Source organism: Ursus americanus, chromosome 24, assembly GCF_024610735.1.
Source record: "Ursus americanus isolate L20-20 chromosome 24, mUrsAme1.1.p, whole genome shotgun sequence".
NCBI lineage: Eukaryota > Metazoa > Chordata > Mammalia > Carnivora > Ursidae > Ursus > Ursus americanus.
In genome coordinates this window covers 36757592-36882082 of record NC_142150.1, presented here as the reverse complement: position 1 = coordinate 36882082, position 124491 = coordinate 36757592, and the positions used below count along the sequence as shown (strand labels likewise).

Below are 124491 nucleotides of genomic sequence, written 5' to 3'. Positions count from 1 at the left end.
CAATTCCTATTTGATTTTGTAAAGTATTTGTATATATTAACCTTCCCTGAGTTCATTGCATCTGAAGGACAACAGAGGGAGGGAGTTTGTTTTGTTACTCATGAAAGAAATTGAGGAAGACACAAAGAAGTGGAAAAATATTCCATGCTCATAGATTGGAAGAACAAATAGTTTAAAATGTTTATGTTACCGAATGCTATCTACACGTTCAATGCAATACCTATTAAAATACCATCACCATTTTTCACAGAGCTGGAACAATCCTAAAATTTGTATGGAACCAGAAAAGTCCCCAAATAGCCAAAGTAATGTTGAAAAAGAAAACCAGAACTGGAGGTTTCACTATTCCAGACTTCAAGCTGGATTATGAAGCTGTAATCATCAAGACATCATGGTACTGGCACAAAAACAGACATATAGATCAATGGAACAGAATAGAGAATCCAGAAATGGCCCCTCAACTCTATGGTCAACTAATCTTTAACAAAGCTGCAAAGAATATCCAAAGGATAAAAGACAGTCTCTTCAACAAATAGCATTGGGAATATTGGATAGTCACATGCAGGAAGAATGAAACTGGACCACTTTCTTACACCATACACAAAAATAAACTCAAAATGGATGAAAGACTTAACTGTGAGGCAAGAGTTGATCAAAATCCTAGAGAAGAACACAAGCAGCAACCTCTTCGACCTTGGCTACAGCAACTTCTTGCTAGACACCTCTCCAAAGACGAGGGAAACAAAAGCAAAAATGAAGTATTGGGACCTCATCAGGATAAAAAGCTCTTGCACAGCAAAGGAAACAGTCAACAAAACTAAAAGGCAACCTACTGAATGGGAGAAGATATTTGCAAATGACATATCAGATAAAGGGCTCGTATCCAAAATCTATAAAGAACTTATCAGGCTCAACGCCCCAAAGAAACCAAATAATCCAGTCAAGAAATGGGCAGAAGACAGGAATAGACAGTTCTCTAAAAAAGATATACAAACAGCTAATAGACACATGAAAAAGTGATCAACATCACTCGGCATCAGAGAAATACAAATCAAATGCACAGTGAGACACCACCTCACACCAGTCAGAATGGCTAAAATGAACAAGTCAGGAAATAATAGATGTTGGTGAGGATGGGGAAGAAGGGGAACCCTCTTATACTGTTGGTGGGAATGCAAACTGGAGCAGCCACTGTGGAAAACAATATGGAGTTTCCTCAAAAAGTAAAAAATAGGGCTACCCATTGACCCAGCAATTGCACTACTAGGTATTTATCCAAAGGATACAAGCAAAGTAATTTGAAGGGTCACATGTACACCGATGTTTATAGCAGCAATGTCCACAATAGCTCAAATATGGAAAGAGCCGAGATGTCCATTGGTAGATGAATGGATAAAGAAGACGTGGTATATGTATATGATGGAATATTACTTGGCCGTCAAAAAGAATGAAATCTTGGCCTTTTGCACTGACATGGATGGAAATAGAAGGTATTATGCTAAGCAAAATAAGTCAGAGAAAGACGAATACAATATGATTTTATTCACATGTGGAATTTAAGGAACGAAACGGAGGATACTGGGGGAAAGGAACAAAAAATATGATAAAAACAGAGGGAGGCAGACCATGAGAGACTCTTAACTATAGGAAACAAACAGGGTTACTGGAGGGGAGGTGGGTGAGGGGATGGGGTAACTGGATGATGGACTTTAAGGAGGGCACTTGAAGGAATGAGCACTGGGTGTTAATATGCAACTGAAGAATCACTAAATTCTACCCCTGAAACTAATAATAATAAGTATATGTTAACTAAATTGAATTTAAGTAAATTACAAAAAAACTCAAAGTGGCTGGTATGAAGATCAAGTAATCCTAATACTTAGTAAGCTGTTGAAGCTGCCCAGCCTATAGCAAGCACTCGATAAAAGGTAGCTATCCTGTTATCAGAGCCCAAAGGCTAGGTTTCAGAAGTGGATGTAGGCATATGAAAAGTTTATAATGGAGATTGGACTCAAAAGGTCAATGCCAACACCAAGGAGATAGGAGATGAGAGCTCAGGATGCAGAAATTAATCAGAGTAAGATTTTTTCTTGATTTTTTTTAAGTATTAAAGCAATTAAATAATTTCTACGTGTATGTGATCTCATTACCTCCTTCCTTTCCTGTTATTGTCAGTTTTGTTTGTTTCATTGAGAAATGTAATATGAAACCTAAGTCTTCTCATTTATTTATCAACATTTTTAAATTTAGTATCTGCTGTTTACTTTCTGGACTAAGCCCTATTCTATGAGTTCTATATAGAATCCAGATTACTAATGGTTTATAATGATTATGCTAGTCTCAGAAGCATTCTTACAGGGTCAAGTTCTGGTTTTATAAAAAGAATTAAAGAGTTGAGCCAGTCTCAATCCTTTGACTTTACACCAAAATGACTTAATGTGTAAACAGCTCTACTGGTTACATAGTTTGGTACAAAAGGAAGGAAAAATGCTTGCAGAAATAACTAAGTAATTACGCAGTCGAAATGAGGATAATCCTGAAAATGATGTAAGAAAAGGGAAACCAATAATAGACTATTTTCATTGATTGAACCTATCATGGAATTTTTTTCTTGACTATTAGTAAAGTACTATCAGTTGTCTTTTCATCTAAAAATTAGACCAACTGTAGTTATTTGTAAACTCAAGAAACACATCAAAAAATAGGTCTGACAAGATTAAAAGGACAGGTCCGTCACAAATAAAAATTGGAATAATTTACTTTATTCTAGTTTCTTCCTCCCTTCCATATGAATTTCACTTTTAACATTATAGGGTGAAGATGACTGCTAAGTTTGATAAAAGGTTGTAGCATACAGTGGAGCATAACACCAGATCATTTCTACTGTGTCATCCAAGTACATACATAAATAAAAATACTGACTTAGTGAAAATTAGTGATATTCCCCACCTATTTTTGTTTTTTTCCCCCATAAAAAAGCACCTTAATTAAAATATGTTACAAAAGCAGTGCTACAGTGTTTTTGCTGGGCTGTGTAGTCCTGTGGTAGCCATGTTATCGTCTGATTTCTCACACTGGGACATTGCTTCCCCTTGTTGATTAATAGTCATGGAATGGCATACATTTGAACCTCCTATGTGTCCCCTCTCTTAGCATGAACTTTTGATTTTTTTAAAAGATTTTATTTATTTATTTGACAGCAAGACAGCACAAGCAGGGGGAGCAGCCGAGGGAGCGGGAGAAGCAGGCTTCCCGCTGAGCAGGGAGCCTGATGTGGGGCTCGATCCCAGGACCCTGGGATGATAACCTGAGCCGAAGGCAGAGGCTTAACCAACTGAGCCACCCAGGTGCCTCTGAATTTTTTATTTTTTTTTCTTGAAGTATCTTTTACCTGTGTTACAGCAACTGACATTCCTTTTTTATTTCTGTCCTGTTTTTCATTTTTCCCTATTTCATTTCCTGTTCATCCCTCTCATAACTTCTTTTCCCTTGTTTATCTTCTTGGCCTAAGTTAAGAGTCAAAGAGTTGGCTTCATCCCTCTAACCTAGAGGGTGGGATGCTGCAGAGAACCCACACAGACCAGCCCTCCTGTTTATGCCCATTGATTTGGGTGAAGAGATAGATAAATAAGTCAATGGACTTACTCTGTTCCTTTGGCACCTGTCTGCTTTCTCTTTCTCCAAGTTCTGTGCCAGCTGGAAATGTTTATCTGGGTATTATAGGAACTTTTTACTTCCTCGTGTCAATCCAACCTGTCTCCTATCTTTATTTAATTCCAAAGTCCTTCTATCCTTGATGCTCTTCCACCCCAAGTGGATACATAGTCCCAGTTATAAACTTTGTAATATGCTTGCTCTGCTTTCACAGTTTCATCCCCTTTGTCCTGGGAAGCCTTTTCTGGCACACCCAAACACTTACGTGCTCGTTCTCTCCAGCCCCTTTGTACTTTCTGATGCTCATTAGTGCAACATCATATTGCATTTCAATGCCTTTTAAGTTAGATGAACAAAATTGGAAAATGTAGATAATAAAAAAGAAGAGAAAGTATAAAAGCATCCATACTCCCACCAGCCACGCATAAGCAATGATAATAGTTTCATTTAGATTTTTATTTTATTATTTTATTATTTTTTAAGCTTTTATTCATTTATCTGAGAGAGGGAGACAGAGCACAAGCAGGAGAGGGACAGAGGGAAAGGGACAAGCAGACTCTCCGCTGAGCTAGAGCCCAACATCGGGCTCGATCCCAGGACTCTGAAATCATAACCTGAGTCAAAGTCAGATGCTTAACTGACTGAGCCACCCAGGTGCCCCTCATTTAGATTTTTAATCTTTTGCTTGGAAATATGTATTTTACAGAGAGACATTTATGATTTTGTAAAATCACCAAATTAGGATCATCTTGTATATACGTTTTATAACCTGCTTTTGTAGCTTCATGTTTTAAGACAGCTTTTCATGTCAACGAACACCTAAGTATTGTTATTCTTAATAGTGGCATGCTATTCCATTTTGGGAAGTGTCTTACTACATTTCAGTTATTTCTCTTCAGGCCTGTCTCACAGATACAACTGAACACCTTAAGGGCAGAGGCCAATGTCCCTTCCCTAGCGCTGTGTATTATATAGTGTCTTAACCATGATAAGATCTGTTTAATATATGTTGAATGAGTCAGTGGAGTGAATACAGATTCTTCTTCCATGTTCTTTTTTTCCTCCTATATATACTTTTGAAGATTTTCTTTCTCTTGTGGTTTTATATTTTTATGTACTCTTCTAAAAGGGAAAAATAGGTACTGAAGATTTATTAATGCTGTGAGCTTAGGAAAGTGACAATTTCAGACAATAACATTGCTCAAAGGCTGAAAGTGAGTGAAGGAACAAGAAATCAGCATTGTTTTAGAAAGACCACAGAGTCATAGTAACTGGCTGGCAAGTATCTCATGATTAACATGATTCGTATTATCCAGACAGCAGAAGAAGAAAGGTGAAAATAAACAGTGTTTTTTAAACCTAGAATGCCCTCCCTTCTCTTGTGACCTTGCAGACCCAGCTCCACGCAGTAAATCTTACTTCGTAAGACTTCTGCGTTGTTCTTGTTCCTTGCTGGTCTCCGAAGTGTGTGGTTGGTGCTGCTGGTGATGATTCTTCATGTATTATTTTGATTCCTATTTCTCAGCCAGTCTCTAACTTCTAAGAGGGCAGGAGATAGAGCATCATTTCATAATCTCTTGTGTGTGACTAGCTTAGAAACATTTTTGTAAAACTGAGTTTAACTTTAAAGAAAGGTGACATGTTACTAGTTAAACGTTAATTTTTGAAATAAACTGCTTGCTTTGTTTTTATAAAGGGAAGAGAAAACTTCTTTCAGAGCTCCGAAATAAGGGCTACCAGGAAGTAAAAGTATTCTAGAACATGAGGTTTCTACCTTCAGTGATCTTATCCAACAGCTGAGAGAAAGTTGTGCCCATGGTGGCCTCCTGTGGGACTGCAGTTCTATGACCTACAACTGAAAGGATTTCCAGAGAAAGTATGGGAATTATATCAGTAGATAATGAAAACCAACAGAAGAAGGGATATTTGATACTAGTTGCTATTATTATGATAGTGTAGCTAACAGTCATTAAAAGCTTATGCTTTGATGTGCCTCATTCTAAGCGTTTTTCATAGGTTAACTTTATAAAACTGAGTTATGAGTAACTTGCCCAGGATCATACAGTTAGTAAATGCTGAAAATTAAGACCCCGCAAATACCACTTTTACATGTATTGTAAAACCTGACTTTCATTGCAAAGTTGGAATGCTCTCTGTCCATAGTAATTTCTGTAGGAAACTGAGCATCAGCCCTTTGAAGCATGCAAATGTTTTCCTTTCAGCACAAATGGGTGGAATTCTTTCAATAGGTTCCCTGCCTTAGGGGTACTTCCTGGGGTAAGCAGGTCATAATCTAAATTTCTTTTGTCTGTTGTTTTCTTGATCACATCCTGTTGTTTCACAGAAGGAAATTAAGATGCTGATGTATGAATTGCTGAGTTATATTTTGTTAACATTCATTCTCAAATCAAAGGCTAACACACCTAATTAAAGAATTACTTCTCTTTTACCAACAAGATAATACCCTTGCTGTTTTTCTATGGATTTTCAGCATGATTTCAAGTATTCTCATGTCATTTATATCAACTATATTAATTTCTTGGTCAACTAAAAGTACACCCCTACTCCATTTCTCTAAAAAGTGGACAGTATTGCCTTTTTTTTTTAAAAAAAGATTTTATATATTTATTCGACAGGATAGAGACAGCCAGCGAGAGAGGGAACACAAGCAGGGGGAGTGGGAGAGGAAGAAGCAGGCTCATAGCGGAGGAGCCTAATGTGGGGCTCGATTCCATAACGCTGGGATCACGCCCTGAGCCGAAGGCAGACGCTTAACTGCTGTGCCACCCAGGCGCCCCTGGACAGTATTGCCTTTAATTTTTCTTGCCAAATCACTCTTGCAAGTTAATAGCCCATTTCACTGACTTTATGTTGTCACTGGATTGTCATTTTAGAAGTACCTTAATCTGTGCCTGCTCAATTTCTCGAAAACCGGAAACAGAGGAGGGGTACGGCCCTTGTGAGAGAATGCCATGCATTCACAGGTATAGTGTCTGTCTTCTTTCTTGTACAGCATCTGAGAAATGCAGGCTAGCTATTAAGGTGGCTTCTTTGTCCTGCAGACTGGTTAGCTGTCTACTGTTTTCTCCTGTTTGTTTCTATGTAAAGGCACATTGTCCTGTATTAAGAGAAATTGCTGGTCAGTTTTTTAAATTGCGTACATCCCAGTCTTCTAAGCTTTGCACATGTAACTGAATGATCTTCTCTGGCAAAAATATTATGAAGCAAATGATTTGTTCTTTCAGTGAAATTTTTCTGTGTGTATACTTATTAGAACTCTACTGGAGTTCTGTTATTACAACGTAAATACAATGAAAACACTTCTCTAGTTAGCTTTTCTAATAAATAAGTCATTATTTTAGAAAGTTTCAAGTCTGGGGAAATTGTGAAGCTGGATTCCTAAGAAATTAATCGACAGTCCAAATTTTAGACAAGATCCAGGGAGGCATGGCCCGAGCTTGATTTTGTGCGGGTGTGAGGCTCCCCCCTGGTTCCACAGGTGGGGTGGAGGAACAGGCCAGGGACACAGCCCTCCAGCTCAGTGCTTCACAAACTAGCTGTGAAGAAAGACCATTAAAATTTTTTTCTTCTCAATGCATTGGGAGCTAAACAGTTTTGGAAAATATGGAAAAAAATTATTTACCAGGAAAAAATTTAAAAAACTTTTCAAGTCCAGTTCTTTTGTTAGAGTCAGTAGGCATAAAATTATAATAAATATAGTCTCAGGAGACATAACAGGAAAATAGTAAACAGTCACGTATTTGAAACCATTGATTCATAAGCAATTAATATTATATTGCACATAACTTTTTGTCTTTTCAAAATTGTAGCTAAATGAAAAGTTACAAAGGAAATCATGAGTTCCCATGTTAAAAGTCTATACTCATGCTTAGAATGAACATTGTGTAAGCTTATAGTGAAAAGTTTAAAGTTCCACATTTAAATGAGTTTGTTTCTTATTATTTGGTTATTCTAAATTGCATTGAGGGCAACGCTACTTGCAGAGGATAATGTATTTTTAAATTGTTTCTGTGTTTTGTTTTAATAATACTCAAGAGTAGAGAAACCAATCACACAGTGAGTGGTATGTTGATAGGAAAAGGAGAAATTTTAGAATATTTTCAGCAAACGCCAGATATTCATTTTAACATTTTATTCATCATAAGGTAAGTGATGCCGTATTGTCACATTACACTTTCAGCCTATCAGTAGTCAGTTCCAGCAATTTATCCTGTAAAGTTATAGAGTAACTTTTTTTCTTTTGATTAAAAAAATGGATTCTGGAGAGGTTAACTTTTGATTTATGGAGCTTTTTTTTTTTTTTTAAAGATTTTTTTATTTAAGTGAGAGAAAGAGATAGAGCACAGGAGTGAGGGGCAGAGGAAGAGGGAGAGAGAGACTCAAGCAGACTGTGTGCTGAGCACAAAGCCAGACGCAGGTCTCATGACCCTGAGATCAGACCTGAGTCAGACGCTCAACCGACTGCACCACCCAGGCACCTCTGGACCTTCTTTGACGGGATATAAAATTCAGAAGGTGATTGGTCATGGCTTTTTGAAGATATGTTAATATCAAAATCATCCAGCATTTCCTTGCTAGTTGTTCGATTACCTGCCATCATTGTTTGTAATCTGTTTTTCTAACTTTTTGGCGTTTGCTTTTGCCCTTTTATCATTTCATTGTAAAACAGTCCTCTTGGCATAGAAATATTCAGAGTATTCCCTTGCAGGGAGCTGGGTCTGACTGAGTCTTAGATCCCTACGAGCCAACCAGGAGGAGGGCAGTCAGACAGACGCAGAGTGCACTCTTGAATGGATGCATGCGGGTTCCAAGGTTGTGGCTTTTTACAAGGCTTAGAAACTGTGTTTGTGTGGTTTCTGAGCCTGAATTGTGGCCTCAAATGACAAGGGTGGTATGAAGAAGTAATTTGACATAATGGTGACAGAATTCACCACCAGATGTCCTTCGTGGTTAATCTTTTTTTTTTTTTTATTTCACTTTTAATTTTTTTTCTGGAATATCAGGAAATTAGTTAGCTTGGAACCTTGGGAGGCAAGAAAACATGTCTTTGTGCTTCTCCCCTGACATTGTGTGATCCTAGAAAGTTATAACAGTTGGGAATCTTAGAACAGTGCTTGCACCGTGTATCTTTGGGTCAAATACCTTGAACCTAAAGAAAGTATTTGTCTACTAAAGGCCTTGAATTCTACTAGGTATGGATTAATTGGTTTTGTGTCACTGGTCAACACTAGGAAAGTGCAGAAGAACAGAGGATGTTTTAAAATTCACTAGCTATTTACTGAGGTCTAGTTCAGTGCCAGGTACTGCCTTATGTTCTGATGAGTGAACAAGACAGAAAGTACTTTCACACCCTTAGGGGCTGTGTCTTTTAGGGGCTCCTCTTCCTCCTGTTCTGCATGAAAGCTTCAACTGAGCCGGCAGGCCCAAGTTTCCTAAAATAGGATCCTCTCATCAGAGCCCTCCAGTTCATGACATAGGTAAGGGTAAAGGCTACAGACATTGTCAGTTACTTATATCCTGTTCATGAAAGGGTGGGGGATGTTTCTGACATATTAGTACCTTCCATTTCACCAGTGGGAACCCATTTCTAATATGCCACTGATGTAGTTTTGAAAGTTAGGAAGAATTCTTGAGACCTCTTTGGTGCAAAAAGGTGATTTTATTACAGCAAGGGGACAGAAAGCTGCTACCCTGGGGTTGTGAGGAATGGCTAACTACATATTTGGGAGTTGGGGGAGATAAGAAAAAAGGGAGGTGTCCAAAAGGACTTTCATGTGGTAAAGAAGACCCTTCTGGTTACTGGAGGCCTGACTATTATCAAGATAAGGTGGTTTTTCCCTCTAGCAAAGCATTAACATTAAGATAGTTGGAAGTTTCCTGGAGGAATGTGCCACGTATCCCACCCAGGAGTTGGGGTGGGGGGGGTTACGGAATGTCAGTTTGTGCTTTGTCCCCAGCTTGCCTTCTGCTCCCTCAACACCAGTGCTATGTCAGAAGCCACCCATGTGCGAGACAAATTATGACATTTATTGCTGTAATTAGCAAAGTGTCTAACGTCAATAGTTACAATTAATTGCCTCGGGAGAATGGGTTTCATAATTAGAATGCTAGTTAACCATCACCATTTCTAATTTACATGGTAGTAGCTACATTGGTTTCTAGCTTAATGCTGCTAAAAAGTAACCATTATTACACTGCACTGTAGTGTTTGAATTATGGATATTGTAACCCTAGGTCTTACCCACAGCTACTCAGACTGAATGGATCTGTAATGGGGTTCAGAATTTTTAATAATCATTCCCAGTTGAAGGGAGCCACCATGTTTTGAGAATCTCTGGATTATTGTAGTAGAGGAATATAGGAAGCTAGAAAAAGCTATAGAGGCAGGAAAGCAAGCTGAATAGTTTTCATTCAATGAATACTATTTAGTAATAAAGAGTAATGAACTGTTGATGCATACAACAACTGCTAGATCTCAGAGGTATTATGTTGAGTGAAAAAAGACAATCTCAGAAGGTTACATACTATATGATTCTACTTATAGTATAATCTTAAAATAACAAAATATATGTGATGGTGGACAGATGGCTTCCGGCGTTGGCAATGAGGGTGTGCCTCTGAAGGGATAACATGGGGGAGTTTGTGGTTATGGAAGGGTCTGTATTCTCAAGGAGTGTTTTTGGGATGGTAGAACCATTCTGAATTTTGACCGTGGTGGTCATTACATGAATCTATACACATGATAAATGAACTATATACACATAAAAATATTGTATGTAAAAGCTGGTGAAATAAGTTCTAAGGTTTATTAGTTAGTAGTATACAAATGTCAGTTCCCTGGTTTTGGTAATTATACTATGATTATGGAAGGGGTGAGCATGGGGGGAAGCTGGGAGATAAGTACCCCAGGAGCTTTCATACTATTTTAGCAACCTGTTTGTGAATCTAAAATGATTTCAAGATGAAAAGTAGAAACAAACAACAAAACAAACCTAGGTGGACGTGAAGTTATAAATGTAAATGTTGAAGATGGTGTTTGAAAAGAGAAAAAGAAGGCCCAGCCTAAGGTGGGATCTAATTCACATACCCTGGGTTCAGATTCCTATTTTTGCTCTTGCTAGTTGTGGCCCTGGGCAAGTTAGCCTCTCTGTGCTTCAGTCAGCTCATCACTGAAAAGGGGACATCGCGGTCAGTATCGATGCCAAAGGCTCATTGTGCCGGTGAAATGAATACGTATACAAAACACTCTGTATAGTGTTGGATACACAGCAAAGACTCAGAGACTTTCCTTATTTGCTTAGAGAAGTTGGGAAAGAACCATCAGGATGGGGGTTAGAGTGGCTGTGGGGACAAGGGCAAGTGCAGGACTCCAGAAATGCCCTGCAGGGCCGGGGGAGGAGGACAGCCCTGCCCGCCTGCGGAACCCATAGGAGTACACAGTGGGGACTCACCTGTTGGCTCAGAAGTTACAGACAATAGAATTAACTACAGTAGTGCTTTGAACTACCTCTCTCCTCTCTCAGAAAGTTTGAGCCAAGAGAATAAGAGCTGAAGTACTTGGAACTAATGTTTGGGGGATATTTGGAGGAAAGGAAAGTTGTGTAGAGGATACAGACACATTTACTTTCGTTCTAATCCAAGTGCCTTGAGAAGTTAGTGCTGCTGATGGAAGTTATGTCAGAGGTGATTTCACTAGGTTCTTAAAGAATAAGGTCTAACGTAATTATTCAGAAAGGATTGACTGAGCAGGAACTGGGGATGCTGAGGAGAGTAGAAAAGCTGATATCCTAATGAGAGAGTCAATGAATGAAAATCAAAGAAATACGCAGTTACTCTGCAATCCAATCAGTTCATAAGAGAAGAATTTACAGTGCTTGGTGGGGAAGGATTTCCGCAAGTCATCCTTGAGCCTGCCTTTGAGCAGGACTTCCTCTGAGATAAGCAGTCTGTGGGATCTTTGGGGCTGAGAAGCAGTCGTTGGTTTAAAAGCAGTGGCCTGAGAATGTCATTTTGGCTAATACTGGGATCCGTTAGTGGCCTCTCAATCCTGTCTTATTGACTCTCCTCCCAAAAAAATCAATTAAAAAGAGTGAGTGGCCATGTTTGGTGGTCACCTTTCATATTCTCCCATGAATTTTTGAGTGGGAGAAATGCAGCCCACTCTCTCCCTGTGTTAGGAAACGGGTAGGGATGTGGGGAAACACAGGACTGGCCAGCTCCTCTCTCCATGTCCAGATGGACATCCTGTTCACTTCACCTTCTTCCCGCTCCTCCCCATGACTTACTGCCTTCTGGCATGAGAGATGAAGGAAGTGCACTGCGGGCCTGATCTCTTGATTATGGGGGGAAGGCCCTGAGTTTTCTCCTCCATGATCCTTCTCTGATTTTACAGGATACCCCCTGCCCTCCAAGCACACCTTAGCTTTTGCATTGTTAATAAAAGATTCTTTTTGTGGGTATAGTCTATCACAAAATGTTCATTTTTTTTTTTTTCAGACAAAGCAAAAGAGCTTCTGTAGAAAATGATTTCTGCCAGTTATTGGAAGGTAGACTATTTCAGGGAGAAGAGCCATCATTTAAGTGTAAAGAACATAGCCAAACAGGGGTGCCTGAGTGGCTCAGTCGTTAAGTATCTACCTTCGGCTCAGGGCGTGATCCCAGGGTCCTGGGATCGAGCCCCACATGGGGTTCCCTGCTCCGCTGGAGCCTGCTTCTTCCTCTTCCACTCCCCTTGCTTGTGTTCCCTCTCTCGCTGGCTGTCTCTCTCTGTCAAATAAATAAATAAATAAAATCTTTATTAAAAAAAAAAAAGAACATAGCCAAACACAGAAGCCACCACTTAGAAATTTTCTCTTCCAGATACCTGCCATCCATCCAAGGGTGAATATCCAAATCTAAACTTCTTTTTTTATTTTTAACACTATCTCTGCCAGAAGTTCTATCTGGAGCCAGTCATATATCTAATTTCACTAAATCTGTCACATCATTGTTGGTAGGATGCACAGTTATTTTATAAAACACTAAGAAAGTAAAGTGGTATCACTTAACCTGTAACACTGTGCAATTTCAAAGATGTTATAATGTGAAAAAAAGGGTGAAATGTAGAATGGATAGAAGATGGTGCATCTTTAAAAGGAAGACAGAGGTTTTCCTTCATAGCCTTAAGAGAGACGGTAGGAGGAAGGATGAGGAGTTTGTCGTTAGACTGATTTGTGAATCGCAGTGGCCCTCTTCCTGGCCCTGTGACTTTGAGAAGTGACATTTCTTTAAACTCCCATTTCTTCATCTGTAAGATGCAATCACACCCACTGCAATTGGGTGGAGGTGAGGAATAAATGATTTACTGGTTGTAATGCTTCTACCCTAATGCCTGTTACATGGCGTATATTTAACAAAAAGCAGTTTCTCTTCCCCTTATTTAAACCAATATATTTCTTGTATTAATTTAAATCCATTTCCTCGTTTCGGTCCTCTCATAGTTCTAAATCGAGATGCCTTACGGAAGCAGTCTTCGTTCCAGCAGAGCATCGCTCTTTCTTGCCATTGCTGTCCCTTTGCTCTTCATCCTCATTCCTGCTCTGCCGGTTGGAATGCAGACCTCAGTGATTCATTACCTGACTCATTCATTACCTGAGCTGCTTTGCATCTAGACATAAGCAAGAGGAGCTCATCTGCTTCTGGATGTCTCATCTAGTTCTTGGTTTTACCTCCTCTTGTTAATACTTTTTGCTTCTTTCGTAATCTCTGAATGCCTCATTCTCTGCTGAATATCCAAAAAGAGCAATTCTCATTACTTCAATGATGAACAGTAGCTTGGCTCAGCAGGGTTATCCCCCTATTCAGTGTCTTCCTCTTTCTTAGGTAATGCTATAGAATGCTGTTAAATATTGCCTTCCCGTTTTCTCTTTTTTCTCTGATAACATTCTACTCCTATCTTCTTTACTCATTGTATCTTTTCTGTCACCAACTCTACTCTTTATTAAATTATCTCTTCATTATCTTTTTTATTTCATTTATTCACAAATTATAGCATCCACCTTCTTTAAAGGTGCCCCCTCCAAAAAAAAAGCACCCCAAGAAAAACAGAGAAGAAAAAAGAAGAAAAGAAAAAGAGAGGTAGAGAGAGAAAAAAGGAACAGAGCTTTATTCCACACTATTTGGGTCTTGTGGTTTGTTGTGTCTTGCATTTCCACTGTGTTTTAAGTATTTGATATTACTAATTTACTAAAACCATAAGCAAAGGTGAAACAGTTTAGCAGGCCAATAAAATGAAAAAGGGAAATTCAATTAATATATTAGAATGCTATTTCATTTCACTAGCAATAAGAAATTATCAAGATGACATACAAATTTTCTGCTTCATGAATTAATAAGGAAGAGGGTGTGTGAGACAGAGAGTGGTAATTTATTAAAATTATACATCTGTCTTTTAGGGGGACAGTACATCTTATCTACAAACTATAGAACAAATTGTCACATGTGAAAAAATATTGAAATCCCTTTGATTCACTATTTCACTGACTTCTAATGTAAATTTCTTTAATAAATGGATAAAAGAAGAATAAAACTGAACATATTTTGGTAGTTAAATGAGAAAACAGATACCTAGATATTTGGACAGCTAGATAGAGTGTATAGCCAGAGTCAGCTGGAGTGCTCACCAACAGGATAGTTGGGTAAAATAATTCTGGCATTTCTAGTGATGGACTATTACGTAGCCATTAAAATAAGTATATGGAAAGATAAAAATACATACATGAAACCCATTATAGGGACGCCTGGGTGGCCCAATCTGTTAAGCATCTGCCTTCAGCTCAGGTCATCATCTCGGGGTCCTGGGATCAAGCCCTGCATCAGGCTCCTTGCTCACAGGGGAGCCTGCTTCTCCCTCTGCCTCTGCCTCTCCCCCTGCTCGTGAATCTCTCTCTCAAATAAATAAAGTCTTTTTTTTTTTTTTTAAAGAAACCCATTATAAATGTTACATAGAGAAAAGAGTATGTCTCTTGATTAATATGAATATAAGTAACCATATAAGGAACTGCTTTTCAGCCATCATTATTTTATAAATATTATTTGAGGACCTTCTCTGTATCACACACTCTTACGTGCTGGAGGTTCAGTGAAGAACACTGCAGTCAAGTCCCAGCTCTCAGGCACTTGTGTTTTTGGAAGGAGAAATGAACAAATAAAGGAACATCAGATTGTGTCAAACGAGTGCCAGGCAGAGAATTACAATGAAGTGGAAGTATCTAGAGAACAAGGTGAAAATTGGTCAGAAAGACCATTAAATTTTATGTTGTCTTTTTTCCCTATCATTTCTTCAAAATTCTTGAAATAATGTCTTTAGGATGCAAAAGTGTATTTTAAGAACTGCTTAAAGTGATAAGAAGTTAGCTAAATTCTTTTATCTTAATTTGGATTCCACAGAAGGGATTTAGACTAGTGGTCCTCAAACCAAAGCACCTTAGAATCACGTGAGAGTTTTTAAAATTTCAACTTTAAAAGAAAAAAAATGCATGTGTCTGCTTCGTGTAATAAGTTTCAATAAAATTTTCTACCATCTTGTGACTTGGATTGTTCCTGCCATACACTTAGATTCGCTGCAGCTGTTTCCTGCAAACGTAAAAGCATAACTTTAACAGGTTTCATTTCCTACGAAGACGAAAGCACAGAGTGGCGGCTGGATCTTTCCGCGGCTCTTTTACTGCAGGAGCTGTTGAAAAATGGTGCCAGAGTTATTTACACGATGAGAGCTTCTAGGGCCAGCGACTTCTCTCTTCCTTCATCTCACCTGGTTCGCCGAGAGCTACTGCTCTTGTCGCTGATGCTGCAGCCCACGGATTTGTTCCGACAGCGCTGCATATTCCTTGCTCCTATCAAAGCTGAGAATATACTGGTTTGAAGATCAGGGACACTGTGAAAGCCACCCACAGCTGTTAAGTTGTCAGAGTGTAAGTTTGAAGTGATACAACTGAACCCTGGCTTAAGTGTCCACACTTGGCCACAACCTCTTCACCACTCACTAGTGACAGCAGGTAAATGCATCTGAATGACGTGAACCCCACAAGGGCAGGAATTTTTGTCTGTGTTGTTCACTGCTTACATCCTCATCACTTAGAACAGTACAAACAAAGCACATGGTAGGTGCTCAAAAAATACTTGAATTCGTTAAATGAATGTAGCCTCATACTTCTGTGCCTGCAGATTTTAGGCTGCCTAGCATTCTGGGTAATTCCCTCCCTGCTTCTCTCTCAAACCACTGAATCATCTCTCTGTTTCCCTTAAGGACTATACATCCCAAAGCAGATGCTCTTACGGTTTAAATGTTTTCCTGCCACATTCACTTTTTGGTGAATCGCAGTGTGTCTTCTTTCCTGAACACCCCTCTACGATTGTTTCTCCTAATGCTGCCAGTGACTGCCTGATTCCTGAACCCAGTGGCCTCTACTGAGTCCTCGTGCTTGAGGATTGCTCAGCAGCACTGCTCTGCTGCCTCCTTGCCCTTTGAGACACATGTCTCAGCGTCCAAGACAGGATACTCAAGAAAGTCCCTCTCCTACTTCCCTGGACATCCTCAATTTCCTCCTTACTAATTTCACTGTCTGTGGCAGCAGCTAAGTGTGGGCATTCTTTACAAAGTGTCACCCTGCCCTGGAAACTCCCATTCATCAGCTCTGTCAGTGTTAAGTGAATCCTTCCGGCAATTCCATATTCAGTCCTGTTCTGCCATCTGATTTCCGAACTTGGATTTGCAGGTAGGTGTCTGCGTATCAGAATGAATCTTTAGTCTATAATGTGAAATCCTAGAACCAGTCCAGTCTGAACTCATGATCCAGTTCCTGTGCCTGCAGTTTCTCAGCTTCTCATCTCTCTCCGTTAGCATCATCCCCATCTCATGCCCTTCCCACCCCTGTCATCCAGGGTCAAAGCAGAGAGAGATCTTGGATTTCTTCCCTTTTATAGCTAATAAAGTCCTTCACATCCATTAAGTTCTGCCTGCTCCAGAATATCTTTAAATACACGCTCCGTTTTTTCTAGTTTTTAATTCAGGTCTACTTTCTTATTTATTCCTGTTGTCTCACTTTTTTTCTGAACAACTAATTGTAATTTCTTGTTTACCCACTCAAACACTTCCAGTGATTTCCTAATGCTTAAGAATCTGAGTCCAGATGCGGTAGGCATTGAAGATTCTGCATACTGTGGTCCCAGCCTTTTTCTATTGCCTTGGGTCTAACTACCCACTAATTTAACCAAAGCCCATTTAGGTGATTCTGTTATTGCCCCTGAGCACAACTAGAATGTTTCCGTTTTCATCCTGTATAGGTATTGCCCCACCTACCTGGAATATTTTTCCTTATTCTCTTACTATAGAATTTCTACCTATTCTCAATTCAATTCAGATCTTTCCTATTCCATGAGATTTTCTTGCAATAGTCTAAGCCCTCATAGAGCTCACTCATTTCCTTAACACTGTTGAGAACTATTTTGCACTATACACTAGGCATTTTACTGTTATTTAGTCCTTCCCGGCCATCTTCTCTTTTTTTTTTTTTTTTTTGAAGATTTTATTTATTTATTCGACAGAGATAGAGACAGCCAGTGAGAAAGGGAACACAAGCAGGGGGAGTGGGAGAGGAAGAAGCAGGCTCATATCAGAAAAGCCTGATGTGGGACTCGATCCCATAACACCAGGATCACGCCCTGAGCCGAAGGCAGATGCTTAACCGCTGTGCCACCCAGGCGCCCCCCGGCCATCTTCTATCTCTTTTAAAATTATTTTTATTGGAATACATTCACACACCAAAAACCCACCCATTTTAAGCATTTTTAAATATATTCTCAAAGTTTTGTAACCATCACCACTATAAATTCCAGAATATTTTCATCACCTCTGAAGGAAACCTGAATTAATTAGCAGTCACTGACCCTTTTTCCCCACTCCCAGCCTCTGGCAACCACTGACCTTGGTTCTGTTTCTATCAATTTGCCTGTTGACAGGCATTTTGTATAAATAGAATCATAAATTTGTGGCTTCTTGTTTCTGGCTTCCTGTACTTAATTAGATGTTTCCAAGATTCATCCATGTTGTGACATGTACCAGAATATCGTTCCTTTTGATGGCCAATAATGTTTTATTATATGGATACACCACATTTTCTTTATTCATCAGTTAATAATAGACATTTGGGCTGTTTCTGCTTTTTGTATACAAGAACATTTGTGTACAAGTTTCTGTGTGATCGTATGTTTTCGGTTCTGTTGAGGATACACCTATCAGTGTACTACTGGATTTTTTAGTAACTTACATTTAGCTTTGTGAAGAACTGCCAAATATATTTTTCAAGGAGTTACACCATTTTATATTACCACTAGTAATAGTATATGAGGGTTCCAATTTCTTCAAATACTTGGCAACTCTTGTTACTTTCCTTTTGATTACAGCCATCCCCGTGGGGGTGACGTAGTTTCTCATTGTGGTTTCGATTTGCATTTCCCTAGTGACTAATGATGCTGAGCATCTTTTCATGTGCTTATTGGCAATTTGTATGTTTTCCTTGGAGAAATATGTACTCAAATCCTTTGCCACTTTTTAAATTGGGTATTTGTCCTTTTAATTGTTGAGTTGTAAGCTTTCTTTATACATTCTGAATACTAGGCTCTTATCAGATATATGATTTACAAATATTTTCTCCCCTTTGGTGGGCTGTATTTTCACTTTCTTTATTGTGCCGTTTGAAGCACAAAAGTTTTTTTTTTTTTTTGAAGCACAAAAGTTTTTAATTTCTATGATGTCCAATTTATTTTTTCCTTGTTCCTTGTGCTTCTGATGTCATTCCTAAGAAACCTTTTCCTAATCCAACGTTGTGAAGTTTCCACCCTTGTTTTCTTCTAAGAGTTTTCTAGTTTGAGCTCTTACATTTAGGCCTCGGCTCCATTTTGAGATAATTTTGTGTGTGGTGTGAGGTAAGTGTGCAATTTCATTTTCATGTGTCTTATCAGTTTTTCCACCACAATTTATTGAAAAGATTATTCTTTTCCTATCAAATTTTCCTAAACCTCTACTGGTTTCCTTTTATTTTTCCAATAAAATAAAATTTTGTTGTATGTTTTTATTGAAGTAAAGCTAACATACAATATCCTGTTAGTTTCAGGTGTATGTATAATCTTTCAGTGTTTTTATGCATTATGAAATGACCTCAAATTAGTGACCATTAGTCACCATATAAAGTTATTACAGCATTATTGACTATACTCCATTTCCTGTGCTATATATTATATCCCCATGACTTATTTATTTTATACCTGAAAGTTTGTACCTCTTAACTTTCTTCACTGATTTTGCTCCCCCCTCCCCCTGCAATGCCTCCCCTCTCTGGTAACCAACAGTTTGTTTCTTGTATCTGTGAATCTGTTTGTGTCTTGTTTATTCGTTCATTTTGTCTTTTAGATTTCACATGTAAGTGAAACCATTTGGTATTTGTCTTTCTTTGTCTGACTTATTGCATGTAGCATAATGCCCTCCATGTCTGTCCATGTTATCTCAAATGGCAAGATTTCATTATTTTTTATGGTTGAGTAATATTCCACCACACACACACACACACACACACACACACACACACACACACACACACTTCACATCCTTCTCCATTCATCTATCATTGGATACTTAGGTTGCTTCCATATCTTGGCTATTATAAATAATGCTTCAGTGAACATAGAGTTGCATATCTCTTTGAATTGGTGTTTTTATTTTCTTTGGATTCTAAGAAGTAGAATTGCTGGAGGGTATTATAGTTCTTTTTTTTTAATTATTTTATTTTAACTAGGCTCCATGCCCAGCATGGAGCCCATTGTGGGGCTTGAACTCATGGCCCTGAGATCAAGACCTGAGCTGAGATCAAGAGGCAGATGCTTAACTGACTGAGCCACCTAGGTGCCCCCATAGTTCTATTTTTGGTTTTTGAGGAAACCCTGTGCTGTTTTCCATAGTGGCTCTACCAGTTTACATTCCCACCAACAGTGTATAAGGGTTCCCTTTTCTCCCCCTCACCAATACTTGTTTTTTTTTGTGTGTGTGTCTTTTTTATAATAGCCAATCTGCCCTGTGTGAAGTGATATCTCATGTGGTTTCCATTTGCATTTCCCTGATAATTAGTGATGTTGAGCATCTTTTCTGTTGTCTACCTGTATGTCTTCTTTGGAAAAATGTCTATTCACGTCCATTTTTTAATTGGGTTTTTTAAAATATGAAATTGTGTGAGTTCTTTATATATTTTGGATATTAACCCCTTATTGCATATATGATTTGCAAACCCATTTTTTAATTGGGTTTTTTAAAATATGAAATTGTGTGAGTTCTTTATATATTTTGGATATTAACCCCTTATTGCATATATGATTTGCAAATATCTTCTCCCATTCAGTAGTTTACCTTTCTGTTTTATTGTTGGTTTCCTTTGCTGTGCAAAAGCTTTTTAGTTTGATATAAACCCATTCGTGTATTTAAGCTTTTATTGTGTTTGCCTGAGGAGACTGGTACAAAAAAATATTGCTAAGATTGATGTCAAAGTTTACTGCCTATGTTTTCTTCTAGTAGTTTTATGGTTTCAGGTCTTACATTTAAGTCTTTAATCCATTTTGAATTTATTTTTGTATATGGTGTAAGATAGTGGACCAGTTTCATTCTTTTGCATGTTAGCTGTCCAGTTTACCCAATTCCATTTATTGAAGAAACTGTCTTTTCCCCATTGTATGTTCTTGCCCCCTTTATCATAGATTAATTGCCTATATAAGAGTGGGTTTATTTCTGGGCTTTCTATTCTATTCCATTGATATTATGTATGTTTTTGTGCCAGTACTATATTGTTTTGATTACTATAGCTTTGTAGTAATGTTTGAAATCAAGGAGTGTGACAACCTCTGGTTTTTTCTTTCTCAACATTGCTTTGGCTCTTTTGGGTTTTTCCGTGGTTCCATACAAATTTTAGGATTCTCTGTTCTAGGTCTGTGAAAAATGCTTTTGGTATTTTGAATCTGTAGATTACTTTGGGTAGTATGGACATTTTAACAATATTGATTCTTCCAGTTCATGAGCATTGTGTATCTTTTCATTTATTTGTGTCACTTCAATTTCTTTCATCAGTGTCTTACAGTTTTCAGAGTGCAAGTCTTTTATTTCCTTGGTTAAATTTATTCCTAGGTATTTTATTCTTTTTCATGCAATTGCAAATGGGATTGTTTTCATTAATTTCTCTTTCTGATAGCTCATTATTAGTGTATAGAAATGCAACTGATATCTATATGTTAAGTTTGTATCCTGTGACTTACTTCATTTATGAGCTCTACAGTTTTTGGTAGAGTTTTTAGGGTTTTCTATATCTAGTGTCATGTCATCTGTAAATAGTGACAGTTTTACTTCTTTCTTTCCAGCTTGGGTGACTTTATTTCTTTTTCTTGCCTAATTTCTGTGGCCAGGACTTCCAATACCATGTTGAATAAAAGTGGTTAGACTGGGCATCCTTATTCCTGATCCTAGAGGGAAAGCTTTCATTTTTCATTGTTGAGTATGATTTTAGCTGTGGATTTGTCATATGTAGCCTTTATTATGTTGAGGTACATATCTTTCGTACTAACTTTGTTGAGAGTTTGCTTATCTTTTAATATGTACCTTTTTAAATTACCTCTGAATCACCTCTAAAATCTTTGAAGGCTGGGAGCTTCTCTTATCTTTAGGTATACCCATCTGTACTTAACACTATGCCTTACCCATACTAGGTGCCTGGTGGATATTTTGCTAATGTCTCTTTCTCCAACCAGATAGTAAACTCTAAGAGGAGAGATCTCTGCTCATTTTTGCTCACCAGTAGGCTGAGATCAATAGATATTTTTGGATGAATGAATGAATGATTTCCCAATGATTAGTTTGTGTCTTACTTTAAAATTTTTGTTCTTTCTTGCAGCAGAATGCATACAAGGTAAGAGTAGTTTTCTTACAGTAAGGGGAGAGGTGAGTAAAGGGCAAACATGATTCCAGAGGAAAATCTTAAGTTAGCTTTGATTTTGCCACCATATGATCCTACCATATTCATTTTATATTACTTGGTCCTCTTTAGTTCAGAACATATAATCAAGTATTGAATTAAAAGAAACCCCTTTAAGAACTGTAGACTTGGGGTGCCTGGCTGTCTTGGTCAGAAGAGCACACAGCTCTTGATCTCAGGGTTATGAGTTTGAGCCCCACAATGGGTATAGCAATTACTTAAATAAATAAAAATAAAAAAGAAAAAGAATTTTAGACTTAGGAAAATTTCCAATTTCAACCTTCCCCATCAATGTTTTAGATTTTGCACCAAGAATTTAAAACATATCAAATCTGTGAATGAATTTGTGCTAAATCAATCTGAAGCTACCATTTCTATGTATTGAATCTTTGACTATTCTCTTGTCAAAGTGTAAAATTAATTTCCTGGCTTGATGTCATTACTTCCTACTTTGACAATGCTTGAAGTGCAAAGCCACATTTTGAATAATGAGAAGAGGAAATGTATATCTTGCTCATGTTTTCTGCAGCTCCAAACATGATTTCAAAAAAAAAAAGGCCCTTCATACCCAATTGTAGAGAAATATTGAATTATTCTATATTGACTCAATGAAGTACTAAGTTGCAACTAAAGATAACTTATGAAAATTATATGCCAATAAGGAAAAATATGATATAATGTTAAGTATAAAAAGCAGATTAAAAGACAGCATGGTACTGGTGCAAAAACAGACACATAGACCAGTGGAACAGAATAGAGAACCCAGAAATGGACCCTCGGCTCTTTGGGCAACTAATTTTTGACAAAGCAGGAAAAAACATCCAGTGGAAAAAAGACAGTCTCTTCAATAAATGGTGCTGGGAAAATTGGACAGCTACATGTAAAAGAATGAAACTTGACCACTTTCTCACACCGCACACAAAGATAAACTCTAAATGGATGAAAGACCTCGATGTGAGACAGGAATCCATCAAAATCCTAGAGGAGAGCATAGGCAGCAACCTCTGCGACATTGGCCACAGCAACCTTTTTCATGGCACATCTCCAAAAGCAAGAGAAACAAAAGATAAAATGAACTTGTGGGACTTCATCAAGATAAAAAGCTTCTGCACAGCCAAGGAAACAGTCAAAAAAACTAAGAGGCAGCCCGTGGAATGGGAGAAGATATTTGCAAACGATACTACAGATAGAAGACTGGTATCCAAGATCTACAAAGAACCTCTCAAACTCAATACACAAGAAACAAATAAACAAATCATAAAATGGGCAGAAGATATGAACAGACACTTTTCCAATGAAGACATACAAATGGCTAACAGACACATGAAAAAATGTTCAAAATCATTAGCCATCAGGGAAATTCAAATCAAAACCACACTAAGATACCACCTTACGCCAGTTAGAATGGCAAAAATTGACAAGGCAAGAAACAACAATTGTTGGAGAGGATGTGGAGAAAGGGGATCCCTCCTACGTTGTTGGTGGGAATGCAAGTTGGTACAACCACTCTGGAAAACGGTGCAGAGGTTCCTCAAGAAGTTAAAAATAGAGTTACCCTATGACCCAGCAATTGCACTACTATGTATTTACCCCAAAGATAAGGATGTAGTGAAAAGAAGGGGCACCTGCACCCCAATGTTCATAGCATCAATGTCCACAATAGCCAAACTGTGGAAGGAGCTGAGATGTCCTTCAACAGATGAATGGATAAAGAAGATGTGGTCTATATATACAATGGAATATTACTCAGCTATCAAAAGAACAATTTCTTAACATTTGCTGTAACATGGACGGCACTGGAGGAGATAATGCTAAGTGAAATAAGTCAAGCAGAGAAAGACAATTATCATATGGTTTCTCTCATCTATGGAACGTAAGAACTAGGAAGATCGGTAGGAGAAGAAAGGGATAAAGAAAGGGGGGGTAATCAGAAGGGGGAATGAAGCATGAGAGACTATGGACTGTGAGAAACAAACTGAGGGTTTCAGAGGGGAAGGAGGTGGGGGAATGGGATAGGCTGGTGATGGGTAGTAAGGAGGGCACGTATTGCATGGTGCACTGGGTGTTTATGCAACTAATGAATCATCGAACTTTACATCAAAAACCAGGGATGTACTGTATGGTGACTAACATAATAAAAAAATATTGAAAAAAAAAGCAGATTATATAGTGATTACAACTAGGTACAATTATGTATTGCTGTGAACTGGGGTGACCAACCATCCTGGTTTGGCTCTGGCTATCTGGGTTTTAGCACAGAAAGTTCTGCATCTCAGGAAGTCCTTCGGTCCCAGATAGACTGGGATGGTTGGTCACCTCATTAGGAATAAATTGCCAAAGGGATAACTGGGGAGAAATCATAGCAATTACCTTCATTCTTCTTTAACACTAGACGTTAGTGCTGTCTCATGAGTTACATGAGGTCAGTAAAAACTAACTTGAGATCATAAAAATGAATAAAATAACTAATATAACACAGTATGCTAATTACACTTGAATAAAAAATATATATAAAATAAAATTCTTAAAGACACAAGGGATTCAGAGAGGGATCCTCTATATATTCCAGAAGTGGAGAAAATAAGATAGAGGTGAGATCTTTTCTTCCTTGAAGGTTTTGTCATTAATTTTTTCCCTCTGGTTTGCCACTGCTCTTGTCCCTTTCCTCTAGTTCAAGGCAAGAGTGCCTGCCTCATATTTTAGCCACATTCTGGAGTGCTAACTGGGAGAAATCTGTTTCTCAATTATTAAATTTTCCATGAAAATTTTCCTTGGGGCTCTGTGTGTGTAAGAATACACTGGCGGGGCGCCTGGGTGGCACAGCGGTTGGGCGTCTGCCTTCGGCTCAGGGCGTGATCCCGGCGTTATGGGATCGAGCCCCACATCAGGCTTCTCCGCTAGGAGCCTGCTTCTTCCTCTCCCACTCCCCCTGCTTGTGTTCCCTCTCTCGCTGGCTGTCTCTGTCTCTGTCAAATAAATAAATAAAATCTTTAAAAAAAAAAATACACTGGCATATATAGTTACGTCCAAACATCACACAGTTCAAACCCAGATTGAGCTTAGGTGAATATGAGTTTAAGGCTATGGGAGCTTCCCTCGTGGGCTGACATCACAAGCACAGAGAAGGCTGGGCAAACACCATGTTGGAATCACCGGTTTCAGACAAGAACACAAATATAGTTTTATTCATTTAAAGCTAATTTTGAGGACTTTACATAAACAGAGAAATGTCTTATCTCTTTTTTTTCTAATCACAGAAAATACCTTCTATTGGTTGTCCCTAACAAAGTAGAAATATCACAGGGAGTGAAAATTACTTAACATATAGAAAATGCTTAAATGTAATTGATAGATTATAGTAACGTTCTTTCTATGTAGGGTACTAGTATGTCTGAATAGAAACAGGAATTGAGATGTAAGGTAGCTATTACCTGAGATCTGGCATCGTAACTAATCATATTATTTTCAAGCATGATCTTTTTTGAGAATGTCCATAGCACTTAGTGTCTGGATTATGTAATCTAACAGCTAAGTATATATTAATGATGTAGGTAGTTTTCCAAATATTGTGAATTTCTAAGTCTTTTTATCCCCAAGGAGTAAAATTTGATTCCTGACTCTTGTGTCTCTCAATACCCATTTCATGCTGGTCAGAGAGCAGGTGCTTACTAACATCTGTCGACTTTGCTCAAGTAGTTTATGCAGGCAGTTTGATTATTTCAAACATTATAGGATTTGAGTAAGAAGATCTGGGTATGAAATAAGGCTCTCAAAATTACTAGCTGTGACCATTGACAAATTACCTTTACTTATTTATAAATTACTTAGCCTCTTTGAATCATTTGTAAAATATGGATAGGTTTTTTTTTTCTTGTTTATGGAAGATCAAATGTAGTTATTTGATAAACTACTTTGGGAACTAGAAATTACAAATACAACTGTTGATTATCATTTAAGATTTGGGTACTCATTATGGCATTTTCTTTGATTCTTTCTTCTCTTGCCTAAAGGCTAAAAGTAGGTAGACAGTGCAACCAAGAGCCTAGAGCAGGAGTTAGGAAGAGTTAAGACAGATACAGATATGTCCATTTATAAGCTGTGCTGTTTGTGCAAAGAAAGGGTTGGGTATTGGCCACTTAGAGCTTCCCTGATGGGGTGTGATGTTCTAAGAATGTACCACAGTGTCAGCCCCATAGAAAGATAGCTGGAATAGTTCCTTATTGCACCTCATTATTACTATTTTTTACCTTCCTTAAGACAGGGGTGCAAAAGAGACTCCACAAAATACGTAGATGTGGAAGGAATTAAAGATAGTTTCGGGATGGCCTGGAGCCCACATTTATATTTCTCATCGGGGGCAGAGATGGAATTGCCACTCTGACCACTACTACAAAGCCTTATCCAAGGAAAAGGCTAGTGAGAAATCATGTGGGGCAGCACCTAGTCTGTCTTGTTGTAACGTAAGCAAGCTGCCCCAAACAGGAAGCATGCCGACATAGTTGACTCAATGGCTGTATTCTCTGCATGAAAGAGAGAGAGAATGCGAGCGTGAGCGAGCTGTGGTCACTCCATGCAAAGGTCAGAGGGACACATGGAGGATACTTGCAGAGGGCCTCAGGAAATGGCAGTGGATATGTCTCTTGGCAGCTATGAACACTAGTTTCTAATGCCTAAGAAAAGGAAACAGAAAGGAAAAAATTCATCTAAGGAATGCTGTCATTTTCTATTGGTGAAGATTCCTGATCCTGGGGAGGTTCTGGAAAGTTTACTTCCATTTCCTCTTCTTCTTCTTGGACTGGAATAATTTCAATCTCTTCTTCATTTTTTGGCTGGGAAGATAGTTCAGTCAGCTCAACCATTTCTTCTGTTGTTTCAATAGGCTGTTCTTTTTTTTCTTCAGCAGCTAACAGGACAACTACATCCTAGGACACAAAATTAAACAATTTTGTTTGTGACATTAGCACATTTGTCAACAAACTCTATGAATATTTATCAAATACCTCCTGGTTTTTATGTTGTTTATATTATTTCCTATATGCCTCCAAATACCAGGATTGATTTCCCAACGGAGCAAATCACTTATCAAAGCTCATCTTCAAGGTCAGCAGATATTTGCCACTTTGCCTGGAAGGATCACACAGTATTTGGGAAAGAACACTGCAGTAATAGAGGAATTTAGATTCTAGTTTTGATTTGCCTTTATTGGATATAACCTTGAGAAGGTCGTTTTCTCTCGAATCCTGTTTTTCTCATCTGTGAAATGAAGGAACTATGATGATTTCTAAATTTGAATCTAACATTCTGTGGTTCAAAGTAGTTGATAATCGATCTGTCACTGGGATATTCGTATCTCCCAATTGTGGAGCCTCTTTGAACCTATTGTGGAAGTGGGATTTGATGAAAAGGTGCAGTTTGCGGGGGGGGGAATACTGAGAAATGAGGTGGAAGAGCTAGTGCTTTTATCAGCCTTCGACCTTCAGCCATCCCGCTCTTACACATTAAGTGTGGAATCATGAAATCAAGACGGGCACGTGGAGTGAAGTGGAACTCAAGGTTAGTAAGTGCACATACTAGAGGGCTGTACCCTCTGTCTAACCTTTAGACTTATTTCAAATTTGAAGATACTTTTGCCTCATTAGGTATTTTCTGCTTTCCAGAAATCTGCCAAGACCATTTTTCATGAAGCTCCTAGTCTCAAAGTTATATTAAATTCCATTCTCCGTAAATGATTTTTTGTAGACAGGATTTCCTAGATCGGGTGAGTAGACGGAGTGGCTACTACTTACAGATTTAGGTTTGGAGCACAGTTTTTTCCATTCATTCTCAACAATGCCAGCTGTCACAAGTTTCTGGAAGAAGGTAAAGATCACCATCACGGCAAAAATGCCCTGAAGAACAACGGAAAAAACGAGGGCAGAAATATAATAATGGCTCAAAGAATATGGTAGGTGCTCAGTCAGTGAGTGTTGGCTAACATTAAATGATTAAAAGGTCAACTCTGTAGGTGAGGAATGACCAACTGTAAGAGCTGCTCCACCACAGATGGTTAATGCATGCTGCCGATAGAGGATAAGGCAGCAGTAATTAGTTGAAGAATCAATTCTGTGTCGGAAAAATTAACCGCTGAATCCCAAATTAAGTTGTGTCCAGCTCCAGGTGGTATGGTATCACAGCTAAGAAAACCTGTCTATACTTGGAAGATGCATTTTCCCCCTTCAAACTGTACCCTAAAAACTCATTGAGGCAAAAGATGTTCATGATAACTTAGGTACTTCTTCAGTGTTCATCTTAATCATACTAATAAATATTAACCAGTAATAATAACAATAATAATAATAATGCTAAAGCAAACACATAGCACTTTCTGTGTACCAGTTCTAAGTGTTTCGCATCTGTTAACTTATCACTCAAAACAGCCCTACGAGATAAGTACTGTTAATTCCCCCATTTTACAGCTGAAGAAACTGAGGCAGAATGTGGTTAAAATTCTTGCCCAAAAGCCATATAGGCAGTAAGTAGCAGGTATCTTGATCCAGAGTTGACACTCATAATAAAAGTGCTAAACTTCTCCCCTGAAAAGAAACCTGATTTCACACTTACCAAGAAAACAGATCGTATGCTATCACAATATTGTATAGACAGAGAGTTTTTCTCAGCGGGGTTAGCCGGTTCACAGTTGTGTATGTTAATATATGGCGTGGAAACTTTAATAAGATTTAAATTCTCCATTTTAAAAAAATGGGAAATGGTAATATTAAATATGTCCATGATCAAAAAAATTATTCCAGAAATAGCAGCAAAGAGGCTCAATGAGTTCATTATCATCTTCCCTTTGATCTGAAATGGAGACATGAAGATTTGTTAATGGGGTTTGATTTCATTTGGGGAATCTGAGCTAGGAAGGAATTCCAGATCCCATTTCTCTGACTCACAAGGGCGCTACACCAAAATCATACTAAATTACACTTCTCTTAGTGGTTTTAGTGTCCTTGTCACTGTAATGTGACAACCTTCATCTCTAACTCACGTTCCTTCCTCAGTCTTCCCTATCTCATTTTACCCCTTCACATCCAATCAGTTTATCAAGAAAAAATTCTAGGAGTCATCCTAAATTCTTCTATTTTTACCCTTGCACTTCCTTTCATTGCCACTGCCACACCCTGGTCGGCATTCAGTAAATATTGGTTGAGTAAGTGAATATAAATACTGTTCAGATTGTATCTGTCTGCAAAGGAAGGGAGAGGGAAGAGAGAGAAGGAGGTCCTTCCATCACAATGAAGTGAAATGGTACTGTGGGTGTAGGGAGGGAAGGCACAGAAGGAACCCTCTGGGTCTGTACCATCAAGTGGAAACAAACAGTGGCAAGAACACCACCACCTACTCCCTGTTGACACAGGTTGCATTCAGCCTCAGTCTACCATCTTTAAAAATGTCTTTAGGGCTGATGTCTCCGGGTAGCATAGGTAAAGGTTGTCAGAGTGAGTGTTCTACTTGTAGGAATGATCAAGGGTCGAAACAGGAAAATATATATGACAAGTACCTAATAGTTTAGGTTATTGATTATTTTAAAACATAACATAGTTCTTCCCTGGCTATAAGACCTAGAGACGGCAAGTCAGTAGGACTGGCTATATCTGGAGAATAAAACAACTTGTTTTTTTCCCCCCAAAACTGAGTCTGTCAGACCACCTCTAGAGAGGAGCCATTTCTATCCACTCAGTCCCTCACTGACTTTGCAAATGACACACATTAGTAATAACTTATTAGTAAGTATAAAAAACTTGGGGGAAGAACTTGCTGGTAAGTTCAGGACCCTGGGTGTAAATGTGTTGTGGGATTATACAGTAAGTCCCTCCGTAGCTCCTTAAATTCTCTGAAGCACTTGCATGTATATCGGCCCATTTCATCCTCTTGACAATGTGGTAGCACCATTCACAGAGGTACATAGAGGTAAACTGACTTGCTCAAAATTAACGAGGATTGAATTCATCACAGTATTGATTAGAGTTTTCCTAAATGCTGGTCTAAGAGAAATGACACAGCTCTCAAAGAGATCTGTTAGTCTCACACAACATTCAACATTCCTAAGACCATAAGCATGTTGCTGTTCCTGGCTCTGCCTTTAGTTGTGTTTCCATGGACATAATTAGGTAGGTCTCATTTCCAAGTTTATCATGAATAACATCACACCAGCTTTGTAGAGAATCTTTTGCATTTGGGGATTGAGAGATAACTCAGTGCGACTGTGATCCCAAAGGTCTTTAAAGGTTTTTGTTTTCAACTGAGAAAGTAGATATTTCTCTGATGTGGGGAAAAAAGGACATATGATTACTTGCCAAACTCTTTCTGGGGTCTTTGTCCGCTGCTGCCAGGAGTGATCCAGAAATGATATACTGTGAAAAAAGAGGTGGTGGGTGGAGAAGGTGTGGGGGACATGGGAGAAGAGGCAGAGAGGGAGGTCACTTTTCACATTGAGAACTGGTTGTAAAAAAGCTATCCACATTTCCAACCACTTTCACTGAAGTGTCCAGCCATTTTTACAGTCCTCATTCATTTTTCAGCAGTCATATTTCTCCTTTATTCATGCTCAACTATGTTCAGTCTATGCCTTTTATTCAACTAACTGGGGAGCTGTGACTAAGAATATAGTAAGACCAGAAGCAGAACTCATGTTTTAAGGTCAATGAATACTAACAACTGTGAATTTCAAAGTTTTCTTTTTCTTTTTTAAACTTATGGAATTTCTCTTTGGAGTTCACAGTGATTTCAGTGACTTTGATGCCAGTGAAGAGTGATCAGTGTGGAAGGAAATCCTTGGCCTGAAGGCCATAGGCGCTCCACCAAAATTTTGGCTGCTACAGGAAATGATGGCAATTATTTCTCATCTTCCTTGTCTACCGTTCAGGCCACAAAAGAGAGGAAACTCTTGTTTTAATCCATCTCTCTTTGTTCTGAAAATTTCAGTGCTGGGCACATCTTTATAGTAGCAGCTATGGAAGTGTAGCGATGGTATAAACACAGCTGCCCCATACCACACCCAGACAAGGTTACAAGCTTGGAAAACATAGTAGATGAAACAGCCATAAGGATTGCTGCTCTGCAGATATGCCAGAAGAGATTCATTTGGGATGGGACTGATTTTACCACTTGTGACAATAGCTACACAGAATTGTAGGAGGAAGGACCAGGTGGGAGGGAATGGGATGCTCCTGTGGCTTCCTGTTTCTGAAACACCATGCCGTACAGTCCAAATGTTTAGTGCCCTTTTCCCCCCTCTCCACAATGACTTTGCAGAGGTCCCACTTTGGACAATCTTCCTTCCCTGTGTAGATTCCTGGCCAGGTAGGGCATCTCTCTGAATTCACATGAAGCATGACCACTGACTTTCAAGGGGATTCATGCTCAATTTAGTCAACCTCTCTCTCCCACTAAATTACTTTAACCTCATAACCTATTTCCCAGCCATATACTTTCCTCAGCGTTTTTGTCTGCATCATTTCCCAAATGGTTGTTAGTTTTTACTCACCATAATGCCTCCCCAGAGAGGGTACCACACAGTTATACAGATGGGTGCATAGACATCCATGTGAATCATCAGGAGGCCACCGAGGGCAGTGTGGAAGAGCCCATTCATAATCTGGACAGCCTGGAGAGAGAATGAGGGCACTGATGATGAGCTGAAGTCATCATAAAGTCAGAAAACAAAGGTAAGGCTGGAAGCCCTGGCTCCTGACTTGGGGGTGCGTAAATTGCCTAAAGGACATGGCGAAGGTGCCAAGACCTTTTTTTGTTCAGACCCATTTTCCCCACCGCCTGGGGCATTTCCAAGGCAGACGTGCCTGAGATGCTGGTGGGAGACCCCTAAATATGCAAATCACAAAATCAAAAGGAGATAGATCACTGTAGTAACTTCTCAGCCCATCCCTCATTTGGCGCATTGTGTCAGACACAAAGAACACCTCGGGTTGGATCAGATACCTTCTAGTTGGATTGCATTCTGTGCCTGGCCTATGGCATTTGCTTCTGTAGGCCAGAGAGTCTCTAGGATACAGAATGGAGTGCAGCTGACTTACCCCCAATGCCTTAGATTCCCTCATGAAGAAGTTTTGTGTAGGGCCCACCACTGAAGGCATCCTTTTGGGAATTATTTTTTGAACAGGATGCATGGCAGTAGGGCCTTTCACAGGATCTGCTTGGAAAGTTCCACTCATTGAATTTCTGGGTGTCGTCATTTCACCCTCAGAACTCCTAAAAATAAAACAAATAATAAAATGGGGGGAGAGAGCAAGAATAGGATTTTCAGCAGTCTTTTGACTCATGCATCTGAATACTTTTCTCCGTATTCTTTCCATGAGTGTCATTGAGGGTAGACAATGGCCTCTCCCCAGTGGCTTTGGGTCTGAGGCAAACCCTACTGCTGTGTTTAAAGACAGGATCTGAAGGGGGCATCTCAGTCAAGGACCTATAGGCCCAGGGATCCCTGCCAGGATTCTTGACAACAATGGGGCACACTTTATCATTGTAGAGAAATCCATGCTTGTCTGTCTGCATGTCCTGGGTGTCTCTCATCCCTGGATGCCTTTCTTACACTCTCATATTGGAAAATGTATTTTGACTTGTCCTCATCCTTTTGCTTATCGGCTTTTGTCCATTGTGCTGGGCCAGAGGCATCATGAAGGAGTATGGTGAGGAGCTGGTTCTAGTCTTCCTCTACCATCAACTCTGCAACCTCGAGGAAATCAGTTTAAGGAGGCTCTCTGAGGTTGTATGTAAGACTATGGCCTCCTGAGACAGGTTGCCTAGGTTCAGATTGCGATTATTCTGTTTGCTGTGAAACTACGGGCAAGTTCTTTAAATTCTCTGGGCCTCAAGTTTTTCAACTGTAAAATGGTAATAATAATTCTTGCCTTATAGTGTAGGGTTTCTGTAAGACTTAAAGGGACTGACGGGCTGTACATGGCTGCTGTCTTTTCATTCAGGTGTAGCTCAAACGTCAGCTTCTCAGAAAAGCCTTGCCCGAATCCTCAGTCCACAGTGATCCCTCTTTCATAGTACCCCAGTTTTTTTGCTTCGTGGCACTTAGCACTATGGGAAATTACCTTGATTACTTGCTTGCTTGTTTATTGGCAATCTCTCCCTACTAGAATGTAAATTCCACCAAAGTAGAGACCTGTCAATCTTGCTCAGTATCTAAATTATGTGGATTGAGTAGTTTCTTAACACTGCTGAGGAAATAAATGTATGTAAAGCACCAGTGTCTGTATAATTATTACCTGTTTTTGTTGTTCTTTAAGTTCTTAATATTATTACCTTTAGGAGCATTAGTTTCTGTTTTTGCCATTGGAAAAATGAGACCAGTACCCCTGTCACAGACACGTTGTGAGAAATAAGTAAATTCACATATGGAAGTGCCTCGTACGTGGGGAGAAAGTAGGAAGTGCTATCTGTTCTTAGCATTCATGATTTATTCATTTCTCAAGTTAGACAGTGATTATTACCAAGACCCTTCCCAGTTCTCATGTTGTAAGACTGCTCAACTTTCTTCATCTTGTTTTTCCTTTTGGCATTTATTTGTTTACGTCAATTACTTACATGGATTCCATTGGGTCTTTCCTGGGCCCTGGAAATCTCTCTTTAGGGACATGTATTTGGTCTCGTCTTTGTCAGCTGTAAGTCATGTAAGGGGCCTTGGAGACCACGACTGTCCATCCAGCTTGCCTTTCCTATTGAAGTCACACCAAGCCGGGTGCCTGCAGAAGTGCTGTGGGACAGGGCTTGGGAGTCGCCCAGGCCTCATGTTTGCACCCACTTTATAATGACAAAGAGATTTCACATCTGGAGTTCATATAAGCCTCACAGAGTGGACAAGGGATGAATTGTTCCTTCTGTTTTGTAGAAGAGGTGACACGGGCACGGAATAGTTAGGTCACTTGTTCTCAGTTACATGATGACTGGAGATTGAAAGTGAGGGCTTGGACCTATCTAATAAGGTATCTGGCTGCTTTGGGCCCTGGGCAGCATAGGGGTTCAGCCCTTCAGTTATGATCTTCTCCCCTCTTCAGATGGATGTGCTATTTGGATGACCAGAAAGCAACTGAAAACACTATTTTTCAGGTCTGTGGGCTGAAGGGAAGAGGGGAGTCTTCGACTGGGTGCTTTGCACTGGATTTTGCTCCACCTTTCAATGATCAGGTGTCATGTGGTCTTGGAGGTTTTGGTGCTTTGCACCACAAACCAACCAACAAGATCACTGACGAAAAGGAATGTATCATAATATAGCCCACAAAGGAGTTTACAGACCGATTGTTATCACCAGGCAGAATTTTTGGAGCTGGTTAGAACCTCAGAAACCATTCTGTTCATTTGACAAAGAGGAAGCTGCAGCCCAGGGGTGGGCTGTGGCTCGTTACAGACCTTGCACTCAGTGACAGCCGAGCCAGAAGGCGGTCACCGCAGCCCTGAGGCTGGTGCTTTTTCCGCTGCCTCACGGCCAGACCACGTAGTTCAGTTGTTTACCTAGCACCCTCTGCATGCCTGGGATGTCATGCATCCAGTGCCAAGCCTGACGCCTGCCTTACTAAGTAGGCATTTTATCTCTTTTGCAGATATGGAAGTGAAGGCCCAGAGAGGTAAATTTTCCCATTGGTGGGAAGGGAATGAGCTGGGGTCCCCACACTCCTCTCCAGAGGGCTTTTCTTAGTGAGGACATCTTAAAGAGCAATTCTCTGGATAAAGGAGATGAGTTGACTGGTATTGTTTTAATTTCTCCTTATTTTTCAACTGCCTGAGGCTGTGTCTATTTTTGGTGAGATAAACCTCCTGTATAAGCAGTTTCTACTGGGGTCGTGCCTGCAATGGCTAGTGGCAGTAATGACCATCGGGGAGAAATACTTTATTTCGCTATTAAAATTGATGTCTCACAATGGCAACTCTATTTCTATGAAGTACTTTCAACACATATTATTGTAACATAGTAGTTTATAAACATACCCATTTCAGTATGCTACTTGATTTTTTTATGGAAATAATCTCTCTAAATGCCAGGGCATTGTAGACTAGGTAATGAAATTTTTCTTGTATGGGAATATATAAAATTAGAGCACGTACTCCTAAGGATAGCATAGGTTCCTGCAGCTTTGCCTCTCATTGTTTTTTAATTATTCACAATGACTTAAACAGTGCCCAACACACAGCCGTGCTCAAAGCCTCGTTGGTACTTGAGCGGGGGTTACTGGGCACGTTGGTGATCGCAATGGGATTTTGTTTTCACTAAACTATATTACCATCAGGGCTCAGTCGATCAGACACTGCTGCATCTTATTATAGTGACTTCTGCAAATCTCTTTTGGTTTTTAAAAGGCGCCACTGTTTCTCTGTGCATCCGCTGCAGAAAATCTCACAGCCTTTATGGGTTTTGGTTCAAATAATGACTTTTAGGTCCAGTGATTACATCATTTAATGAGAAGTTCAAAGCTGCCTAGCTTTTGTTACCTCAACTTCCTCCTTTGCCACTCAAAATAGTTCTGCATTTTTATCCTTTCTGGCCTCATGCACGTATTATTTCTGAGGAAGGGTGTTCTGACTTCCTTTGCCTCTGCCTGTCTCCTCAGCCCATCTCCTTCCACCGGGATGTAGGTCCTTCAGAGCAAGTGGGTCTTGTATCCTCAGTCTTTATTTGCGGTGCTGCACTGCAGAACATGCTAGCCTGGCTCTGCTGCTTGCCACTTCTGCCCTCTCACCATTCAAAGTAGTGTTTGAGAACGTGAGATGATTTGCAATTCATAATGTACTAAACACTCAAACAGTAATAGTTACTGGACCTTTTTATGATTAAAATATGTTGCAGTGCCCCCATTCCCAAAGCCCCTTCCTTCGATATGGCAATGTTCCCAGCCGCTGCCAAGTGTCTCTTCTCTTAGGGCCAGGTTCTTCCAGGCTTGTCGTTCCAGTCCGTTCCTCCACTTCCTCACCACCCACTCACCCTCCATGCTTCGCTGCCGCTGGCGGCCGGAGCCGCTCAGCTGAGGCTGCGCTGTCCAAGGACCGTGCTGCAGAGTCAGTGGTCTTTCCTCAGGCGTGACCGCTCCCATTGCTTTATTTCTGTTTCCCTGTGCCCCGGGTTTAAAAAGAAGGAGCCACGTTTCTCTCCAGCTCCTTCACCTCCCTGTTCGGTCAGGGGCCAAGTCATGCCGTTCTTCCTCTGTAAGGTATCTCATCCTGTGTGTGGACCATTTTCTACTTCCAGTGTCACGCCATGAGTTTGATTCTCATTTCCTCTCCTGGTTTAGCACAAAAATCCTGCTCTTCTGCCTTCGGTCTTCCTCTTGTCTAATCCATCCTCTGCAGGACTGCTAGATCAGGCCCTGAATCACCGATTCAAGGCCTGCTCGTCCCGAGCTTGAGAGCTTGAACTCTGTCTGGGCTGTCATTGCCTCCGGCAAAAACCTGCACCTGGCCCCCCATGGCCTTCACAGTGCAGCTCTCTGTCCCTTCTGAAGCTGCACCCCCCTGCTCCCCACTGAAGCCACTGATCTGGACACATCGCCTGCTTTCTTTGGAAACATGTCTACATTGAAATGCTTCCCTCCCTCCCCCTTCGCTGCCAGACTCCTCATTAGACACTCCTGTCATCTGAGACTGTCCGTCGTGGCTTCTTCAAAGCCCCCAGCTCTCTGCATTCCTTCCTTGTCACCCAACTATTTTTTTTCTCATGAAGTAATACCGTAACTCCTCTAATGGGGTGTACATTTCTTAAGGGATGTCCTGCTAGGGTTACATAGAGAACCTATTTTCTACTTGTACTATGAACTCAATAAATGTTAAACTGAACTTCTTCCTCAGGGAATATTTACACATAAATGCTGAGGATGTTGGACCAAAAGGTGATCGTTTCACCTCACTTGATGACCAGTGAGATCAAGCCGTTTTGTGGGAAACGGGAAAGGTAATCACATTATATACTGGTTTTAGGAAACAGTTATGACGTGGCTAAAACTCATCTTTGTGGCCCTTCCTTAAATCTTCCTAGTCTGCAGCGTCCACTCTCACTGTAGGCTTCTGTGATAGATTTGAGGCAGGATTTTGTGCTCAGTGTGATGTCCTCCCAGTCCCCTCCAGAAAATGGTAGCCTGTGATGTTTAACAACATCTCAGGGTATTCACATCTAGCAGGATATCTTTGGAGAAAAAGCATTCAAAACAAGAGAAGTCGAAATATTTTCATGATAGCCGTGGCTGATCATTTTCTTCTTTGGAACCGGGTGGTTCTAGGAGCTTTAGGATTTAAGCTCATTTAATCTTATAAGGCAGTGGGTAATACCATTGCTCCCATCTTATAGGTGAGCAAACTGAGGAACGTAGAGGTTTGGTAATTTGCCTGTAGACTTGTAGGTGGTGGAGCTCCAGTTTGAGCCCAGGAGCTTGGTAACCACGCTCTTGTCTACATTTTGCAATCTGCTGCTTTTGTAGAATGGCAGCAGGCTCTCTCTTGAGAGAGGGAGTGGTTAAGGGAGGGGGTGGGCAGCAAGCCCTGGTACCCCTCCTCAAATTGTGACAATACCAGAAAACCTGACCGGGGAAACCCTTGAGTGAATGGCTGTCTCCCAAACCATCCAACGCTTTACCCACCGCTCCCTTTTAGTTGCTTAAAGAAAGCAAACTGGCTCCTTACCTGAGTGTCCAAGGCCTCCGGGCGCGTGGCTGATTTGGATGCTTGCTGCTGAGTTCACTTCCACTGCTGGTGTCTCACGTACACAGGGGTGAGTGACATAAGGCAGGTCTGGGGCCTCTCATAGATACCAGGTGACAGGAAATCAGTGGCTTCTGCTACCTTGGCCTTTGCCCCAATCACTTTGGTTTAATGCACACTTACCAGAGCCAAAGGATATACAAAAAAGTTTCTGCCTTACCAGGAGGTTTCACTTCTTGAAAAGGACCCCAGGGGACTGCCTGGCGTACTTTACGCTACCTTAATTAGAAGAACTTTGCAGCCCCCACCCTGTAAGCAGGTGTGGATGGTGGGTCCCCAAGGGCAAGAAGGGCTCTAGAAATTCTCTAAAGATGGGCTGTTAGGACTTTTACCTTTTTACTTCACTTTTAGGAGTGAGTAGGTGGGAAGAAGGCATCCAAGCGGAGAGATTCAGGAATCATTAAGCCCGGTCATTTGGGAATGTTGTAGGTATCCCTCTCCAAATATTGTCCACGTTTACCCATCTTAGGGTTCTAGTGGGACCATGTATGTGTTGTGTGGGATTTACTAGAAATGGCCTAAAAGTATACTTTAGTGCTGTAGAATATGTCCTAAGAAGCTTGAGGTAAGAGTTCCATGTTTTGGGATACAAACAGAAGTAGCCCTTTTACCTACAGCCCCCCCCCCCTTTTTCTTCCATCTGCTCATTCCCTTGTGTCCCCTCTCTTTTCAGTCTGGCCTGGAGCTATGCCACTGCTAGATCAAGTGAGGGAATGGAGGAAGCCGGTAGCCAGGAAAGTGTAAATATTTGGGAAAGGAATCAAATAAAATTTTGTCCAAAGGTATTATTTCCCCTGCCCCCACCATATACAACTTTTATGTTCGTATGTTGGATTTTTCTTGCTTTTAATTTCCTTGTATGTTGCCTTATTTTATTAGAGACCCAGGGCTGTAGTAGGTAGTTTGCCTAATCTAGAAGGCTGGAATATGTCAGCTCTCCTGCCAAATTTGAGGTTAATTTCTACCTTCCCTCTGTCTCTCCTTCTCCCCCTCTCCCTTCCTCCCTCTCTCTTCCCACCTTTCTCTCTCCCTGACCTCCTTCCTTTGTTTTCTGTTTCTCTCTCTGCCTCTCTCTACACGGTTTGGATCAGAGGGTTAGAGCCTATAGGTAGGAGTAGTTCTGGAGTGGCTGATTTTGGGGCAACATCAAAACAAATCCTATCTCCCCACCGTGGAAACAGTTCATTAGTGAAACAGGCTACCATTTGAATAGAGAACTTGCTGTCATCAGGTATACACGAGTAAAAGGCATGCAGTCACCTCTCATAAATCTTACAGAGAGAAGAGGAGCGGAAACACAAGATCTGCCATCTATTTAAGCTTCTGGTTATAGGTCTGATGATCTGCTGGAGTGCTTGAATGTTGGTGAGGGATAATAATTACAGGAGATGTGAACTGTGGGTTATTGTGAGGCCTGAGGTTGGAGTCCAGGACGGTGGGTGGTTACCGGAATGTGCCTTCATGTTAGTTGGCATGGAAATTTGGCAAATGCCTGGCATCAGTGAGGCTTGGACTGGGCTCACACAACCTGAATTTTCATGTCCTTTTCTCTGTATAGGCCCTGTTTTCCGAGTCTGTCTTAGAGTGTTTGCTACTCTGTTTTTTGTGACCAGTGGGATCAGTTGGGCGGCTCTTATGTGATTCCTCCTGAATAAACTTGAATTTGAATGTATATAAACAAACTAACTTTCACTTTGTCTTTGCTGGTTTGGATTGATTGACTTTTCAGTGCTTGAGTGTGTTGAAGTCCCCACTATAGTCTGGATTTGTCAGTAGTACTTCTGTGTTCAGTAATTTTTATTTTTCTCTGTAATGTTTGAGGTTATTAGGTCAAACATTTACACATTTAGAATCGCTCCTCCTCTTGTCATTACCTAGTGGCCCTCTTGCTTCCAGATGATGGTCTCTTCCTTAAGGTCTGCACAAAAGTTTATTAACTAAACTTGAATTTAATTCGTATTTCCCTTCTTTTTATTTCCGCTAACTCCTAACACTCTTTTTTTTTTTTTTTTTGTCCTTGGAACATTTTGCCTCTCCTACAGAAATTACATCATAATTACTTGTGTCCTTGCCTTACTCAGCCATTGAAAGTCTCTATGTCCCTTGGAAGTGGGGCCATTTTTTCTGATTGCTGTGAGACATTGTGATTCTGCTTTGGTTCTTTCTCCCAGCCAGATGATTATCACAGTGCTATCCAGTATCAGGAGAGCTTTGTAGTTTATGAGGTCTTCCTTCTGTTCTGAGGGACTGCTTTATATTTTTAACAGGCAGATAACATGAGTTGAGCACCTACTTATAGGCCCAGCACTGTCCATGTAACACCTATAGTATTGGTTCCATTTTATAATTGTGGGGACTAACAATCAGGAAATGAGGGAAACTGGCTCAAAGCCACAGATGTGATAAAAAGTGATGCCTAGAAAGCAAGAAAACCTCAATTATAAATTTAAAAGAAAACCTATCATTTACCGTGTGATTTTTAAGTTCCAGGCACTGATTAAATTAGATCACATTTCATTTAAAGCTCATGGTAAACCCATTAGGTATTATTATTGCATTTTAGCCTAGGAATTTAAATCTCACAAAGGTTAAATAACTTGTTCAAGCTTTAAATTGCAAAACTGACATTTAGACCTTGGGTCTGACTGAAGAGCCCTTACTTTAGGTGATGGGGAGTCTCACCCTTAAATGTATGTCACATACCCACACATCTCAGCCTCACTCAGGCGCCAGATATTTTTCATCAGAACATGACTCCACTGGGAATAAATTTTTTAAACAAATATTTTTTCATTAGAATCTCACTCCCCTGCCTCCTGCCCTCACATACGTACCCATAGGCCTTTCTCCTTCCAGCTTACGTCAGCAATGGAAACCTGATAGTTTATCTCTTTGCACATGCTAAGTGTTTTCTATACCAAAAGAAGCATCGGATAATGAGATTTGGAGTTAGGCATCTTGACTCAAATCCTGGTTCCAAAACCTACTCACTTTTGTGGTCTCAGAAAAATCAACCACGTTGAGCTTCAGTTTTCATGCCTGTGACACAGGCTAGATGTACCTACCTCAGAGGGCTGTCGTGACAGCTGGGATGACAGAAAGAAGATTCCCTAATGCTTAGCAGGTGTTCAGTCAGCGGAAGGAAACATAATGTAAGGCAGCCGTCTCCCTGTGCGGCCTGGGAAACTCCCGGAGTCCTTGAGGCTCTTGTAGGGTGTCTGTGACCTCAAAACAGCTTTCATTATAATACCAAGACTTCAGTTCCCCTTTCCACAAGTTTATAGCAGTCATCTCCGCAGGCTGCAGCACATGAGGTACCACATCAGACTGAACGCAGAAGCGGTTACTGGAATCCAGTTGCCTTCCATTAAGCTAGAGAGAACCTCTGCATTGGAATCACCTAGAAAGCTTTAAAAACTATTGATGCCAGGCTCTCGCCACATTCTGACTTAATTGCTATGGGGTGATATCTGGTGCATTTGGGGACGGGGGGGCACATTATTAAAGTTCCTCTGGTGATTTGAATGTGCAGTAAAGTTAAATTGGCCTTTGTTTTCCAGTGGGTATAAAGTTTTTGTTATGCAAGATACGTTCTAGAGATTTACTGTACAACAGAGTACTTAGTTACTAATACAGAATTGTACACTTTAAAATACGTTAAGAAGATACATCTCATGCTAAGTGTTCTCATCAAAAAACAAAGAAACAAAACCCCACAACAGAGCACAAGAAAATTTTGGAGCTGATGGATATGCTTAGTACCTCAGTTATGGTGATGGCATCAGGGGAGTACATAGACATGAAATGTGTGCATTTGTTTGTAAATAAACTATAACTAAAAACAACTAAAAATAAAAATAAAAAAATGTTAAGTAAGCTGAAAAAGGAGATCTGTAAAACTATCAATGCCACTCTTCACACTCATTTTTTTTCTATTTTGGAAAATAACAGTTATGTTAATAAAAGGTTATTTGTATTAATGTGTAATGAGTCTTCAGAATTTTTTTCAGAGTGTAAAGGGGTTCTGAGACCAAGAGTCTAAGAGGCGTTGGTATGTTGGTGCAGGGATTGAGCCCCCGGGCTCTGCAGCCAGACTGCCTGTTGATATCATGGCTCTGCCATTGCAGGCTTTGGCATCTGGCGCACTTTGCTTACCTTCTTTAGGCTTCAGCTTCCTTGTCCATGAACTGTGTATAATAATAAAATTTGCCTCTTAGACTTTTTGTGAGGTTAAATGAGTAATACACAAAAAACCTGGGCACAGTGTCTGGAACGTTATAGTAGCTTTCACCAATCTATGCCCTCCTTGTTACTATTCTAATTGTTATGAGCGGCTAACATTGATGATCTTGCAGTATCAATGCAAACTCTGTGGGCCAAGCCATTCTTCCAACCAACTCATTTTTTCCACACAACCATGGAGAAGGAGCCACGAGGTAGCCTTTTGGAGAAATGACCAGGAGATGTCGTAGACCTGGTCACTCCACACCGTGGGCTTTGGGTCATTTCTTTGTACAGTTTCAACACTACATTGCTGTCCTTCGGTTCAGTGAATGCATGACTAACAGAGGAGGTGGCATCAAGATGATCATGTGATTTGGGGAGAGGAAGAGATGGCATTGCAAAGATGCAGGATGTGTTTTATTAGCCAAAATGTTCCCAGTCCCCACTCCCTTAAGTCACTCCCCTTTACTTCCGACAGTTGCCAGCCTTAAGATCCTGTGTTCCTTCTGGCTTTTTCTCACAAACATAATTCACCTCTTGATGATATTATAACACATCTTTATTCCCACGGTGATATTCAGCACCATTAGTCACAACAATAAAAGGGTTTCCTCAAAACTGAGAAAGACAGAGAGATGAATAATTCAATAATGCTGAAGGCCATCAACATAATCAAAATTCCCTGTAACAGAAGAAAAAAAAAAGAATCATGGTATTAGCACAATAATGGTTTTTCTGATACCAATGAGGTAGCAATGCCCAGTTAAGAAAAGCTGTCCCACATGTCTCAAGTGTGTCTGATGCTCAGGAAGTAAAATAGTGGAGGATCATGAGAGCGTACAGCTGTTTCAGCACAGGAAAGCACAGCACGGCAAGGGACAGCACAGTATTTTCTCAGAGAAAGTCATACAAAACAATCCACTTTCTATATCATATGCCGGATATGCTCCATTTCATAAGTATATACAATACAAAGAAATAATGTCAAAACATGGTGTGTTGAAGGAGAAAGAAAGGTTAAGAAATAGGAAAAAAAATAGAAGCAAATAGAAAAGGAAAGAAAAAGAGGGGAAAAACCCTAAGGGCACAGACAAAAGAGGAACATGTAGAAAAAGAAAGCATTGGCAAATAGTACCATCTCCTGTTCATTGTATCACCCCTAGAGACCATTTTCAAACGCTTTGTAGCTTGGCAACAGAGAGCAGGAACGGGATACACACCTTGTGAGGAGCCCAGAGGCTGGACACACAAGTGTTTTGCCAGTGAAAGTTTGTGAAGGTCGATATGGTTAACATTCTGTTCTGCAACTGTATCTATCTACATGTTTTAAGCATAGGTCTAAATATTGTTTATTTTAGAGTCACATGGTTTTTAATGGCCACATGATAATATCTCATGGTATAGTTGCCGTAATTCATTTATTCTGTAGTGACAGTGGAAATCATTTATTTCCTTTTCCTCCTCTTCTATTGTGTTTGTTCACTCTTAAAGCTCTGAATACAATGCTTCAATAAGCGTTCTTGTACACGTGCCCTTATATGTAGGTGTCTAATTGCCATGGAGAGAGCTACCGTGGTATCTTTCATTGAAATAAATGCCTCCTTGCTTTCCAAAATGGTAGTAACATTTCAGATTTCTGCCACGGATACTCAGGAACATCCTTTTCGCCATTTCCCTACCTGTGATAATTTTTATAACTTTAATTTTTGCCAATCTAGTGGATGTATTTTAGTCCACTATTAACTTAATTGGCATTTCCCTGGCTACGAGTGAATTCGAGCATTGCTGTGAATATATTTGGCCACCACATTTGCATTTTTGTAAATTCCTTCCTCATATTCTTGTCCATTTTTTTACATTGTGTTCTTGACTTTTTGTATGTAAAAACATTGAAACTGCTGTTATCTGCTTTAAAAATATTTTCCACTTCTTTTACCATACCAGATTTTAATATGTAAATATATATTTTACCCTTTTTTGATTCCAAATCAACATATATTATACACTCCCATCACCCCAGTAAGTTCACTTGTGACCCTTCCCAGTCAGTCCCCCGACTCCATCTAGAGGCAACCACTATTCTGATTTCTAACACCATTTAATAACTTTGCCTGTTCGTTTTTGTATGTGAATTTGTTTGTTCAGTATAATGGACTGAGATTCATGCATGCTGTTGCATGTATCAGTAGTCTGTTTCTTTCTTGTTGCTAAGTAGTATTCTGTTGTTTGAATAATCAGTTTCTCTAGCCACTCTGTTGTTGATAGGCATTTGAATTGTTTCTAGTTTTTAAGTTATGAATAGGTTTTATGTAAACAGTCTTGTATATATTGCTGACACGTAAAATACGCCTGGTTAATTTTAATAGAAACTACCAAATAGTTTTCCAATGTGGTTGAGCCATTTTACATTCCCACCAAAAATGTATAAGAATTCCATTTGCTTCACATTCCTGCCATCATTTGGTTTTGCCAGTCCTTTTCATTAAAGTCATACTGGTGTGCATATGAACATTGTGATTTTGAATTTGCATTTCTCTGGTAACTAATAATGTTGAGCACATTTGTACATGCTTACTGACTGTTGGCATATCTTTTATTGTGAAGTGCTTGTTCAAGTCCTACTCATTTTTTTGGTCTTTTTATTATTGATATTTGGAAGTGCTTAATATATTCTGGATATGGGTCTCCAGTCAGATATATGCATTGAGGAGATTATCTCCCATTCTGTTCCTTGCCTTTCCCTTTTTTTTTAATGGAGATATAATTGACATATAACATTGTGTAAGTTTGCATTCAGTGTGTTGATCTGAAGCATTTATATGTTGCAATGTGATTACCATTGTGGCATTAACTAACACTTCTCTCATGTCACATAATCATCATTTCACTTTTTGTAATGGGAACAATTTAAGATCTAATCTCTTTGCGACATTGAAGTATATAATACAATATTGTTAACAATAAGTACAATGCTGTGCATTTTATCTCCAGAACTTTTTCATCTTCTAATTGGAAGTTTGTACTCTTTGACAAACATCTGTCCAAATTCTCCACCCCACAGCCCCTGGTAACAACCATTCCACTCTGTTTTTATAAATATGGCTTTTTAAGATTCCACATGTAAGTTATATTGTACAGTATTTGTTTTCCTACATCTAGTCAGATGGAGATCTAATTTAGCATAGTATCTTCAAAGTCCATTCACGTTGTTGCAAATGGTAGGATTTCCTTCTTTCTTGTTGTTGAATAATATTCCATTGTAAATGTACCACATATACATCCATTGATGTTTCCATGTTTTGGCTATTGTAAATAATGCTGCAATGAATATGAAGAAGTTCATATCTTTTTGAGTTAGTGTTTTCTTTTCTTTCTGATAAATAGAAGTGGAATTGCTGGATTATATAGTAGTTTTCTTTTTAATTTTTTGAGGACCCTCCATATTGGTTTCCATAGTGGCTGCACCAATTTTCATTCCCACCACTAGTGCACAAGGGTTCCCTTTCCTCCACCACCTCACCAACACTTGTTATTCATAATAACCTTCTAACAGATGTGAGGTGGTATTTCATTGTGGTTGTGATTTGCATTTTCTTGATGACTCATGATACTGAGCATCTTTCCATGTACCTGTTAGCCATCTGTTACGTCTTCTTTAGAAAAATGTCTATTCAGATCCTCTCCCCATTTTTTAATTGGGTTTTTTTTTTTTGGCTATTGAGTTGTACAAATTTTTTATATATTTTGCTTATTAGATATGTGATTTGTAAAATTTTTTCCTATTCCATAGGCTTCATTTTCATTTTAATTGATGATTTCCTTTGTTGTGCAGAAGCTTTTTCAAGTTTGATGTAGCCCCACTTGTTTATTTTGCTTTTGCTTTGGGTGTCAAATCCAAGAAATCATTGCCAGGACAGATATCAAATAGTTTGCTACCTATGTTTTCTTCTGGGAGTTTTATGGTTTTAGTCTTACATTCAAGTCTTTAATCTATTTTGAATTGATTTTTTGTATGGTGTAAGATGGTAGTCTAGTTTCATTTCTTTGTATGTGGCTGTTTAATTTTCCTAATACCATTTATTGAAGAGACTGTCCTTTCCCTGTCATATATTCTTGGCTCCTTTCTTGTAAATTAATTGACCATATATGCATGGGCTTATTTCTGGACTCTCTACTCGTTCCACTGATCTGTGTGTCTATTTGTATACTAATACCACGCTATTTTGATAACCATAGCTTTGTAGTGTAGTTTGAAAATCAGGAAATGTGATGGCTTCAGCTTTGTTTTTCTTTCTTTCTCAAGATTGCTGGTGCTATTTGGGGTCTTTTATGGTTCCATAAAATTTTAGGACTGTTTTCTATTTCTGAGAGAAATGTCCTTGGCATTTTGATGGGGATTGCATTAAATCTGTATATTGCTTTGGGCAATATGGACATTTTAACACTATTAATCCTTCCAATCGTGAACAGGGGATATCTTCCCATTTATTTGTGTCTTCAATTCTTTCATCAATATCTTAAAGTTTTCAGTGTACAGATCTTTCACCTCCTTGATTAAATTTATTTCCAGATACTTTATCTTTTTTGGTACAATTGCAAATGTGATTGTTTTCTTAATTTCTTTCTCATAGCTCTTTATTAGTATATAGAAAGGCAATGATTTTTGTATATTGATTTTTATATACCCTCAATCTTATTGGATTTATTAGTTCTACTAGTTTTTTGGTGGAGTCTTTAGGGCTTTTTAGGTATAATATGTCCTCTGAAAACAGAGATATTTCTGCTTCTTCCTTTCTGATTTGGATGCTTTTTCTTTGTTCTCTTCTCTTCCCTTCCCTTTTCTTTCTTTCTTCCGCCAGTTGTTCTGGCTAGGACTTCTTGTACTATGTTGAATAGAGATTATGAGACTAGGCATCCTTGTCTTGTTCCTGATTTTAGAGGAAAAGCTTTTGGCTTTTCACTGTTTAGTATCATATTAGCTATGGGTTTGTCATATATGGCCTTTATTATGTTGAGGTATGCTCCTTTATCTCAGTGTGTTGAGAATTTAAAATTTTTCATATTGAATTTTGTCAGATTCTTTTTCTACATCTATTGAGATGGTTATTTGATTTTCATCCTTCATTGTGTTAATGTGGTATATCACATTTATTGATTTGTGTATGTTGAACTATCCTTGCATCTGGAATAAATACCACTTGATAATAGTGTATGAGACTTTTAATATACTATTGAATTCAGTTTGCTAACAATGTGTTGAGGATTTTTGCATCTGTGTTCATCAGGGATGTTGGCTTGCAATTTTCTTTTCTTGTAGTGTAGTTGTCTGGTTTTGGTGTAGTTAATCCTGGGCTTAAAAATTGAATTTGGATCCTTCTTTTCTCTCTCTCTCTCTCTCTCTTTCTCTTTTTTTTAAGAGTTTAAGGATTGGTGTTAATTCTTCTCTAAGTTCCTAGTTGAATTCACCAGTGAAGCCATCTGGTTCTGGACTTTTCTCTTTTGGGAGGTTTGATTCCTGGTTCAGTATTCTTACTAGTAATTACTGTGTTCAGGACTAATTTGCCAATACCAATTGTTTTCAGTTTTTGTTAGTCTGATATCTTTACTTCAACTTTACTTTTGAAGAACATTGTCACCGGACACAGAATTCTGGAATTTTGGCAGTTTAAAACATCATTCCACTGTTTTCTGGCCTCTGTCAGAGCTCCAGATGAAAAGTCAGTTGAAAGTTTACCTTTGTTTCTTTGAATGTAGTGTACTCACGCCCACCCCCAACCCCACCCCCAGCTTCGGTTTAGGTTTTGCTGTTTAGACTTTTTCCCCCCAGAAATTTGAGTACCTTGTGCTTTATGTAGTTTTCCTCGTATTTTCCTGTTTGTGGTTCATGTCTTCTCTTTTTTTTCCTCATTTTCTTGATAGTCTCCTTTATCACTTTATTGAATTATGAGGATAATCTTCTTTCTTTTCTATTTATATCTTTTTTATTATGTTATGTTAGTCCCCTTACAGTACACCCCTAGTTTTTGATGTAATGTTCCATGATTCATTACTTGGGTATAACACCCAGTGCACCATGCAATACATGTCTTCTCTTTGATTCCTTTACAAAATCATCAGCCATTCTCTCTGTAAGCATTAGTCCTGTGCTACATTTTCATTTTCTCTCTTGTGGTTCTTCAGTTGTATATAAGGCACATTTTTCTGTTCTGCTCTATATGTCCCCTAAGTTTATTCTTTTTAATATTTTATATCATTTTCCTCTCTCCAGGCATTAGCCTTCATATTTTACACTGATTCTCTTCCTGTGCGCTTCTGATGTGTCTAATATGCTGTTCGCCCCATCTGCTGAGTGCTTAGTTTCAGTTACCATAGCTTTCAGTTCTTTAAATTCCAATGACTTCTTTCTAATAGGTGTCATCTCCTGTAATATTCTCCGACTTGTTCTCTTCTCTCTTGGACATAACAGCCATGTTTATTGCCAAGTTTATATCTGATGACCCTACCATATGGGTCACCTCTGGGTGGTTTCTATCATTGATTATTTTTTTTTAAAGATTTATTTATCTATCTTAGAGAGTGAGAGAGAGAGAGAGTGGGGGAAGGGGCAGAGAGAGAAGGAAAGAGAGAATCCTGAAGCAGACTCCCGGCTGAGTACAGAGCCCAATGTGGAGCTCGATCCCAGGACCCTGAGATCATGACCTGAGCCAAAGGCAGACACTTAACCGACTGAGCCACCCAGGCACCCTGATAATTTTGTTTTTGTTTTTCAGATGTTCAGTCCTATCTTCTGGTATGACTAGTTTTTTTTTTGTTTGTTTTGTTTTACACTTAATAATAAATGTAGTATGCAAAAAATGGTGGAAATTCTAAATTATGTTATCTTCCTCTGGGGATGAGTTAATTTTCTTCCATGAGACAGATTAGGGGAAGGTTACCATGATCACAATAATTCAAGGATGAATTTCAGTTTTGTGAGGCTGGTCTGTGTCCTTTGTGCTTAGTTCTAGGGTGTAGTCTTTCTTCAGAAGTGAAATTTTGGGGTGTTTACCAGACTCCACTACCCCTCTTGGTGGGCTCTGAACAATGTGTGTCCACAGTACTGCATGACTGCTGAAATCTCTTCTTGGCCTTTTAGCCTCTTAGCTTCCTATCAGCTTGGCTTCTGAGCTTTGCATCCTACATATCTTAGGTATCAGCAAATAACTTGTGGAGGAAAGCGATGGAGAATTTTGGGTTTATTCATTCAACGTGTACAACTCTCACAGGATCCTTGCACTTTAAATCCTGGCTGCCACGGTTTCTTTCATGTTTGTTCAAATGGAAGGTTTTTGTTATTTTAATAAGCTTTTAATAAAAGGTGGTTTTCACTAGAGAGATGCTCTGATATAAATTATTCTGTCATAACAGAAAAAAAGGATTTGTGTATTTTACTAGTATTTTCAGTAAACCATTCATTGGCTATTTTGATCCTTTCTAATATGTGCATGATTTTTTTTTTTTTTTACTAATTTACTAATTTCTTGTCATTATATATTAATTGCTTTGTTCTTCTTTCTTTGGGCCAATTTTTTCTCCTTTAATCCCTGAGATTAATATTTGGGCCATTATTTTTCAAAGTTTCATATTTTATAGTATCCACATTTCCAAGCTATGAATTGCCTTAAAAGTATTGCTTTACCTTTGCCCTCAAGTTTTTGAGCTTCATCTCAGAACATCTTTGGATTCATATTATGATTTCTTCCCTAATCCAATAATGACTTTGAAGCCTACTTCTTAGTATCCAACCATGCAGGTTGAAATTATTTTTATCATTGTTTATTGTTTTATTGCATAGGACATACACTAGGACTTCAGCCTTTGGTATTAATCCAAAATTGTTGTATTTACCAATATATAGTCATCTTTTGTTAGTATGTGTTACAAAACTGTGTATTCTTTGTTGTTGGGTATAATAGACTAATACCTATTACTTCTAGTTTTTTACTTTTGATGATACCATTAAGTATTAAAACATATCAAAGTCTAAAAGTTCTTCAAACTTTCACCCTCTTCTCAAGGAAAACTCATGTCCTTAGCAAACACCAATAACAAAAACACCATTTGCTCCCTTCTCTACTTATATGTTAATGCTGATTGGTATTTTAAATACTTTTTTAATCTCAATATATATTATTATTACTGCATTACACTGGCAGTATTCATTTGTATTTGTCCACACATTTATCACATTCTTTGTTCTTCATTCCTTCTTGCATATCATTGTGCTATCATTTTCTTTCTATTTAGAGTTCATTCTTTATTCCTTTAATCCTGGTTGCAGGAGGCAAGCTCAATTTTTGTATCCCTAAAAATTTTTCATTTCACTTCATTCTTCTAAGATTTTTTTTCTTCTTTTTTTCTGTTTCAAGTTTTTATTTAAATTCTAGTTAGTTAACATATAGTGTAATATTGGTTTCAGTAGTAGAATTCAGTGATTCATCACTTACATATAACACCCAGTGCTCATCACAAGTGCCCTCCTTAATCCCCATCACCCACCTAGTCCATCTCCCACTCACCTCCCTCCAGCAACTGTCAGTTTTCTCTCTATAGTTAGGAGTCTGTTTCCTGGATTGACTCTCTCTTTATCTTCCTCCCTTTGTTCATTTGTTTTGTTTCTTAAATTCCACATATGAGTGAAATCGTATATTTGTCTTTCTTTGACTTATTTCACTTAGCATAGTACACTCTAGCTTCATCCATGTCATTGAAAATGACAAGATTTCATTCTTTTTATGGCTGAGTAATATTCCATTGTGTGTGATATATCTCACAATAATGGGTAGTGAATGATAGGTTATTTGCTGGCAGTTATTTTTTTCAGAACACTGGAGATATTGTTCAGTCTTTTGACTTTTATTGTTGCTTTTGAGAAGGTAGGTATCAGTCCAGTTCCTTCTACTTTTTCCTTTTGGTACTTTTCATAGTTTTTAGTTTTTGTCTTAGTTTTAGTTAAGATTACTGAGAATTGATAATGAAAAGAAACCATGATTTGAAAATTAATTGTACTTTGACTCAGCAAATTGGTGAAGTGTACCAAAGCATGATATGCAAGACCAAATAGCTAAGTTCAAGGTTTTAACATAAGATGTCTCAGAGCTTTATGTTCAAAATAGGGCCACAGAGAGATGTTTTAATGGTAATTCCATGTGAATTCATGTTTTCCAAGAATTAGACCATTGACTGTCTCTGCAACTCTTCAAGTTTGCAAATCTAACCACTTCCTTTCCAGACTACTATTATTCTCCCCTAAAATTACCTTATGACTCTTCCAGCTGATGAAATCCTATAAATGCCCTTTTCTGTTTTCCTCTATTATGTCTGAGATGCTATGCTCCCCCTCGATTAGCAGATTTAATAAATTCAGCCTTTAACCGTCATTGATTTTCCTGGTGGTCTTTGAAGGTGCTAGACAGTCACAGAGGCCCCAGAGATGTCTAGTCAGACCCCTCATGATTATCGTTCTGGTCCTTTGACTCATTTAGTGCCTATTCCACTGACTGCCTGTGAGCAACCCTGTCCAGGGTTTGCACATCTATGTTGATGAGGTGAGTCTAGCACTTTTTACTGGGTAGGGTTTATTTTATTTGTCCTAGGAATCAGGTTTCCCAGGACTTTTTCATTATCCCTGCACATCTCTTCTTGTTTTCTTTTCCCTTAGTGGGGTGGGGGTGAAGAAAAAGATAGTCTGCCAAAGCTTTGCCACATTACCCATCTTGTCTATCTGCCTCTTATCTATATTTTTGTGTATCTATAAGAATAAATCCTAGGAAAGGAGTTATGTCTTGTTAGCCAGCCAACCAGGACTAATAAGTGAGGTGTCTCTTTGACCAATATCCTTTCTAGGACCTATTGTCTTGGATTACTCATTAAAATCTTTTAAGAACCTTCTCCAGTCTTGTCTATATGTAGGAAATTGGCTGTAGGAGAGAGACTTCACATTTTCCACCTGTCGGAGGCTGCTGATTTCTTGTGTCAGCAAGCAGAGGTGGATATTCCAAGGCCTTCACTGTCCCTATTATCTTCTTATTTCCTGGTAATCATTGACTAAATTCTCCAAAATTATTTCTGTATTATATTTCACTGAATGATTTGACTTTCATTCTGATAACTGTGATTATATAATAAATTTGTCAGTTTTTTCCACTAACAGACGTGGACTACTTTTCCTTGCCAGACATCTAATTAATCATTCTTTGTGACCTTAGGCAGGTGATTGGTTATTTTGGAAATATCATCAGGGAAAGAGTACACTTGAGCCTTGTTGAATAAGATCTTACTAAAATCACCACTACCACACTTATTACAGACATTAAGCTGTAGTCCTCTAGAAACTTTACAAAAGTAGGTGGTCTAAAAGATAGGACAGCTAATACACAGGTAGCCCAAGCCCCTCAGAATTAGGAATTAGATTGCTTCCACTCAAGGTGACTGGAACAAAACTACTCTCACTCAAAATGACCAGTGCCATTGATGGTGATGGGCTTATACTCTTGGCTATTTTATCTCCTCTATGCTAATTCAAGGTTCTAGATTATTGGTAGACAACTCTACTAACACAGCACTACCAAGACAGCCTTCTTGAAAATCAGTATTGTCATGTTCCTTCATTCACTTATACTGACAATAAGGGACAACTCCTGAAACTGATCCAAGAAGAAATAGGAAATCTAAATAAACTGATAACAGGTAACTTAAAAAAACTTCCCACAAAGAAAAGCTCAGACCTAGGAGACTTTACCAGTGAAGTCTTCCAGATGTTTATGGAAAATTCAACATAGCTTTTCTCAAAATTTACCAGAAAGTATAAAAGGAAGCGATATTTTCCAACTCATTCTATAATGCCAATATTAACCAGACACAAAAAACAAAGACACCACAAGAAGAGTATAGTCCAATATCCCTTATAAATAAAGATGCAAAAATCTTAAAGTACTAGAAAATTGAATCCAACAACATTTAAAAAGAATTATACAGCATGACTGAGTGTGATTTATCCCCAGAATGTGAGGTTTATTTAAGATAGAAAAGTCAATCAGTGCAATGCACCGTAACAATAGAATAAAGGACAAAAACCACATGATCATCTCAGTTGATACAGAAAAAGCATTTCACTAAGTTCAACACACATGGTAAATATGTTCAACAAACTAGGGGGAGAAAAAACTTCTTCAGCCTGATCAAGTCCATCTGAAAAACCTTAGCCGACATCCTGCTTAATGGTGAAAGACAAGATGTTTTCCTTCTAAGTACAGGAGAAAGATGAGGAAGAATATCTGCTCCTGCAACTTTGATACTTTACTTCTATGAGGACTCCCTTTTCTGTAGGTGATTGATTACTTTCCAGCTTTCTCGACAAATTCTGATGGGTCTTGTTGGCTGTTTTTTTCTCTCCATGTAGATTTACATCTTTTACATTCCCTTGAACTAATATTAGTGGTGTTTTGGAAAGAGCAGAAATAAGTGCCTGTTTTCAGTATATACCATGTTTTATCAGAAGTCCAGTCTAAATATTAAAGCCAAAACCAAAACCATAAAAACATTCCACTTACGACTCTAAAGCATATCTGGGACTAAGAATTACCATCATACTGTGATACCTGCATTTTACTTCCTGTATCACTCTACCTTTTATATTATACTCATTGGTGTACATGTTTTATCTTCTCTACTCATCTATGAATTCTTGAAAGTGGGAGTTGTATTGTGTTTATTTCTCTATTCCACAATGCCTGGTATAACCTATCAGATATTATGATTTCTATAAATGTTTGTAAATAAAAGAAAATACATGTGTCCACAACATTATTTGGATTTTGCTGATTGGATGCCAATAAATCTTTATGATTACACCCATTACTCCTAGCCATAAAAATGCTGCATACTTACAATGAATAGGGTGGCAACAGCCTGACACTGACTAATCGTTTCAGCGTAGCCACAAAAGAAGTGTTGATCTAGAACGAGACCAAATGTGAGGAGAATGGTTCCAGCTGTTGCTGCCAGGGCACTAAGAGAATTCATTATTCGGCTCAGCTTCACCTGAAAGAGATGAAGACCGTAACACTGAGTCTACAGACAAAAAGCAATGGTGGGGAAGACTGGAGGGAGGGTTCTAGTCACAGCATTGCAATGCCACAATACAGCTGTGTGATCATATGCGAGGCACTTCGTCCTTTCGGGCTTCAGGCTCTCAGCCAGAGAATGAGGGAATACAGTGAACTTTTAATAACCCTTCCATCCCCCACAATCTGTACCTAAGTTAACTTCCATTTAGTTGGGGGCAGTGGTGCACACTGAACGAAAGAGGTACGTAAGCTTGGCCACATTGCACTGCACTTTGATGCTCTGGTAGAAGTCATGACCTATTTACATTTTTGTTTTATGACTCTGTTTAACTAAACATTGTATTTCTTTGCAATTCTTATTTCTTCCTAAAACTTCAAACCTGCAGGAGAAGTTCTGTGTTGGAAATAATTTACTGGCTTGTTAATTGATATCTCATATTTTTGATTCTTTGAGAAAAGTAAAAATATTCTCCTTATAATTTATCTGTAAGTTAAACTTTTGCATTCATTAACACTGTATTATTTATTTTGAACTTCTGCTTATAAGGTTTATTTTATTTATTTATTTATTTTTTAATTAGGTTGTCTTCACAGTGAGCCTATCATGGGAGTCAAACTAATGCCTTTCAAAGTGTCTGGCATGACAGAAAAAATGAATGAAGGAGTTCCTGGAGTACTGGGACCCATTTTACCATTTGGCTTAGCAACTTGGCTCTCATTCTATGCCTCAGTGTTTTCATATGTAAAATAAGAAACCGGATAACCTAGAAAACTCTTCTGACACTAGTGTTTTATGATTCTATGGACAAAAGACCAATGCCGTTGATTGGTATCAGTACTTGACAGTTTGTGAAATTATAGTGGGTTAATGATTTTCCAAATTCATTTTCAAGGCTAGAATTAATTATTTCAAAGTTATTAATTTTTAGTGAAGGGGAAAATGTAACTCACCAGAGTTTTTGTGGTCTTTCTTTCCAGTGCAACTAGGAAGGCTCCAGAATTAATGAACTATTAAAAAGAATAAATATTTTAGTGATGGGCTTGCTTAGCTGATGTTGAAGAGTTATCAGAGAATAGACTTCTATGTGTTTTGTACACATGCCTTCCTTCCTCGTTCACACGATCCTCGGAGCAGTGAGCAGGGTGAGATGCCTGATAAGATTGTCCACAAGTGAGTAGTGGACAAAATACTGAACTAGGAATAAGCTTTAGCCTTAACTGTCTATTCGAACATGAGATTTTTCTTTTTTTTTTTAAGCTTTACTGGGCTTTAGTTTTCTCATCCACCTTCCTCTTATAGCTATTGTGGACTGAGCTTTGATATCATGCCACACTGGTGTCAAATCGGTTCACAAGCAATAAAATCAGATTCTGTCATTCTTATAAGAAACATCCTTGCTACCCATTTGCAGTCCAGAGTGCTCTGCCAGCTAATATGCTGGGCATTCTAATGAAAAAAAAAATCCCAAGAATTTTCATGGAGGTGAGTCATATGTGGTAGCATCATTATCTGATAGAAACTCCAAATTGGACTACAGCAGATGCATTTTTAAGTTTCCATTCCACTGCCTGGTATTTCTTCAGCCTCATCTCTTCACCCTCACTCTTACAGTTCTCAGGATAGGAAGTGTTCTCCCATACCTTGAGCCTTTTGTTCATGGTTCTCCCTTGGCATGCAGCAAGATAGTCCTACCCCTTATGCTCAACCATTCCCCACTCTCCACCATTCCCCCGCCCTTCCTCTGTGTATGCGCTCATCCTGATTAACCACCCATCCTTTAAAATTTAGCTAAGCTGGAGTGTCTCTGGACATCTTCCCCTCCTTTTTGTAGGAGCCTTTCCTGTAGAGGCAATTCCTGTGTTTGTCACCACTCATCACACAATATGGTGATGATCTGATTCTCTCCTTGAGAGACCTTGAGACCAAGAACTGCCTTTTCCCTGAATTCCCACACACCATCCATTCTCTGGCCCTAAACTTGGTGCTAAAATAATGTTTATTGAATGTAATTAAGTAAATGCCTCTGTGTAGCTCAAAGGTACATCTGAGAAGCCTTCCTGTTTCTTAACTTCTCTAAAGAGTAAACTGACCTTTCATCTCTGCTTACACAACCACTTTCTACACCTGTGTGATATCATTTATCACATTACCTTGAAATGACCTGTTTACATGTTTTCGTCTTGCTAAACTGAGAGCCCTTTGAAGGAAGGGCTCAAGTATTATTATTTTTGTTTGTTTATTTTCCCCCAGGTTTATTGAGATGTAATTGACATAGAGTACTGTATAAGTTTAGGGCGTATGCATAATGATTTATGTATCTACCTTGTATATATGTGAAATAATTATAATAACTTTACTTCCCATCAATTATTTCATATAGATATGACCCCCCCCAAGAAAAGGAAAAAGAAAGAAAAAGAATGTTTTTCTTTGTGATGAGACTCTCTTAAAATTGACTCTCTTAAAAAATTTCATAGATATCACGCAGCAGTGTTAACTGAGTCATCCTGTTGTACATTGAATCCCTAGTACTTATTTATCTTATTACTGGAAGATTGTGCCTTTTGACCACCACCCTCCATCCCCTTTCTCCTCACTCTCTGCCCCTGGTAACGTTAAATCTGAGCTCTTTTTCTATGAATTTTTAAAAATTCTAAATATCAGTGAGATCATACAGTATTTGTCTTTCCCTGTCTGACTTATTTCACTTAACATAATGCCCTCAAGGTAACTATGTTGTTGCAAGTGGCAGGATTTCCTTGTTTTTTTATGGCTGCATACACACACACACACACACACACACACACACACACACACGTATATATATATATACACTTTATCATCCATTCATCTCTTGATGGACACTTAGGTTGTTAACATGCCCTGACTTTTATGACAAATGCTGCTGTGAACATGGAGGTGCAGATATAGGGCGCAGACATAAGGTTTTCATTTCCTTTGGATATATTCCCGGAAGTGGAATTGCTGGATCATACAGTTGTTTTAATTTTTTGAGGAAACTTCATACTGTCTTTCATAGTGAGAGTCCATGTATTATTAACCTTTGGATCCTCATTGCCTTCCTCTGTGTATCCGGCTTATAATAGTAACTCATTTTGAATGAATGGACAAATCACTTCAAGACCCAAGGACATATTCCCAAAGGAGCTTCAGGACCCAATGATGGAACATCAGTAACTCTGATGAATTAATAATTTCAACAAAGTTGATTTTTATTTTATCTTTTCAAAGCATATCTTGCAACTGAATGCAGCTCGTTTTGTAATTAAGAATTCCCTAGTGTCCCTGTTAGCATGGCTTCAAATTGAACTCAATTGACTGTACTCACCAAAACGGAGCTCCAGAATGGATATCCTGAAACAAATATAAAGGGGTACCTTGGGTATGGATTTTCAAGGGTGAAAAGGAAAACAACTCCAAAAGAAAAGTTCATCACTCCAAACAGGATCTGCATAGCCTATAAATAGAGGAAAAAGTCATGGTAAGGAAAAAGCAAAATGGTAGGTTTCCTTTTCAAAAATATACACCATCTTCTTTTGGTGAGAAGGATTTGGTGATTACCTTCTTTTAGAAATAGGGGAAGGATAGTAGAAGCCCCTTTATGATGCTCCCAGGTGTTTTCTTGATCCCTTTATCTGACATTTGGTAACAGGTAAAATGATCTAAATCAGTGCTCTGGAAAATGTAGCCTGTGGATTGGCAACATTAGGATCACCTGAGAGTTAGAGATGCAGACTTTCAGGCCCTATATCCTATATCCTATACTTACTGAATAGAATCTCCAGGTTAGACTGAGAGGTCCATGTCAAACTCTCCAAGCAGCAGGGAAATGCAAATCAAAACCACGAAGCAATAGGACCTCACATCTGTTAAAATGGCTATCATCAAAAAGACATGATAGCAAATGCTGGTGAGGATGGGGTGCACTGTTAGTGGGGATGTATCACTATGGAAAACAGTGTGGAGATTCCTAAAAAAATTAAACAAATAGTGAAAAAGGTAAAGCAATGGTTTGACGATTGTTAGGGAAGATTGGTGAGAATGACGTAAAGCATGGAGGGTGTACCATGTGTGAGTGTTATGTTCTCTGCCCTCTTACTCTCCGTCTGCCTTCTCTGAGTCCTCTCATTCACTCCCATGGCCACTATGACCTTTAAATAGGTGAGTTGCAAAGGATAGCCTTTTCCTCAAGTCCAAGTCAATTTGAGTAAGTTTAACTGAATAGCCACTACCCATCCGTCTAAACTATTAAAATTGTTTTCTAAGTGGCTTTTCAGCACCAGCTTCCTTTTCCTCTATTCCAGTGTTATGTCAGTGCTGAAGAAAGATCACAAAACAGAACCAATCTGGTTACTCCTCTCAGTTTGTTTGAAACAAAGGTTCCAAATCTGGTGGCCATCAAATTCAGAGAAGTGTTTACAAAATACAGATTTCAGTTCCCCTGCACAACTCCCCCCACCCCCAATTGCTGTTCGGTAGTTCTGGAACAAGGCCTGGGGACTTGGTATACACATTTTATGAAACTCCTTAGGTGCTTTGTTGATTTCACAGATTGGAAGCTACTTGTCAATATTGTAAAGTCTAAGTAGGGATGGATATAGGATGCTTGGCAATTAGGTCTCCAAATTACCTTCCTGGTTGTTTCTTTTTCTCCCCAAAATACTATTTTTCACATTAAAAAAAAGTTGGTAAAATATCCATAACAAAATGTACCATACATACTTACCATTTTATTTAAATTAATAAGCTTTATTTTTATATATTTTTTAAGATTTTATTTATTTATTTTACAAAGAGAAAGAGAGCACAAGCAGGGGGAGCAGGAGTGAGAGAAGCAGACTCCCTGCTGAACAGGGAGCCCGATGCGGGGCTGGATCCCAGGACTCTGGGATCATGACCTGAGCTGAAGGCAGACAGATACTTAACTGACTGAGCCACCCAGGCGTCCTTAGGCTTTATTTATAAAGGCAGTTTTAGGTTCACAGCAAAATTGAGTGAAAAGTACAAAATTCCCATCTATTTTCTCTTTCCCTCCCCTATTGCACTATCAATATCCCATATCATTGTGGTATATCTGTTACAATTGAACCAACACTGACACATCATTGTCAACCAGAGTCCGTAGTTTGTGTTAGGCTTCACTCTTGGTGTTGTACATTCTGTGGGTTTTGACAAATGTGTAATGACATGTATCCACCATTATAGTATTGTGCAGAATAGTTTTCCTGCTCTAAATATCCTCTGTCCTCCACCTATTCCTCCCTCCCTCTCTACTCCATACCCTGGCAACCACTGATCTCTTTGTCTCCATATTTTGGCTTTTCCAGAATGTCACATAGTTGGAATCATAGTTTGTTGTCTTTACGGGTTGGCTTCTTTCACTTAGCAATGCATATTTTAGATTACTCCGTGTCTCTTCATGGTTCGATGGCTTATTTGTTTTGAGCACTGAGTAACATTCCCTTGTATGGATGTACTGCAGTGTATTTATCCATCCTGATTTTTCTTTCTTTTTTCTTTTTCTTTTTTGTCTTTTAATCCCCTTTAGTCTTTCAAGTCTAACTTGCTTGCTCCCAGCTCTCTTTTGCCATTCCCAAACTATGCTACCCTGAGCTCTTTGTTCACAATGCTTTCTCTATCCAGAATATTCTGCTTTCCTCCTCTCCTTTCATTACTACTTACTAAAATTTTGTCACTTCTTCAGCATTCAGATTAAATGCCAAATTTGCCATAATGTGGTGCCATTGCTTTTAGACAGAAGTAAATGTTCCCTCTCTGGGTTCCCCTGCCCCTCACCCCCAACCATTTATGGCTCTTATTAGATGCTACATTGAAATGTGGTATTTAATATTGTTATTTTATGATTTTAAATCATGTATTTATCCTCCTCAATGAGAGAAACTAGGTTGTATTTATTTCTGTAACCCCCATATTGTCTCACATAGTTTTTTGCACATAGTTCAATCCATATTAAAGTATTTGAACTCTTTAGCAGAAGTTTCAGTACCATTATATTTGAATAGATGCTAAAGCAGTTTAGACTGATGGCCCTTATCTACATGTCAGGGCCATCTTTCTCTACTTTTTTTTTTTTTTTCCTGGAAAAAAAGTCAGTTTCTTTCTATTTTCCATTCTTGAAGGCTTGGGATTGAAACGACAAAAATTTAGAAGATATAGACACTATCACAGCCTTAAACATACTGAATCACATTTTCTGAAAGGAAGATTGGTAAACAAAAAATAATTAATATTCATGAAATGGATAGGTGGGTGGAGAGATGAGCATTTACGGTATTAAGGAGATTTTCTGCAAAAGCCCCAGATATAAAAATACCATATCATATTGTGAAACTGAATTCTGAGTCTTGATTGGGAAAATGTAAAACTGTAGAACTCAGTAACCCAGGATATAAAATCTAAACAATTGACTTCTACTTGATTTTCTCTTTCTCTGAACTTGACTAGGAAAAAACTCCTAGGTGGTCAATTTGGAGATTTTTACTTTAACCTCAGCCTTCAAGAGCCCAAAGATTTTGGCTTATTCATTTTATATCTTCCTCTCCATAGAACCTTGTACATAATTGGTTTAGAAATATGACATATGCTTCCTGAATTGGACGGAAATAAAAGTTGGAATTAGCTCCTACCTTGAAACATTGTGCTGCCAGATATTTCTTTCCCTCTTCTTCTCCCCCCACCCCTTATCTTAATTCAGCTTCTATTGCAAAGTTATAGAATCTATAAAACCATACTGGGGGTGGCTAATTAAGCCCATGGTTCATAGACTGGGTGGCTTATAAACAATAGAAATTTATTTCTCATGATTCTGGAGACTGAAATTTTGAGATCAGAGTGCCAGCATGGTTGGGTTCTTGTGTAGACCCCTTCTGAGTTGCAGACCACCAGCTTCTCTTTTGTAACTTCACATGGTGGAAAGAGAGCTAACTACCTCTCTGACCTCTTCTTATAAGGACACTAGTCCCATTCACGAGGGCTTTACCATCATGAACTAATTACCCCCCAAAAGACCCACCTCCAAACACCATTACACTGGAATTATGGTTTCAACTATGAATTGTGAGGAACACAAACAGTCCATAACACACCTCAGTTGAGTATACATTGGGGCAAATCTGACTTACCCCTAAGATTTTCATTTTTGTAGCAAGTAATTTTGGAAAAGGGCCACTCGTATCATAGGTTGTGGCTGTGAGGTCTGTTGACTGCAAGTCAGGAATAGTGATTTCTGGAGGAAATAGCAGAAACACAGGATTGTGTGCAGTGTTTGAATCCATGATGGCACAGTTGATATTTTGAAATGAAAAAAATATTCTTGGTGGTACTTAAGTCTAGACCATGTTCTTCTTCTGTACCAAGGCTGTCTGGAGCACTGGCATTGTTGTGCTTTGTCTTGGAATTATAGAACCATAGAGTCACAGAGTCATGGAATCTCAGGATTGGTCGAGATCTCAAGGTTAGTGAGTCAAATACCCAGGACTGGAGGTCAGAGGACCTGCCAGTAGTCCTAGTTCAGTTAGCAACTCACCGTGACCTTGGGCAAGTCACATCCCCTCTCTTAGTTTCGTTCCACATATGTACATTGATCAGGCTGGGCTAGGTGATCTGTGAAGACATTTTAGTTCCCAAATAAATAAGCATTGTGAATATTTATTCTAGTTCTCTGTCTTCAGGAGGTAGGGGACAAAACCTCTCAGGCCCTCAGAAATAATTAATAATCCACTTCTTGAATAGACATAGTATCTATTTAGTCTGTCACTTTTGTTTTTGCCACCCGATTTTATTAGCTTTAGTTGTGAACAGACCACCTCAAAAGTTTTGAGTGGCTTCAAACAACCAGCATTTGATTTTGCAAAGAATTCTGTGGGTCATGTAGGTGGTTCTACCAGTCTGGTCAAGCTCAGCTCTTGTGTGCCAGGTTTTCTCTGCATCTGTGGTCAGTTGGTGAGGTGGCCAAAGGTAGATGATTTAGCATGGCCTCAGTCACATATCTGGCAGTTGGTAGGCTCTTGGCTCTTCTCTAACTCACAAATGTTTTTTAAACTTCTGCTGAATCATGTATGCTAATCTCTCATTGACCTAAGCATATTGCAGAGACCATCCATATTCGAGGGTAAGGAAGCAGACTCCATACCTTCATGGGAAGATCTGTACTGTCATAGTGCAAGGACATGGATGAAGGGAGGAGAAGAATTTGTATTCATTTACACACTCTACCATGTCATTTTCTGGTGTTTTGTAATAAGATCAGGTCTTCCTAAATCAAAAATCCTGATGTGACAGCCTCTAGCCACTTGCTGGTTAGAACATACTAAAGGACCAACCCTCTTACAGTTTTTCTCTGAATTTACCTTCCAGCATTCAATTTTTCATGAACATAGAATCCTAATGGTGATCTTCCCTTATTGTTCTCTGAGTTAAGCAAACTCTATTCCAATATATTTTATAATACCATTTCATCTTTATTTATTCATATTTTAGCTTTTTCTGAACCTTTTCCAGTTCCTCTTTCTCTTTCTCTTTTTCCCTAGGCATGATTACTAGAACAATGTTTTAATAGCCATCAGACAAATAATAGAAAGATTACTTGAAGTTTTTATTGTGCTTTAATTCTTGCAAGCTAATTCTGGAGGTGCAGTTCTGAAAGACTCAATCCTTCGAGCATAAGAGCTTAGAATTAATTCCAAACCCTTTTATTTACTAGGTATGAGGTCTTGGCTAAGTGATACATTAATTTACATATTCATGTTAACTTACCTATTTATTAAAGTTTTACATCTTTTATCTAAAAATGAGAATAGTCATTGTTACCTTATAGGGCTATTGTGAGTGAATTATAAAGTATTTGGTATGTAGTTAATGCTAAATAAATTGTAATTACAAAAATAATAGCAATTAGCATTTTTTATTCTTATTTTTTTTAAAGATTTTATTTATTTATTTGACAGAGATAGAGACAGCCAGCGAGAGAGGGAACACAAGCAGGGGGAGTGGGAGAGGGAGAAGCAGGCTCATAGCAGAGGAGCCTGACGTGGGGCTCGATCCCAGGACGCCGGGATCACGCCCTGAGCCGAAGGCAGGCGCTTAACCGCTTTGCCACCCAGGTGCCCCAGAATTTTTTATTATTCTTACTATTTTAATCATAGTGGCTAAAAGCTTCGTTTTATGTTTTCATTATTTCCAAAGTTTATTTTGGTTGGTTCTTTATCAGCTGAATGTTCAGTGTATTTTTGTAAGCTTAGCTATAGGAACTTTGGAAATGTCATACTGAGTTGGTCCAGAAGTTATTTTACCTCATTTCTGCATTTCAGGGTGGCTGTGGAACTCCATAGCCCTCCTGCTAATAAAGCATCTAGGCCCATTGATACATGGGTAAAATAAGTTTGTGCACTACTTTTCTTTTGTCCCATATCTTTAGGTTTCTTTTTATTTTCCAGTCTGCCAAAATCTACTCTTTTTGTGGGAATTATTCTAGCTCTAAAGTGGTTTATGGAATAATGTATAATATCCCTGTATTCCTCAATGTTCCCAAACCAAGCTTCACTTGCTGGTTATTCCAGGGAAGTTACAGTGGTCCAACTGATTGGTGTTCTCAGCATCATAGTTAATGGGATCAGGCTGCCCCTTGTCACAGCTTCCCTAATTTCCTTGGTAGAAAGTTCCAAGAAAGGCCCTCTGTGCTCTTTCTCTTTCTCTTCTCTTCCTGCAGCTGAAGCTCAATTTTGTTTTTAAATTTCTTATCTTTTTCTGTGTTGCAAAATCTCCCCCCTTTTAGAGATCCATAGTCATATTCTAGCCAATAGCAGTCACCTAGTATGACCAGATGTCATCTGTTTAGGGGCTTGCAGATCCTCTAGATTTCTCTTGCTCTTTAAATTAGAAATATCTTATTCCATGAATGATAATAAAACCCAGTGTCCCTCCCAGATATATTTCAGAAGGGGTAATCAGATATGAGGGAAGGGGATTATTTTAACCATGGACTAAAGAGGAAATAAAATCATTGCCCAGAACTTCACACAGGTAAAAAACATAGAATATATAAGAACCTAAAAATAAATTAAAGTCCTTAGTTAGAAAGATATGAAGGATACTGAAATGCAGGGTTTCTTAAATCAATGACATAGTAAATTTATTTAACAGAGAAGCTCACAGACGGCAAACACTGTATGCTCCAACCTTCCAATAAAACTTTCTCATATTTCCCTCTGTTATATGAACAGATAACCAAAAATTATATGAATTGTGAGGAAACACGAAATATAGAAACAGAAATAAAAAGAAAAAATCAGGGACTATATAAGAGAAGAAAACTTGACCAGAAATCCACTAATACACTCAGAAGTGTAGGAAGAAATATTGCATCCATGAAATGAGAACGCTATAATATGGAAAGAGAGAACAAATAAATCTCTTGAAAATGAAAATGATAGCCAAAAAGAAAATCTGAGTAGACATGTTGGGATGTTAAGTAGAGAAAATTAACCAGAATGTAGAAAAAAAGAGCAAGGTAACAGAAAATAGAAGAGAAAATATAATAGTAATAATAACAATAACAATAATAATAAAATGGCTAATTCAGGAGATTCAACAGCAGTTACAGAAAGAGAAAAGAGAAAAAACAGGGGAGAAAATAATTTAAAAATTTATATTTAAATAGAAGAACTGATGAAAATAGACACATAAATAAATTTCAGAGCAGTTTGTACAAACAAAACATCCTTTAGGATTCCAAGAGGAAAAAAAATTGAGTCACACATAAAGGACTAGAAACCAGAATGGCTTTGGACTTTCCAACATCAGTGCTAGAATTGAGAAGACAGTGAAGCCTTAAACATTCAGAAGAAGTTTTTCTAATCTAGAATTTTATAGCCAAGATAAACCATTGAACTTTTGAAGATATATGAATTAAAATGTTTTCAGATATACACAATTTCCAAACTTTATCCTCCATGTGCTTTTTGTCAAAGGGCTACTGGAAACATAAAAGGATGGTCAAATTCATTAGCCACTAAGGAAAATGTAAATCAAAGCTGCAATTATGTATCTCTACAAACTTAGAGCAGTTGAAATAGAAAAGTGATAATACCAAATGCTAGTGTGGATGTGGAGAAACTGGATCTCTCATACATTGCTGACAGGAGTGTAAAAATGGTAAAGTCCCTTTGGAAAATAGTCTGGCAGGCTCTTATAACTTAGCAGTTGCACTCTTACACATCTATCCCAAAGAAATTAAATTTTACATTTATACGAAAACCTGTATGTGAATGTTTCTAACAGCTTTATTCATAATGGAAAAAAAAACGTGAAGCAACCATTTAATGTCCTTCAGTAAATGAATGCTTAAACAAAATCTGGTACAATCAACAATGGAAGACTATTCAGCATCTTAAAAAAATGGACAGTTGATATACACAACATGAATGGACCTCAATAGAATTATGCTCGGTGAAAAAAAATCTCAAGAGCTTAAGTATAGTATGATTTTACTTATGGGACATTCTTGAAATTACTAAACAATGGAAAGGGAGAATAGTGGTTGCCAGGAGACAGAGATAGGGTTGGTGGTGAGGTGTTAATACAAGGACGTATCAAGAAGGAGTTGTTTTGTGGATGTGAAACAGTTCTGTATCTTAATTGTTGTGATAGTTACAGAAATATATACCCAGGATAAAATTGTATAGCACTAAACACAACTAAATACACAAATACATACACATACAGACGTAGGACAAAAAATGTCAAAAACTGAACAAGGTTTGTAGTTTAATTAACTGTAAATGTACCAGTGTCAATTTCCTGGTTTTGATATTGTGTTTCAACTATGTAAGAGGAGGCCATTGAGGGAAGTTAGCTGAAGGGTACATCTGACACTTATCTTTGCAGCTTCAAAGAATTTTGAGTAAGTCTAAAAATACCTCAAAATGTAAAGTTGAAAAAAACTTCATAGAGCTTGAAAAGTAAAAACACTGAAGTATGAAACAAAATATATATATGTATTCATTTTTTATTTTAATGTTAGAAAATTATCCAGAAAACAGTTCTTAGGAACATTAAAATCAATAAATGAGCTTCCATATTTTGGCTGTTGTGAATAATGCTTCAATAAACATAGGGGTGCATCTATCTTTTCAAATTAGTGTTTTCCTTTTCTTTGGGTAAATAAACAGTAGTTGAATTATTGGATCATATGGTAGCTCTATTTTTATTTGTTTTGAGGGACATGCATTGTGTTTTACACAGGGACTGCACCAATTTACGTTCCCACCAGTAGTGAAAAGGGTTCCTTTTTCTCCACATCCTTGCCAACCCTTGTTATTTCTCGTCTTTTTTATTTTAGCCATTCTGACAGGTGTAAGGTGATATCTCATTGTGGTTTTGATTTTCCTTTTCCTGGTGATCAGTGATGTTGAGCATCTTCTCATGTTGGCCATATGTATGTCTTCTTGGGGAAATGTCTATTTAGGTCCTTGGCCTATTTAATCAGATTGTTTGGGGCATTTTTGGTGTTGACTTGTATAAATTCTTTATATATTTCAGATATTAACACCTTATCGGATGTATCATTTGCAAATATCTTTTCCCATCCAGCCAGTTGCTTTTTTGCCTTGTTGAAGGTGTCCTTTGCTGTGCAAAAGATTTTTATTTTGAGGTAGTCCCAATAGTCTATTTTTGCTTTTGTTTCCCTTGCCTTAGGAGACATATCTAGAAAAATGTTTCTGTGACTGATGTCAGAGAAATTACTGCCTGTGTTCTCTTCTAGGATTTTTATGGCTTCAGGTTTCGAACATTTAGGTGTTTAATCCATTTTGAATTTATTTTTGTGTATGGTGTTAGAGAAAGTGGTCTAGTTTGATTTTTCTTAAAGATTTTTTTTATTATTTATTAGAGAGAGAGAGCCAGCGAGAGAGGGAACACAAGCAGGGGGAGTGGGAGAGGAAGAAGCAGGCTCCCAGCGGAGCAGGGAGCCTGATGTGGGCCTCAATCCCAGGACCCTGGGATCATGACCTGAGCCGAAGGCAGACACTTAACGACTGAACCACCCAGGCACCCCTCTAGTTTTATTTTTTTTTTTACCTGTAGCTGTCCAGTTTTCCCAGCATCATTTATTGAAGAGACTGTATTTTCCCCATTTGTATATTCTTACCTCCTTTGTCATAGAATAATTGACCATGTAAGTGTGGGTTTCTTTCTGGGCTCTCTATTCTGTTCTGTTGATCTCTGTCTATTTTTGTGTCAGTACCATACTGTCTTGATTACTGCAGCTTTGTAGTGTATCTTGAAATCTTGAACTGTGATGCCTCCAGCTTTGTTCTTCTTTCTCAAGATATCTTTGGCTATTCAGGGTCTTTTGTGTTTCCATACAAATTTTAGGATTATTTATTCTAGTTCTGTGAAAAATGCTTTTGGTATTTTGATGGGGATTACATTGAGCCAAGATATGGGAGCAACCTAAGGGTCCATAGATAGATGGATAGATAAAGAAGATATGGTGTGTATGTGTACACACACACAGACACACAGACACACAGACACACACACACACACAGTGGAATATTATGAGGCCATAAAAAATGAGATGCCGTCTTGCCATTTGCAGCAACATGGATGGACCTAGGTTTTATGCTAAGTGAAATAAGAGAGACAAATACCATATGATTTCACTCATATGTAGAATCTAAAAAACAAAACGAATGAATAAACACAAAGTAGAATCAGACCTATAAATACAGAGAACAAAGTGATGGTTGCCAGAAAGAAGGGAGTGGGTGTTTGGGAAATCGGTGAAGGAGAGTCAGAGATGTAGGCTTCCATTATGGAATGAATAAGTAATGGGAATATAAGCCACAGAATAGGGGATATAGTCAATGATATTTTAATAGTGTTGTATGATAACTGATGGTAACTACACTTGTGGTGAGCATAGCATAATGTATAGAGAAGTTGAATCACTAGCTATTTACCTGAAACTAATATAACATTGTGTATCAACTATACTCAAAAAATTTTTAAAAATCAATAAATGTGTTATACCCATATATGGCAAAAGAGGGGGAAAATCTATGGAAGTATTTTGTTTTGTTTTGCTTTGTTTTTCATAACAATGGAGGATAGCAAGAGAGAGAAGTAAAGGAGATATAAAGTAAAACAGAAGTTATGGGAGAAAGTATCAGGGAGGAATGATGGGAAAGAGATTTGGGGATGACAGCTATGTACCGGCAATGGAGGGTGAGTAGGCTACGTTTCTCCAGTAGAAATTCCTTCAAAATGATAACATTGATATTATTTGTAATATGAATCAGTATGTTAAGAGATTTATAACATTGGAGAGGTTTGGGGTTGAAAAGGAAGTAAAAAAGAAAGAAAAAGCAAGAAAGCAGGCAAGCAAGAAAGAAGTAAAAGAACACCATTCCAGAGGTGGGGGGGGAAACACTGTGCAAGAGAAAGAATAATTTAGGTGGCTCAATTCCAATGCCATATATGGTCATAAAGAGATAAATAACACATGTCTCTCTGCCCAAATTATGGGCTTTGTAGAGAGGGTGGGGATGGGGAACGTTTATGTGTGTCATCATGGTTGGGGGTTGGAGAGAGGAAAGAGTTAAATTTTGATCTTCCGCAATGAGGAGATCAGTGCTTCTCAACTTTCATCACATAAAGGTATTCATAGAAAATTATATTTTTCTGGTGCGTGGCTGAATTGGAAGTATTTAGAGTTCCAAATAGAGCTACTTGTTACTCAAGATAATTTTGTATGACTTGTTTATTTTTAAAACCATGTGAATATGTAACTGTGATTATTGGAACCCCAGAAAATGACTACTTTGGTTGTGTGTGTGACAAAGCAAGTTAATATATCAAAAGGAAAAATAATACATCAAAATATATTGAATCCTTTTTCTTCTTTCTTTATTGCACATCAAGGATGTAATAGGAATTATGGCACCCAAGAAAATTTCATGCCCTAATTCCTAGAACCATGAATATGAGAAGATACCACACCCATGAATAGGCTACCTTGAGCTTTACTAAGTTTACTTCTAAGTGGGGAGATCATCTTGGATTTGAGTAGGCCCAGCGTAATCATGGGACCCTTAGAACTAGAAGCAGGAAAAGTTTGAGAAGGACAAATCATCATTGGGTTGGGAGATGGAGGGGGCCACATGAGAAGAAACGGAGGTGTCTTCCAGGAGCAGAGAGAAGCCCCCAGCAAAGAAACAGGGTCCTCTAACCTCAGCTGTAAGGAACTGAGTTCTTCCAACAATGAATGATCTTGGAAGAGGATCTCAAGCCTCAGAAACACCGAGCTGGCCAGTACTGTGATTTTAGTTAAGTGAGGCTCTGAGCAAATAATCTGACTAAGCTATGTAGGACTTCTGATGTATAGAAACTGAGAATGAATTGGTGCTGTTTTAAGCAGCTACATTTGTGGTAATTTGTTAGACAGCAATAGCTAATACAAGGGGATAAAGGTAAGGCTCTTACCATTTTGAACAAGGTTTTTTGCCTTAGTGGCTCTGTTACTCAGAGTCGGCTAACTTCTGTGACAAAAAATTCCATGCTTTCCTTGGCCTAGTACCATAAAAGTTTTCTCTCTTAGGTCACAATCCAACGAACGTTCACCAGTGGATTTAATCTATGCAGTTATTAATGGGTCAGGCACAATTCTCCACACATCTCAGCATCTTCTGGGTCCTGCATTCTCTGCATCTGGCCAGTACAGATTATGAGAAAAATGCAGGGGATTTAAGGGGCCAAGCCTGAAAGTGTGGTGAGCATCACCTCACCACCATTCCATTGGTAGTCACCTTCTCACCGACTCCGACCCCTCTCACCTACTATAACCCTTAAGTGGGCGATTTAATCTAGCAAATGAAGGTGTACTTGTGAGCAGTCAGCCCAGTTTTCCCACAGGATCTTGGGAACTGTAGGTATAAGGTAGCATCTGAAAAATCAACTCTTCCCACTTCTACCAAAACAAACCTCAGTTAGGAGTAACATAGTTTAAGAAAAAAAGCAGGTTACCTTTAAGTAAATCATCAGTGCTCTGGCTCCTTACAGCCTTTTTCACCTTGTTTTATAAACAGCTACTTCACACATTTACATTCCTTTATTGGCTCCTAAACACATTTGATTTTGTCAGCTCTAGACCCAAACTTATTGACAGGACAGTACAAGGTATCTCAGAAAGAGGAGGTAAGGGGGGGGGGGGGGGACTGCCTTTGAAAAACAAAGAAAAGTGGAATTCTTGCAGATTGGAAAGTTGTTTGTGGGCCCAAAGGGGATTAGGGGCTTCTGACTTGCTCCCTAGCATTCTCAATGGAATGGAAAAACCTCAGAGAAGATGGTTTTTAACTTTCTTACATTTTCACATTGTAAGCCCAGCCCCTAGGCACTGTATTTTTGCAATTTGGGGGAAAAAACCCTATATTCCAAGTGTGGTATAGAAGCATTATTCACAGGACACTTACGTTCTAATAGGAACTGAAACAATGAGTTTCTCATTGGTGTGGTGTGGACTAGCCAATAATGACAGGAATCACCTCTCCAGTGACTTACGCTGTTTTAAGATAAGACCCTGTGCATGGGTGTGTGTGTGTGTGTGTGTGTGTGTGTGTGTGTGTGTGTGAGTTTGTTGGATGGGTATGAAGAAAAATGGGCAGAACTGACTGCATGGGTTGGATTCTCAAATAATATGATTAAGAGTTGCAAATATCTATTTCTTGAACACCTGCATTTGTGGACTGAAAGGTAAACATATCATATAAGCACCACATAAATATGTGCTAATCTAGCTGAAGCAAAAGGGGAAATTATTAGTATTATTCAGAGTGAGTTGAATACAAAGTGGCAACCATGTAGGAATGGGAGGCCAACTCAGGTAAGGACCCTACCAAGGTGGAACCACGTTGGGAAGTTCAGACGGCTAATCCTTACTACAGAGGCAAAGGCAACAAGGAGCCGATTGCCAGTCTCTCCAGCTCCATGCCTCATTATTCTACCACACATAAATTCACTCACCTCTAGGTGGAGAGTTTGTGTTTTAAAAATGATTGAATGCCTACTCAAAGCAAGCCTTTGTGTGGAATTCTGCTGAAGACTCAGCTATGACACGGTTTGGGATTATTCCCAAGGATATGAAGGAACTATGAGAGTGTATGTGATTTCAAAAAAGGAGGATGTTGGAGAAAGATGTCCCTGGAAACACTTATGTTAGACTTCTTGAAATGGGAAGAAAAATGCAGAATCCAACAAGAGTGGTGAAGATTACAGAGAGAAGGAATGGTTAACAACTCCAAATGTATTTAAGAAATTGAGGAGAAAAAAGATTGAAAAAATGTTATTAGCCTTGGAGGATGCAGAGTAACTGATGGCTTTTGACCACAAAACTGACCACCAAAGGTCAGTTTCCTTTGGCCATTGAGGTCATAAGGGTTGATAAATTAGAAGTGAGTGCAGGCATACAGAAGTGAGTAGAACTTCAGTATATCACAGTTTGTCATACTTTGTTACAACATCTGCATCTCTGCCATTCCCTGCCTCCTACTTTCTTGTCCCTAGGTATGTTTGATTCTCTCCTTATACACTACAGTCTTTACCCATTGCCACATTATATCTCATTAATAATTGGACAAACTCAACATAGATTTGTGGAGGTAGTTGTAAATTGGGTGATTGAAAACAGGAAAGCAGGGGAATGGTGGGATTGATTTTTATTTCTCACTGACTCTTGGTTCTTGAGCCCTTTGAGAGCCTACATAGACTTCCTGGTTGACTTACTGAGCCCCTATAATACCCAGAGGAGGAGGCAAGGAATTTTAGCACCATAGAAAAGTAGGTCCATTTAAATATTAAACTGTAAAACAGAAATAGACTCATAAATAGAGAAAAAACTGGTGGTTTGGGGGGAGTAGGTGAAATAGGTGAAGAGGATTAAGAGGTACAACTTCTAGTTTTAAAATAAACAGGATTAAAAGTACAGCATAGGGAATATAGTCAATAATATTACAATAACTTCATATGGTGACAAATGGTAACTACACGTATGTGGTGAGCATTTCATAATGTATATAATTGTCGGATCACTACATTGTATGCCTGCAACTAATATTGTATGTCAACTATACGTCAGTAAAAAATGTATTCAGCTGTAAACTGAATTGGTGATCATAAATTGAAACACTCATACTGGTAACAGAATTTAAATGTGAATTACTCCTTCAAACCCAAAAAGTTTTGATATAGCATTAATATTTGTTGCCATTTTATTTTAATTAAGGACAAATCCTTTGAGTGTTCTGCATGCCCTTTGTTTTCTGCTGAGTGAATAAAGTAGCAACTATACTTGAGAACATAGGTTGGAGAAGACTATATTGTTCTTCCTTGTTTTGCTTCCATAATTAGGAGCAGTGTGGCATTTGGGTAGATTTTGCATGTTAGTCACAGTCTTCAGGTTGCTGTTGGTCTTTAGGGTAACATGAGGTAGAAGTTAAAGTAATATCTTCTTGGTATGAAGTTGAGCAAGTTGAAATGTTTTTCTGCACATCTTGTTCTGAATTTATATCAGACGTAGAAGTGAAATGTGTGTCTTGTACTGAGCTTTGGCAGGAGGAACAATTAAAATCTGGCTTTTTGTCTTCTGACTGCAGGTCGTATAGGTTTTGGCTCTCCTGTTTCATGTCTTTTAGTTTGTTGTCTTTCGTTTGCATGGTGTCTGTTTGCATAGCTTCTTTTTGGGTATCTGTGGATTTAAGGTCTTGTTGGTTCTTATCTTGATACTGACTGTCTTGAAATGGAATGCTTTGTAATTGTTGATGTCGAGTTATGGCGTGCACAGTTTGGACTTCTTGTTGTAGGGCTTTCTGCTTTACAGATTCTTTCTCTAATAGATCTTGGGTTTGCCGGATTTGAGAGTCCCACGTTAGGGAATGCGGCATTTCTAATTGTATTTCCTGCACTTTCCAGTCTTTGCTTCTCCAGCTTTGAAGTCTCCAGTCTTGGGATTGTTGGCCTGAAAATTGCCAGCCTTGGTACTCCTGGATTTGGAATTGCCCATCTTGATGTAGCTGCTCTTGGACCTGCAGGTCTTCAGCTTGATGGGTGTGTTTCATGAGGGCTTGCTCCTTATAAACCTGTAGAGCTCTATCTTGTCTATCTTTGTGTTGTTTCTTTGGGGATTGCTTTTCTTTGTCCTGTTGATCTTCACCTTGTCCATAGGGGGATTGTTGCCTTCGGGATTGTTCCCATTGGGCCAGCTGGCCTTCAGCTTGCTGATCTGGGTGTTTCTGTCTGTCTTGCTTAACTTGGATTTGCTTATCTGTGGAGCGCCTCTTTGGGGATAGCCAGCCCTTGATGTGCTCGTCTAGGGATTTCCTTTTTGGAGATTGCTGGCCTTGGATTTGCCGGTCTGGGGATTTCTGTTTTGGATATTGCAAGACTTTGTTTTGCTCCTCTAAATTATTTGACTTTAGAGATTGCCAGTTTTTGTTTTGCCAGTCTAGGTGTTGCCACTTTGAGAATTTCCTGCTGTGGAATTCCTCCTTAGATTTCCATTCTTGGGTCAGTAACTTGACTTCTGATTGCATGTCTTGATATGCTACTTGCATAAATTGCTGATTTTGTTGTTGAAGGGACTGCTGATCTAGGCGTTGTATATTAGAGGACTGTGCAGCATGAAATGTTGGAGCATCAAATAGCACGACTTGTGCTGGCAGAGCTGGTACTTGGGAAACCAGATCTTGGTTAGTTATGCCTTGGGGTGGTGGATATGGGGACAGCATGTCTTGGGATGCCATGTTTTTAGATGGCATGTCTTGGTATGGTGCATTCTGATATGATATGTCTTGGTATGGTACATTTTGAGATGGGATATCTAGGGATTGTGTGTCTTGGGATGATAGGTCTTGGTACGGCATGTCTTCTGATGTTGGGCCATGAGGATGTGTAACATAGGGTTTTGGGGCTTGTACCGGCACAGCGTGGGATAGCAAGTCTTTGGGTGGTAACGCTTGGAGTTTTTTTGTAGAATAGGATGGAATAACTTGGAGTGGTGAAGCTAGAGGCTGCAGCAGCTGGGTTTGCTTTTTTGGGGATTGTGCGATAGCAGGTTTTAGATCTTCATCTTTCAGTTGTTCAGTGTATGGAATATTTTCTGTGGGCTTTTTATCTGATGTTGGAGGCAAAGGTTTCAGCTTAGTTTGTTCTTCATGAAGTTGTGAAGGTGGAGGAATATTTTTATATTGTTCATCTAGCATAGATTCAGAAGATGTATAATAAATATTGCTACTTCTCCTCCTTGAATGTCGAAAGGCCAACGGATTTTTTGAGATTCTTAACTTGAAGAAAGTATAGCCTCCAATGAAAACAGGTTGCTTGTTTGTTGTGGAATCATCAGTGGAAGACTGTTCTTGAAGCTCAAATTGTATTGTGGCATTTTCTTCAGGGGCAGATAGTTCACTATCTTGAGTAACATCCGAAGGCAAGAAAAATACAATCTATAAAACCAAGGGGTAGGGGAAACATTAATGTAACAACCAAATTTTGATGTTCTTTTTTTCTTGTATTCCCAAATGATTTTTCATCTCTGCCTTAAGGTAGTAGATAGAACATAACATCTACACAAGGAGTCAGAAAACAAATGCCATTACTAGCGCTGCCTTTGCCATCAACTCATTGGTTTTATTTTGGACAAGTCATCACCCACCATTATCTCAAATATTGAAAAGGGGAATTTGATTAAGATTGTCTGAAATATTCTTCCTATACTTAATATTATAAAGTGTCTCAGAAATTTAAAATTATCCACTTAATACTCATGTATTCAGTTTTTTGGTTTTTAAAAAAGATTTATTTATTTCAATGAGAGGAAGAGAGAGCAAGTAGGGAGGGGCAGAGGAAGAGGGAGAGAGAAATTCAAGCAGACTCCTCATTGAGTGTGGAGCCCAATGCGGGGCTCAATCTCATGACCCTGAGATCAGACCTGAGCTGAAACCTAGAGTCCAATGATTAACTGACTGTGCCACCCAGGTATCCCCATATATTCAGTTTTATAATGATTTACTGTTCACCTACTAGATGAACTAGATACTGGAGATCAAAAATAATTGGATGTGGGTTTCATCTGTAAGGTACTCACAATGATAGGTATACCAAGATAAAAATAGATAGCAATACAATTTAGCAAATGTTATTATAGAAATAGGTACTAAATGCTTTATGGGAGTGTAGAAGATGACCTAATTTTGAGTGCCAGGAAATGCTTCATTGAAGGGTGATATTAGATCCATGTCTTGGTGGATGAGTAGGAATTCCTTAGGCAAAAAGTTCAGATGAAGTAAGATAAGAGTTGAAATCCAGGTAGAAAGAAATAGTGGGTACCAAAACACTATGTTATGATGCAGCATTGTGTGATGGCAGATGGTAAGCAGTTAGATATCGTTAGATAGTACATAGGTGCTCTAAATTGAATGTTTGTGTCCCTCCAGATTTATATGTTGAAACCTAATCTCCAATGTGGTGGTATTTAGAGGTAGACTCTTTGGGAGGGAGATTAGATAATGGGGCTGGGCCCTTGTTAATGGAGTTAGTGCCCTTATAAAAGGACCCGAAAGAGCTCCCTTGCCCCTTACTCCATTCAAGGATACAGTGAGGTTACCAGCTATGAATCAGGAACCTGAATATGCCTGAATCTGAATCTTGGACTTCCCAGCTTTCAGAACTATGAATAATAAATATTTGTTGTTTAAGCAACTCTGTCTTTGGTACAGCAGCCCAAATGGACTCAGACATAAACAGATACCAAGAAGTGGGAGTGCTGCTGTAACAAATATCTAAAAATGTAGAAGCAGATTTGGAACTGGGTAATGTTTGGAGACTGGAGGAGTTTGGAGGTGCATACTAGAAAAAGCTTATATTGCTGTGAATGGGCATTATATTGCTGTGAATGAACCATTAAGGGCAGTTGTGGTGAGGGCCCAGGAAGAGAAAAGGAGAGCCATAGATTAAGCCTCAGTCTTCTTAGAGAATACCTAAGTAATTCTGAATGAAATGTTGGTGGAACTATGAAAGATAAAGGTCATTCTGATGAGGTCTCAGACAGAAACGAGGAATATGTTATTGGAGACTAGAAGAAAAGTGATCTTGGCTATAAAGTGACAAAGAACTTGGCCAAATTGTATTTGTGTTCTAGTGTTTTATGGAAGTTAGAACTTGCAATAGTGAATTAAATGTATACCAGTATATAAAAGTAAATTGCATTTCTATATGTAGGAATGGATATTAGGAAAATAAAGTTTTAAAATACATGTACAATAGCAGGAAAAAGCATGAAGTATTTAGGGATAAATTTAACAAAATATGCTAAAGACTTATACATTGAAAACTACAAAATATTACTGAGAGAAATAAAAGGATATGTAAGAAAATGTAGACATATTCTATGACATGGGCAAGCAGACTAATATTACTAACAAGTAATTTTTTCCTAAATCATTTATAAGTTTAGTGAAACTCCAATCAAAATCCTAGCAGCATTTTTTTAGGAATTAATAAACTAATTCTAAAACTTATACGGAAATCTATAGGATGTAGGACAGCCAAAAATGGTTTTGAAAACAACAAAGTTAGAAGATTTACACTATCTGATTTTAAGAATTATTCTAGGGTAACCTCGAAGAAGAAAGCAGAATAAGGGAGCTCCTGGAATCTGTCTGTTCATCTATACAGCAATTGTACTGGCGGAAACACTCTGAAATAACTATTTTGCAACTCTGGAGTCTATGTGAACACCTGCAGCTTCCAGTGGAAAACTTAGCTGGTAAATTCGTAGGTTATGTCAGTCAATTTAAGCCTTCAGCATAGTAGTGACTACCTGTCTCCCACTCCGAGCCCCTGACAGGCAGCTGGGGGATGGCAACCCATGTTGCTGGAGCCAGGATGGGCAATTTAGGATCATGTCTTCCAAATATCAGGTTTCTGTATTCTTATTGCAGATTGCTGCTTCTGATCACTGATGTGTAGGCACAGAGGCTAGATGCCATTATTTCAACCCATACTGGCTGAAACAGCTTCTAGAAGAAACTATTCAACTTCCAACTATTTTTGTTTTTTGGTTTGTTTTGTTTTCTTGATATTTAAAAGCAATGGTATTTATGGGAGAATGTAGAAACCCAACATGCATGCCCAGGAAATGATGCAGGCTCAGAATAGACTTGAGAAGACCTGAAGCTTTCCTCTCAGGCTTATCTCTGGCACAGAGAAGCTCTACAGCAATAAAACAAACAAACAAAACCCCCTAGCAAAACCCAAAGGCAGATGGATAATCTGATTTCCAGAGTTAACACATAATAAGATTCAAATGTTGACTTTTCAACAAAAGAAATCCCAAGATATACAAAGAATCAGGAAAGTATGGGCTATTCAGTGAAACAAAATTAATGAACACAAACATACCCAAGGAAGCCCAGACATCATGCTTACTAGACAAACACTTTGAAACAACTATATTAAGGATGCTAAAAGAGCTAAAGAAAGTCATGGGCAAATACAGGAAAATGATGTATGAACAAAATCAGAGTATCAATGAAGAGATATAATTATAAAGCAGAACTCAAAGGAATTTCTGGAGCTGAAAAGTACAATAAAATATACACAAGAGGGATTCCAAAGCAGATTTGAGGAGGCAGAAGAAATAACCAATGAACTTGAAGGTAGAACCATTGAAATTATTGAGTCTGAGGAACAGAATAAGAATTCAAAAAAGTGAACAGAGCCTAAGTGACTTGCTATAAGGCATATAGAAAGCAAATAAAAAATGGTAGAAGTTCATCTTATTAGTATTTACTTTAAATGTAAAAGGTTTAAACTCTGCAATCAAGAGACAGAGATGGCCGAATGGATAAAAAACAAAACAAAACAGCTCAATTATATACTGTGTACAAGAGACTCACTGTAGATCCAAGGCACAAAGAGATTGAAAGTGAAATTATTGAAAAAAACTATTCCATGCAAATAGCAACCAAAAGAAAACTTGAGGGGGAGGCTATACTAATATCAGATAAACTTTAAAATCAAAAAAGGTTATAGGAGACAAAGAAGGACTTTATATATTAATAAAAGTTTCAACAGAAGATGAAGATACAACAATTATAAACTTTTATACATCTAATAACAGACCCTCAAAATATATGAAGCAAAATTGATAAAGTGGAAGAGAGAAATATTTCAGCAAGAATAGTTGGAGGCTTCAATACCCTACTTTCAAAATTGGTATAGCGACCAGACAGATGATAAAGAAATAAAGGGCTTAAACAACACAGTAAACCAATTAGACTTGACAGACATATCCTGAACACTGCAACCAACAACAGCAAAAAGCATACTCTTCTTAAGTGCACGTGGGACATTCTTCAGAACAGACCACATATTATGCCACAAAGCAAGTCTCAATAGAGTTAAAAGATACCCTACAAAGTGCCTTTTCTGGCCATACCTGGATGAAGATAGAAACTAATGATACAAGGAAAACTGAAAAATTCACAAATATTAAAGAAGAATTAATACCATTCATTCTCTTTACTCTTCCAAAAAATTGAAGAGAAGGGAAAATTTTTCAGTTCATTCTGTGAGGCTGACATTACCCTGATACCAATGCCAGATAAAGACATTGCAAGAATAGGAAATTAACAATATCTCTTGTCTATGTAGATGCAAAAATTTTCAACAAAATATCAGTAAGTCAAATATAGCAATATATCAAAAGGATTATTCATCATGACCAAATGAGATTTATGTCCCCAATACAAGGGTGAGTATGGAGCCTGACACAGAGCTCAGTCCTATGACCCCGAGATCATGACCTGAGCTGAAACCAAGAGTTGGATGCTCAACTGACTGTGCCACCTGGGCACCCTCATAGATTGATTTTTGACAAGAGTGCCAAGACCATTCAGTGGAGGAAAGGATAGTCTCAACAAATAGTGCTGGAAAACAGGATATCCACATGGAAAAAATGAATTTGGAGCCTTGCCTTACACCATATATAAAATTGAACTCAAAATAGATCAAAGATCTAATGCTAAAAGTAGCCAAAGCTGTAAAACTCATAGAAAATATTGAGGGAATTCTTCATGACATTGGATTTGGCAGTGATTCCATGGATATGACACTGAAAACACAGACAACAAAAGAAACAAGTAGTAATTGAACCTCATCAAAATTAAGAACTGTTGTGCATCAAAAACTACTGTCAAGAACAGGAAAAGACACCTAGAGAATGACAGAAAATATTTGCAAATCATATATCTACTAAGGGGTTAATATCCAGAATATATAAAGAACTCCCACAGTTCAACAACAACAACAAAAACAACCCAATTAAAAATGGGCAAAGGACTATAATAAACATTTTTCCAAAGAAGATATACAATCAGTAGGTCGATGAACAGATACTCAACATCACTAATTGCTAGGAAATTCAAATCAAAATCACAATGAGGTATCTACCACTGCATACCCATTAGGAGGGTTATTATAATGAAAAGAGATAAATGTTGGTGAGGATGTGGAGAAATTGGAACCCTTGTGCACTGCTGATGGGAATGTAAAATGATGCAGCCATTGTCAAAACATTTTTGCAGTTTCTCAAAAGGTTAAATACAGAACTACCATATGATCCAGGAATTACACTCTTAGATATATATCCAAAAGAATTAACTAGAACAGATATTTGTATACGAGCGTTCCTAGCAGCATTATTCACAATAGCCAAATGGTGCAAAAAAGCTGTGTCCATCAGCAGATGAATAGATAGACAAAATGTGGAATATACACAAAATGGACTACTGTTCATCTATAAAAGGAACGAAATTTTGATAGATGAATATGAATGAACCTGGAAAACATGTTTAGTCAAGTAAAACAGATAGAGAAGGAGAAGTATATGATTTCACTTTTATGAATTATCTAGAATAATCAGTAGATAATGGAAAGTAGACGTAGAGACATAAAATAGACTAGAAGTTACCAGGGGGTGGAAGGTGGAGGAAAGGGGAGTTATGTTTATGGTACAGAGTTTATATTGGGATGATGAAGAAGTTTTGGGCATAGATAGTGGTGATGGTTACACATCATTCTGAATATATTTAATGCCACTGGATTGTGTACTTAACAAATGGCTAAGATGGTAAATAGTACGCTATGTATATTTTACCACAATAAAAAAAGGTTACTATACGAAACCTGCAGAAATTAAGACAGTGTGTAATATGTGGAAGGATAGACATACAGATCAATGGGACAAAATAGTGTCCAAAAGAGACCTATAAATACGAGGTGAATTAATTTTCAACCAAGGTGCCAAAGTAGTGGGGGAAAACAATGTATTTTCAACAAATAGCGTTGGCATAGCTGGGTTTCTCCATGGTGGGGGGTGCATGAACTTCTTACCTCACAGCTATATAATATGTAGAAGTTAACTTGAAATCTGTTACAGACCTAAACACAAAAACTAACACTATAAGACTTCTACAAGAATATAGAGAAGAAAATCTTTACAGTCTTGGTATAAGCAAAGCTTTGTTAGAACACAAAAAGGACTAACCATAAAAGAAAATAAATCATAAGTTGGACTTCAACAAGTTTGTTATTTGAAAGAAACTACTAAGAAAATGAAAAGGCAAGCCAAGGCTGGGGAAAATATTAGCAATACACATATCTCAAAAAAAGACTTGTATTAAGAATTATTTAAGTTCTTATAACTCAATAAGATAATGCAATAAAAGTTGGCTAACGATTTGAACAGACACATCTCCAAAAAAAAAGAAGATATACAAATGCACAATAAACACAAAAAAACTCATCATCATTTGTCATCAGGGAAATGCAAATTAAAGCTACAATGAAATTCCACTATATGCCCGCTAGAAGAGCAAAATTAGTAATACAACTGGCAATTCCAAGTGTTGGTGATTATATGGAGCAACCTGGCGGGGAGATAAGGAGCTATGTCTCAACAGAGATGACTGGATAGCAGAGAGGACAGGAAAAAGAAGCATAGTTATCTCAAAGGGTGGAGTGAACCATCAACGTTTTATACCTCTCATATATTGCTGATAAGAAGGCAAAATGATATAGCCACTTTGGAGAACTGTTTGACATTTTCTTACAAAGTTAAACATTCACTTGCCATCTGACCTGGCAACCAAATCCTAGATATGACGCTCCAAGAGAAATGAAACTGTATGTCTACAACAAAGACACGAACTCAAATGTTCCATGGCAACCAAATGCGCATCAGGAAGTTCACAGATAAACAAATTGTGGCGTGACCTCACATAAAAGGAACATGGTATTGATACATGCAACACCATGGCTGAAGTTCATGGATATGTTTCTTGGTGGAAGAAATCTGGACACAAAGAGTACTTATTTATGATCCATGTATATGAAGATTGAAAAAGTAAAAACTTATCAGGACAGAGATACTGACTGTGAAGAGGTTCCAGAGAATCTTTTGGGGTGATAGGAATTCACTGTATATTTTTTTAAGATTTTATTTATTTATTTGAGGAGAGTGAGAGAGAGAGAGAGCACAAGCAAGGGGAACAGCAGAGGGAGAAGGAGAAGCAGGATCCCTGCTGAACAGAGAGCCTGATGAGGGGCTGGATCCCAGGACCCTGAGACCATGACCGGAACTGAAGGCAGATGCTTAACCAACTGAGCCACCCAGGCACCCTAGGAATTCCCTGTATCTTGATTATGATGGTAGCTAAACAGGGGTTTACAATTTGTCTAAACTCCTTGAATTAGGTACACTTACAATGGGTGCATTTTACTGTTAGTAAATTAAACTTCTATAAAATCGATGTAAAAGAAAAACACCCACCTTACACAGGGCATGGAATGGTTTTTTGGGATTGAGACAGCAGGCTCTGGAGCCTCATTATTTTAGTCAGAATCCTGATGTTCTGTGACACTGGAAAGGGTACTCTTTGTGCTTTAGTTCTTTCAAAGGTAAAATAAGGGAGTCTTGATAGTTTTGATGAGTATTGCTGTTAAATTTTATTTTTCTTCTCTCCTTCCCTTCTGGTGAGGGGATTGTCTCACACACCCTTATGGCCCAGGTGTAAGCTCCCCATGACATAGTAATATGGGTTCCCATTAAGTCTGTTTCTCTTCATGTATTTTGTCAGGGAGATAAGGTAAAATGTCTGAACAGAGTCTACTGGATATTGCAGAGGGCAGGAAAAAGAGGCATAGTTATTTCAAAGTGTGGAGTGAGCCATCAATGTTAAGCTTATCTCTCCTTGACCCTCTTCACCTTAGAAGTTTTAGTTCAGCATCTGAGAATACTGCTTTGGCAGCTGTTAGACCAGAGGTCATCTTGCAGTGTCCCAATAGGAATCTGTTCTTATAACACCATTGAACGCACCTCATCGGCGTTTGTCCAGCACTTGCTTCTGAAGGAGGCAATAGTCACAGCGATGCTGAGCTCTACTATACTGATGACCAGTAAGACTGACAAAATTCCCTGCAAATAATAAGGATAAATATATGGCATTTGGAATGAAAGCTGTATCATTTTAAAGATATAAGCCAAGGACTACTTACACTGTAGGACCAAATAGGGGAAAACCCACATTTTAGATACTCCCATAGCCATCAGTGATTGAACAATTTTCATCTTACGTCATTTTGGTAAGTGTGGATAACAAACTCCAGTGCTTATAGGAGGCAGGCAATCATCCCAAATGAGTGGAACGGTTAAGAGGGGAGACAGTAGAGAATAAGCGTTCCTAGAATGTGTCCATTAATCACTTCTGACCAGTGGTTACCACGTGGGAACATGGGTCCCATGATATTTTTTTTCTTTCCTAAGGAAGCTGGATATGCATATTTTTAATGTGACATTTTCCAGCTATTCATTCACTTGTGTGAACCAAATAGAACATATCTGCAGGCTGGATATAACCCACAGACTGCTGTTCTGCACACTCTGCTTTAAGATAATAGTTAGATCAAAAAGCAGGGTAAGAAATAGCGTGGTGTCCAGAAAGCTTGGGTTGGGGAGACTGGAAAAGCAGGGTGCAGTCAGGCAACACTTAACCTGGTCAAGCAACTGAGTCTGTCTGAAGCTTGGTTTCCCTGCAACACATTCAGAAGCTTGGGTATTCCCCCATTTGTTGGTAAAACCAAAATGTATGAAGTGTCTACTGTAAATTTGCTGTTGGGCAAGATAGACCTGTTCCTGGTCATTGTGGAACTTATAATAAGGGAGGCAAACAGTGGCAAATAATTAGACAATTATTTACTTAACTGAGGTGTGATAAGTGCCATGAAAAATATTGGGAGCTACACACTACTGTAATGGGAGATCCAAAGAGGTCAGCACTGGGAAGGGTAGAGGTGCAATCAGGAAGGACTCCTCAATGAAGTGAAGTTTAAACTGAGGTTCAAGAATGAGGAGGAGTTTTAACTGGGGAGGTGGAAAAGGGTAGGCACCAGGCTGGGAAACATTGGAAGCAAGAGAAAGCTTGTCTTATGGTCCTGGGACAGTGGGTATTTAATACATTAAGGAATTTGAGGAAGTGCCGGATGTGTGGAGTAAGAAGGACAAAGACCTGGAACAATGTTGCAAAGGTAGGCAAGGTAGGTATTATAGGGTCTTGTAAGCCTTTTAAGATTTGAGTCTTAATTCTGTGTTTCACAAGAAGCCATTGTGTAATGTGCTCAGATTTGCATTTTTAAATGATGGCTCTGGTCACAGTGTAGACAGTGGATTGGTCTTTGGGACAGGGGTCCATTCAGGAGATGTCTATAGCCCACGGTCCTGGCTTTTTTTTTTTAAAGCTTATTTGTGATATTTAAATACACCAAGGAATTGTTGAGTCATACACGTGAGATCTTGGAACGGGTTCTCCCTGATTCTGTATATAGAAACTAATCCTGCAGTTGCCATCCATGCAGAGTCAAAAACCTGGACATTTAACTGTCAAGTATACAGTTTCTAACATATACTAACATAATGTACAGTAGTGGTCTCCTGTCCACTAGGAAAAGAGAGTAAGGGATTATAATGTTGTATGTCTTGGCCCAGTTAGGACAGGACTGTGTTCCTCGTATAGTTTTCTGGCTTTCCTTAGTAACTGTTTTTGAGTCTAATTCTGGAGTTTATCTCAGAACATACGAGAGAGTTCTTAGCCTTGCTTTTGTGGATGGTTGTGAGGATTAAATAAGATCTCGTATCCAGGAACTGGTAGCTCTTTTCTCTTTCCTCCTTTATTGGGGGAGACAATTTCCCATGATTCTTTTTCACTTCCATCCAAACAGGTCAAATCTCATTAATGTTCTAAGACAAAAACCTTCAAGATGTGGCTGGCAGAAATAAAATGAAAGCCCAGGATTTACTTGGTGAAGTAAAAGGCAAGGCCTTTTGGAGTCATTGACATGCATAAAAATGATGTCATTGAATGCTTACTAGATAAATACTGAAAATTACACTTAGAGTTGTGTTTCCTGGCAACGGTACATCTCATCTGTTGTAATGAATAAAATTACTACATTTGTGTAAAATGACTTATGTTCTAAAATTATTAAAATACTTTATTAAGTGGCTCAAGCACCTGCTCCCACTATATTTTGTTTTTAGTATTAACTGGGTAAACTTTATTTTTTAAAGATTTTATTTATTTATTTGAGAGAGAGATCGTAAGAGAGAGAGCACAAGCTGGGGGAGGGGCAGCAGGAGAGGGAGAAGCAGACACCTCACTGAGCAGAGAAACTGATGCGGTGGAATGCTGGCCTTGATCCCAGGACACTGAGATCATGACCTGACCCGAAGGCAGCCACTTAACCGACTGAGCGACCCAGGCGCCCCAGTTGAGTAAACTTTAGGTCATTTTGCGCCTCCCTACTCCTTTACAGGTAGAATTTAATCCAGTCCATGTCGTACTAATAGTAATAGCCAAAACCTATGACTGTTCACACTGTGCCAGGCAGTGTTCCAATTTAAGTAATCCTCATGACACCCAATGCAAGACATATTCTTATCATCTTCATTTTCCACACAAAGGAAACTGGGACTCAGAGAACTTACAAAACCAGGATTCAGATCCTGAATCACAATACACTTCTCAACAGTCAGCTCAAATGCTAATTAACTTCCATTTTTGGAATCAAAAGTAATGAATTGATGCATCATGAACATAGTTCAAATAAGATTGTACAGATTCACCGTACAGAGTAGGACCACTTACATTGAAAAGAATTCTACCTATAACACATATTCCTTCGAGGGAAGGCACCTGGCAGTACTTGTGCTGGTATCTGTAGCTGATAATGGTTAGAGTAATCCCAGCCACCGCAACCAAGGAACTGATAACATTCATGGCCGTGGCACCTTGTCCCTGAAAAACAGTTTTGAAAATAATATTAAAATAAATAAAACCCAAACCAAACCAAAAATACCTTGTAAGAAATTCATAGTGCCTTTGTCTTTCCAAATACGCCTCAGGGATGAATTGTCCCGTCAGGTCAGTATGCCTGAAAGGCATGGTAAGTTAAATCCTGATTCACTGAAGTCGGAAGGCAAACTAAGTTTTAGAATGAGCTAGGAAGCCAAGAAAGAGAACAGGTAGAGAAGAAGGAGTGCCCTATGGATAATGCTAAAGAAAACTTTCATTTTATCCTCACGCACGGTCTTTTGTAATCTACAAGGAAAATGGTGTGTTAGGAAATATCTTCACCTCGTAATTAGACCTGATTTTGAATCCTATTGAACAAGGGCCTTGTACAAGGTAACTTAATCTCTCGGAATCTCGATTTTTACCTCAAAAAATGAGAATAATGTCACCTAATTTTAGGGCAGTATTCACTTACTCATTTATTTTAACAAGTGTTTAGTGGGCCCCAGCTATGTGTCCAGCACTGCATTAGGCCCATGAGACACAAAGATCGACACAGTAGATGAGGTCCTGCCTTTGTGTGGTTTTCATTTATTCTCCCAGGGATTCAAACAGTAGCCAACTAAGTCACTAACATATTTACTGAAGGCAACAAATTTAAACGGGGGTTTAATGATTTCCGTTCTTGATTTCAGTGTCCCAACATAGAAGTTATTAAAAGTCCTGATTGCCCCACTGTATGCCAGGAAGGGGGAACTGTCTTATTCATACCGGCTCCCAGCACTGCTATTGCTTTTTTAAAGGAAAAACAAAGAAAAGCCTCATATCTCAGATATTTACTGTATCTTGATTGTGTATGCCTGTTGTGATGAGAGATGCAGTGACACATTTACCCAGCCTGTCCTATCCAGGAGCAGCTGTGGCTTCATGTGGCAGGACTTGGAAGTATACCTATGACTTAATGCTTACCTCAAGCACAAGTCTTTACTACAAACAGGCATTTTGGTAGAAAATGTACAGGGACATACAGACATTCTATCTCTATCAATCCTCAGTCCTTTGCTCTTTCTGGGCTCTGATCTGGCTCTCATAGGACCTTTAATGGACTAAAATTTCTAAGTAAGCAACCCCCTATTTGTATTGGGCTTTATGGTTTGCAAAGAATATGCCCAGCCTTTGTCTCATCTGATGCTCATTATGGTTTTGTGATGTAGGCAGATCACTTGTTATCCCCACATTACAGCTTAATAAGGTTCAGGGACTGCGTGAATCCTGCAGTTGGTGGCAGAGCTGGGATGGAAAGCCAGATCTTCGGATACCCAATTCAGTGTTCCTGCCTCCGTGGTGTCCTGCCTGCCTTCTTCTGCATAGCTCTCAGTGAGTCTGGGGTCAGTCTGCCTATCCTTAGTTTATTCCTCAGCTCTGAAAGGAATCGATATGGAAAGAACAGCAGCATTTGGACTTTATCTGCATTGTCTGTATTTATTTCTACAGGTAGAGAGAGATGGTGGCTTTCATCCCCTCAGAGCTTTCCTATGGTCTGTAGCTATGCCTGGAGGAAAATGACAAAGGACCATAAAAACACAGTCAAAATGGCTTCAAGAGAACCCTTACATCTCTAGAGCCTTAAAAAAATGAGTTGTTAGAAGGGAATATAAATTTTTAAGTATCTTTTATACATAGTATATTTTTTAAAAGATTTTATTTATTTATTTGAGAGAGAGCAGAGCGAGACAGAGCACGAGCAGGGGTGGGGGGCAGAGGGAGAGGGGCAGGCAGACTCCCCACTGAGCGGGAAGCCTGATGTGGGGCTCAATTGCAGGACCCTGAGATCATGACCTGAACCAAAGGCAGACAGACTCTTAACCGACTGAGCCACCCAGGCACCCCTATAATGTAATATCTTATTAAATTCTCAGAATAGCCCTTTGAAGTAGGTACTTTTCCCTTCAAGTTGACACAGCAATGAGTGATAGCCTTGATTCCATCCCAGAATGATCTGCCATCAATGTCAGACTCTTTCCTGCAGACTTTGGGCAGGTCCCATAGAAAAGCTTCTGTTGGTGGGGGTGAGGGGCAGGGAGATTACAGTGATCCTGGGATTGGTTTTGGTTAGAGTAGGGTTTCTCAGATTTGGCACTACAGACATTTTGGGTTAGATGATTTATTTTTTGTTATGGTGGACTTTCTGTGCATTTTAGGATGTTTAGAAACATTCCTGACTTCGACCCCTAGGTAACAATAGTACCCTGAAACCCAGTTGTGACAACTAAAAATGTCTTCAGATACTGTCAGATATTTCTGGGGGAGGAGGCAAAATTATTCTCCGTTAAGAACCATTGAGTTAGAGGAATGTAGAATGGTTTCCAATGAGTAACTCTTTCAGATTACTTGACCAGGGAAATGGGAACTAGTAGAAGGGTGAAGGCTAACAGTGACATTGGCAAATAGGAATGACCTGAACTGCAAATTTGATGTCTAAAGATTTTCCCGGGAGATCCTTAATTATTAAAGGCTTTATATACAAAGATGATGTAAAGCAAGTAGAAGGTCATAAATTATGTAGAAGTCACAAAAGTAACTTACCAGACATTTTTCCTTGTCATTAATTCCTGTGAGGTATCCTGTAATAACATACTGTTAAGAAGAAAAGAGATAAAAGTTAACAGGTGATGTGTTTGACTCCCTTACAATATAATCTCCAAAGTAAAGTATAGCGTAACATTGTATATTATAATTTCCTTTGGAGATTATATTGTAGTCTGTATGTCTGTGAATCTCCTTGACCATATAGTCTTTCCACCTGAGCATCAAGGAAGAAGAGTAGGTACTGATGTAAGATGAAATATTGTGTTGGGCATACTCAGCACTGAAAAATACCCCTTTTGCCAGGGTCAGCTGGAAGAGGCAGGCCCCTCCTTAAGGTCGCAAACATACCACCCAGAGGTTTTGCCCAGCGGGGCTCTAAATAGAAAGATAATTCTGAGCTCTGGGCCTGGCAGAGGGAAGGGACGGGCAAACTGTGTCTGCTTTAGCTGATGGAGGGAGACTTTCTCATGGCAGATCTCTCTAAAGGCTGATATGAGGGCTTGAATCTAGTATAGTTATCTCAGCCACTTCTTTATCTGGAACATAAAGAATCTATCTATGGACCCTTAGGTTGCTCCCACATCTTGGCTCACTGTAATCCCCATCAAAACACCAACAGCATTTTTCACAGAACTAGAACAAATAATACTGAAGTACTTTGTATGGAACCACAAAAGACCCTGAAGAGCCAAAGCGATCTTGAGAAAGAAAAACAAGCTGGAGGTATCACAGTCCCAGATTTCAAGATATGCTACAAAGTTGCAATAATCAAAACAGTATGGCACTGGCACAAAAATAGACACATAGATCAATAGAACAGAATAGAAAACCCAGAAAGAAACCCATGATTATATGTTCAATTAATCTGTGATAGAGGAGGTAAGAATAAACAATGGGGAAAAGACAGTCTCTTCAATGAATGATGCTGGGAAAACTAGACAGCTACATGTAAAAAAGAATGAAATTGGACCACTTTCTCTAACACCAGACATAAAAATAAACCCAAAATGGATTAAACACCTAAATCTGAAACTATAAAAATCCTAGAAGGGAACACAGGCAGTAATTCCTCTGACATTGGCCATAGAAACATTTTTCTGGACATGTCTCCTAAGGCAAGGGTTTAACAAAAGCAAAAATAAAATTATTGGGACTACCTTAAAATAAAGGCTTTTGCACAGTGAAGGAAACCATCAACAAAATTTGAAAAGATAACCTACTGGATGGGAGAAGATTTTTGCAAATGATATATCCAATAAGGGGTTAATATCCAAAATATATAAAGCACTTACACAACTCAACACCAAAAAAAGCAAACAGTCTGATTAAAAAATGGGCAGAGGACCTGAATAGAAATTTTTCCCAAAGAAGATGTACACATAGCCAACAGATGCTCAACGTTATTAATCAGTGCAAGTCAAAACCGTAATTGAGATATCGCCTTACACCTGTTAAAATGACTAAAATCAAAAAGACAAGAAATAAGTATTGGTGAGGATGTGGAGAAAAAGGAACTCTCATGCAATGTTGGTGGGAATGTAAATTAGTATAGCCACTGTGGAAAATAGTATGGAGATTCTTCAAAAAATTAAAAATAAAAATACCATATGATCTAGTAATTCCACTATTGATTATCCAAAGAAAACAAAAAACACTAATTCAAAAAGATAAATGCACCCCTATGTTTATTGCAGCATTATTTACAATAACCAAGATATGGAAGCAACCTAAGTGTCCATTGATAGACAAATAGGTAAGGAAGATGTGGTATATTCAGTGGAATATTATACAGGTATAAAAAGGATGAGGTTGTGCCAGTTGAGACAACATAGATGGAACTAGAAGGTATTACGCCAAGTGAAGCAAGTCAAACTGAAAAGGATACCATGTGATTTCACTCATATATGGAATAAAAAAAAATGGACAAACAAAAAGCAGATTCAGACCTATAAATACAGAGAACAAGCTAACAGTTGCCAGAGGGGAGGGGGGAGGGGGATGGAGAAAATGGATGAAGGGGAGAGGGACAAACAGGCTTCCAGTTATGGAATGACTAAGTCATGGGAATAAATGGCACAGCATAAGGCATACAGTCAGTGATACTGTCATAGAGATGTTTGGTGACAGATGGTAGCTACATTTGTGAGCATAACATAATGTAAAAACTTTTCAAATCATTATGTTGTACACCTGAAACTAATGTAACATTGTGTGTCAGCTACACAGATAAATTGTGTGTCAGATAAATTATTATCTACTCTCAAACTCCATTTCTGTATTTGCAAAGGAGAAAGTAGGATATTTGCCCATCTGATCTCCCATTGGTAGTAAGGAGCACATGACTTCCTCTACACACAGGGCTTTGGAAACTTACAACACTGTACACCTAAGAGTGTTATTATTGTGATGCTGGTAATGCAGTGACCAAATGGCATCACTTCTCTTGCCACAGAAGGGATTGGCTATCTGGTCGCCTTGGGGACCATATTCATGGGTTTCATTATTCCAACACCTGAAGCAGTTCAAACCAGCCTTGACCTTAATTTTTCAAAAGCTCCTGACTAACGGTACTCACAATAAGTGCTCCCCAGAATGGATATCCTGTGAGGAAAACGAGGGGAAATTTCTGGGAGAAATTGATGTAATTAAATGCAAATATAGTTCCGACGCCCACAATGATCAGTGCAAGCAGGATCTGGATAGCCTGTGAGGAAAGAAATGGGTCCATGAGATCACAAGTGCCCCAGTCTCTTTGGACTCTTCCAGGTCCCTGGGGCATCCCGTTATGCTTATGTCACACCTCCTTCCACATGAATGCCTTCCTCTTCTGTGTGCCAACTGCCTTTAGATTTGCAGAAATTCCAGTGTCTCTTTCCTCATCACACTTACCTGGGTCCTTCAGGTTCACATTCCTCACTCTCATCCCTAACTACCTAATGTCCCCGGTATTACCAATTTACCTTGCACCAGACAGATTTAACTATAACCCTGACCTACTTGCAAGCTTCTTGAGGACGGGCACTGCAAACTATTCACCCTTAACTTATTCCCCTTCGGTAGCTCCAGCATCCTACTATTATCCCCACCCCTCAGCACACACATTTTCCACATTCAGTATAGGCTTTTGCAGTTACAGCTCAGCCCACTTCTCTAAAAGTTTGAAGTTTGCCGATGTAGAGTGGAGAAGCTGGGGTGAGTTCTGTGTCCCATCTGCTCTTCAGGCAAGGGCCTCTCTAGAGGTGAGAGTGATCTAGTGGGTTTTTTAGCCTGTTAGGAGTCTACACCATGCTGGTCTTGGGGTTGGCAGCTCTTCTCAGGACACAGCTTCTCCTCAAGCATTCTGGGTTTTTCCCCAGGCCACACTCTATAGCACTGTCCCACAAGTAGTGGTTCTCCTCTAGGCACCTTTATGACTTAAGATTTTTTGGCTACCCTGTGGCTCACTATGGAGCTTTGATTATAATTTTTAAAGAACTCTCAATGCCTGTAACAGCACAAAGAGGAAGTTTAACCTCTCCATGAATGGCTTTTAGCGCTAAGGGAGGTGCCACCACGCCCTGAGTGCACCTCCTCAATAAGATGTTTGGAAAAAGTACACCAGTTTCCTGCATCCTCTCTGCTAGGATTCAGAGAGCAGTACTAATGCCTCATGAAATAGCCCCAGGATTTCCTCAGTGTTAAGAAGTTATAGCCAAACTGTGGAAAGAGCCCAGATGTCCATCAACAGATAAATGGGTAAAGAAGATATGGTCTATATCTACAATAGAATATTCCTCAGACATCAAAAAGGATGAAATCTTACAATTTACATTAATGTGGATGGAACTGGAAAGTATTATGCTGAGTGAAAGAAGTCAATCAGAGAAAGACAATTATCATATGGTTTCACTCGTATTTGGAATATAAGAAACAGCACAGAGGATCATAGGGGAAGGAAGGGAAAACTGAATGGGAAGAAATCAGAGAGGGAGTCAAACCATGAGAGACTCTTAACTATAGGAAACAAACTGGCTGGAGGGGAAGTGGGTGGGGGAATGGGGTAACTGGGTGGTGGGCATTAAGGAGGGCAGGTGATGTGATGAGCTCTGAGTGTTATGTGCAGCTGATGATTACCTGAACTCTACATGTGAAACTAATGGTGTACTATATGTTAGCTAATTGAATTTAAATAAAAAAAGAAAGATGTTTTCTAAATAAATAAATACTCTATTTCCCAGAGTTAAATAAGCCCCCAGAAGCATTTCTAAGACATGCTTATAAATAAGACATTTCTAAGGCAAACTGTGTGCATTTCTAAGCAGAACTTTTATTTCTCTTGTTTATCAAAATCTAGGGAAATAGTATTATTGGCTACATATTGGCTCTTCTACTGAAGATCAAGTTATTTGTACAAGCATATGACTTAGAGGTTCTTATAATTAATCAAGAAGGAAACATTAGCAACAAAAAGTGAGAGAAAAGAAGGGGAATCAAAGCATCCATGCAGACACACCTGGAAAAATAGCTTCTTTTCTCCCTTCCAGGAAAACCCATGGATGGGAGAGGACTTACCCCTAGGACTTTTGGTTCTCCCTTCAGGAAATCCAGCAGAGAGGGATGAGGTTCATAGGGAAATGCAGTCAGTACTGTATCATTTGGTTGTATAATGATGGCAGGGGTCGATCTTTTGACCTCGGATGATGACTCCATGATTCAATGGTAGAACTCTTAAAAGAGTGAGTGACTGAACATTGCAGCTAAAATCATGGTCTTCCATCAGTTTCACATGGAGCCCTTAGCAATGAGCCTTAGTGATTGCTCTCCTCACTCCTAGAACCACAGAATCACAGTCATTGAGTCATAGAGTCTTAGAATTCTGGAGCATATCCAGGCCCTGGATCCTGGTGAAGGATCAGTCCAGTTTTCCAGAAGACCTACTTTCTTGTCAATTTGATTATAAGCAGGTGGTAAACACAAAATAAATACATGATGTATGTGAAAACAAATCCCATGTACTGGGATATGAAGGAACTGAAACTTACAGAGCATCCCTTATGTTCTAGTTTCTGTAGACAGTTTCTGTAACTATTCTGTAGTGCCCATACTGAGGTACAGAAAGACTACATTGCCCAGCATAACCTACTAAGGGACTGAGAAAGGAGCCATACTCCACCTGTCTCTAAAATTTGTATTTCTTCTGCCCTCTTTCAAAAGGAGTTTCCCACTTGTAGTTGATGAATTGTCTCACTTGCTGTTTAATCCTATTCCTTCATAGTGTAAAAATCCATATTTAAGGAGGTATAGGACCAGAGGCAGTTGCTACTTTACTAGAGCGTATTTTAGCTTGAAAGATAAGTAAAGTTAATCCTGCTCAAAGCCTTCCTGATTTAAACTACACAAGTACAATGAAAAGAACAGAAAGTGCCTTTTGGAATTTTGCTTCCCACATTTAATCCTTTATAATCCTGTATTTATTATGATTTTAACTATTAAACCACAAAGGTTAGTGGTCTCACAAATCCAAAAGATCATATGAACCCATGTTGTCTTGAGTATTTCCTAGTTTGCGGCAACCATGGCTAGCAGGGTTTCTCAACCTCAGCCCTGCTGGCATCTGGGGTCTGCTAATTCTTTGCTGTAAGGAGTTGTTCTGTGCATTGTAGGATATTTGACAATGTCTCTGGCCTCTACTCATTAGATGCTACTACCACATCCCCAGTTGTGACAGCCCAAATTGTCTCCAGACATTGCCAAATGTCCCTTGGGGGTGGGGAGCAAAATCATTTCAGGTTGAGAACCACTGATGTAGAGAAATAATTGTGGACTGTGTTCTCTGTTAAATTTTTTTTTCTGATAGAATGACTCTTTGTTTTCACATCCAAACTTCAGAGAGAGTACATATTCCTAATTTACAACATTTTTCTACTAACATTTATTCAAGTAAATTTTAATTTATGTACCCAAAGTACAAGGCAGCATTTTAAACAAAATAGAGTGTGAGACAAGTCTGTATTTGAATTGTAAGTAGAATTGATAGATGATCAGAATCATATGGAGAAGTTTTGGAAAGAATGCTGTGTCAGTAAAGGGGAAGTGATCTGGGATGGTACTGACTCAGACTGCAGCCATGCACTGCAAAAAAAAAAAAAAAAAAAGCATCTGTTTGTTAGCGACCATTATGATTATTTGACAATCAAGGAATTACAGTATTTTAAGCATTTTTATAACCTGACATGTTAGTTTACTATTCACACATAGATATTTTACTGCCTTTTACTTGCATTTTTGGAAATTGGGTGGAAGTTTGGGTTGACTAATAGCATATGGTTCTTCCTTTAAAATGATGGGAAAGAACTGTCTTTGTGCAGAATACCTGATTTTTAGGAAAGAATAAGTGATATTAAGCAGGAGACAAAATTTCATCTGCCTTGGTTATTTCAAAAATGCATCTCATTTTATTATTTCAACTAGGCTATAGTTGTCAGCCTCAGCCCTTTGCCCCTGCTTGCCTTTCAAGCTTCTTAAAGATGGGTCCTCTAATATCAGTCTGCAGACTTAGACCAGAAGGCAGGAACTAGGCTATTCCATGGAGAGATGAAATGACAGGATCTCCATGGGACAGCTACAGTCTGGGTGATATTCTTTGGGTGGAAATGGCATTCCTCTTGCTTTCCACCTGCAGAAGACCACACTTAGCATTTGACAAGTACCACTTAACATGTGCCAATGCTACTTTAAATAAAATGAGATATTTACTCCTAAATTCCTCCTTCTGCATATACTATCACATCCATTTTAAAGAAGGGGAAACTGAGGTCCAGCATTACTGCTGGCAAGGGTTGAAGCCAAAATTTAAGCTTGGCCTTCCCCCTTTCGTTTTCCATGCAACAATCTAATGTGTATTTTTGTTTGTTTAGTTTAGTTGATTGGTTTGTTTGGGGTTTTTTTTGCTATTAACTACTGCAAATTTAGTGGCTCAAAACAACACACATTTATTATCTTATGATTTTCACGGAGCAGGAGTTGAGGCATGGCCTAGTTGGATGCCTCTGTTCGGGGTCTCACAGGGATGGCTACAATCAAGGTGTCAGACAGCCTGTATTTTCATTTAGAGGCTCAAGTGGGGAAAACCCACTTCCAAGCACAGTCAGGTATTGACAGAATTTATTTCCTTGTGCTTATATGACTCAGGGCCCTGAGTTTTGCCAGCTGAATGCCCTGTTCCTTGCTTTCTCAACATGACTGCTTACACCAGGCCAACCAGGAGAATCTTTCACCCCCTGTTGGTTAAGATGGGAGGAAGGACAGAAAGTTTGTGATAAGGATCTGAGTATGTGCGGCTTAGCCACTAATTTTGAGTTGCTTTTTGGGGAACCTGCAGTTTTATTCTAAAACATTGAGAGAACACAGAATTCTAGTATATATGTTCAATATCTGCAGTGTCTGCTTGGACTCGGTTGAAACTGTTCACTCCTTTTCTTGCCATGAATTTGTTCAACCTTTCTGCTAGTGGTTCTTGCTTAATTGGGTTCCCAAAGTGAATATGATAGTGAGGCAGAAGACGAAGTCAAAAATGACTCCCAAATTTCTGACTTTAGAAATTGAGTGGATGGCCATGCCATTTATGAAAGGCAACCAGGCTGGGGGAGTGGAGGGAAGTTGCAAATGAAATATGCATTGTCCTTACTGCACCTCATATTATTCCAGGGAATTCTGAATCTAGTCCAGATAATATTATTTGAAATATTATTCCAGATAATTCTAAATATAATTCTTCTGATATTCTGAAGAACCTTCCTGTTAACAGAAAAACAAACTAATAAGAAATAGGTCCTGGATTAAATATTTTATTGCATTGCTTGGCTTACAGAATGAGGAGGAATCTCAAGGCCCTTCACCCCTAGTATAAAATACTAATACACACGCACACACACGCACGTGGGAAAACATAAACAGGAGCTGAAAACCTCAGTGGAGACTAGTAAGTGAGGGTCCTCGCTTACAGACTAGTGGGGGTAGACATACAATTAATAAACAAAGAAAATACATAGTATGTCAGATGGTAGTAAGTGCGTTGAGGAAGAAATAAGCAAGTGAATGGGAGAGGGGCCCATAATTTTACGTTGGTTGGTGGGGGAAATTTCACTGCAATAAAGAGATTTGAAGAAAAACCTGAAAGAAGTGAGAAAGAAAGCAATGGAAGTAATTGCAGAAAAAGTACTCCACGTAGAGGGCCTGCCAGTGTAAATCTTCTAAAGAAAGAATATGTGACAGCAGAGGGCCCATGTGACTGGAGTAGATATAGTGTATGAAAAAAGTAGAAGAGCCGAAGATGACTCCAGGGTTTTTGGAAGATGATGTTTCAAAGGAAATTGACTATGGAGAAGTGAGGGATGGCTTAATAACCAGACAGGTCAAGGGGTCAGAAGTAACTTCTTCAAAAACATTTTTATTCAATTATAACGTAGAAGCAAGAGAACACAAGTCATATATGTATGATACCAGCACCAGATCGAGGAAAAGAATGTTTCTGCAAGCCCATAGACCCTCTGGGTTCCCTTCCAGTAAATACGTACCCCCCAAGGCTAACAGCTGTCCTGCTTCTAACACTATCTACTAGTTTAACTTGTGTTTAAAGTTTATACACATAGACTCATACAGTATGTACTCTTTTATACATGGCCCTTTTCTCCTTGAACATTATGTCTGTGGGACTTATCTATATGGCTGCATGTAATTATAGTCTGCCCACTTACATTACTGTTTAGTACTCCAGTGTATGAATATACCACGATTTTTATTTCTCTCTTTTATTGTTTATAGTCATTTGGATAGTTTCCTTTTGGAGGCAATTATGTGTATTACCTCTATGACCATTTTTGTACGTGTCATTTGGAAAACATATGTTTGCATTTCTGCTGCATCCTTCCCTTGGGATAGGACCCAAGGCCTAGACCCAGGGGACAATATTGGGCCCCTCTCTGTGGGATAGGTCATGTTGTTTATTCCAGTACAGTAATAAAGTGGATATTCTTTCTATATGGCTAATTTCTTATTTGGCCTAGAACTTAGATGGGGAAGAGCATTATGATAAATTATGATCTTTGAAGCCAGATATTTAAGAATAAAATCATTAAATGAGATAGAATATTGAGCCACATTCAGTTGACAGAAATTCACTTCATTCAATTGGGAGAGATGGAGCCATATATTTCTAAAGTACTTTTAATTTAAAAGTTCTTACAGTCCCTAATACCTAATGTTTAAGCATTGTAAGTGTGAAGGTAATACAGAAGTGGAGCCTGCGGAGCCACGTGACTCAGCCACATCACAGTAGCACAAGAGAGCACATTTTCTCCTTATTCATGGGTAGATGAATCACTTTCTGTTCAGTTTACCCACATGGGCTTTTGTGAGATTATTTTCAAGAGCAATGAAATTACACAGTGAGCAAGTGCCAAACAAAAGCTGTTTTCTGCAAGTTTCTTTCAGTGTCTAAAGTAGCTGAAATTTCAGGAAAGTCTAATCACACTTTGCCAGGAGCCCTGGATTTCTCCTTTTTCTTCTGAGGCGTTACTTCTGTCCATGACCTTAAAGAGCTTTTTGACACGTTGGATTTGACCTTGGCAAGGAAAATGCACTCTAGAAAAGAGAAAGTGTGTCACTGGTTATTAAACGCTGATTTTAGAGGCTTTCTTTGATCCATATTTAGAATGCATTCCCTCCACGTGTTGTACAGTAGTAGCCTTTCCAACTTTACCAAAATATATGATTGCATCAGTATTAATTTCAAACAAATTTCATTCTTCAATCTGCTAATCATGTTACCATTTACTAATAAGACCATAATTGAATCATTATTCTGTCCCTTTAAGTAATTTCCTTTAAAAAAAAAAATTACGGCTCTTAGAGGAAAGGCAAGGATTTTTAAATTGTAATGTCATGCCCGAAGAGGGAGTAAGGAAGAACACAGAAAAGCATAAACAGAACAGAGATTCCCTAGTAAGATACCATCACATTTAGCAAGGGGATGGGGCCATGGAAACTCTAGGGAGGCAGGTGGCTGTGTCCGTGACAAGAAGGAGGAGATCAAGCTTTCATTCTCAGCCCGTTAGTCTGTATCACTCATTCTCCATGTGATTTTATCCAAGCCTCAGTTCTTTCTTAAGGGCTTGGGACAGGTGGTTTCTTTCCTTTTTTTATCTTTATCTTTTTAAAAAAAATATTTTATGTATTCATTTGAGAGAGAGAAAGAGAGCACTGGTGGGGACGGGGGTCTCATGGGAGGGGCAGAGGGAGAGGGAGAAGCAGACTCCCTGCTGAGCAAGGAGCCCGATGCAGGGTTTGATCCCAGGACCCCGAGATCATGACCTAACTCAAAGGCAGCTGCTTAACCAACTGAGCAACCCAGCCATCACAGGGCAGGTGATTTCTAACTTCATATTAAGCAGGTCTCTAACTGGCTTGCTGGCCAGAAGGCACCCACTAATAATCTCAGATACCTGTGTCATCACGAAGGAGCCCACTCTCTCCTCAATATGAAAATCGCCTTCTACACGAATCTCATGACCACTAACTGATTTCTCTTTCTGACACTTTCTCGACCTGGATCATCACAGCTCAAATGTTGGGACCCAGCAGGTGTCATGTGATATGTCAGAGTACTCACCCCAGGGTTGTCGGAGTACACCTGTTTCCACCAAAGGATGGAGGCATATGCAGCCAGTAAGAGCTCCAGCACAGTGAAGACCAGCATCACCACCAGCACCCCCTGTGAATCAAGCCAGGGATGGTTGGTGCCTGACTGGAGAGAGCAGACTGGGGGCTGAGAGCTCTAGCAGTGGACAGAAGCAGGGAAATACATAGCAGCAGATAAAGGAAGTAAACCCTTCCTTTATCTCTAGTTATTTTTACTGTTATGATGTTTGTAATGTGGATTTGTTTTTATTTATCCAGGAACAGTCTCTGTTCATAGCTTCAAGCATCTGAAATCTAATGTCTTTTTTTAATTCTGAAATTTGGCCGGTTATTTCTTTTTGCATATTTCCTCTCTCCCTGGCTATCCTCCTGGAGCTCATGTTAGATGTGTGTTGACCCTTTTCGCTTCACTGTGTCCTCCCTGTCTGTTAACCTGTCGCTTGTATTTATCAGATTTCTATTGTAATGTGTTGTGCTCTGTGTGATTTAATCAGACCTTAAATTTCATCTCACTATTTATTTCTTTGGATATGTTGAATCTACTGTTTAACTGATACACTAAATTTTTAATTTCAAAGATTATAATTGGCATTTCTAATCATACTGTTTAGTTCTTTTTCAAATCTACTTGTTCTTTTTTCTTACTGTCATGTTCTTTAATTTTGGTTTTAATTCCTTTTTTATGCCTTTAATCATTTAAATATATTTTCATTATAGTCTTCTAAATTGGTATATAACCTCCAATTCTTGAGTAACTAACTTTCATATGTGTTCCATTTCCTGCTGTTCCCTATTTTTTCTTATGGTTCTCAAAACTTTTTTACTCTTAGATGATGTTAGTATATGGGTGGGTGGAGGGAATTTTTTAATATACAGGAGACCCATTGGTTGGGTTTATGGATGACTCCCTAGTGGAAGTTTTACATTTGATTCTGATAGAACCTCAGGAGTTCCACAGACCCAGGAAGTTTTAAAGTTAATCCTTGTATTTGAAGTTCCTATGTTTTATGTGTAATTTTGGATTTGGGTACAGTCCATTCCTTCCCGTGGCTTGGTGAGATGAATTCATCCTAGAAACCTTTATGGCAGAGTTTCTTAAACCTTCGTGGGATGTTGGGCAGAGTTTTCCTTGTCCTATTTTCATAAATAGGGTAAATACTAAGTCTCTGCTTCTAACATTTTCACAGAGCACTTAGTGTGGGCCTGAAGAACTTCAGATTTGTCATGGGCATTAAAATGCCATTATCTCAGCTTGTAACACCTGTGTTCCCGTCCAGACCTCTCTGGTTTTCTGGTCCCAGCTCTTGTTTGGTTACCTGGCTGCAGGATCCTTCTTAGCTCCTGGAACATAAGGGACCTTTCTTCCTCGATTTTTTTCCTTCTTTCCACCCTCCCTTCCTTCCTTCTTCCAACCTCAGATATGTATTTTAAATGTTGTGATGTGTTACTTTGCTCAGGTTATGTTTGTGTTAATAAAGAGTGGGCATTTGGGGTTGGTCCTGTTGCAACTTCTCTGATTTTGCAGGAAGTTCTCTGGTTGTCTGAAAGTAGGAGACAGTTTGATGTATTGAGAGTAGTTTTCATTGAGTTAAACCCTCAGTGTCCCGACAGGGAGGATGTCTCCCTCACCCTCACGGCTTTGCCTGATGTCTGCCCTGCACCAGGGTTATGCTGTCTCCTGGGCTTCCTTGCACTGATTTCTAACCAGATGCATTTCTGTGCCCTTGCACTTCCTCAAGCTCCAGGATCAAAGGGGTTGCTTTTGACAACCTCTGGGTCACATGGGCAGAAACTTGCACACATTTCAAGGGAATAAGAGATACTACATCTGTCTCCCTGGCTCCTGCTAGAGGAGTCATAAAGGACGAAATTTTTCTCCTTAAAAGGCCAAAGTGTATGGTTTTAAAACTATGAGCCTATATATATAGAGGATTGACTAAGCCAAGATTTTTACCATCAACAGGTGATGACCATCCAGCTTGGGGGAAATTTTGGCAAGAAAATGCTGCCCAGAGATGTTGGCATTTCTTCTAGGAGTGGAATCCATTGGTGGGCCATCTTCCATCCCCTTCTCCCTCTGCCAGCCCTGATGGGCTGAAGTATAATAATTATGTGTTTGGGCTTAAAGTCCAAGTTCTATAGCTAACTTAATGTGGCTACCTTAATCCCAAATCAAATAAAATTCAAATGAAAAGGGATACTTCTGCCTGCTTTGGGGGGGGGGAATGCCTGCTCAACAAAGAGAGCACCCTGAGAGCTAAACCTATTGAGAATGAAATCTTTTTTATGTAGGAAAGACTGCTGACTACCTCTTCTTTATCCATTCATCTGTGGATGGACTCTTAGGTTGCTTCCGTATCTTGGCTATTGTAAATAATGCTGCAGTAAACACAAGGGTGAATATATCGTTTCAAACTAGCATTTTTGTTTTCTTTGAGTCAATACCCAGTAGTGGAATTACTGGATCGTATGGTATTTCTATTTTTAATTTTTCCAGAGTGGCTGCACCAATTCCCATTCCTGCCAACAGTGCATGTTGTTCCCTTTTCTCCACATCCTCACCAACACTTGTTTCCTGTCTTTTTGATATTAGCCGTTCTGACAGGTGTGAGGGTGTATCTCATTGCGGTTTTGAATTGCATTTCCCTGATGATTAGTGATGTTGAACATCTTTTCATGTGTCTGTCAGCCATCTGTATGTCTTCTTTGGGAAAATATCTATTCATGTCTTCTGCCCATTTTTAAATTGGATTATTTGTTATTTCAGTGTTGAGTTGTGTAAGTTTTTATATATTTGGGATATTAACCCCTTATAGGATATGTCATTTGCAAATATCTTCTCCCATTTAGTAGGTTGCCTTTTCTTTTTGTTGATGTTTTCCTTTGCTGTGCAGAAGCTTTTTTATTTTGGGTGTCATCTCAGTAGTTTATTTTTGCATATTTCTCTTGCCAGAAGAGACCTCTCTTGAACCCACAGCCCTTCTTGATTTCCCATTTTGACTTGGCACAGTGCATCCCTAATATTTTGCAGTCTGCTGACAGGACTCTTTCAACCACAATTTTTTTTTTCTGTCTACTTCCAGGCATGCAGATCAGCAGGATACAGACTGCTGAAAAAGCAGAAATTATGCAAAGGAGAGAAACTGAGATTTCACATGACAGGATACTGAGTCTGAAGCTACTTACTGTTAGACTGACACTAGTCAGGAGACAGTTCTTGAATTCATATTCCGAATAATAGTACATCGAATAAGGCAGTGTGGCTAGATACTCCCTTTCTGAATCACACCCTCGAGAGGCAGTCTTCAGGGCTGCCAGGCCATCAGCAAGGAGGAAGAGGCCTGCTCCAGCAGTGAGAGAACTCACTGCACTTGAGGTCAGGCTGCTCATGGCCTGAAAAAGAAATTCTGCATTGGGCTCTCAAGGCAGAAGCAGTGTGTGATACTGTTATCCCTCCATCCCTTACACTACAGTGGTGCTTCCCTAAGTCTGTTTCCCCCGTAACCTGCATACTCCTGGGAGTACAGACTGTATTTTATTCATCTCTGTATCCCTCTTCACTGTCTAGTTTATCACCTGATACATTAACGAATGTTTGTTGAGTGCAAGAATGCATGAATAATTCCTCCTTCGGGATAGGTTGCTGGTTCCTTGGCTCCCTGCAGACAGGTAAAACTGCTCAAACCACTTCCAATATATTCCTTGGTTTCCTCAACAGCTTTGGAATATGGCCTTTGGTCCCTCCTAGACCAATCTATGTCTTTTCTTTCCATACAAGAGAAAACTGGAGAAGCTGGAAGGTATCTACCTATAGGTGGATCAGGCCTGAGAACCACATGCATCACACTTTCTCCTGGGTCATATTCTACATTTCAGGGTAAAGGGTTCTCACAGAATATGGTTCCTCTGCAAAGACACTGATGTGCTAGATTCTGTGCCAGGTTCCCAGCATATGCTCTTTTCTACTTGAACATCATTATAGGCTACTGTGGGTTGGGAGGATGGTTGCTCTGCCCCCTTCTCCCTGGACCTGGTAGCTATGTGGCTTCAAGTGCTGAGTTACCAAAGGGAGAGCAGATGGAATGGGCAGTGCCTTTGCCCAGAGCTGCCACGTGGGCAATGGAGCCCACATGTTGTCTTGTGTCCTTTGTTTGGAGCCCACATCGTGCCATGTCATCCGAAGTATTGTTTTTCCCTTTTAGGGTGTTCAGGACACTTGAGAAGCCGCCTGTGAGATACACATGTTTATCTTCCACATTTTATAAATGAGAAAACTGAAGGCCAGAGAAGGAAGGAACTTTTTCAAGCACACAGATGTGTCAGCAACAGAGCTGGGACAGAGTATAGATTTCCTGGTTCCAAGTCCAGAGCTCTGACTCCATCCAATGAGGTGAACATTTCAAAATTCTGTCCACTGGTTCTGGGGTTTAGATTCTAGCTTCAAGTATTGGGAACATATACCAGCCTCCTACACCATCTTATGTGCCCTCATCCATAGCTAACTACACTCTGAAACTTCTTGAGTCAGGATGTAGCTTTTCCCTAAGTCGTCTTCGTGAGTGTGTGGCAGGGGAAAGGAAAAGTTTGCTATGGAGAGGATCAAAGACCCCACCCACACTTTCCTGACAAAAGTCAGGAAAGTGGCTACAGTCTGATAATTCCTTGTTTCTGAGAGGGTGGAGGAGCTAACCACAGGATCTAAGCCCATACACCTGTGTCTCTGACTTTGCCACTTAGGGAAGTTGATTCATTATGAGACAGGTTTTTCCAGAAAAAGGATCTCTAGGTTCTAGCTGGGATGGTCATCTACCCTCTTCAGGGCCAAGAAAACAAACTCTAAAGACTTCATGGTATATTTAAAAATTTCTACTGCTTAAGCAAGTGAGGTAACTCTCCTCCAAGCTTGGAATATGATCCAGGAGTACACTGTGTAGAAGAGCACTGGTCTAGAAGGCAAGGAATTTTGTGTTTATACCGGTTCTGCGGAGACCAGCAGTGAGAACTTGGGTTCTTTCCCCTGCTCAGAGCCCTGTTTTCCTAAGTTGTGAATGGAAACTTTGAACTAGAGTAATTAACTCTTGAGTTCCCTTTATTCCAATGAGCTGAGATTTGATAGTTCTCATACTTACAAAAGGCTTAGTTGATTTTTTCCCAGAAATAATCGAGAGGGATCCAGTAATGGCAAACTGCTCAAAAAAGAGAGAAATAATCAGTTCAGTTGTCTTGTGGAAATGTGGCCACCATGTTACTATCAATCAATCAATCAATCAGTAATGTAAAACTTCTAGGGAGATAACACTGTAGGAATGGTGTAGGTCCATTTTAATAGAGTCCTGATTTCCACTCTCAGGATGCTTACGTTGACTTTGAAGAATGGGCAGATGGACAGAGGATCTGGATTTGTGTTAGCAAAAATCACTGTCAGCTGAGGTGGCCTGGAGAGGAGGTGTATGTGGAAGGAGGAGAGCAGTGCTGAATTACATGGTGGGAAGAAAGGAAGCTGAGAAAGACCAGTGACTTGAAGGGATAGGAATGCGGGAACAGCCAACAGAAGCACTTATGAAAGGGGCTCAGATGGCACAAGATAGCGAAACACGTGAGCTTCAAGTATTGGTGTAGGGGGCCTGAGTTAGACTGGGAGCTGAGGAAGGTGGGAAGTACAGGGACATATGTGAAGAGTCTTTCATCCTGAAGCACCAGAGGTCAGTATTTGAGCTCGGCGGTATTAAGGATCCAGCTGGTGGAGGGAGAATGTTCTGAGAAGCCGAAAGATTGGTGAAGCTTGTGGTTTTTAGGGATTGGGTAGTCACCGACAAAGAAGGTCCAGCATGACCTATTTCTACTTTTCGTAAGGGAATGTGGGAGCCACAACTACTGATCAGATAGGGATATAAGGACGAATTATGCTCTGGGGGCAGGAGCAGGGCTTCCTTGCAACACTGCATAATTTGTGTTCACACAAGGGCTATATCCATACAATGGTGGTGCCTTCGTAGAATTCATCTGCCCAGAATGTGTGCTTTTTTTCTTCTTTGTACAAGACACTACATGGAAAATAAGTGGCCCTTTGTGGGAGGCGTGACTAGGCCCTCGCTATCTCTAAAGAAAAGGATTGACTAGGCCCTTCTCCCTGAGTGATTAGATGGAAGGCATCAAAAAAGTTTTCCAAATTCTCAGAATTACTTCTGAACACAAACAAGTGCCCTCGCTTCCCATGAATTTTACTGTTGCCAGTTTAATTCTCTGCAAACCTGTGGCATCTACCAGTGGTGCTCATTCTATTTTAAAATAGATTTTTTCACTCTCTACCTGACAGGTGGATTATTCTTAATCTAGAGGAAAGCCAATGGCCTCATCAAAGGCCCAAAGAAGAATGTGAAAAATCTTCCATTTTTCCAAAGGTAGGCTGTGAGGCCAGGTAAGAAATGCTGTCCTGGTATGCCCACTGTATTACCCTCTTGCCTCCTGCCCCAACTAGACACTCCCTGGGATGCTGACACAGGAGGAGGGATTAAACCCATCTGCTGCTCTTCCTGATTGGAGAAACATCACAAGGGACAATGATAGAGGGAAAGTCAGAGGCCTTGACTGCCTTCTCCTCTCTTCCTACCTCTTGGGAGTCATGGAGTGACTTAGCACCTACTTAGCATTTAAAAAGCATATCCGCTCGTGGAGACCCCACTCTACTCACACATAGAGCTCCTACAAATGGGTACCCAGACATCAAAATGGTGGAAATTGTTGGCTTGAAGTGGGAAGAGTAGGGAGCAGAAACCAAAAGAGCCCCCAAACTTGAAATCAGCAGGCAGCACAGGATCTGGATAATCTACAAAAGACAAGAAGGAAAATTCTAGGAACACACTTTGAACAGATGAAAGTGATTATTTGAATGTACATTGTGTTTATAAAGAGTACAAATATAATTTGTCATATTAAAAAGGAAAAAAAGGGGCGCCTGGATGGTTCAATCGGTTAAGTGTCTGACTCTTGATTTCAACTCAGGTCATGATCTCAGGGTTGTGAGATCAAGCCCTGTGCTGGGCATGGAGCCTGCTTGAGATTCTCTCTCTCCCTCTCCTTCTGCTCCGTCCACTCTGCTCATGTGTGTTAAATCTGTCTCTCTCTCTCTCTCACAATAAATAAATTAATTAAATTTAATTTAAATTAAATTAATAGGAAAAAAAGGTGTTACAAGGAGCCAATAGTCATTCTCTAATAGAAAGTCATGTATAACCTCTTCTTTTCTGCTAGGATTATTAAACTAGCAAATCAGGGAATGATCAAACGTTATTTTAGCTTTATTTTGAAAAAGATAGTTGACAAATATTTTTTTTTCTAGGAAAAGCAAATGGAGAAATTTTTTTCTGGATGCTAGTTCAGCTAGATGGATGTAGAAAGCAAACTTACCAAGGAAGAGTTAATATAGTACTCAATTTCAATTGAAATAAAACAGAGCAGAAAGTCTCTAGTGCCATAATCCATCTTATCTTATTTATCATTGGATTTTAATAATAATTACTATTTTCGGGTCATTGGTGATAATAATGTCTATATTTGTTGAGCACTTTCTATACTCTAAAAAGATCAGAGTTGGTGGAGTATGGGATGCTTAAAATGTAGGTAATGGTGGCTTTATTGCTGTTAGTATTGATAAGGCCCAGGGTATGACTCATGGAATGTTTGCCTAAGGAAGGATGGGGAAGATACCTGGGGAGAAGAGGTCAAGGAAAGAGAGGATGCGATACTGGAGGAATCATAAACATGAATATTGAGACAGTTAAGGCTTATGATAGGACCTCTCTTGGAAGGAGTGACAGTGATTGAGGACAGTATCTCAAAAGGAAAAGGCAAATTACCCAGGAGAGTAAAAAAAGTGGCAATGACCTGGAGTCCTCCTGTATAGCAGGAGGACTTTGAGACTAGGTCTCTGTTTCTTTTTTTTCTTTTAACTGTATAGTCCACCTATTATCCTAAGTGTGTAAAATAATGGCCAAGACGTTGAAGGTGCTCAGAAATGGCAGCTGAATGCCTGAATGAATAAACGTGTTTACAGTATCTCTTGATTGCGGAAGGACACAGTGAAAAGTGTTTGTGATTCTAGGCCGCATGTAGGCTAGATTGTAGGGAGCAGGGCAAGTCTGCTCGGAACCTGTTGTTTGGAAGAAGTAAATTAAGGAGTGAGTATTGGTAAATGATAGCAGAATGACAAACAATTGGTCTTATTTTCAAGCAACATGTTCATCAAATGATTTTTCTAAGGATGATCACTTTTCAGGTTTGCCAGTACGTTATTAATGTTATTTTCTAAAACATTGATTATTTTTACATTTTTAAACTAAACTCTGTCTTCTGAAATTTTAATTCTCCTATCAGTTCTCAATTATTCCTAATACTAGAGTTACCTAATAGAACCTTTTGAAGTTCATGACTGATTAAATTGCTTGAGATAATTAATTTCTTCCCGTGCTCATAATATAGATAACTTTTTAAAAATATCTTTTTTGGGGGTAGAAGACTGAATTAAGATTTTTCAAATACATAAAAAGGATCATTAAGTTGTTTTTTTTTTTTTTAAGTGGGAGTGAATTACTTAGTTGGATGATGAGATACTAAAGTAGGAGCTTTTGGAGATTGAGAGGAGAAGATTGATCTAGAAGTGTCCGTGAGAAGCAAAGAAGAGACTGCCTTCACTTCCAGGCCCAGAAGTGAGGGTCGCAGTGGAAACAGTGCCCTTGGGAGCTAGGTTTCTGTTTGCACAATAGATGTGGAGGCCTTTGAGAAACAAATTGGGGAATGAAGAGGATTATGCTGTTAACTGACCCTGAATTCCAGAGGCCACAACTAGGCAGGTTTCCGAAGCTGGAAATGAATAGGAGTCAGGTCTTAAAAGGGGATATTCAGAGCAGGTAGGAATTAAAGTCCTGGATATGAAGGATGATGAACCGGGAACATGTGGATGTCTTATAGTTAGGCGAACAGGGAGAAAATCTATAGTGAGGTTAGTCCAAACTGTCTCATCTCAAAATGGTTAAGAAATGAGCTCAAAACAGAAAGATCTAATTTAATCCCATTGAGTAAAATCATGTGGTTAAATCCAAAATCTACTATATTAAAGACAAATTGCAAGAGACTTTCTTATATAGATTTCAAGTAGAGACCTAGTGGTTTTAGTTTACAGAAAGGCCTGAGTTGGATAGAGTCTTCCCATAAAGCCCCATTTCAGGTCCCGGTTAACCCGGAGTCAGATGGGAAAAAAAATGAAAGACTGTCCAAGATCCACTGTAGATCTGTAGTCTGAAGGCATTCACCACATTCTCCCCATGTTCGCCTTACAATGACATCAACTTACTCCAAGGACTGTAGCTTCTTCCTGCAGACTGTTCTCTGGGTTATCTTCCTTTTGGTCACTGTGTTTAGGTTTTTCCCTTTTGAGGACGAAAATGTCATTTGGAGTAAAGGATTCAAAGTCTCCCTTGGTCTTGGGCTGTGATAGCATGATGCTGACGATGCTAGAAGAGGCAGTGAACTCAGTTAGGACCCGAGGTTCAACCTGAAGATGTGAAACCATTTAAGATTTTTCTCCATTGTCCAAGGGGTGACCTGTCCTTCAGGAACAAAACTGAATGTGGGGAGCAGTGGAAGTGTTGGAAGGCCAGCATGCTTGACACAGTCCATCCATTGTGGACAGGAAGCATATCGTGGGGAGAAAACTATAAACATTTTGAGGAGTCCCACAGTGGAGAGGTAAACAATTCATATAGAACTTGCCTTGCAGCCTTGAGCGCATCCACCTCATTGTCCTTCCAACCAGCCCTGCTTCCAGCCTCTCTGTCCTGCCCACGTGTCTGTGCTTTAGCTGTGCTGCATTTCCACGCCACAGATCCTGATTTTGTACTTCTGTGCTGCACCCATACTGCTCAGTGTTCCATCATAGCTTGTTTTCTTTCCACTCAGATGTTGATTAATCCTAGTCCACATCTCTTGTATAGCTCCTGTCCCACAAGGAATGACCCTCTTGCCCATAGTAGCTCAATGATTGTTAATACGAACATTTATTTAACTCCTGCTAAATTCCAGGCACTAGACCATAGTAGCTCTAATCTTTATAACAGCTTAGGTGTTATTAACTCCACTTTATGCATTAGAAACTCAGGACTAATAAGTTCAAGTGATTTTCATTATATGAAATACACAAAGTGCTTAGTCTGGCACATTGGGAGTGTTTAATACCTGGTAGCAAATATCATTATTATTATCCTGTATTTGCATAACAGTCTGAACCAAGTCAATCTGGCTCAGAAGCTTGTGATAGTTTCCTCAACACCACATTAATTTTCCTCATCTTCTCTTCTTTCCTAACATTGGCAGTTCCAGTGTAGACTCAAGGCGCATGTCGTCTGCTGCCCACCAGCTCAGCAGTGCTGCTGAGACTCTGTGGAATGAGCAGCAGAGTCCAGCCACTGGGATGCTCCCTGGATCTGTTCTCAGCACAACATTCTCCCCCTTGAAGGCCATAGATTGGATAAAAGTTTGTGATAATCTGATGGTGCCACCATTCTGTTCCCTGATCCTTCTCCTCAATGTCTAAGTTCTCTTGGAGGGAGTGCATAACATATAAAGATTGGAACTGGCATCTACAATCTCATTACTAGTGAGGAAGATGGGAAAGGACAGTGAGCTGGAAGTCAATGCCTCAGCATCATTTTGCATATCTGAGCATATGTCTTGGAGTCCAATCCTATGCTTATATTCTACACCCACCAGTTATTTCTAAACTTACCATAAGCAGGTTGTTTTAGCCACTTCATAGGTTCATAGTGAGGGAGAGATGAGATGATGCATGTAATGGTTTCAACATAGAGCAAGTGCACATGATATACTCTCAGGACATATCAGTTATATCTAAAACCCATCGGAATTCCAGCTCTGATATTTATTAGCTGGCCACAGGCAGGTTATTTCCCCTCTTTTATCCTGTTTCATTAAATATAAAACAGGGATAATAATGCTATCATGAAGGACTCTTGTGAGGATTTGAATGAGGTGATTTAGATGAGTGCCTTTTGTTGTGTCCCTGTGATCTTTATCAGGTGCTCCATACTCAATAAAAGATTGGTGACTTCTACCCCATTTCTACTCCTAGATCCATGCCCTGGTCGTTTCTCATGCTCTCTGGGCATCAAACGCCTTTGAAAAGTTTTTAAAAATATCGTTCTCCTTGTCTAAGGAGTTAATTTTCTTTTTTTGGGATTTTGGAATCTGAACGGCAGTATGGTTAAGGTAACATAAACAAGGAGGGGATCAGTGTTGACACTGAATCCTTTGCAGTAGAGCTGGGGCAAAGAGGCCATGGGTGAGCATTCTAGCACATCTTTAAAACCAGAGCAGTAGAAAAATCATCAGGTTTGGAAAGATTCTGGGTTTCAAAATCAAACAGTAGTTCCTGATAAAATGATAATAATTGCTAACATTTACCCAGCACCCACTGTGAGTCTGGCACTCTGGTAAGAGCTTTGTGTAGAGTCTCTTTTAGTCTACACAGCAACTCTCAGAGATAGGTGCTATTGTTACTTGAATTCTACAGGTAAGAAAATAAGGCTTAGATTTTCCTCTGTGGTCGGGAAGAAGACAGGAATGTCTACTCTGACCACTGTTATTTAACATAGTACTGGAGGTCCCTACCACAGCAATCAGACAACAAAAAGAAATAAAAGGCATCCAAATCAGCAAGGAAGAAGTCTAACTTTCACTATTTGCAGATGACATGATACTATATATAGAAAACCTGAAAGACTCCACCAAAAAATTGCTAGAACTGATAAATGAATTCAGTAAAGTTGCAGGATACAAAATCAATGTACAGAAATTTGTTGCATTTCTATATACCAAAAATGAAGCAGCAGAAAGAGAAATCAAGGAATCTGCCCCATTTATAATTGCACCAAAACCCATAAGATACTTAGGAATAAACCTAACCAAAGAGGTAAAAGAGCTGTACTCTGAAAACTATAAAACACTGATGAAAGAAATTGAAGATGACACAAAGAAATGGAAACACAGCCCATGCTCGTGAATTGGAAGAACAAATATTGTTAAAATGTCTATATTACCCAAAGCAGTTTACACATCGATGGCAATCCCTACAAAATACCAACAGCATCTTTCACAGAGCTAGAACAAATAATCCTAAAATTTATATGGAACCACAAAATACCCCAGATAGCCAAAGCAATCTTGAAAAAGAAAAGCAAAGCTGGAGGCATCACAATTCTGGACTTCAAGTTCTATTACAAAGCTATAATGATCAAGACATTATGGTACTGGGCACAGAAATAGACACATAGATCAATAGAACAGAATAGAAAACCCAGAAATGAACCCACAACTATAGGGTCAACTAATCTTCAACAAAGCAGGAAAGAATATCCAATGGAAAAAAGACAAAGGATACAAAAATACTAATTCAAAGGGATACACGTACCCCAATGTTTATAGCAGCATTATCTTCAATAGCCAAATTATGGAAAGAGTCCAAATGTCCATCAACTGATGAATGGATAAAAAAGGTGTGGTACACACACACACGCACACACACAGACATGTTATGCAATGGAATATTACTCAGTTATCAAAAAGAATGAAATCTTGCCATTCACAACAATGTGGATGGATCTAGAAAGTATTATGCTAAGCAAAAGAAGTCAGTAAGAGAAAGACAAATACCATACGATCTCACTCATATGTGGAATTTAAGAAACAAAACAAACAAACATGGGGAAAAGAGAGAGGAAAACCAAGAAACAGACTCTTGACTATAGAGAACAAATTCATGGTTACCAGAGGGGAGGTGGGGGAGATGGGTTTAACAGGTGATGGGGATTAAGGAGGGCATTTGTGAAGAGCACCCGGTGTTGTATGGAGGTGTTGAATCACTCAATTATACACCTGAACATAATATTACACTGAATGTTAACTGGAATTTTAATTAAAGAAAAGAAAATGAGGCTTAGAAAGGGTAAATGGTTTGCGTAAGATTGTATATATAGCATATAATGGAGCAAGATTTGAACCCAGGCAATGTAATGCCTGGGCTCTTCTATATCCCTGGTAGGTATGGGCCTGCCCATCTAGCCGCGCATAATCCTCAGCCCTTCTGTCTTCCCTCCCTCATAGCTGAAGTCCATTGGCTACTACTCTCCAGCTCCGCATTCACTCACAGGAGTATTTCTTTTTTTTTTTTAATTAATTAATTAGCATATAATGTATTATTGGTTTCAGAGGTACAGGCCTGTGATTCATCAGTCTTATATAATACTTAGTGCTCATTATATCACATGCCCCCCTTAATGTCCATCACGCAGTTACCCCATCCCTCCACCCCCTCCCCTCCAGCAATCCTGTTTGTTTCCTGTGATTAAGAGTCTCTCATGGTTTGTTTCCCTCTCTGGTTTCGTCTTGTTTAATTTTTTCCTCTCTTTCCCTATGGTCCTCCCTCTGTTTTGTTTTCTTATCCCACATATCAGTGAGATCATATGATAATTTTCTTTCTCTGATTGACTTATTTTGCTTAACATAATACCCTCCAGTTCCACCCACATCATTGCAAATGACAAGATTTCAATTTTTGATGTATGTGTAATATTCATATATATATATCTATCTCACGTGTGTGTGTATATATATGTGTGTGTGTGTATATATATATATATACATCTTTATCCATTTCTTTATCCATTCATCTATTGATGGACATCTGGGCTGTTTCCATAGTTTGGCTATTGTGGACATTGCTGCTGTAAACACTGGGGTGCAGGTGCACCTTCAGATCACTACATTTGTATCTTTGGGGTAAATACCCAAGTGCAATTGCTGGGTCATAAGGTAGCTCTATTTTCAACTTTTTTAGGAACCTCCATACTGTTTTCCAGAGTAGCTGTACCAGCTTGCTTTCCCACCAACAGTGTAGAAGGGTTCTCCTTTCTCTGCATCCTTGCCAACATCTGTCATTTCCTGACTTCTTAATTTTAGCCATCTGACTGATGAGGTGGTATTTCATTTTGGTTTTGATTTGTATTTCCCCGAAGCCAAGTGGTGTTGAGTATTTTTTCACGTGTCTGTTGGCCATTTGTATGTCTTCTTTGGAGAAATGTCTGTTCATGTCTACTGCCCATTTCTTGATTGGGTTATTTGTTCTTTGGGTGTTGAGTTTGATAAGTTCTTTATAGATTTTGGATACTAGCCATAGGAGCATTTCTGACCTTGGACATTTGTTCCCATATTCCTGGTAAAAGTAAATTGGCTTCTGATGAGCTCCTGTGTTTTACCAGCCCAAATGTGCTAAGTAGATTCCTTCCTCTTTCTAGTCTTAATCCCGTCTTTTGGGGTTCATCCACATTGTCACAAAGTGCAGGATTTCCTCCTTTGTAAGGCTGACTATGAGGACACTGTGCTGGTCAACTAGCTGGTCACAGAAGGACAGATACTGAGTGACTGAACTTATATGAGGTATCTAAAGTAGATTCACAGAGGCAAAGACTGGAATGGTGGTTGCCAGGCGCTGGGGAAGGAAGAAATGGGGAGTTGCTATACGATGTGTATAAAATTTCAGTTGTGTCCGGTAACTTCTAGAGATCTGCTGCACAGCGTTGGGCCTATAGGTAGACCTACTGTATTGCACATTTAAAAATTTGTTAGAGAGTAGATCTCATGTTAAGTGTTGTTACCACAATAAAAATTTAAAAAATAAAATCCCAATTTAAGGATTTAAAAACAAAAGTCTCTAGTTCTGGATCCTTTCCTATAGGATTTCTATAGGATTCCTTCCTATATTTTTCAGTCTTCATACCCAAGGACTACAGGATATACTTGATTCTAGTCCTGACACTAGGACCTGGAAGCCTCCTTGGTACACTTACCATACTCTGGATGCCATGTACATGTATTTTCTTTAATTATTTATTAATTGTTCTGTTTAAAAAAGTATATAACCTAGCAAATACAATGAAAAAGGAAATACATTTTGAAGAAGAAAATGAAATTCCTTAAATCCTGACTTCTACGCAATAACTAGCGTTTCATACATATCCTTTGCATTCTTGCATTTTCTTCCTCTTTCTTTTTATGTGTTTACACACATTCATCGTTCTACATAAACAGAATCATTCTATTCAGGTCTGTTAGAAATCTTTTTGCACTCAGCATTATTCTGTGGACATCTCTGACACTAAGGAATGTAGGTAATAAAAATCCTAAATTTAAAAGCCTAATGGTACATTCTGACACATGATACAGTGTGGATGAACCTTGAAGACAAAATGCTAAGTGAAATAAGCCAGTCATAGAAGGACAAGTATTGTACAATGGCACTTCTGGGAGGCAGCCAGAGTACTCAAGTTCGTCAAGACAGAAAATAGAATGATGGGTACCATGGCTGCAGGGGAGGGAAATGTGGAGTTAGTGCTTAATGGGCATGGAGTTTCAGTCTGGGAAGATGAAAAAGTTCTGGAGTTCGGTTGTAGGGATGGTTGCACAAGAATAAGGATGTACTAAATACCACTGAATGATACACTTAAAAATGGTTAAAATGCTAAATCTTGTGTTATATATATATATTTTACCACAGTGGAAAAGCCAGTGTATCCAAATGAATAGATGTTTCAAGATTCATTTAATCAGTGAAGGTTATTTAGATCGTTTCTTTCTCTTCCTCCCCCCCCCTTTACCATTATGAACAACACTATAGTGAACATCTTTGCACTCTGTTGTGCCTCACCTATTCAATTATCTCCTTAGAGTAACATTTAGAAGTGGATTTATGGAGTTTAAGGCTATGATACATGTATTGCTACCTTTTAGGGTTATATAGAGCCAACATTCTTTATGGTTTCGCAGGTCTGTAGACTGATGCCATCATCCCCAGACTTCACAGTCTTAGAGGGATGCTTGGTCCCTCCACATTCATCAAATGGAGGCAAACTTAGGGCGGCCTACAACCTTTCCAGACAGTTCTTAAACCTCCACTTTGGAGACAAATCATAGCTTAGAAGAGAACTGCTTCGCATGCAGCAGTTTTATCTATGACAGAAATAGAATGGAACCTTGGGGTCCTAATGCAGGATCCAGTCTAATAGTGCAGTATTTTCTGAGAGCACATTCTGTGTAAGACTGAGTGACATACCAATAAATGCAGAGAATTGTAAAAAATCGTCACCTCAAGTCTTGAAGGAAACCTAAGGATTGTTTCACCCAATTCTTTCGTTTGGAAAGTGGTAAACTAATGATCAGAGCAGGAAATTAACTCACCAGTCATGCAGGTACTCAGAAGACAGACAGAATAAGAATCTGATTCCTGGCTCTCTATTCCAAGGACAGTCATCTCCCCACAAAATTCAGGATCTGAACCAAGGTACCCACCTGTTCTTGTAGCCCAGTCCTGTAAGCGATGGCTGGTGGGCTAGCTCTCTGCTAGGGAACTCTCAGCCAGAACTTCCTACTGGCTGTTCCTGCCAGAATGATCTTGCTCCTCTGCTCTCCAGCCTCTGAGACTTCCTGCCCCTTTCTCAGAGCAGAAGTTATGATTACACAAGATATGAGCTTCGCTGTACTTACTATCAATGCATGAAAAGTACCTCTGCTTTCTTTTTCTAAATTTCAAGGACTGGAAACGGACACAAAATACAAGTAACACATAAGAATAAATAGCTTGTGAACACTGGTAACTTGCATGATCCGAGTTAGAATTCATTTCCCCCATTCGTATAGGTAAGTCAACTAGTTTATCTTAGCCTGAGTTTTCTGTCTACTAAATAGGGATGGGTAATAATGAGTTCACTGTTGGCTGTTGGGAGGACTAAAGAGAAAGGATGCAAAGAGCTTACAAAAATCAGGTACTCAGTTACTAGTGATAACAATTATGTTCGTTTTGGATTTCGGAGAATTATTTATTTTCCCATCTCCCAGGCTCTTGGCAAACTGAAGGCAAGTTGGGCAGACTTTCTGCCCAACTGTCACTTCTTTGGGTGCCTCTTTCTTCTCTGCCTCTGGCTTCATATCTTCCTTATAATTTAGTGCTCAGGCAAACCCAGGCACATCTTGGGAAGGATGCAATGGATGGGGGCCTGAAGCAGAGCCATCTAGGCCTCATACAAGCTCACATGCTGGGAAGTGCGGGGTATTGAGGGGACATTGTTGCCACTTTAACATTCCTGTTAAGACTGCTTGGAGAACAGCCTCTGCTCAGAAGGGCAGGGGTTAGGATGGCTGTGGAAAGTGTGGCCTGCAGTGACAGCTGGCAGCATGATGTGCTCCATACTTTCTCAGTTTCCTGAAGGTGGCAAGGCTGTCCCCTGAGAGAGAAGCAAATCTAAGCCAGGGGTATTTAAGAAACTCATAAAATACTTGGAGAGAACTTTAGTCCAATCCATTTATTCTCCAAATGAGGTGATACTGCTGAAGGAGCCTACCACCGATCACTCGTCACGTCAGCAGAAGAAGTAGGACTAGAATCCAAGTCTCTTAGCATTTGGGTCAAGTGTGCATCAGGGCAACAGTCTGTCACTTTGTCATCATCTCCATCCCCACGGCCAACGTCATCATCACTGAGGAAAACCCTCATGGTCCAGACCTTCCTCTGGGTCTGCGACCTGCTTTGAACAAATTGTCAAAAAAGATGTTGGTCATTGGGCTTCTCTCACACCTCTTCTGAGTCTGAGAGGGAATTTGTGAGGAAATCAGTTAAATAACCAGTTTTCTCATAAAAAATGATAACAAAGAGGTTTTCAGAATTTATGTGAGGATTTAGTCATATATTAAGTCATGTATATAAGTCTATATAATGTGCCCAGCATTAAGTTTTACATATATATTAGAATTCATAAAAATCTGTGTTCTTTGCCCAATATCTTCTCCCACCCCATTTACAGAAAAATATATTTCATGTCTAGATTGATCTCTGGGCTCTGTGTGTAGTTTTTCTACATGTACTCCAAATCTGTGCTCCTGTGTATTGACCGGAATATCCTCAGCCCTTTTCAGAGTCCTAGTGCTCTAGACAGCAAATGACTCGTGGTGCTAACAAGCTTGCTTCAAGGGTGAATTCCAGGAATTTCCCAGTTTCACACCCTCTCCCGCCAGGCTGACCCTGAAGTTAGTAAACATGGAAGTGCATCTCAGATCTATGATCTAGAACAGAGATGACTGAGATTTCTTTTCTCCAGAAACAGCGGATGCGGACTATCCAGGAGAGGTTCCCCAGAGCACAGTCCGTTGTCCTCTTTGACATTTGAGCTCCTCCTTTCCATCTTTCTGCTCAGCTATCCATAACTAACGCAGGCTTTCATCCTCATGGGAGCTGTATGGTAGTAGCAAGTTGGGTGCTCCACTATCAGGAGGCAGAAGAAAGATAGCAAAGCGGAAGGTAGAAATGGACACATTCCGAGAACCTCCAGCAAAATTCTTCTTAAGTCTCATTGGCCAGAACCATGTCACATTGCCATTTCCATCCACAAGAAAAGCTAGAAAATATCATTTTTATAGTTGTGCATTATAGCATTCCTGAATAAAGTTACTGTGATTTTGTAAGAAAGATAGGGAGACCCTACAATGAAGAAGCAAATTATCTTGCTACAATTAGTGTCGAATTTGCAAGATAATTTCTTTTGAGGTACACGTGTGTATTTATCTTGGTGAGCTGAATTCTTTGCATTAGTTCACATAACCTGGTTATGAACTCACCTGAAGATATAGCTGTAAATATTTGAAAAACTATGAAATGACACATTTAAGACTTGAGAAGATTTCTTCCTGTTTTCTTAAACCAGATAGACACAGTGTAAGGACATGAAATCATTTTACCAACACTTTGCAAATATTATTAAAATGCATTTGGAAGAATTTTATATTTCATTTTTAAACACATGCGCACACACACACACACCTGCATTATATCAAATGTTATTGGCATTTTGAAGACCAAAATTTATTCGTCGGTTTTTTCCTATAATTTTGGCTACCAAGTAATTTTGAATGTGAAAGGTAAATATTTCTAGGAAATAAATCAAAACTGAGTATTGTGTCTCGTGACAACTGATTCAACCCACTGGAGCTGATAAATGATTATAAACTTTGAACAGCAGGACTTGTTCTAAACAACTGGTTTTCCCCATCTAGTGCTAGGGTTTCAGTCTTCAGTTTACATAACCACCATGAAACGTCCTTCTTATCAGTGGAAAAATCCTTACTTTCCCCAATCAGTGATTTCTTAATGAATTTCCTCTCTGGGGTGCTTCCTTACCAGGCACATGTATAAACACATAAACTTGGCTTTCCTCCCCCTTCTTCCTTCCTTCCTTCCTTCCTTTTTCTTTTTCTTTTCTTTTCTCTTTTCTTTTTTTCTCCTCTTTCTTTCTTTCTTTCTTTCTTTCTTTCTTTCTTTCTTTCTTTCTTTCTTGTGGGTAGCTCTGATGATGTTTCTTTTACTCTTTGACACATCTCAAATCTTATCAGATAAAATCTTATGAACCTTCTGTGATTTGAGATTCTTAATATTGGTTAAATTTTGAAAAAGCTACCTTATTGATATGAAATGTTGCCTTCATTTTAAGTAAGTGGTACTCAGACAAAATCCCTTCAGCACTTAACCAGTTATAATACGAATTCTTGCCATTAAATAGTCAACTAGATTTATTGCTACAGATATTTCTTATTTAATATGCAATGATTTTCATATAAAATTACATTTATTTGTGGTTCTTTTTATTGTAACAAATACTGCACAAAAATGTACAGTGATGACATTTATTTTTTTAATGCATTTAAGTAGAAAAAGTGAGTTAGTTAAAATAGCTAAATTACAACTGGTTTACAGTCATGGTTCTTTAATTGGAATTTGAGGATAGAGCACTTTTTCTAAGAAAGTCACTTAAAAATACCCCAATTCTTCTCCAAGGAGCATCCTGTGGTGTTAAGGAATTTAATAGCTCAATTTCTTTTTTTTTTTTTTAAAGATTTTATTTATTTATTCGACAGAGATAGAAACAGCCAGCGAGAGAGGGAACACAAGCAGGGGGAGTGGGAGAGGAAGAAGCAGGCTCATAGCAGAAGAGCCTGATGTGGGTCTCGATCCCATAATGCCGGGATCACGCCCTGAGCCGAAGGCAGATGCTTAACCGCTGTGCCACCCAGGCGCCCCAATAGCTCAAATTCTTAAGCATGAGTGTATGCAACATGGAGAGCACCAAAATAATATAGCACTGGGGTGCCTCGGTGACTCAGTTGGTTAAGCATCTGCCTTTGGCTCAGGTCATGATCCCAGGGTTCTGGGATCAAGCCCCACACTGGGGCTTCCTGATCAGCGGTGAGCCTGCTTCTCCCTCACCCTCTGTAGCTCCCCCTGCTTGTGCTCTCTCCTTTTCTCTCTCTCATAAATAAAGAAAATCTTTAAAAATAATAACATAGCACCTTTTCTTTTTGGGTTTTCAAAATCTGTAACTTGTACTTGAATAAGCAGGACTCATAGATTTCAAAGAAAACAGCCTCATTCTTTCCCCACAACTGTGCTATCTAGACATCCTCAGCAGGACTAGATGTCCCCAGCTTCTTATTTAAAATCTCAAGAAAGTTGCTTTCAGGGAGTAGAGAATTCTAGCCACTTGAATATTTAAAATGTACTGTTTTACATAAGAATCAAGTTTCAACTGTCATTTACTGTGAAAGCTTCTCTCTCAGTTCCGGTCTGCTCTAAAGAGGACATCTATTATGGGAAGGAGGAAAGAGTACTCTTTCTGACAGTCCTCCCCAGCTTGCTGACAGGGATTTCTGTTCCTTGCAGTCAAGGGCAGGCACGAGGACTTCGACTGGTACTTTCCCACCTTAATGTCAGGCTGCTAGGGGCTGAATGCACCCGGGCTCCATCACTGGGATTCCTTGGCTTGGCCCTCTCAGTACTCTAATGCACTAACTCAGCCAGTGGATCATGATTCCTCCTACGTCCCACCCCTGGGTGTCCTTTGAAAATCTCCAGCCTCATTCTCTTCAAGGTCTCCTTGCTTCTCCTGGTATCCTTTTGGAGCACGGTCTAAGACCACTCAGGTGGGGTTTCTTTCACATGGCTGACTTGTGGACGGAAGCCACCCCAATACAACCTGCTGCTCCTGCTTCACTGGGGCAGACAGACTCCAGGGTGCTCTAATGCTTCCTGCCTCCTGGCGTTCATGCCCTTTGTGATTACTTCCCCTTGGGTAGAGGTGAGACCTATGACTTGCTTTGAATAAATAGAATATAGCACGGTCACAGAATGTACGTGACTATGTGCACGTGATTGCATGATCACGTTGCAGGAGATTGTAGCCTGTCTTACTGGTGTCTCTTTCTCTTTCTTGCTGGCTTTGAGGCAGCAGGCAGTTGTGGAGCTCCACGTGGCCAGTGACTGTGGGCAGCTGTTGGGAGCTTAGAGTAGACTCTAACCAACAGCCTAAAAAGACTTTCAGGCAACACCCAGCCAAAAAAAGGGGGGGGGTCCTTTGTCCTACAGCTGCAAGAAATTGGATTCTGTCACCAACTATGGAAGCTTGAAAGTGAATCCTTCCCCAGACAAGTCTTAGTTGAGACCAAAGCCCTGCCAACACCTTGACTGCGGCCTTGTGGGACCCTGAAGTGAAGAGCCCAGTTAAGCCATGCCCAGCCCTGACCTGTAGAAACCGTGAGATAATAAATGTGTGTTGTTATTAAACCTGTAAGGTTGTGGTCATTTGGTATGCAGTGATAGATAATACACCGGCCATCAGAGTTGAAAGCCCAAACCTTAGCCTCTTTTGTCTCCTCGGAGTGTGTTAGACTCAAGTCTACCCTCTTCCTCAAGGGGTGAGTCTGCACATTAAGTTCCCCACGTGGTGCCATGGAAGCATCTGTTTCTGAGCCTAGAGCTGAGGGAGAAGTCCTCCTTCCTTCTGCTACAGTGGGAAGAGGGGAAAAACCCCATAGAACCTCAACAAGTTTCTTCCAATGAAATTCTCAATAAAGTTTTCAAGTGATATTCTGTGGCTAATGAAATTCTCTGAGTTCCAACTCAGTATTTTATAGGCTGGTTGAGAAAACCATTTTTGGCTATTTCTTTTGCAATTTCTGCTTGCGTGAATGGCATTTTATTCGGATTAGGGGCAATTACCAACTCCATTGGCAAATCAAGAAGGGGTGGGGGTGGTGATGGGCACAGTCCCTCCAAGGGCAGGCAATAGGGGGAAGCATTGTCTGTAGAAAATTTTAAAATTATTACAAAACTGCCATCTGCTTTATGTCATCCACGTGCAAGCGTTCTAAACAATATTGATAATAAAATATTCTCTGGGAAGAAAATCTTTCATTGGTCAAAATTCTAATATAAAAGTGGCCTACTCCTGGGGCAGATCCCTCCCATTGCTCCACCCTTGGCAGGACTCTGAGTTATCTATTGTCTTTGGGCCTCAGATGCAACGGAGCCCAATCTCCTGCTGTATGAGTCCTGTTGACATGCAGATGGACAGCTTAGCATCTAGCCTTTACAGCGAGTGCCTTATGCCTTTCCTTCGGGACACTTTGCTGCCATCTGCTGGTGGTACAGGATCGCAGGGTTCTTGTCTCAAGGAGTGGAAGAATGGATCTTGTAGACAAAGGAGAGTGAGCGAAGTGATAAGAGTTCTATTAAGCAAGGATACAGAAAAAGGTCTCTAGAGTGAGAGGGGTCCCGAATGGGTTGCCACTGAGGGCTTTTGGTGGCAGTCTTTTACCGAGAACTGACTGGGAAGCTTGTGGCCTTGAGATTCTTGTGCTGTCTTGGTGTGAGTAAGGACTATAGATAACACCCTTCATGACTTAATTCTTTGAGGTTTGGTCACTTTGTATGATTACACTACTGCCACCAAAGAAAAATACTCCCTCACATCCAGGGCTGGGTGGTCTGTTTCCTTATCTTTTGTTCACACTGTCTTAGTGCTTCTGCCTGCCAGGGACAGTCTTAGAGTCCAGCCGGGGGACCCCCTATCTCTCCCTGTCTACACCTTAACCCTTCCCTTATTCACTGGGAAGCTGTAACAAGTACATAAATCCATGATGGTTGCAAAAGTGAAGAGCCTCTTAGTCATGTGTGGTGGTACCGTGCACGTGTGTGTGTGCACGTGTGTACATGCAACTTCAGAAAGCAGATGGAACATTTAGCCCTAATATATATAGGATTCGATGCAAAATTTCCACCATACATTGCTTTTCTTTTTTGTCTGGGCCAACAAGAATGGTATCAGAAAGTCACGTGGGTGGGTCTCTGGGTAAGTGTGTGGTGGGAAGTGGGGAAGGAAGAGGTCAGGCTGTCTGGAGACAGTGAAGGACCAGGACCGGTAGACTAGCTTTATTGTCTAGGAAGGCAAAGCAGGGAAAGAAAGGAAGAGGGGGAGAAGGAAAACCCATGAGTACTGAGGAAGGGATGGTGTCAGGCACTGTTCTAAGTATTGGCTCATTATTTATCACCCTGTGAGTATGGAGGGCTGGTACCTGTGTTTCACTCTTCCTATTGTGCAGAGAGAGGAGGACACTGAGGAGTGCAGGAGCTCACTCAAGATCATATTTTTTTGTTTGAGGAAGTAAGTGGAGAGGCTTTTAGAGGGAAGGTTCTCAGGCATCTGATCTGGGTTAGACATGCATGCCGTGTCCTCTCTGAGCCCACCCTGACCCTGAGTGAGCTCTGGGGCAGACCCTTAGCAAAGGGACTCATGGCAGTGCCTGGGTCAGTGACCCTCAGCTCCAGGAGAGAACTTGCCCCACCAGCAGCCTCTCTCCGCTGTGGCTCCCACAGAAACGAATGCGGATGGGCAGTTTCTGTTTTCTGCCAGAGCGTGAGTAAGGGGGTTTCCTTTGCTCCTGCCTTTGAAAATAAAAATAAATTTTCCAAGGCAGCTGCAACTCTGTCATTAGCGCTCATCCTGGCGGTCACTGTAGAATGTCACCTCCTAGTCACCGCTTGAGTTTGAGACTGGGGTCTTGGCCTCCTGAGTTTATAAAAACTTTCATGGTGCCTCAGCATAAGGTGAAGAGGGAAAGGAAAGCCCAATTATGTGTAACTGCTGGAAAATGGGAACTCGGTATGTTTTTATGAGACTTGTCTTCCAACTATTTTCAGTTTTTTTGAGACGAAATGTACTGCTTGATTAATATTCTCAGGCCTTTGGATTCCGACCGAATTACACTACCAGCTTTCCTGGTTCTCCAGCTTGCAGGCAGGACTGCGGGACTTCCCTGCCTCCATAACCACGTGAGTCAATTGCCCTGATGCAGCTACTCTTCTCCGTCTCTCCTCCCCTCCCCCTCCCCCTCCTCCAGCCCCTCCCCCCCTTCCTCCTCTTTCCTCTCCTTTTGGGTCTGTTTCTTGAAAGAAATCTAATTAATAAGGTACCACAGTGTCTCAAAGCCCACCCTCTGAAAGAGAAAGCAGTGTGCTCCCTCCCCACCCTACTGCAGACAGCATTAAAAGGTGCCCAAATTCGATTTTAAGTTATTTTAAATTCAGCCATCATCATTTCTGAAAAACTGGAATTGATTGGCATCCTTGAGGATGAAAGTGGAGGTTTCTTTTTCTCCATCTACCCTCCTTCCTTCAGATACCTCTGAGCTACAGCTTTGCTGCTGGGAAACCGTGTCGTAGGTCTAGGTTAACTATGGAGATCTAGAAACATAGATTTTCATGGGATAACTGTTCAAAAGGTTTGTTTTGCGCTTGTTTTCTAAATTTTGTAAATGTGGAGCTGAGGGAAGTTGGAATGCTGCTAAAAGATCTCCAACTCCATACAGAAGCTGAGGGAAGCATCTCTGGGTGAGAGTTAGTGAGATGAGAAAATGTGGCAGGATGAAAATGGGGCCATATCCTGTCTCCTCAGATCCATTTTCCATTTTGCGCTTCCCAACAGGGATGACTGGTGCTTGGAGATCCCCATGGTTTTGAGGAACTGAGTCCAGCCCCTCTCCCGTGTGCTCTGGTTCCAGGCCATCAGTCAGCGCCTTTGGTCCCTCCCACCGCAGTGATTGGTTCAGCATGGGCATGGGACCCAACATGGTCCAATCGGAATGATTCTCAGTAGTCTTGTTTTGAAGCTTCAGGCCAAAACGAATGTTTATAAATAAGAACCCTGGGTATAAAATCCAGACGTCTAGCGTGTGATCAGTCAGGAATACTGAATATCACTTTTTGCTTGCTTCAGGCACTGGTGTGTGGCACAAGGCAAACAGGCTGGGAGCTCCTCCTGTAACCAGGGAAACAAAAACCTCACAAGGATAAGAGCCACAGAGCCCTTCGCAAAAGCAAAAACCCTCTGAGTTTCTTTTAGTTAGTGAAAACAGGTACGAACGGAGGTCTTTCATTAACTGAAGTGGCGTAACGCAAACTTTTGAGACATGGGAGATACAGGTATCTATTGATCTAGAATAGATCATTGAATCTAGAATATTTTAATCTAATTAAATATTCTGCCTTATACGTGTGTATGACGCCTTTTTTATATGATAACTAATGTAATTACTTTGCTTTTAGAAACATAAAAATGATTTGTTTACTGTCACAAAAACCTCCATCTCTCCAATTCAGGTAGATAAATTATCTAAATCCTTTACTCTGGACCCTAGAAAAGAAGAATGGAAAATGAGGAGAGGAAACCAAACTGTTCTGGAGGAAAGACATGGGAAAAGGAGCTGGAGAGAAACAGTCAAGGTTGTTTTCTCCAGTACAACCAAGGAGAAAACGGGCTCCCCTCTCACCAGGAATTTTGGCTTCCCCGATGGGGACCTCAGCCGGTACGTTTTTCTAGGCTGTAGAAAATTGATACTAAGCTGAGGAATCCATTAAAGGCTGTGACATTTAATTATTATTTGTTACTTTGCACTTGATTGTGCAAAAGAAATATGGTAAGAGGATGTCTAGTACTGATATCCAGTGAGTACACTGCCTACAATTGCTACCTTGTCTGATTTTGCTC

The 124491-nt window shown here is 39.3% G+C and overlaps 4 protein-coding genes across 4 annotated transcripts; all 4 read right to left on the bottom strand.

The window, feature by feature from the left end:
• Nucleotides 1-24875: 24875 nt before the first annotated feature.
• Nucleotides 24876-37539, bottom strand: MS4A1 (membrane spanning 4-domains A1). The gene is made up of 7 exons (XM_045787102.2): nucleotides 37389-37539; nucleotides 31793-31967; nucleotides 31246-31365; nucleotides 30056-30112; nucleotides 28320-28556; nucleotides 27506-27607; nucleotides 24876-26641 (listed from the first exon to the last, which is right to left on the bottom strand). The coding sequence occupies exons 2-7, from the start codon at nucleotides 31949-31951 to the stop codon at nucleotides 26423-26425; spliced, it is 894 nt and encodes a 297-aa protein (XP_045643058.2). The 5' UTR covers nucleotides 31952-31967; nucleotides 37389-37539; the 3' UTR covers nucleotides 24876-26422.
• Nucleotides 37540-42276: 4737 nt separating this feature from the next.
• On the bottom strand, nucleotides 42277-61114 carry LOC123784996 (membrane-spanning 4-domains subfamily A member 5). Its single transcript, XM_045786528.2, has 5 exons — nucleotides 60962-61114; nucleotides 57148-57276; nucleotides 54749-54805; nucleotides 53619-53771; nucleotides 42277-42372 (listed from the first exon to the last, which is right to left on the bottom strand). Exons 1-5 carry the CDS (start codon nucleotides 61112-61114, stop codon nucleotides 42277-42279), a joined length of 588 nt encoding a protein of 195 aa, XP_045642484.1.
• An 11160-nt stretch (nucleotides 61115-72274) lies between these two features.
• Nucleotides 72275-92515, bottom strand: MS4A14 (membrane spanning 4-domains A14). Its single transcript, XM_045786527.2, has 6 exons — nucleotides 92378-92515; nucleotides 90402-90530; nucleotides 87824-87874; nucleotides 85091-85240; nucleotides 82267-82365; nucleotides 72275-74332 (listed from the first exon to the last, which is right to left on the bottom strand). Exons 1-6 carry the CDS (start codon nucleotides 92513-92515, stop codon nucleotides 72275-72277), a joined length of 2625 nt encoding a protein of 874 aa, XP_045642483.1.
• Nucleotides 92516-96255: 3740 nt separating this feature from the next.
• MS4A7 (membrane spanning 4-domains A7) lies at nucleotides 96256-115046 on the bottom strand. The gene is made up of 7 exons (XM_045787101.2): nucleotides 114917-115046; nucleotides 107853-108012; nucleotides 105195-105329; nucleotides 103633-103689; nucleotides 101690-101896; nucleotides 98475-98576; nucleotides 96256-97447 (listed from the first exon to the last, which is right to left on the bottom strand). The coding sequence occupies exons 2-7, from the start codon at nucleotides 107997-107999 to the stop codon at nucleotides 97397-97399; spliced, it is 699 nt and encodes a 232-aa protein (XP_045643057.1). The 5' UTR covers nucleotides 108000-108012; nucleotides 114917-115046; the 3' UTR covers nucleotides 96256-97396.
• Nucleotides 115047-124491: the final 9445 nt, after the last annotated feature.

Excerpts from the sequence above, each read along its gene's own strand:
- MS4A1 (XM_045787102.2), bottom strand. The coding sequence starts at position 31,951 with ATGACGACACCCAGAAATTCAATGAGTGGAACTTTCCAAGCAGATCCT. Across the intron at positions 30,113-31,245 it reads CTCTCTGGGGAGGCATTATG|TATATCATTTCTGGATCACT; the intron begins GTGAGTAAAAAC and ends CTTTTTTCACAG. Across the intron at positions 28,557-30,055 it reads AAGACCCCAGAAAGAGTTTG|ATCAAAGGGAAGATGATAAT; the intron begins GCAAGTAATCAT and ends TCTCCATTTCAG.
- LOC123784996 (XM_045786528.2), bottom strand. The coding sequence starts at position 61,114 with ATGGATTCAAACACTGCACACAATCCTGTGTTTCTGCTATTTCCTCCA. Across the intron at positions 57,277-60,961 it reads CAAAAATGAAAATCTTAGGG|GCTATGCAGATCCTGTTTGG; the intron begins GTAAGTCAGATT and ends CTCTATTTATAG. Across the intron at positions 42,373-53,618 it reads CTGTTGCCACCCTATTCATT|GGAATTTTGATTATGTTGAT; the intron begins GTAAGTATGCAG and ends CTTCTGTTACAG.
- MS4A14 (XM_045786527.2), bottom strand. The coding sequence starts at position 92,515 with ATGGAGTCATCATCCGAGGTCAAAAGATCGACCCCTGCCATCATTATA. Across the intron at positions 82,366-85,090 it reads TAGGTAGAATTCTTTTCAAT|GGAATTTTGTCAGTCTTACT; the intron begins GTAAGTGGTCCT and ends TATTATTTGCAG. Across the intron at positions 74,333-82,266 it reads GCTGGACAAACGCCGATGAG|ATTGTATTTTTCTTGCCTTC; the intron begins GTGCGTTCAATG and ends TTGGTTTTATAG.
- MS4A7 (XM_045787101.2), bottom strand. The coding sequence starts at position 107,999 with ATGCTATCACAGCCCAAGACCAAGGGAGACTTTGAATCCTTTACTCCA. Across the intron at positions 98,577-101,689 it reads TGACTAGTGTCAGTCTAACA|GGGGTGCTGGTGGTGATGCT; the intron begins GTAAGTAGCTTC and ends CTTGATTCACAG. Across the intron at positions 97,448-98,474 it reads TGTACTCCGACAACCCTGGG|AGTGCATTTTCCTTGCCAAG; the intron begins GTGAGTACTCTG and ends TCTCTTTTCTAG.